We start from the raw sequence: 139,435 nt of genomic DNA, 5'->3' as shown, positions 1-139,435 counted from the left end.
CCACAAATAATCACTCCAATATATTACACCATAAAGAGCATGGTAAGCCTAGGCTATATCTTGTAGGCAAAAATAATAATAAATAGGTTAAATAGAACACTTTTTTTTGTCTTTATACTTTCAGTGAAGAGTTTAAATAAAGTAGGCCTGAGAGCTGAAGGGCTATATTTTTTAATACGGGGCCGCTCCAGGGTTAAGTTAAGTTTTCCGCCTACGTAGGCCTACAGATCTAAGATCAGCTTCTTCTCCTCCAATCCACCTATCATTAGCGGTGCGTGGATAAAATCACTGGGAAGCCAAGCATACGCCCTGCGACCGAGACAACAAGAATACACAGTGGCAACCACAAAGCATATTGCATATACAGTAACAGACAATTACATGACCTACAGCATGGTCAAGCAAGTTTATGTTTCCGATATTTTCAGACCACTTAACAACTATTGATTTAGAGTTACCGCAAGTCGCAAAGAAAACAAGAGCTGCCTCTACTATTCCTGCACCATTTCAACATCAACATTTCAACATTATCCCGAGCTCCAGAGTAGCGCAGTGGTCTAAGGCACAGGCACTGCATCTGGGTGCTTGAGGCATCACTACGGACAGCATGGTTTGAATCCAGGCTGTATCACAACCGGCCGCGATTGGGAGTCCCATAGGGCAGCACACATTTTTCCCAGTTTATCCGGTGAATAAGAATTTATCCATAGCTGACTTGACTAAATAAATAATCAAATCACCTCTGCTTAGTCAAATAGAGTGTTATCTGAAATATGCCAAAAACAATTTAGTGCAACCAGTGGCGTGTATTCATGGATGCTGAGACATTTTATTTTTTAAAACATAAAATAATGTATATTTCGTGTCTCTGTTTCATAACGTTCGTTCAATTCGCAAGAGGCTGAATGTATCTCACAGGAGAAAGCATCTGAGCGAGCGAAACAGCGCCCCTCTGTCTCTCAATGTGTAGGCCATCTATCTGATGCTGTCTGATACCATTGTTGCCGCCAGTAGTATTGAATGCAAGGGAAGTCACCAAGCATCTGGCCTCCCATGGCAAAAAAAAGTATAAAACGTTTGCCAAACAGCGTTGAACTAAACTGAGTGAGTTCAACTGTGAATGGTCCTGGCGTACCAAAAAAAAAGTGTCAAAGCCATCTAGGATTTATCCACTCCTATCAAATCCCATTGAGAGCGTACATCATTGACATAAACATGTGAATTGTTGCATCTCGTCATGTTGTTGTCTTCCATTGGCAATCTCGCAAGCTAACTAAAATTGGCCCTTGCCTAAACTAGCAATGGATGAAGATTGGGATTTGGACTTGTGGTTTTACTTAATTCTCCGTACTGGCCAATGGTTATAATGGCGATTCTGATCCAACCATTAATTCATACATTGCTGTGCCCCCTGGCCTGAGAGGATAGAAGTTCAATATGTTATTCTAATGTTAACTAGCCAACGTTGCCCATTAATGGGAGTTAGGCTAACGTGCAAGCATTTTAGCCAGGTTGCCAAGGACAACAAAAAATAAAAGCATGTACTGTAATGACAAAGAGGAGGATGGAGGAGGTTTCTCTACAAGTAGGTTGAGTCAACATGCTTCTCTTCTTGCACGAACGCACACACACGCACAGAGAAATTAGAACCATGGACAGTCACATCATGTTTAGCTTACATTGATTGGACCAAATAGTTTTTGGTATCTTTTAGTTGTCACTGTATTAGACTAAGCATAGGTGATTTGATTATGTTTAAAAGTTGACGTTGAAATGGTGCTGGAATAGTGGAGGCAGCTCCTGTTTGCTTTGTGACTTGTGGTAACTCTCTGTGGTTCTAAATCAATAGTTGTTTAGTGGTGTGAAAATGTCGGAAACATTAACTTGCTTGACCATGCTGTAGGTCATGTAACGGTTTGTTACATTCAAAATGATTTTTTGACTTCACTGGACAGAGGTTGCTATCAGTTTTGTAATAAAACAAATATGTGGTTGAATTTATTCTGCCACTGTCTTCTTATTGTCTTTAGGCCTATATATCACGGTCGCAAGGCATATGCATTAACAAGTTATAGAGTAAACAATGCAATTATCACAACACATAGGTCGAGGGGTGGCTTGGCTTCCCCAGTGATTTTACCCTATGATGTGGCTGTCCATGGTTCTGATTTGTGTGTGTGTGTGTGTGTGTGTGTGTGTGTGTGTGTGTGTGTGTGTGTGTGTGTGTGTGTGTGTGTGTGTGTGTGTGTGTGTGTGTGTGTGTGTGTGTGTGTGTGTGTGTGTGTGTGTGTGTAATCAAATAATATTTTATTGGTCAGATAAACGTGTTTAGCAGATGTTATTGTGGGTGTAGCGAAATTCTTGTGCTTCTAATACCCAATATACCCAATTCACAGAGACAACCCAAATCTAAGTAAAGGAATAGAATTAAGAATATATAAATATATGGACAAGTAATGTCAGATCGGCAAATAGTAACATACAGTAGAATAGTATAGTATACAGTATATACATATGAGATGAGTAATGCAAGATATGTAAACACTATTGAAGTGACATTATTAAAGTGACTCGTGTTACATTTATTAAAGTGGCCAATGATTTCAAGTCTCTGTATATAGGCAGTCCCAGCTTAGAACTTTTTGGCCTTCCTGTGACATTGGGTGCTGTAGGTGTCCTGGAGGTGTCCTGCGTTGTGCAGACTGTACCACCTTCTGGAGAGCCCTGCGTTTGTGGGCGGTGCGGTTGTCGTACCAGGTAGTGATACAGCCCGACAAGATGCTCTTGATTGTGCATCTGTAAAAGTTTGTGAGGGTTTTTGGTGACAAGCCAAATTTCTTCAGCGTCCTGAAGTTGAAGAGGTGCTGTTGTGCCTTCTTCACCACACTGTCTGTGTGCGTGAACCATTTTAGTTGGTCAGTGATGTGTACGCCGAGGAACTTGAAGCTTTCCACCTTCTCCGCTGCTGTCCCATCGTGGATAGGGGGGTGCTCCCTCTGCTGTTTCCTGAAGTCCATGGTTATCTACTTTGTTATTTTGACGTTGAGTGAGAGGTTATTTTCCTGGTACCACACTCCCAGAGCCCTCACCTCCTCCCTGTAGGCTATCTTGTCGTTGTTGGTAATCAAGTCTACTACTGTTGTGTCATCAGCAGACTTGATGATTGTGTTGGAGGCGTGCTTGGCCACGCAGTCATAGGTGAACAGGGAGTACAGGAGGGGGCTGAGCTTAATGATAAATGTGGAGCTATAGTCAATGAACATCATTCTTAAGTAGGTATTCCTCTTGTCCAGATGGGATAGGGCAGTGAGCAGTGTGATGGCGATTGTATTGTCTGTGGACCTATTGGGGCAGTAATCAAATTGATGTTGGTCTAGGGTGACAGGTAAAGTGGAGGTGATATGATCTTTGACTAGTCTCTCAAAGCACTTCATTATGACAGAATTGAGTGCTACAGGGCGTTAGTCATTTAGTTCAGTTATCTTTGCATTCTTGGGTACAGAAACAATGGTAGCCATCTTGAAGCATGTGGGGCCAGTAGAGAGTAGAGACTGAATATGTCCCGAAACACACCAGCCAGCTGGTCTGCGCATACTCTGAGGACGCGGCTAGGGATGCCATCTTGGCCATTAGCCTTGGTAGGGTTAACATGTTTAAAATGTCTTACTCAAGTCGGCCAAGGAGAAGGAGAGCCCTGTGGCACTGTGTTATCCTCAAAGCCGGCAGAGAACGCATTTAGTTTGTCTGGAAGCAAACGATGGTGTCCGCGACGTGGCTGGTTTTCCTTTTATTGTCCATGATTGTCTGTTGACCCTGCCACATACGTCTCGTGTCTGAGCCGTTGAATTGCGACTCCACTTTGTCTCTACACTGACGTTTTGCCTGTTTGATTGCCTTGCGGGGGGAATTACTACTCTGTTTGTATTCTGCCATATTCCCAGTCACCTTGCCATGGTTAAATGCAGTGGCTCTCGCTTTCAGTTTTGCGTAAATGCTGCCATTTTCTGCGTTAAAATACCAAGCTACAATAAATGCAGCCTCAGGATATATGGTTTACAGTTAGTATAAAGTACGGTGAAATTCCTTGAGGGCCGTCGTGGTATCTGTAAGGGTTGTCGTCGGTGGAAGAAGGATCGGACCAAAGCGCAGCGTGGTAAGTGTTCATGATGTAATATGTAATGAAAGGAACTGAACACTGAAATACAAAACAATAAAGTGAACGAACGAAAACCGAAACAGTACCGTGTGGACCAAACACTCACACAGAAAACAAACACCCACAAACCAAAAGTGAAACCCAGGCTACCTAAGTATGATTCTCAATCAGAGTCAACTAACGACACCTGCCTCTGATTGAGAACCATACTAGGCCGAACACAAAAACCAACATAGAAAAACAAACAGACTGCCCACCCCAACTCACGTCCTGACCATACTAAAACAAAGAATAAAATAACAGAACTATGGTCAGAACGTGATAGTACCCCCCCCCCCCTCCAAAGGTGCGGACTCCGGCAGGAAAATCTGAACCTATAGGGAAGGGTCTGGGTGGGCATCTGTCCACGGTGGCGGCTCTGGCGCGGGACGTGGACCCCACTTCACCACAGTTTTTGTCCGCCTCCTCAACTGCCCCCGTGGCCTCTTACGAGCACCGACCCTCGCGGCCGACCTCCGACTGGGGACCCTAGCCATGGGTCCCAAATGGACGGGAGACTCCGGCGGCTCAGGACAGACGGGAGACTCCGGCGGCTCAGGACAGACGGGAGACTCCGGCGGCTCAGGACAGACGGGAGACTCCGGCGGCTCAGGACAGACGGGAGACTCCGGCGGCTCAGGACAGACGGGAGACTCCGGCGGCTCAGGACAGACGGGAGACTCCGGCGGCTCAGGACAGACGGGAGACTCCGGCGGCTCAGGACAGACGGGAGACTCCGGCGGCTCAGGACAGACGGGAGACTCCGGCGGCTCAGGACAGACGGGAGACTCCGGCGGCTCAGGACAGACGGGAGACTCCGGCGGCTCAGGACAGACGGGAGACTCCGGCGGCTCAGGACAGACGGGAGACTCCGGCGGCTCAGGACAGACGGGAGACTCCGGCGGCTCAGGACAGACGGGAGACTCCGGCGGCTCAGGACAGACGGGAGACTCCGGCGGCTCAGGACAGACGGGAGACTCCGGCGGCTCAGGACAGACGGGAGACTCCGGCGGCTCAGGACAGACGGGAGACTCCGGCGGCTCAGGACAGACGGGAGACTCCGGCGGCTCAGGACAGACGGGAGACTCCGGCGGCTCAGGACAGACGGGAGACTCCGGCGGCTCAGGACAGACGGGAGACTCCGGCGGCTCAGGACAGACGGGAGACTCCGGCGGCTCAGGACAGACGGGAGACTCCGGCGGCTCAGGACAGACGGGAGACTCCGGCGGCTCAGGACAGACGGGAGACTCTGGCGGCTCAGGACAGACGGGAGACTCTGGCGGCTCAGGACAGACGGGAGACTCTGTAGGGAGAAGACGGAGACAGCCTGGTGCGGGGGGCTGCCACCGGAAGGCTGGTGTGTGGAGGTGGCACTGGATAGACCGGACCGTGCAGGCGCACTGGAGCTCTTGAGCACCTAGCCTGCCCAACCTTACCTGGTTGAATGCTCCCCGTAGCCAGGCCAGTGCGGCGAGGTGGAATAGCCCGCACTGGGCTGTGCTGGTGAACCGGGGGCACCATGCGTAAGGTTGGTGCCATGTACGCCGGCCAGAGGAGATGCACTGGAGACCAGATGCGTAGAGCCGGCTTCATGGCACCTGGCTCGATGCCCACTCTAGCCCGGCCGATACGGGGAGCTGGAATGTACCGCACCGGGCTTTGCACATGCACCGGGGACACGTGCGGTCCACCGCATAACACAGTGCCTGCCCGGTCCCTCTCGCTCTCCGGTAAGCACAGGTTACCTGGCTCATTTCTCCTCCCTGACTCCTACCACACTCCCCGTGTGCCTTCCTCCCCAAAATTTTGGGGCTGCCTCTCGGGCTTCCAGCCACGCTGCCGTGCTGCCTCCTCATACCGGCGCCTCTCTGCTTTCGCTGCCTCCAGCTCTGCTTTGAGGCGTCGATATTCTCCTGGCTGTGCCCAGGGTCCTTTGCCGTCCAGAATCTCCTCCCTAGTCCAGTTCTCCAAATATCGCTGCCTCTCCTGCCCGTTACCACACTGCTTGGTCCTCTGGTGGTGGGTGTTTCTGTATATTTCACGCGTATTATTTTGTTCCAGTGTTCAGTTGTGTGTTTGAATAAATCAATATGGACACTTAACACGCTGCGTTTTGGTCCGATCCTTACTCCTCCTCAGACGAAGAGGATGAAATCCGTTACAGTATCGGCTTGAGAAGGGATATACACAACCATGACTATAACCGAAGATAATTATCTTGGGAGATAATACGGTCAGCATTTGATTGTGAGGAATTCCAAGTCAGGTGAACAAAAGGACTTGAGTTCCTGTATGTTATCACAATTACAACATCAAATCAAACTTTGTCACATGCGCCGAATACAACAAGTGTAGACCTTACCGTGAAATGCTTACTTACAAGCCCTTAACCAAAAGAGCAGTTCAAGAAGAGTTAAGAACATTTTTACCAAATAAACTAAAGTAAAAAAAATATTAAAAAATAAAAAGTAACAATAAAATAACGAAGCTATTATATTCATGGGGTACCGGTACAGAGTCAGTGTGCGGCTGGGTACAGGTTATTTGAGGTCATTTGTACAAGTAGGTAGGGCTGAAGTGAATGTGCATAGATAATAAATCAGCGAGTAGCAGCAGTGTACAAAACAAATGGAGGGGGTCAATGTAAATAGTCCGGTGACCATTTGATTAATTGTTTAGCAGTCTTATGGCTTGGGGGTAGAAGCTGTTAAGGAGCCCGTTAATCATGAAACATACACCCCTGCCTTTCTTCTTCCCGGAGAGATGTTTATTCCTGTCAGGATGATGAACTGAGAATCCAGATGGCTGGACCCGAGAGAGCCATGTTTCCGTGAAACAGAGTATGTTACAATCCGTGATGTCTCTCTGGAAAGAAACCCTCGCCCTGAGCTTGTCAACTTTATTATCCAGAGACTGAACATTAGCGAGTAATATACTCGGAAGCGGTGGGTGGTGTGCGCTCCTCCTAAATCAGACTAGAAGACCGTTCCGAGTACCTCTCCTCCGGCGTTGTTTTGGGTGGGCCTGTGGAATCAATTCAATTTCCCTAGGTGGTGCGAACAAAGGATCTGCTTCGGGAAAGTTGTATTCCTGGTCGTAATGCTGGTACTGCTGGTGAGTTACTGCCGCTCTGATATACAAAAGTTCTTCCCAGCTGTATGTAATAACACAAACATTTCTGGGCTAACAATGCTAGAAATAATCCATTAAAAAACAAGATACTGCAAAGTTTCCTCAGAAATAGAAGCGAGGCAGACCTCTCTGTTGGCGCCAACTTCATACTGTGTGTGTGTGTGTGTGTGCATTGGTGCAAGTAAAAAAAAACATGTTGACTAACCCTGCTTGAAAAGAAACGCCAATGCCCTCCTCCTCTCTTTCATGTTGACAAAACGAAATATCACTCTCTTACAGTACACACTTTTATTTGTTTTTGTCCTAGGATACCTGGTTAAAATTCTTGCTTGCCTAACTTCCATTATTTGGCAAAGTTAGCTAGTTAACATTAGCCTTCTACATCTAGCTACATATTGAACTTCTATCCTCTTAGGCCAGGGGCACAACCATGTATGAATTAGAAGTTGGATCAGAATCGCCCTTATAATCATTGGCCAGTACGGAGAATTAAGTTAAACCACAAGTCCAAATCCCTATCCATGTCTAGTTTAGGAACGGGCCAATTTTAGCTAGCTGTCCCGTTAGCCACCGGATGACAACAACACAATGAGATGCAACAATTCAAGTTTTTCTGCCAATGACATATTCTCTAAATGGGATTTGATAGGAGTGATGCCAAATCCAAGCTGGCTTCCCTTGACACTTTTTTTTTTGGTGGGCCAGGACCATTCACAGTTGAGCTCGCTCAGTTTATTCAACACTGATTGGTAAATGTTTTATACTTTTTTTTGTCATGGGAGGCCAGATGCTGGCTGGCTTCCCTTGCATTCAATACTATGGGCGGCAACAATGTCATCCTCGTTTGGACCAGACAGCATCAGATAAGTGCCCTACACGTAGAGAGACAGAGAGGTGCTGTTTCGCTCGTTTGGATGCTATCTTCTGTGAATTGAACATTTATGAAACACAGAGAGACAAAATATCAATTATTTTATGTTTTTTTATTTTAAATATTATTGGTAAAATTTTGGGGGAAGCCTGGGTTCTCTTGCTATGAATACAAGACACTGTGCCAAACAGAGAACGAGTTTACAAAGTCATGTTTGTTTATCATGCTAGCGTTTTCCGACTGCTATACATGTTCTACAGTCCATATACGAAAGGTCATGCGAGACTAGAAATGTTAACCATGTTTATTAGAGTGTAAAGTTACATTGTAGGCCTATTGCTGACCTGTAGTCTCTTGCCCGGTGATAATCAACTAAACTCAGCTGTGGGCCGATTTTTTTCTTGAGATTACGGTCAAGGGTCGGAACATCATTACATATAATTTATAGACTGCAAATTGACTGCAAGAAGCCCAAACACATAATATTTCACTAAGACATAATAATATCAAACCTATTGTGTGGTAATACTCGGGAACAGATTTCCATAATGTAAACAACTTGGAGCTGATTTTCTGGTGTTTTTCTCTGAGAGAGAACGTATAGGCCTAGGCAATGAGGTGGCAGGCAGCCTAGTGGTTAGAGCATTGGGAAAGTAACCCGAAAGGTTGCTGGATTGAATCCCTGAGCTGATAATGTAAAAATCTGTTGTTCTTCCCCAGAGAAAGGCAGTTAACCCACTGTTCCCCAGTAGGTCGTCATTGTAAATAAGAATTTGTTCTTAACTGTTTAGTTAAATAAAGGTTCAATTAAAATAAAATAGAGGCTTACAGGTTAACAATGTATTTAAGCAATAAGGACCAATGGAGTGTAACCGATGTGAAATGGATAGCTAGTTAGCTGTGGTGCGCACCAATAGCGTTTTAAATCGGTTCGAGGGTGGCTGTTGTTGATTTGTGCAGAGGGTCCCTGGTTCGAGCCCAGGTAGGGGCGAGGAGAGGGACGGAAGCAATACTGTTACATACAGCGACACAATGTGGAGTCCCTCGATACAGCGCTTAGCCGTGGTATATTGGCCATATACCACAAACCCTTGAGGTGCCTTATTTCTATTATAAACTGGATACCAACTTAATTAGAGCAGTAAAGATAAATGTTTTCTCATACAAATGATATATATACACGATTCGATAATACACAGCTGTCAGCCAATCAGCATTCAGGGCTCGAACCACCCACTTTATATATACAGTGGGGCAAAAAAAGATTTAGTCAGCCACCAATTGTGCAGGTTCTCCCACTTAAAAAGATGAGAGAGGCCTGTAATTGTCATCATATGTACACTTCAACTATGACAGACAAAATGAGAAAGAAAAATCCAGAAAATCCAATTGTAGGATTTTTTATGAATTTATTTGCAAATTATGGTGGAAAATAAGTATTTGGTCACCCACAAACAAGCAAGATTTCTGGCTCTCACAGACCTGTAACTTCTTCATTAAGAGGCTCCTCTGTCTTCCACTCGTTACCTGTATTAATGGCACCGGTTTGAACTTGTTATCAGTATAAAAGACACCTGTCCACAACCTCAAGCAGTCACACTCCAAACTCCACTATGGCCAAGACCAAAGAGCTGTCAAAGGACACCAGAAACAAAATTGTAGACCTGCACCAGGCTGGGAAGACTGAATCTGCAATAGGTAAACAGCTTGGTTTGAAGAAATCAACTGTGGGAGCAATTATTAGGAAATGTAAGACATACAAGACCACTGATAATCTCCCTCGATCTGGGGCTCCACGCAAGATCTCACCCCGTGGGGTCAAAATGATCACAAGAATGGTGAGCAAAAATCCCAGAACCACACGGGGGGACCTACCTAGTGAATGACCTGCAGAGAGCTGGGACCAAAGTAACAAAGCCTACCATCAGTAACACACTACGCCGCCAGGGACTCAAATCCTGCAGTGCCAGACGTGTCCCCCTGCTTAAGCCAGTACATGTCCAGGCCTGTCTGAAGTTTGCTAGAGAGCATTTGGATGATCCAGAAGAAGTTTGGGAGAATGTCATATGGTCAGATGAAACCAAAATAGAACCTTTTGGTAAAAACTCAACTCGTCGTGTTTGGAGGACAAAGAATTGCATCCAAAGAACACCATACCTACTGTGAAGCATGGGGTGGAAACATCATGCTTTGGGGCTGTTTTTCTGCAAAGGGACCAGGACGACTGATCCGTGTAAAGGAAAGAATGTATCGTGAGATTTTGAGTGAAAACCTCCTTCCATCAGCAAGGGCATTGAAGATGAAACGTGGCTGGGTCTTTCAGCATGACAATGATCCCAAACACACCGCCCGGGCAACGAAGGAGTGTCTTCGTAAGAAGCATTTCAAGGTCCTGGAGTGGCCTAGCCAGTCTCCAGATCTCAACCCCATAGAAAATCTTTGGAGGGAGTTGAAAGTCCATGTTGCCCAGCAATCAGCCCCAAAACATCACTGCTCTAGAGGAGTTCTGCATGGAGGAATGGGCCAAAATACCAGCAACAGTGTGTGAAAACCTTGTGAAGACTTACAGAAAACGTTTGACCTCTGTCATTGCCAACAAAGGGTATATAAGAAAGTATTGAGATAAACTTTTGTTACTGACCAAATACTTATTTTCCACCATAATTTGCAAATAAATTTATTAAAAATCCTACAATGTGATTTTCTGGATTTTTTTCTTCTCATTTGGTCTGTCATAGTTAAAGTGTACTTATGATGAAAATTACAGGCCTCTCTCATCTTTTTAAGTGGGAGAACTTGCACAATTGGTGGCTGACTAAATACTTTTTTGCCGCACTGTATATACAGTGCATTCGTAAAGTATTCAGACCCCTTCCCTTTTTCCACATTTTGTTACATTACAACCTTACTCTAAAATCGATAAAACTAATTATTTTCCTCATAAATCTAGACACCATACCTCATACTGACAAAGGGAAAACAGTTGTTTTTAATTTATTTTAATTTAAGTAAATGTATCAAAAATACAAAACAGAAATACCTTATTTACACAAGTATTCAGTCCCTTTGCTATCAGACACGAAATTGGTCAGGTGCATCCGATTTCCATTGATCATCCTTGAGATGTTTCTACAACATGATTGGAGTCCACCGAAGGCAAAATCAATTGATTGGACATGATTTGAAAAGGAATACGCCGGTCTATATAAGGTCCCACAGTTGACAGTGCATTTCAGAGCCAAAACCAAGCTGTAAGTTTGAATAAATTGTCCGTAGAGCTCCGAGACAGGATTAGGTTGAGGCACAGATCAGGTGGTGAGGGTAGGCAACAACATCTCCACCCCGCTGATCCTCAACACTGGGGCCCCACAAGGGTGCGTTCTGAGCCCTCTCCTGTACTTCCTGTTCACCCACGACTGTTTGGCCACGCACGCCTCCAACTCAATCATCAAGTTTGCGGACGACACAACAGTAGTAGGCTTGATTACCAACAACGACGAGACGGCCTACCGGGAGGAGGGTGAGGGCCCTCGGAGTGTGGTGTCAGGAAAATAACCTCACACTCAACGTCAACAAAACTAAGTAGATGATTGTGGACTTCAGGAAACAGCAGAGGGAACACCCCCCTCTCCACATCGATGGAACAGTAGTGGAGAGGGTAGTAAGTTTTAAGTTCCTCGGCGTACACATCACAGACAAACTGAATTGGTCCACCCACACAGGCAGCATCGTGAAGAAGGCGCAGCAGCGCCTCTTCAACCTCAGGAGGCTGAAGAAATTCGGCTTGTCACCAAAAGCACTCACAAACTTCTACAGATGCACAATCGAGAGCATCCTGTCGGGCTGTATCACCGCCTGGTACGACAACTGCTCCGCCCACAACCGTAAGGCTCTCCAGAGGGTAGTGAGGTGTGCACAACGCATCACCGGGGGCAAACTACCTGCCCTCCAGGACACCTACACCACCCGATGTCACAGGAAGGCCATAAAGATCATCAAGGACAGCAACCACCCGAGCCACTGCCTGTTCACCCCACTATCATCCAGAAGGCGAGGTCAGTACAGGTGCATCAAAGCTGGGACCGAGGGACTGAAAAACAGCTTCTATCTCAAGGCCATCAGACTGTTAAACAGCCACCACTAACATTGAGTGGCTGCTGCCAACACACTCAACTCCAGCCACTTTAATAATGGGAATTGATGGGAAATGATGTAAAATATATCACTAGCCACTTTAAACAATGCTACCTAATATAATGTTTACATACCCTACATTATTCATCTCATATGCATACGTATATACTGTACTCTATATCATCTACTGCAACCTTATGTAATACATGTATCACTAGCCACTTTAGCTATGCCACTTTGTTTACATACTCATCTCATATGTATATACTGCACTCAATACCATCTACTGTATCTTGCCTATGCCGCTCTGTACCATCACTCATTCATATATCTTTATGTACATATTCTTTATCCCCTTACACAAGTGTCTATAAGGTAGTAGTTTTGGAATTGTTAGCTAGATTACTTGTTGGTTATTAAGGCATTGTCGGAACTAGAAGCACAAGCATTTCACTACACTCGCACGAACATCTGCTAACCATGTCTATGTGACAAATAAAATTTGATTGGATTTGATTTGAAGAAGGGTACCAAAAAATGTCTGCAGAATTGAAGGTCCCCAAGAACACAGTGGCCTCCATCATTCTTAAATGGAAGAAGTTTGGAACCACCAAGACTCTTCCTAGAGCTTGCCGCCTGACCATTCTGAGCAATCAGAGGAGAAAGGACCCGATGGTCACTCTAACAGAGCTCCAGAGATCCTCTGTGGAGATGGGAGAACCTTCCAGAAGGTCAACCATCTCTGCAGCACTCTACTAATCAGGCCTTTATGGTAGAGTGGCCAGATGGAAGCCACTCCTCGGTAAAAGGTACATGACATCCCACTTGGAGTTTGCCAAAAGTTACCTAAAGGACTCTCAGACCATAAGAAACAAGATTATCTGGTCTGATGAAACAAAATATTGAACTTTTTGGCCTGAATGCCAAGCGTCACATCTTAAGGAATCATGGCATCATCCCTACGGCAAAGCATGGTGGAAACATCATGCTATTGGGATGTTTTTCAGTGGCAGGGACTGGGAGACTAGTCGGGATCGAATGAAAGTTGAATGATGCAAAGTACAGAGAGATCCTTCATAAAAACCTGCTCCAGAGCACTCAGGACCTCAGATTGTGGCAAAGGTTCACCTTCCAACAGGACAATGGCCCTGATCACACAGCCAAGACAACGCAGGAGTGGCTTCGGGACATGTCTCTGAATGTCCTTGAGTGACCTAGCCAGAGCCCGGACTTGAACCTGATTGAATATCAAATCAAATCTAAATAGATTTGTTACATGCACCGAATATAACAGGTGTAGGTAGATCTTACTGTGAAATGCTTACTGACGAGCCCTGAATCAACAACACAATTCAAGAAATATAGTTAATAAAAAAAATGTAAATTTAAAAAATATATAAAATCAAAAAGTAACACAAAAAATGACATAACAATACAGAGTCAATGTGCAAGGATACAGGTTAGTTGAGGTTAAGTTGAGGTTGAGTTCATTTTAAAAGTGTCAATAAACAGTGAGTAGCTGCAGTGTAAAAACAAAGGGGGGGGGTCAATGTAAATAGTCCTGGTGGCCATTTGATTAATTGTTCCGCAGTCTTATGGCTTGGGGGTCGAAGCTGTTAAGCAGTCTTTTGGTCCTAGACTTGGCGCTCTGGTACCGCTTGCCTTGTGGTATCAGAGAGTATATAGGTCCTGGATGTCTGGAAGCTTGGCCCCAGTGATGTACTGGGCCGTATGCACTACCCTCTGTAGCGCCTTACGGTCAGATGCTGAGCAGTTGCAATACCAGGTGGTGATGCTCTCGATGGTGCAGACTGGAGAGACCTGAAAATAGCTGTGCAGCAACGCTCCCCATCCAACCTGACAGAGCTGGAGAGGATCTGCAGAGAAGAATAGGAGAAAATCCCCAAAGAAAAGCTGTGACAGGCTTGTATCGTCATACCCAAGAAGTTGAGGCTGTAATCGCTGACAAACATGCTTCACCAAAGTACTGAGTAAAGTGTCTGAATACTTGTGTAAATGTGATAATTCAGTTTTTTATATTTAATAAATTAGCAAACATTTCTAAAAACCTGTTTTTAGTATAAGGCTGTAACGTAACAAAATGTGGGAAAAAATCAATGGGTCTGAGTACTTTCCGAATGCACTGTACACACACTGAAACAAAATATGAACACAACATCCAACAATTTCAAAGATTTTACTGAGTTACAGATCATGATTGGGAATACACATATATATGTGAAGTTCACAAATACCTTTTAAAAAAGGTAGGGGAGTGGATCAGAGAACTATAAGTCAGTATTTTGTGTGACCACCATTTGCCTCATGCAGTGCGACACATCTCCTTTGCATAGAGTTGATCAGGCTGTTGATTGTGGCATGTGGAATGTTGTCCCACTCCTCTTCAATGGCCGTGCGAAGCCGCTGGATATTGGCCTGAACTGGAACGCGCTGTCTTACACGTCGATCCAGAGTATAACAAACATGCTCAATGGGTGGTGACATGTTTGGTGTGTATGCAGCCCATGGAAGAACTGGGGCATTTTCAGCTTCCCGGAATTGTGTACAGATCCTTACGACATAGGGCCATGCATTAGCCTTATATGGATGTCCTGGATGTCCTGGGCTGGCGTGGTTACACATGGTCTGCGGTTGTGAGGTTGGTTGGACGTACTGTAAAATTGTCTAAAACGATGTTGGAGGCGACTTATGGTCAAGAAATTGCATGCTCACTCAAAACTTGAGACGTCAGTGGCATTGTGCTGTGTCACAAAACTGCACATTTTTGAGTGGTCGTTTTTTGTCCCCAGCACAAGGTGCACCTGTGTAATGATCATGCTGTTTCATAAGTTTATTGATATGCCACACTTGTCAGGTGGATAGATTATCTTGACAAAGGAGAAGTGGTCACTAACAGGGATGTGAGAGATATATGTTTTTTGTGCGTATGGAACATTTCTAGGATCTTTTAGTACCCGCAAAACACCCATCTCAACGTCAACGGTGAAGAGGCCAATCCAGGATGCTGGCCACCTAGGCAGTTGCAAAGAAAAAGCCATATCTCAGACTGGCCATTAAAAATAAAAGATTAAGATGGGCAAAAGAACATAGACACTGGACAGAGGACCTCTGTTCCCGGGGTCTCCTCTTCACTGTTGACATTGAGACTGGTGTTTTGCGGGAACTATTTAATGAAGCTGCCAATTGAGGACTTGTGAGGGGTCTGTTTCTAAAACTAGACACGAATGTACTTGTCCTCATGCTCAGTTGTGCACCGGGGCTTCCCACCCCTCTTTCAATTCTGGTTAGCGACAGTTTGCCCTGTTCTTTTTACGGGAGTAGTACATAGCGTTGTACGAGATCTTCAGTTTCTTGGCAATTTCTCGCATGGAATGGCCTTCCTTTCTCAGAACAAGAATAGACTGCCGAGTTTCAGAAGAAAGTTATTTGTTTCTGCTATTTTGAGCCTGTACACTATTAATATAGCCTAGGTAGCGTTGTTTCCACCCCCCCCCCCTGGTAGCAAGAACATGGCCTTGCGGAAATACTCTCCCCCCTCTTTTAATTTCCTTAATTTTGTGGATAGAGTGAAATACTTTGTTTTCTATACGAGCTCTTATAGGACCAGGGCACAAACAATAATATACTAATGCTCAATAAATTTAGCTCTTTATTTAACCACCTTACATATAAAACCTTATTTGTTCATCTAAAATTGTGAATAACTCACCACAGGTTAATCAGAAGGTTGTGATTGAAAGGATGCACATAACTCTGCAATGTTGGGTTGTATTGGAGAGTCTCAGTCTTGAATCATTTTCCACACACAGTCTGTGCCTGTATTTAGTTTTCATACTAGTGGGGGACAAGAATCCACTCTCAGATAGGTATGTGGTTGCAAAGGGCATCAGTGTCTTAACATCTCGATTTTCTAAGGATACTCTGAGTGCAGCCCAATCCAGAAATCTGGCAGTGGCTTCTGATTAAATTAAATTTTCACAGAACGGCTTGTTGCAATTTCGATGAGGCTGTCATTCAGATATCGATAAGTGGACTGGAGGCAGGCATGAAAGGGATAAGGAATCCAGCTGTTTGTGTCGTCCGTTTCGGCAAAGTACCTGCGTAATTACGCACCCAACTCACTCAGATGCTTCGCTATATCACATTTGACATTGTCCTTAAGCTTGAGTTCATTTGCACACAAAAAAATCATACAATGGTGGAAAGACCAGTGTGTTGTCCTGCAGACAGAGAAGAGCTCCAATTTCTTAATCATAGCCTCAATTTTGTCTCGCACATTGAATATAGTTGCGGAGAGTCCCTGTAATCCTATATTCAGATCATTCAGGTGAGAAAAACATCACCCAGATAGGCCAGTCATGTGAGAAATTCGTCATCATGTGAGCGGTCAGACATGTGAAAACCATGATCAGTAAAATAAAACTTTATGTTTGTCTCTCAATAAAAAAATCGAGTCAATACTTTGCCCCATGATAACCAGCGCACTTCTTCTGTATGTTGTAAAAGCATTACATGGTCGTTGGCCATATCATTGTGTGACAAAGTGAAAATGTAGAGTTCCCATTAAATAATACCGCAGTTCGTGGGTAGAGTAGTGGGTGAAACCATTCACTCCAGGAAAAGGTGTGATATAAATAAAGTTTCCTTTCATTATGTGTTGTCGAATTCATAAAAATATTTGCTGCCATTGTAGAAAAGTTTGCAATATGACAGGTCTTCTGGACGTTTTTGTATTTTTTGTATTATTATCCTTGAAAGAATAACTAAGTGCTTCTCCCCTATTTGGAAAGTTTGTCTGCCTGCTCTTAAGTCAGAGACATATTCTGAGTGCAGGTTTGTGTCTCCCTCTGTACATAAAAAAAATGTTCAAAACTGTATATATTTATCTTACCGTTGATATATTCAAGGCCTATTTCGGCAAGTTAACCAAGTTTTTGCTGGTTAAGCTAGCCATGTTAATGACGAGCTGACAAGCACCGTCGTCAGTCAGTGCACTGTAATGTCAAGCTCGCTATTTCTACCAGGTGATTTATTGAAATATTAATTGAGTGTTTATTTTTTTACTACCTTAAAAGGTTTATATGAAAAGGGTTGTACTTGTGCTTTGTATTTATGGATTAATATCACTTCACATTGAGGGCATGTATCATTACCGTTGCTCCTATCTAAAAGATATCTTGTGTTCTACCAAACCAGTGAACTTGTGGCTGTGAACATCCTGTCAATGCCTGTCATCACTGTTTGATATCTTTTACTGCAGGTATGCTTTTCTGTATTTTTGTTATTTTCTAAACACAACGCATTTATACTATACAATCACTTTGTGGATTGAGTCAGAGAGATATTCTGAGAGCAGTGAATGTGTGGCTGTGACTGTCCCGTCATCACTCTTAGATATCATTTACTGCAGATAATAACCAAGTCAACCTGAAGTGTCCATGTGCTTTTCCCCTCGGGTTGGGGGGGGGCTGGGCTATGTGAAGTTGGTTACAAAATTGGTGCCGTGACCCGGATCCACAAGATCAGCCATCGCCGATCACCTGGGAATACAGCAGCGCTCCAGAGAAGAGGACTACACCTGCCGTCAACTTCAAGAGACAGTCAATTTGAATGTCCACAGCACAAAATCCAGGTACTCTTGTCCAGTCCAATGGTGATCCACCACTTTTACTGGTCAGTGACAACCTAAGGGAGTTAACTGTGATATTGGAACCCCCAGTATTGGTAGGGGGGCGCACATAGCAGGAATGGTAGAGCATAGCTTTACTGAGCGTGCTGGTGTAACGTCAGTAAATGAACAAGAGGATGTTATTGATTAAACAACAGGTCAGAGTGATGGAGATGATAATCACTCCAATGATGATGAATACCATATGCAGCAGAGTGTTATGCTTGATTTAGTCTAACAGATGGGTCAAGAGATTGGTAGCAGTATTGTTTCAAGTCTGTCAGCAAGTAATATCACTCCATCCAAGGTAGCCACCGACACTGTCCCAGTGTGCATGCCAGACTGGTCCAAGGTAAACTTTGTCATGAAATCTGACATGTGTGATTCACCCACTTTCACAGGTGATGGAACAGATAAATGTACTGTGTACGAGTGGCAGGAAATGATGAAAACTTTATAAATAAAGGTTACAAAATGCCAGAGTAAGGTAATTAAATCATGGAAAGGTTAATGGGGAGGGCCAAGGATTTAATCAAGATAGGAATCCGTAGCAACCCTCTTGTAAACATCAGCAGAGACCCTGAGGTTATTTTCAGTATTTTGATGAGGTCATCTCCTCTACTACACCGCTGCAAGATTTTCATGAAACCAAACCTTATCAGGGGGAGAGTAGCTTAGACTGCTGGGTGCGCCTTTACCGAGTAGCATATCTAGCTAGTGAATGTCTACAAAGACAGGGCAGACAGATGGATGACGTGGGTCATGCGGTCGCCATGATGTTTGGGAAGCACTGCCCCAATCATGAACTTGTACACAGCATTCGGATGCAAGCCTAGGGAGAAATGGACAGTAGGTGAAGTTCAGGAGTTGATGGACAGCCACCAAAATGACAGATGTGATGTAAGGAGGAAACAAATCAGACACTACAGGAAGACGTCCAAAAATCAAATCAAATCCAATTTTATTTGTCACATACACATGGTTAGCAGATGTTAATGCGAGTGTAGCGAAATGCTTGTGCTTCTAGTTCCGACAATGCAGTAATAACCAACAAGTAACAGGAGAACTCAGAGCACCCCGTCCTTACCTCAGTTGTTCAAGGAATTTAGAGTGGCAATTATCAGGTGACAATGACTCAATTTGTAACACAGTTGGAACAGTTAACATTTTTTTTTTTTAAACGCTGCTCGCCCCGCCACAAGAGGGCCCCGCAGAACTGCACAGCTGTCTCCCTCCTTCCCATGTGCAAAATGTAAAGATGTGGCTCACTCCACTCGGCCTCACTGTCTTACTGACGGCCTATTCTTCAAATGTCACAATCCTGGCCATCAAACCATAGACTAACCTCCTGCTTTTGTGGGCAGAAGAGAGGCATCACTCGGGCAGCGGCCACAAAAATCAAGGTCCAGCTTTAAACCAGTACAGTAGGTCTGCACCTCTGTCTTCATACAAAGAGACAAATCAAGGCAACGCAAATGTGATATCAACATACTCAAGAGAATAACCACCAATGAAAGTCTGTTCTATGCACCAGTGACCGTGCAGGGTTCAGTAGAACTAAGAGGACTCATTGATAGTGATTCAATGGGGCGGCAGGGTTGCCTAGTGGTTAGAGCGTTGGACTAATAACTGAAAGGTTGCAAGTACAAATCCCCCAGCTGACAAGGTACAAATCTGTCGTTCTGCCCCTGAACAGGCAGTTAACCCACTGTTCCTAGGCCGTCATTGAAAATAAGAATTTGTTCTTAAAAGACTTGCCTTGTTAAATAAAAGTTTTTAAAAAAAATACATCGGAGAGAGTGTATTTTGTTACAAGACACAGCACTGAAGCAGAGAGCATTAAAATAATCATGAAAAATAATTGGGGAATCATCCAAAGTGATACGCTACTACGCCAAGTCTTTCCTGAGCATTAAGAGATGTCCTACCCTAAATGACAAATTAGTCCACAGTTATCTTACGGGTGACTCTCAAAAAACTTGGCTTGACCACAAACCCATGGGCTCTTTTAAATGTAACCATTGCAACCATTGCAGAAATATTGCTCAGAAGAAGTATTTTGTTGACACAGCTTCCAAAATGGAGTAATGAAGATTACCCCATGGCAAGGCACTACAAGTCCCTACACCATGGCAACTCTGCCTCCCTACAAGCTATGGGTATTGATCATATTCCTGCCTCTATTAGAAAAGAGGACCGTCTTAAACAGTTAAACCAAAGGGAAAGTTTTTGGATTTACAAACTACAGGTCACAGGTCACTAAATACCCTGGTTTAAATGAAGATATGGATTTCTCACCCTTCCTGTAGGGTCGTGATGGGTCCATCTAGTGGACAAACTACAGGTCACTAAATACCCTGGTTTAAATGAAGATATGGATTTCTCACCCTTCCTGTAGGGTCGTGATGGGTCCATCTAGTGGACATTTTGCTCAATTGCCCTCAGCTATGTTTAGACTGTTGTTGTTCATGTTTTGCTGTGTTCTAGTGTACTATGGAATATATAGCTTTCTAATTCTTGACACTTCTCCCAGTCACATTTAAGGTTACTACCTTTTAGTATTCTGATACTTCTAGTTTGGAGTTGTATTTTTATGATAACATAGCTACAGTATTTCACCTTTTAATGTGTGTAGTATTGCTTACTAGGTGTGTCCAATCAATTGTGTAACCACTCCCTCTTCCAATTAGGGCTAATTGAAAAGCTGTTAAAAAGAGGATTGTATTCCTTTTTTTTTGTAATCCCTGACAAAGGCCATGCAGCCGAAACGCATATGTTTAAAAAAAAAATAAAAAAAAAAATAAACACTTTGTTTCTATTGAACATGCCATACTAATAAAGGCATGAAGGGTGCCTTGGTCCTCCTTTCTTTTTGATGACCGATTTACCCCTTTTACCAAAGAGCACCTTCTATCTACCAAAATGTACTATTGTGTACCTTATTAGCGCTTCCCTTCCTCCTCTTTCTACTAGATCTCTTTGTTTCTTGGGACCTAAAACAAGCATCTCTGTTTTCTCCGGCGTTTAAAAATAGAACATTTTCAGCCATCCACTTCCTTGTCTGAAACACCGGCTTCCAGCGAGGTGGAAAGCATGGCCAGCCGTAGAGAAATGCTTGTTGAAATTCTCAATTATAGTGGATTTGTCGGTAGTTACAGTGTTTCCTATCCTCAGAGCAGTGGGTAGCTGGGAGGAGATCGCTCTTATTCTCCATGGACTTTACAGTGTCCCAGAACTTTTTTGAGTTTGTACTGCAGGATGCAAATTTCTGTTTAAAAAAAGCTAGCCTTAGCTTTCCTAACTGCCTGTGTATATTGGTTCCTAACGTCCCTGAAAAGTTGCATATCACTGGGGCTATTCGATGCTAATGCAGAACGCCACAGGATGTTTTTGTGCTGGTCAAGGGCAGACAGGTCTGGAGTGAACCAAGGGCTATATCTATTCCTTGTTCTACATTTTTTGAATGGGACATACCTATTTAAGATGGTGAGCAAGGCACTTTAAAGAATAACTTGGCATCCTCTACTGTCGGGATGAGGTCAATGTCATTCCAGGATACCCCAGCCAGGTCGATTAGAAAGGCCTGCTCGCAGAAGTGTTTTAGGGAGCGTTTGACAGTGATGAGGGGTGGTCGTTTGCTCGCAGACCCATTACGGATGCAGGCAATGAGGCAGTGATCGCTGAGATCTTGGTTGAAAACAGAAGAGGTGTATTTGGAGGGTGAGTTAGTTAGGATGATATCTATGAGGGTGCCCGTGTTTACGGATTTGGGGTTATATCTGGTAGGTTCATCAATAAATTGTGTGAGATTGAGGGCATCAAGCTTAGATTGTAGGATGGCCGGGGTGTTAAGCATGTCCCAGTTTAGGTCACCTAGCAGCACGAGCTCAGAAGATAGATGGGGGGGGGGCAATCAAATCACATATGGTGTCGAGGGCATAGCTGGGGGCAGAGGGTGGTCTATAGCAAGCGGCAACGGTGAGAGACTTGTTTCTGGAAATTTACATTTTTAGAAGTAGAAGCTCAAATTGTTTGGGTACAGACCTGGATAGTAAGACAGAACTCTGCAAGGTTATCTTTGCAGTAAATTGCAACACTGCCCCCCTTGGCAGTTCTATCTTGTCGGAAGATGTTATAGTTAGGAATGGAAATGTCAAGGTTTTTGGTGGTCTTCCTAAGCCAGGATTCAGACACGGCTAGGACATCCGGATTGGTGGAGTGTGCTAGTGCAGTGAATAATAGAGTTGCACCCCTTCTGAAAAAACCTACACTCGATCCCTCCGATGTCAACAACTACAGAGCAGTATCCCTTCTTTCTTTTCTCTCCAAAACTCTTGAGCGTGCCGTCCTTGGCCAGCTCTACCGCTATCTCTCTCAGAATTACCTTCTTGATCCAAATCAGTCAGGTTTCAAGACTAGTCATTCAACCGAGACTGCTCTTCTCTGCATCACGGAGGCGCTCCGCACTGCTAAAGCTAACTCTCTCTCCTCTGCTCTCATCCTTCTAGACCTATCGGCTGCCTTCGATACTGTGAACCATCAGATCCTCCTCTCCACCCTCTCCGAGTTGGGCATCTCCGGCGCGGCCCACGCTTGGATTGCGTCCTACCTGACAGGTCGCTCCTACCAGGTGGCGTGGCGAGAATCTGTCTCCTAACCACGCGCTCTCACCACTGGTGTCCCCCAGGGCTCTGTTCTAGGCCCTCTCCTATTCTCGCTATACACCAAGTCACTTGGCTCTGTCATAACCTCACATGGTCTCTCCTATCATTGCTATGCAGACGACACACAATTAATCTTCTCCTTTCCCCCTTCTGATGACCAGGTGGCGAATCGCATCTCTGCATGTCTGGCAGACATATCAGTGTGGATGACGGATCACCACCTCAAGCTGAACCTCGGCAAGACGGAGCTCCTCTTCCTCCCGGGGAAGGACTGCCCGTTCCATGATCTCGCCATCACGGTTGACAACTCCATTGTGTCCTCCTCCCAGAGCGCTAAGAACCTTGGCGTGATCCTGGACAACACCCTGTCGTTCTCAACTAACATCAAGGCGGTGGCCCGTTCCTGTAGGTTCGTGCTCTACAACATCCACAGAGTACGACCCTGCCTCACACAGGAAGGCGGCGCAGGTCCTAATCCAGGCACTTGTCATCTCCCGTCTGGATTACTGCAACTCGCTGTTGGCTGGGCTCCCTGCCTGTGCCATTAAACCCCTACAACTCATCCAGAACGCCGCAGCCCGTCTGGTGTTCAACCTTCCCAAGTTCTCTCACGTCACCCCGCTCCTCCGCTCTCTCCACTGGCTTCCAGTTGAAGCTCGCATTCGCTACAAGACCATGGTGCTTGCCTACGGAGCTGTGAGGGGAACGGCACCTCAGTACCTCCAGGCTCTGATCAGGCCCTACACCCAAACAAGGGCACTGCGTTCATCCACCTCTGGCCTGCTCGCCTCCCTACCACTGAGGAAGTACAGTTCCCGCTCAGCCCAGTCAAAACTGTTCGCTGCTCTGGCCCCCAATGGTGGAACAAACTCCCTCACGACGCCAGGACAGCGGAGTCAATCACCACCTTCCGGAGACACCTGAAACCCCACCTCTTTAAGGAATACCTAGGATAGGATAAGTAATCCTTCTCACCCCCCCCCCCCCTAAAAGATTTAGATGCACTATTGTAAAGTGGCTGTTCCACTGGATGTCATAAGGTGAATGCACCAATTTGTAAGTCGCTCTGGATAAGAGCGTCTGCTAAATGACTTAAATGTAAATGTAATAAAACAAACTTAGGGAGGAGGCTTCTAATGTTAACATGCATGAAACCCAGGCTTTTACGGTTGCAGAAGTCAACAAATGAGAGAGCCTGGAGGATGAGAGTGGAGGTAGACACTGCAAGGCCTGGATTAATTGAGGAGGAGTAGGATAAGGAACAGAGGAGGAGTAGGATAAGGGTACGGCTAAAGGCTAACAGAACTGGACGCCTAGTACGTTCAGAACAGAGAGTAAAAGGAGCAGATTTCTGGACACGGTAGAATATATTTAAGGCATAATGTACAGACAAATGTATAGTAGGATGTGAATACAGTGGGGGTAAACCTGTGCATATAGTAATAATGAAAGAGTCTCTAGAAATAGCATTTAAACCAGGTGATGTCACTGCGTGTGTGGGAGGTGGAACAAAATTTTTAGCCAAGGCGTGTTGAGCAGTGCTAGAGTCTCTACAGTGAAATAAAACAATAGTTACAAACCAGAACAGCAAATCGACACGGCATGGTGACGTTAGGGAAAGGCATGCGTAGCCGGGTGATCATACAAGTCCAGTGCGTGGCTTCAGGTAGCTAGCGGCACGGGGCTAGCAGGCTAACAGAAAGGCCTTCGAGGGATGATGCGAAGGTGTTGTGGCCCCCTCATGCAGTTACATCAGCGGACGGATCAGCAGGGCTCCGTGTGGTAAACCTGGCCAATTGGCAAAATATGTATAGTGGCCGAAGAAACATGTCCTAAGGGCCTCTTAAGCCAGCAGTCCAATGTGCTTTAGATAGCTAGCAGGCCGCAGATTAGCGGCTGTGCGTTCAGGGGTCAATAGCTGCTATAATTCCAGGTGGAAAATTATTTTTATCATAATAAAAATGTTTAAATTATGTTTTTTTTTTCAACAGGTTCAGAGCTTGCGGTAGGAATCTGGAGATATGGAGAAGAATAAGTTCGACTAGCTCTGATGTGAGTTGTGCTGTACAGACTGGCGAGAGTTGTCCGGGATAAAGGTAGCTGATGACCGCTAGCAGAGGATAGCTGACTGCTAGCAGAGGATAGCTGAGCTGACTGCTAGCAGAGGATAGCTGACTGCTAGCAGAGGATAGCTGACTGCTAGCAGAGGATAGCTGACTGCTAGCTAGTGGCTTCGGAATGTATTCAATGGGCCTCGTAAGCCAACAGTCCATTGTGCTCGAGACAGCTAGCATTCAGGGGACGTTAGCTGCGAAGGTCGGATGGTGAGAAGGTTTAGAGCTTGCGATAGGAATCCGGGGATATGGAGAGAAAAATAGGTCCGGTATGCTCTGGTTGAATCGCGTTGTACAAACTGGCGAGAGCTTTCTGAGCTAGAGGTTAGCTGATGACTGTTAGCTGGCTACTTAGCTGGCTGGTTTATGTTGGAGAGATTCCAGTAATAGAGGCAAAGAAAAATACTTTAGAGAAAAAAGCAGGTCCACACCACATTGGGTGAGGCGGATTGCAGGAGAGTATTTTAAAGTAAGGGTTTAGAAAAATATAAAAAGTTATGCAAAGAAAAATATATATACATGGGACACGACAAGACGAAGGACAAATACGTCTGACTGCTACGCCATCTTGGAAGAGGTATGCAGCTTGAAGGTTCAGAAGCCATGATTATTTTCATCATTGTGTCAAGAGATATAGTACTAAAACACTTGAGTGTCTCCCTTGATCCTAGGCCAACTTTCCAAATAGGGGAAAACCACTCGAAACCCACTAGTTGTTCTTTCAAGGAAAATAATACAAAAATGGTATTAAGTCCGAGACCTCTCGTATTGCCAACCTTCCTCCAATGGCAGCAAATATTTATGAATTTGACAACACATAATGAAAGGAAACTTTTTTTTATATCACACCTTTTCCTGAAGTTAATGGTTTCACCCACTACTCTACCCACGAACTGCGGTGTTCTTTGATATCTACATTGCGCAAGTTTTATGGAAACTCTACATTTTCACTTTGTCACACTCACCCCTGCAGAATTCCATCAACCCATACCGACCTTAAAGATATATTACTAGGGCGGACACTTTAAACCTGTCAAAGAAATACATGAAGGGTAAATTTTAGCAATGGGCTATCCATAGGATTGTACAAAACATTGTACAAAGTAATAACGTGTCTTTTACACACCTTCACCCTTTCTGTCCCGTAACCTAAACTGTCACTTGCACTCAACACTGAATACACATAGCCTACTTAATACTCTGTATCACTGATATCCATGACTTTCAACAGGACATTTAAGTGTTGCTATGGTCTCTGACATGTCAGGCTCTCTGACAAGCAATTTCATGGCTTCAACGAGTCTCTTTACTGGTCTTAACAACCCCTCCGTATCTTGTACCTATCACACTACCCTCCCCTAAAGGATTCTTAGAGCTTTGTGAATTGACTGTATTGTGGGACTTGTCCTTAACACAGTCTTTTAGGGGAGATAGTCTGCTGCTTTGGGCCTGCTCACTTGGGCTAACTTCACTGACCCTGATACTATTCCGGGTGGGCAATTTGCTTGTTTTAATTTGACCACTTGGGGCAAAGTCACTGACCTTTATACTGCTTTTGGAGGACGTTTCTATCTCATCAGCCAAGGGTTGCAAGCTATCATGCTCAAAGTGGGAAGGGTCTCCTTCTGGGTTCTGTCACTATTGCCCGGAAATTCAAAATATTCCATATGACCAGAGTCACTAGTTCTAGATTTCTTTCAGAATCTCCCATTGACTCAGTTTCTCCATTACACTCTTGTCCTATCAACGAGGACCCGGAGGCGTTCATAGCCTCATCGACTACTTTTGGACTTAGACTGCAGAGGATCCAGACTGCTGTTCTCTGATCATTACTGCCCCCATCCACATCCGGTACTGGGTTTGGTTTCATAGTTCTGTCATCTGCAAAACTCTCCTCTGAAAGGATGGAAGGAACCGTTGTATACTCTTCTGCCTCTTAAATCGGAAGAAAGTTCACAGGAAGTAAGAAGTTGCGGTGTACAACCTTGTTCTTGTCTGTGGAAGGGTTGACTACTCTGTAAATGTGCAGATTTGGCTTGCTCCAGCTGATGACATAGACGGTAGATTCCCACACATCTGCCAATTTATGTTTGCCCTGTTCTTTCTTGTTGGCTCAGATAACTTTGTCACCGACCTCCAGGGTGCATCCTCTTACCTTCTTGTCATATTCTCTTGCCTGCTTTTTCTGTGCCTTTCATGTGTTTTTCTGTGTGACACGCACGGCCTCCTGAAGATCTCTTTGAAAGGAGTTTACAAATTTGCTGTAACCCAAAATGGTCTCGTCTCTCAGAACACTTCCAAACATGGCGTCGACCAGTAGCTGTGGGGTCCGCCCAAACATTAAGTAAAAAGGAGCGAACCCCGTCATCTCATGTACGGTACATTTATATGCAAAGGTGAGAGTTTGTATCATCTGAGGCATTTCTCTTTCGTCCGAGGAGGCAAGGCTCGAATCATATCATATTCCCCAAAGTACGATTAAATCTTTCTGTTTGCCCATTGCACATTGGGTGATACGGATTTGTGTGAGATTTTTTCACTTTTGCCAGGTCCATTAGCTCTGATATAAGCTTGCTCTCAAAGTTGGCCCCTTGGCCGCTTAGAAGATGCTGAGGAAAACTGTAAATACAGAAAAAGTTGTTCCACAGTTTCTGGGCAACTTGTTTTGCTGTCTGATTTGTACAAGGGAAGGCGTGACCTACTTTGGTAAAATGGTCTGTTACTACTAGTACGTCAATACTCTCTCCATCCTTTCCTTCAGCTGACCAGAAATCGATACAGACCAACTTTAGTGGCGCACTTGTCTTAATCGATTGAAGAGGGGCTCTTGCCTCAAGTCTTCTTGACTTGCTCACAACACAGCGTCTACATCTCATGACTTAGTTTTTCATATGTTCATCCATACCAACCCAAAATATCCTCTGTCTGGTGCAAGAGTCTTGCTTGACCTTGGTGTGCAGCATCATTATGTGTTCCCTTCAACACATCCGTCTTCAGGGACAAAGGTACAATGAACTGATACCTCAACTTTCCGGTTTTGTCCTTTGATTTCCTGTACAGCATTCCATCCTTGTATTCTACCTTCTCCCAATGTTTCGAAAGTGTCTGCACGTCCACTGTTTCATGTTCTCTTTCACAATGTGATGGTCTCTGTTTCCTCTCCACATAATAGGTAGCACGAGCCAATGTCTCATCTGCTTGCTGCTTCTCTGAGATCTCCTAGTGAAAATGCAGGGAGCGCTGGGTAACCAGCAGATGTTGGGATAGCTGCATCAGAGGGACAGTGTACATGGATATGATCCCCTTTTGGTACAAGCTGTTGTCTTGGAGTGCCTTCACTTCAACACCAGAGACCTCAGCAGACTTTGACCTTGATTGGACCCTGTCAACACACTGTTTAGCAGGGCTTGGCAATTCACAGACAACCGGAGCGTCTCTTGTACATTCTCTGCTGTGACGTGTTGCGTGGTACCATCCCTGACAAACCGTACACGGCTGAGTAAGTCGGCGGGTAAGTTCTGTGGCCCAGGTATGTATTTTAGATCAAAGGCTAGCTTCGCCACCCAGCTCTGCACACAGGTATCAACTTTAGGCTTTGTCAATATGTGAGTGAGTGACTGTCAGGACAGTAAACTGGGCACATTTTAGCCAGTGACAACATTTTTCTCATACGGCCCATTTCAATGCAAGAAACTCTCGATGATAGGCTGGATATCTTGCTTGGGATTTGTTGAGGGATTTACTAGCAAATGCAATGGATCTACTGTTACTCTCGCCCTCTGGGATCTGGCTGAAAACATAGACTAGGTCGTCAATTGAACCATCAGTCGAAAGTATGAAGGGTTTACTAAAGTCTGGGTGTGCTAAAACTACAGCATTTATCACAGCTGCTTTTAACTCATCAAAGTCATGTCGACACTCACTCGTCCAGTCATCAGCCTCCGGGACAGCTTACTCTGAGTCTTGCCATTTTTATATTTTTGTTTGCTTTTCTGTCCCGCTGTTAAACAGTACAGTGGCTGGGCGATCCTTTGATAAAGTGAGAGTAATAGTTCATTATTCCAAGAAATGACTGTACGCTCTTGGACTGAAGTCCAAGGGTTTTCCCATCCATCTCCATGAGATCAGTGGATGCAATCTCACTGATGGCCGTCACTTTTCGCTCGTCAGTCTAGATCCCTTTCCGAGATAATACATGGCCCAAGACTTTCACAGAACGCCTAAGGAAGTGGGACTTCTTTGGGGCAAGCTTCAAGTTGTTGTTTGAGATTCTTCTGAAAACCAACTCCAACCGTTCAAGTGCTTCTTGTTCACTTTTACCAAAGACTAGTAAGTCATCTAGATAGTTCTGATCCCCAAAGACTGATATCATCATCCTGGCAAACATAGCTGGGCCGCTGCAGAGTCCCTGAGCCATTCTGTTATATTGAAAAAGGCCAACTGGTGTGGTAACCGCTGTGTATTTATGATCTTTGTGTATGGGAATATTGTAAAATCCCGATGTCAGATCCATTGTGCTGAAAAGGCAGTTTCCCGCCCAATGACACCAGTGCATCAGCTTGATTTGTTAGGGGATAAGCATCCTTCTCAGTTCGTGTGTTGAGCCATGGGAAATCAGTACAGATTCTGAGTTCACCATTTGGTTTCCAGACAAGAATGAGAGGGGATGCCCACTTACTATTCGATTTCCTGAGGATGTCACGTTCTTCCATTTCCTCCAAATATGCCTTCATATTTCACAAACAGGTCTGCCATCATTTTTTCCCATTAATTTGACACTTCACAGGAGGCAATGTCAACATCAGTCAGACCCATGTCTTTCAACACATCAGCATATGTGCGTTTTTCTGCCAGTTCAGTAGTGGTTCCAATGACATTCTGTGCAACATCTTGTTTGTCATCACATTGACCACAGCAGCTGCTATTTAACTCGAGGTCTTTCAATGCTATACAGGGGTATACATCTGCCAGTTTTGCATTATGTTTCAGTGTAACCGGGCGATATATATATGCCATTTCGCAGACGCTTTTATCCAAAGCGACTTACAGTCATGTGTGCATACATTCTACATATGGGTGGTCCCGGGAATCGAACCCACTACCCTGGCGTTACAAGCGCCATGCTCTACCAACTGAGCTAAGCCAGTTGCGATCTTGGAGATTAACCACCTTCAGGGGATCCATTTGTCACCCCCACAGCGGGCATACAGTACGACCCACTAACACTCCTCTGTGCTGCTCGGGAAGTTGTGGGCTCTACAATAACAGTACTGCCAATGGAAAAGGGCCCCTTTCCTTTCAGCCTATCCCAGACTAAGTGTTCATGTTTTGGGGATAGTGTCACACACTGGCAATTTTTTTCCAGCCATTTTACTTCCTTGCCAACGGTCAACATTTGCCAGTATGCTTAGAAGTGCATCTGATTAATCAGAAAGGCAAGTGGCTGGTTTTGATATTGCTTTCCAATATTCCTCTGTACTTTTTAGTTGGAGGAGGACATGTTTCAGTACATTTGTTCCAATGATCATGTCATCAGTTTGCCCTGGCTCAACTAAGACTGGCACCAGCATCTTGCAGTTCATTAATTCGATATAGAGCTCATATTCACATTTGGGATTGACCTGTTGCCTTCCACATCCATGAGTTCTACAGGAGTGGACATTTTCAAGCTTTCAGTTAAGACATATTTTCGAAACAATGTATGCTAAGGAGATTCACTTAACATACAGGCCATTTAAAAAAAAATGTTTTTAACCTTTATTTAACTAGGCAAGTCAGTTAAGAACAAATTCTTATTTTCAATGATGTCCTAGGAACAGTGGATTGACTGCCTGTTCAGGGGCAGAACAACACATTTGTACCTTTTCAGCTCAGGGGTTTGAACTTGCAACCTTCCAGTTACTAGTCTAACACTCTAACCCTAGGCTACCCTGCCGCCCTGAGGCATGCCCCTTCGCAACAAGTTCTCTCTGTCAAGTAATTCAGCCCTTATACCAGCATCTTTCAGGACCTGAACGCTGTAGCCCTGATTCAAGAAGCGATTCTCCAATTCAGCAGATTTGACACTAGTCTGTTTCCTGATCGCAAATTCTGCAGACTCTTTGGAATTGGCCATATGGAATGTTTTCTTTTAGGCCTTTTGGGGTTAAAGCTGTCTGCCCTCAGAATGGTATTCACATCTGTAGGCATTCCTAAAGATTGATGTGTGCAAACAACCTTAGTAAAAATGACAAATGTCGAGGTCCAAAAAATGAATGTTATCCTTGCTGTACTCCATAGTTAGTTTGATGTTAGGGTTGATGCTGTTAAGATATTGGTGGAAGGAAATAAGTTCATCTTCTGAGCCGGACCAAAACAGGCAAACATCATCAATATATCGTCCCCACCATATAATCCGGTCAAAGAAATGGTTATTAGAAGGATCCAAAATGACTCATTTTCCCATTTACCCAAGTACAAACCAGTGTAGGAAGGCCTGTAAAGCAAGCTCAGTTTCAACTTTTAAGTCTTTATTGAAGACTCATCTCTTCAGTAGGTCCTATGATTGAGTGCAGTCTGGCCCAGTAGTGTGAAGGTGAACGGAAAGGCACTGGAGCAACGAACCACCCTTGCTGTCTCTGTCTGGCCAGTTCTCCTCTCTCCACTGGGATTCTCTGCCTCTAACAGTGTCTGAATCACTGGCTTACTGGTGCTCTTCCATGCCGTCCCTAGGAGGGGTGCGTCACTTGAATGGGTTGAGTCACTGACGTGATCTCCTTGTCTGGGTTGCCCCCCCCCCCTTTTGGGTTGTGCCGTGGCGGAGATCTTTGTGGGCTATACACTGCCTTGTCTCAGGATGTTAAGTTGGTGGTTGAAGATATCCCTCTAGCGGTGTGGGGACTGTGCTTTGGCAAAGTGGTTGGGGTTATATCCTGCCTGTTTGGCCTTGTCCGGGAGTATCGTCGGACAGGGCCACAGTGTCTCCCGACCCCTCCTGTCTCAGCCTCCAGTATTTATGCTGCAGTAGTTTATATCGTGGGGCTAGGGTCAATCTGTTATATCTGGAGTACTTCTCCTGTCCTATCCGGTGTCCTGTGTGAATTTAAGTATGCTCTCTCTAATTCTTTCTTTCTCTCTCTCTCTCTGAGGACCTGAGCCCTAGGACCATGCCTCAGGACTACCTGGCCTGATGACTCCTTGCTGTCCCCAGTCCACCTGGCCGTGCTGCTGCTCCAGTTTCAACTGTTCTGCCTGCGGCTATGGAGCCCTGACCTGTTCACCGGACGTGCTTCCTGTCCCAGACCTGCTGTTTTCAACTCTAGAGACAGCAGGACTGGTAGAGATACTCTGAATGATCGGCTATGAAAAGCCAACTGCCATTTACTCCTGAGGTGCTGACCTGTTGCATCTTTGACAACCACTGTGATTATTATTATTGGACCCTGCTGGTCATATTTGAACATCTTGGCCATGTTCTGTTACAGGTGATTTGCTACCAGGTGATTTATTGAAATATTAATTGAGTGTTTATTTTTTTACTACCTTAAAAGTTTTATATGAAAAGGGTTGTACTTGTGCTTTGTATTTATGGATTAATATCACTTCACATTGAGGGCATGTATCATTGCTGTTGCTCCTATCTAAAAGATATCTTGTGTTCTACCTAACCAGTGAATGTGTGGCTGTGATCGTCCTGTCAATGCCTGTCATCATTGTTTGATATTTTTTATTGCAGAAAAAAACAAGTCAACCTGAAGTGTGGGTGTCCGTGTGCATTTCTTCTGGGGGGGCTATGTGAAGTTGGTTACAATTGCATATTGCAGAAAATACACGAGAGTTCAGGGGCCTTGCTTTAACCAAGTTAACTATTTTCACTTTAGTGTCCAAAACATCTTTCAAGCTGTCAGGTATTCCCTTGGTAGCAAGAGCCTCTCGGTGGATGCTGCAGTGTACCCAAGTGGCGTCGGGAGCAACTGCTTGCGAGCGTGTTCCCACTCCACTATGTCTCCCTGTCTTGGCTTTTGCGTCATCAGTACAGATTCCAACATGAGCAGCAGCTACATATGGACCGTTTGTAGAATTCCCGCGCGAGAGTAACAGTTAATGTGATTGGATGTTAATTATTTGACCAGGCTACATGTATTTGACTTTGTGTTGTTATTTCGCTGAACACCCAGATGGTTTAATTTTATTTGAGATGATTTAATTCAAAGAATAACAACAAAAATATCTAGTTAACAGAAGAAAGGAAGACAAAATAAGGACAAAAGAAGGACAGAAGAAAAAGGAAAAGAAAGAGGACAACAAAGTGAAACAGTCAGCACTTCTATTGCAACTTCGTATTTCGTCGTCCTAACGTAGTCTACACTGCTATCTGCCCAGCAGCTAGCCAGCTAGCAAACGTCCACCGTCTACCGAATAGCAGCACTGTAGAAACTATTACACTCAACTGAACGACTTGATTAGTGTAGTGTTAGCTAGCTACATAGTTGTCTTTGCTGTCTTCGTATCCAAGATAATTGTGTAGTTTAGAGCGTGTAGTCTTAGAGTGATTATCTTAATTTACCGAGGTTAGCTAGCCAGCTATTTGTCGTCCTTAACGTAGGAGACACTGCTAGCTAGCCAACAGCTAGCCAACGTCTACTGAATAGAACTTCCACACTCAACAACCCGGTCGCATTCCGCTTCGCTCCACAGGTAGTATCACATTTTCATTTCATTTCATTACAGCACAACGGTTTGATTTGTTTGATCGTAGCTAGCTACATAGCCGTCTGTGTATCAAAGATAATTGTGTAGTCTAGAGCGATTTTCTAGGTTAGCTAGCCAGCTATTGTCGTTCTTTTAACGCAACGTAACGTAATCAACACTGCTAGCTAGCCAGCTAGCCCCCGAATAGCAGCACTGTAGAAACTATTACACTCAACGGAACGACTTGATTAGTGTAGTGTCAACAACGCAGCCACTGCCAGCTAGCCTACAAAGTCAACAACGCAGCCACTGCCAGCTAGCCTACTTCAGCAGTACTGTATCATTTTAATCATTTTAGTCAATAAGATTCTTGCTACGTAAGCTTAACTTTCTGAACATTCGAGACGTGTAGTCCACTTGTCATTCCAATCTCCTTGCATTAGCGTAGCCTCTTCTGTAGCCTGTCAACTATGTGTCTGTCTATCCCTGTTCTCTCCTCTCTGCACAGACCATAGAAACGCTCCACACCGCGTGGCCGCGGCCACCCTAATCTGGTGGTCCCAGCGCGCACGACCCACGTGGAGTTCCAGGTCTCCGGTAGCCTCTGGAACTGCCGATCTGCGGCCAACAAGGCAGAGTTCATCTCAGCCTATGCCTCCCTCCAGTCCCTCGACCTCTTGGCACTGACGGAAACATGGATCACCACAGATAACACTGCTACTCCTACTGCTCTCTCTTCGTCCGCCCACGTGTTCTCGCACACCCCGAGAGCTTCTGGTCAGCGGGGTGGTGGCACCGGGATCCTCATCTCTCCCAAGTGGTCATTCTCTCTTTCTCCCCTTACCCATCTGTCTATCGCCTCCTTTGAATTTCATGCTGTCACAGTTACCAGCCCTTTCAAGCTTAACATCCTTATCATTTATCGCCCTCCAGGTCCCTCGGAGAGTTCATCAATGAGCTTGATGCCTTGATAAGCTCCTTTCCTGAGGACGGCTCACCTCTCACAGTTCTGGGCGACTTTAACCTCCCCACGTCTACCTTTGACTCATTCCTCTCTGCCTCCTTCTTTCCACTCCTCTCCTCTTTTGACCTCACCCTCTCACCTTCCCCCTACTCACAAGGCAGGCAATACGCTCGACCTCATCTTTACTAGATGCTGTTCTTCCACTAACCTCATTGCAACTCCCCTCCAAGTCTCCGACCACTACCTTGTATCCTTTTCCCTCTCGCTCTCATCCAACACTTCCCACACTGCCCCTACTCGGATGGTATCGCGCCGTCCCAACCTTCGCTCTCTCTCCCCGCTACTCTCTCCTCTTCCATCCTATCATCTCTTCCCTCTGCTCAAACCTTCTCCAACCTATCTCCTGATTCTGCCTCCTCAACCACCTCTCCTCCCTTTCTGCATCCTTTGACTCTCTATGTCCCCTATCCTCCAGGCCGGCTCGGTCCTCCCTCCCGCTCCGTGGCTCGACGACTCATTGCGAGCTCACAGAACAGGGCTCCGGGCAGCCGAGCGGAAATGGAGGAAAACTCGCCTCCCTGCGGACCTGGCATCCTTTCACTCCCTCCTCTCTACATTTTCCTCCTCTGTCTCTGCTGCTAAAGCCACTTTCTACCACTCTAAATTCCAAGCATCTGCCTCTAACCCTAGGAAGCTCTTTGCCACCTTCTCCTCCCTCCTGAATCCTCCTCCCCTCCCCCCTCCTCCCTCTCTGCAGATGACTTTGTCAACCATTTTGAAAAGAAGGTCGACGACATCCGATCCTCGTTTGCTAAGTCAAACGACACCGCTGGTTCTGCTCACACTGCCCTACCCTGTGCTCTGACCTCTTTCCCCCTCTCTCCAGATGAAATCTCGCGTCTTGTGACGGCCGGCCGCCCAACAACCTGCCCGCTTGACCCTATCCCCTCCTCTCTTCTCCAGACCATTTCCGGAGACCTTCTCCCTTACCTCACCTCGCTCATCAACTCATCCCTGACCGCTGGCTACGTCCCTTCCGTCTTCAAGAGAGCGAGAGTTGCACCCCTTCTGAAAAAACCTACACTTGATCCCTCCGATGTCAACAACTACAGACCAGTATCCCTTCTTTCTTTTCTCTCCAAAACTCTTGAACGTGCCGTCCTTGGCCAGCTCTCCCGCTATCTCTCTCAGAATGACCTTCTTGATCCAAATCAGTCAGGTTTCAAGACTAGTCATTCAACTGAGACTGCTCTTCTCTGTATCACGGAGGCGCTCCGCACTGCTAAAGCTAACTCTCTCTCCTCTGCTCTCATCCTTCTAGACCTATCGGCTGCCTTCGATACTGTGAACCATCAGATCCTCCCCTCCACTCTCTCCGAGTTGGGCATCTCCGGCGCGGCCCACGCTTGGATTGCGTCCTACCTGACAGGTCGCTCCTACCAGGTGGCGTGGCGAGAATCTGTCTCCTCACCACGCGCTCTCACCACTGGTGTCCCCAGGGCTCTGTTCTAGGCCCTCTCCTATTCTCGCTATACACCAAGTCACTTGGCTCTGTCATAACCTCACATGGTCTCTCCTATCATTGCTATGCAGACGACACACAATTAATCTTCTCCTTTCCCCCTTCTGATGACCAGGTGGCGAATCGCATCTCTGCATGTCTGGCAGACATATCAGTGTGGATGACGGATCACCACCTCAAGCTGAACCTCGGCAAGACGGAGCTGCTCTTCCTCCCGGGGAAGGACTGCCCGTTCCATGATCTCGCCATCACGGTTGACAACTCCATTGTGTCCTCCTCCCAGAGCGCTAAGAACCTTGGCGTGATCCTGGACAACACCCTGTCGTTCTCAACTAGCATCAAGGCGGTGGCCCGTTCCTGTAGGTTCATGCTCTACAACATCCACAGAGTACGACCCTGCCTCACACAGGAAGCGGCGCAGGTCCTAATCCAGGCACTTGTCATCTCCCGTCTGGATTACTGCAACTCGCTGTTGGCTGGGCTCCCTGCCTGTGCCATTAAACCCCTACAACTCATCCAGAACGCCGCAGCCCGTCTGGTGTTCAACCTTCCCAAGTTCTCTCACGTCACCCCGCTCCTCCGCTCTCTCCACTGGCTTCCAGTTGAAGCTCGCATCCGCTACAAGACCATGGTGCTTGCCTACGGAGCTGTGAGGGGAACGGCACCTCAGTACCTCCAGGCTCTGATCAGGCCCTACACCCAAACAAGGGCACTGCGTTCATCCACCTCTGGCCTGCTCGCCTCCCTACCACTGAGGAAGTACAGTTCCCGCTCAGCCCAGTCAAAACTGTTCGCTGCTCTGGCCCCCAATGGTGGAACAAACTCCCTCACGACGCCAGGACAGCGGAGTCAATCACCACCTTCCGGAGACACCTGAAACCCCACCTCTTTAAGGAATACCTAGGATAGGATAAAGTAATCCTTCTCACCCCCCCCCCTTAAAAGATTTAGATGCACTATTGTAAAGTGGCTGTTCCACTGGATGTCATAAGGTGAATGCACCAATTTGTAAGTCGCTCTGGATAAGAGCGTCTGCTAAATGACTTAAATGTAAATGTAAATGTTAATTGTATTTTTGGCAGTGAAACGAGGCTACTCAGGCGAGAAAAAAACCTCACCCAAATGCATAACCCTGTTGGAATATATATATATATATATATATATATATATATTTAAATGTGAATCACATTTTTATTTGGTGTACCCCTAGGGGGAATACCTGGGCTACATGAGCATGTTCTTGCTATTTTTCCGTCCTAGGCAGACCAAGTAAATTAGTATTTTCCCGATGTTGAAAATATGTATTTTCTGGATGTTGAAATCAGACTCATTTTTGGTTCTGAATGAAAGTTGTGAAGACATTTATAGATGTCTTTGATTGGTTCAAATTTGTTTTGGACTAGATCAAAAATCAATGTCCATGTATGTGGAAATCAACGTTGGTCCAGACTGCACCAAAAAAAGATGGCGTGAGTTGGTCTGTGCTAATTTATTCAATTTTTATTGAACTTTTTACATTTTTTATCTTGGCAAGTCAGTAAAAGAATAAATTATTATTTGCAATGACGGCCTAACCTGCATGACGCTGGGCCAATGATGTGCCACCCTATGGGACTCCAAATCACGGGCGGTTGTGATACAGCCTGGAATCAAACCAGGGTCTGTAGTGACGCCTCCAGCACTGAGATGCACGTCCCTCGGCCGCTGTAGGAGTAGCCTACATTGTTGCCTGAAATTGAATTTTGCCCATCTATGTGGTAAGCTTACCGTTTGCAAAACACCAAAAAAAGATGTCCAAAAGAAGTCAGCTCGGCTTACTGAGGTCTAGTTTTACCAAGTCAGCCCACAATGGAATTTTATGAATCCATGTGGTAGCCCCACCATTTGCTAAACAGGCCGTTGCATTGGCTTTACTAGTCCTGATTCATGTGACTAATCAATTTGGCTATTTAAGCTCTGAAAAGCCGCTACCCAACTTTATCAGGAGTTATCGTGAGGCTATTTGCAATGTGTTTACACAGCCGGAAACGCATAATGATTTTATTTTTCGCCATGATTAGCTTGTCAGAAATGGACAGATACAACTTGAAACCACTGATCATGACAATTGGGTGAAACTCCTGGACATTTTACTGGCCTATCCTGTTTTTAGGTTAGGCGCATTTTGTAGGTTAGGCTATTTGATCGGATAAACCTGCATGATGTAAAAAGTGTACGTATCATTACATTGTCATACCTTTATCTCCAGCCTGCAGGCTACAAAAAAGGCCACATACTCTTTCTACCATATCCTATATCTGCTACATGATTAGTGTTGGATTTTATTTTTTGTGACGGAGCGTTGGTGGAGACCGCAGTGAACAAATTATTATTATTTACAATGCCCGGCCAAAAGCGGACAACGCTGGACCAATGGCGCTTCGCCCTATGGAACTCCCAATTGTGGCCAGTTGTTATGAAGCCTGGATTCGAACCAGGGTGTCGGTAGTGACGCCTCAAGCATTGAGATGCATTGCCTGAGACCGCTGCGCTACTTGGGAGCCTGAAGTACTGGCTGAGTTGGAGTCTGAAAGGCTAGATAAAGCAGGATGTATTTGCCTACTTTTGAATTGGGTTTGGCCGGACCTTCTTATGTGGAATTTACATTGACATGTATATTGTAAAGAGGGGCGTGTTTGAGCTGGGCCCTACAACATGTTGTCATCATCATGATCGTGCGCTCAACAACCCAGCCTGGGTAAACTCCATACCGTCTATGGTGGTAAACTCCTTCAATGAGCCTCCACCGGGGCTCATGCGCAGTACTTGACGTTTCAAAGTTGCTTCTCCGGGTGTTTGAACAGGAAGGCGGACATGTTGGTCAGGCGGTGGGAGAAAATCGGGCATCGTTTAGTTTTTCGAAAAATAACATAGCTAACGTTAGATCAAAACCAGATTTATCTATGTAGAACCATAAAGTTTTCCTTCTGTATCGGTCAATATTGATGGCCGATGACAATGTGAGGCTTACAGCGAACGGACGGCAATGAAATGTTGTAACAAGACGGTGTTTTAAACTGATCGAAATTTGGAAGGATCATTGTTTTTCCGCCACTTCTACTTTGCAGCTGTCAGACTCGTTTATTGTTTTTTTGCCAGGGCCTTACACTGATATATGGACACAAGCCTGGGATTAATGTGGCTACTTTGCAGCCTATCGGATTTTTAAAACTGTATTTAAGTTTTACTCTTTGGATGTATTGATATATTTTTAAATTCTGCACAACTCATCTGCGGCATCCTGTGGACGCCGACTAATCTGTTGATGCATTTAGCCAAGTTAACTTGCTAACGCCAGCTAAATTAACTTTTTTTGAATTGCTGAAGTTGTCTGCAAAACCTGTCTGATCTGGGGAAATATTTATAATGAAAATGTGGCTTTTTAACATCAAACGCCACTTTAAACGTTTCATGGTCAGTGAAAAAGAAAGAAGAGACACGTTTCTTTGATTGAATCTGCGGGTTCTTTCTAAACACTTGAGTTCACGCAAAGGAAATAACATTAGGCTAAATAGCTACGTTAGCACTTGAGCTAGATTGCTAACTCGTTTTATTTAGCTATAGCACCGGCGTGGAACTCTACTTGTCTGCAAAAATGTCGGCTGGAGAAAGTTTGGAAGCTCGTTTTGAGAAAATCGATGCCATGTTGAAGGACCCGAAGTCGGAAATAAACACGGATTGCCTTTTGGTAAGTAAACTAGCCAGCGTTAACCTGACGATAAGCTTGGCTCGCTAAAGTTGGCTAAAGTTAGCTAGATATGTTATTGAATTAGCTAACTATCATTAGCATAATTTAGCTAACTAGGTAATGAATGTGTTAGTAAGCTAGTTACCGTTAGCCAAGCTGAAATTGGTTTGATTAAATTAGCTAGCTGACGTTAGATTAAATAACTGAAGTTAGTTTGCTAACCAACTTTCTAGCTACCTGGTGTAGGCAGCTATATGAATAGCTGCCTGCTATAGGCTATATTTGTTAGCCAGCCGACGTCTTGAAGATTAGCTTGCTACCTTGTAAACGTTAGCTAACTAACGTTTAACTACCTGTTAGCTGATTAGCTAACGTTATTTGGCTAACAAGCTGAACAAGTGGCATCCAAAACAACCATGAGATGTAACGTTAGTAGGGCTGTGAATTGCCAGGGATCCCACGATACGATGTTATCACGATATGTAACTACGTGCCTAAACGACATGTATTGCGATTCTACATTATATGTAACGTTATTGCAATAACACGTTGCGTTTTTTTATTGCGATTTGATGTTCCAAACATATTGCTCACTAAAGTTATGTCTGCTGCCGAGTGACTGTCTTGATCAGCCAGGGAAATAAAAGGTATCTATATCGTCGTCCCAGTACATTTTTTTTTTTACTGTTTCCGGGAACCGTTAGTTAAAATATATATTTTTAAATGTCCATGTTAACTTCTTATCAGGCATCGATGCTAGAATGGCTGAATATTTTAATTAAGTTGAATACCGTTATGTCTGATTATTGATATAATTACAATTGACACATTTCACTACTACTACTAGCTATTTTAAAATCGTCAACGCTGTTGATAGTAAAGGTGCTATGCTATTTGAACCTGAGGGTATTTTGCAGTCGAAATATTAATAAATAACTGTATAGTGTAGTTTTGTGTCCATGAAGATGGACAGACAGTCCAACCTTGACCATGGTGACTTTGCAGCCTGGTCTCATAGACAAGACGTAACACAGTAAAGGTTCACAGAACACTCAAATTACTATGGTATGGTGACATAAGACCGCTACTTCGAATCTCATCATGGGAAAAGTTAGCATTTTAGCTATTAACTATTTTTTCAACTACTTACTACTTTTGAGCTACTTTGCAAATACTTAACATGTTAGCTAACTTGTCCCTTAACCTTAATACTTTTAGCTAACCCTTCCCCTAACCTTAACCCCTAGCATAGCTAACGCTAGCCACCTAGCTAGAGTTAGTAACATAGACATTTTGGACACTTGTAACACATCATACGAAATGAGTGTTGGACATCCACAAATTAATACATACCATAAGAAATGGAACATATGCTAAATGGAGTGTCTCTGATTTATGTACAGAATGATACGAAATGCTCCGAGGCCAGGTTGGGCTTTTGGTTGTCAATCATAGTGCATTGAACCAAAACAGGAAAGGCATGTAAAAAGGCAGAGTGGACCAAATGTGACAGGGGTTGTGGCTGTCTGCCTGAAGGCCTCCTTTGTGATGTACAGGCAATATTAGAACAAACTCTTTGGAGAGTAGGGCTATACATGGACACTTATTTTTTAATATCCTCTGAAGTGGTAGCATCACGCCTGTTCGAACCTGCCAACCCAGCTGCATCAGTTAACTTGCTTGGGTCTGCCTGCCCTGACGTTTTACTGTGTCACTCATTCCCCGCTCATGATGTAACTTGTATCAGACTGCCATGTGCTAAACCTCAGAGGAACACCTCCAGACTCGAGTATCAATCATGCAAACCGAAAACAAAACTGTTGTTGAGGTTTCTCCCCCAGAGAAGACAGTGATGTAGCCTCCTTGAGTGTGTGTCAGTCGGGGACTGTCGTGTGTCTGCCTATGTTCCCATGAATGTCCATACCACTTAGAATAAAACATTGTATTGGGCATGCATTTTTAGTCACAATCACGTGTGGATATTGGAACACAGCCTTTGTCTCTGTTAATATCATTCAGAGCATTCTAGTGAAGGCTGGATGTCTTCGATCCACATGGTAGTCGAAAGCCTCTGCATATTAGCCAGTGTGACATCTAAGTAGTCCATATGTGTGGTTACACTGTAACTATCCTTTTTGGTGAATTGGGCTTTGAGGATATCGCTTACTGTCTGCTTCCCGAGGACTGGGATCATTCAATAATCCCATGTGAAGCAGTATTTAAATGTATCTCAATGGAAAGCACTAGCCTGAATTTCCTGTAGTTGTATTAAGCAACGACAACGTTATGCAGACAGGTGTGAACCTATAAGGGCCTTTCTATAAACTAGGGTACTGTTGAGGTTTTGGTATGCTGGACAACTTGCTACAGCTGTTGATAAGTCATTGATAATAATTGCAGGTTTTTTCTTGTCATTACATTCAACTATAAGGGTTGAACATATCTATATTCAATCAAATTCAGGAGTTGATTTAAAACCTATTTTTAACCCTGTCATGGTAGGTGTCTTGAAGTATTGGTCCAAAGTCGTGTGACATGAAACGCATTACTTTTCTCTCCTTGCATTCATGGCAGTGTAAGTTATATCATATATTAAGCATTAATCAGTTAAATTACCCATTGAACTTGAATCCTGGATCTAGCTGTCGGACAGTTACAGCTGATTTTTTAAAAATGGAATATTTACGTAGGCGTACAGAGGCCCATTATCAGCAACCATCACTCGTGTTCCAATGGCACATTGTGTTAGCTAATCCAAGTTTATCATTTTAAAAAGTTAATTGATCATTAGAAAACCCTTTTGCAATTATTTTAGCACAGCTGAAAACTGTTGTTCTGGTTAAAGAAGCAATAAAACCGTCCGCCTTTAGACTAGTTGAGTATCTGGAGCATCATCATTTGTGGGTTCGATTACAGGCTCAAAAATGGGCAAAAACAAAGACCTTTGTTCTGAAACTCGTCAGTATATTCTTGTTCTGGCAGCGTCATTAAAAAGTACCCGCAAAACACCAGTGAAGAGGCGACTCCGGGATGCTGGTGTTCTAGGCAGAGTTGCAAAGAAAAAGCCATATCTCAGACTGGCCAATAAAAATAAAACATTTAGATGGGCAAAAGAACACAGACACTGGACTGAGGAACTCTGCCTAGAAAGCCAGCATCCCGGAGTCGCCTCTTCACTGTTGACATTGAGACTGGTGTTTTGGGGGTACTATTCAATGATGCTGCCAGCTTTACTGCTTCTTTAATTAGAACAACAGTTTTCAGCTGTGCTAAAATAATTGCAAAAGGGTTTTCTTTTCAAAATTTTTTTTAAAAACAAGGACATTTCTAGGTGACCCCAAGCTTTTGAACGGTAGTGTATATATCTCAGAAATGCAGTGTAACATTTTGTCTCCGTATATTACAGGGTGAAGATATTATTTTTTTTTGATCGACAACTCTCCAAAAATCTGTGATGGAAAAATCGAGAGCTTCTAAAAATATCACCTTAACTTGATAATTAAAATGTCAATTGATACTGTCATTAACGTGGTTCTTCACTGACCATGTTTACATGCACACCCATATCCCCCTATTTTCCAGGGTACTCAAGTATTCTGTTTCTGAGTTGACGAACATAAGCGGCATATCGAGTTTTGCAATAACCCGAAAAAAGATTATAGCGCGGTTATGAGAAACCAGGGTTAAGATGCCTGGGAAATATTTATCTTAGACATGATACTGTGGCATGTAATCATCTTTTCCCGTTTTAATGTTTTTTTGCGGTCTGTGCAGGCTGTTTCTCTTATCATGGGTGTTGTGTGAGGATGCTTTTATCTGATTGTCAAAGAAATTACTTCAAAAAGTGATTGCCAAATTCTCTAAAACAACATTGGAGGTGGCTTATGGTAGAGAAATGAACATTCAATTATCTTGCAACTGCTCTGGTTGACATTCCTGCAGTCAGCATTCCAATTGCACGCTCCCTCAACTTAAGACTGAAGTTGTGTTGCAAATCTCCACATTGTAGTGTCCTTTTCTCCTCAGCACAAGGTGCACCTGTGTAATGATCATGCTGTTTAATCAGCTTCTTGATATGCGACACCTGTCAGGTGGATGGATTATCTTGGCAAAGTAGAAATGCTCACTAACAGGGATGTAAACAAATTTGTTCACTTTTGAGAGAAATAAGCTTTTTGCGCATATGGAACATTTCTGGGATTTGAATTTCAGCTCATGAAACATTTTTGTTGCATTTTTTTAAGTGGGATATGATGTACTAACCGTAATACTGTGTGTGTGTAAACATGGTTAACTATACTATACATAATACTTGTATGATGCGCATTTGGTGTCAAGCTGTTTAATTACACGGATATTTTCAAGCCGCGTCATCTGATCCAGGAAGGAATTTTCTGAATGACAGTCAATAGACGAACAGCTGTTGTGATAGCACATGCGATGCAAAAACAGCCCAAGTGCTTGAAAAAAGGTAATTTGTTTCGCCAGTGAAGACAATTGTGCCTATATGCATGTTGGATCTAATATGTCTAGCGAATTGATGTTTTTCTATGCTTGATAGTGCTCAGTTAACTTGCCTTTTTGTTTTTCCAACATCAGTTCAATTACTTGAATTCTGTTTGCTCCAGATTTTTTGTGACCAATGCGCCATTTCTGTAGAGAAATCAAATAATTCACGAGAGAAATCGAGGAAACTACAATGTGGGATGCTGGGCTGAAGGGAGTTGTAGTTTTGATTAAGCAAATTTTCAACCTAGGTCAGCGTCGAAACGTAATTAACTACAATGACCATATTCAACCTTACTTTAGACTTAAGTTTGTCGCCTGTCTTCCCGCTTTTGGGATGACCCCCCTCCCCATTGTTAGGGTGTGGACATGAGCATCTCGTCAATATATACTGATCTGCGGACGGATACACTTTTACGCCTGATACGTCAGGTACACACACACAAACCGCGTGAAAGAGGAATGTACACCAAGACCGTTTGTTAAAGTATGCCTTACCTACTTTCAGGAACTAGTAAAATGATCTCGTCAGATAGCTCTGCAGCATGATAGGCATGCTAGCCAAATAGGGTGACTAAAGATAGTACTGTATGGGGAGCACAACGTTATATGGCCTGGCTGCTACTGTCTGAGCAGAGATGAGATGATTACTTTAAGCAATGAAAAATAATAGTCATCAAATAACTAAATCATATTTTATTATTTCCTAGTTATCTATTGGGTCGAGATCAATCTGGACCTGACACTGTTTAAAAAAAATAAAAATATGATCAATGTTTTGGCAATTGAATGTTAACTATTTTTAGCTTTGGTTTCTTTTTTAATTTATCCAAACCGGACCGACTGCAAAAAGCACATCGCTCAGCACTACTGCTTGATTTACAGCAGGGTCTTGTTAGATTTAACAGAGGTAGCATCCAGGTGATGAGGTCTTTTTCAGTTTTTTTGTGGCTCGGATTGGACACTGAGTCTACTGTGCGCAATTGTGTAGGATAGACTATTTATTGTGCAACACCCAACGCTATTCTTCTTAATCATTCTGAATAGAATGGCAACAAATTACATAGCCTCGTGTTCGTCTTCACAATATGTTCTGCTGATTTACATGTCATACATTTTGGTTTCCATGTTACACCTTTTTTAGTTTAAACAATACAAGGGGCTTGTATCTACTGTATCTACTCAATCTGTAATTTGGAGCTCAGAAGTTCAAGTACTGGGATAGGCCTACCTTGAAAATCTGACGTTTCCTTACTTTTGTGCTTGTAATTATCGTAGGAAATGTATACGTTTTCATTCTCCCTTATCTGTGATTATATCTGCCACTTTCGTTTGTTTCCTGGCGCTTCAGTTGAAGAGTGTTGCGAAACTCTGTTGCGGTAAAACCACGTGCTGTTATGAGGATGACAACATCTAATGCTGGCTCCAACTTGCCTCATATTTTACAATGTAGTAATTATAATTAGAATATCAATTTGTTGGCAAGGCCTAAACAAACTCTTTGATAATGGCCTATTTAATTTAAACTTTTTTATTTTATTTTTTACACTGCATGCTTTTTGGGGAGGGTTTTAACTGTGCCCTATATGTAGAATTATATAAATGATACAATTGTCTAACATTGAGGTCCTTAAATTACAATTAAGTGCTTGAAAAAGTCCTTGAATTTGACTTGCCAATGTCTGTATGAACCCTGCTTAAATTGTGAATAGGCCTAGATCTATGTTGTGTATAGGTGGAGTTAAAGGAATATATGCAAAATTTCCCATAACTACACACTTATAACTACATCAAAATATATATATTTTTGTTTCCAACCATTTTAAATTTTGATCCTAGTGTGTCAAATTTGCCCAATTATTTATAGAAAGACCCACAAGCAAGTTGCCTAAAATGTGTGATAAGTATGAATAGGACTGGGAACTGCCAGGGGCCTCACGATACATACAATATCATCACCATACTTAGGTGCCGATACGATATGTATTGTGATTCTCACGGTTTTAGATTTGTTGAGATTCGAGGGACGAGAGAGCATGAGTTTTATCTTGATCAGTCATGGAAATTAGTGCTGAAAACAAATTGGCTCACTATTTAAAAAGATGAAGAACAAGCTAGAATGGAAAAAATAACAGTTTTGGCACAGTTACAACCGACTAGCGCAAAAGTATTGCCATATTGTACAAAATGATATTGCCATATGTTGTCCATAATAATATCCTGACCCCCCATAAACAAAACTTATAAACGGGAGGCAAAGAAATGGTGCACATACAACAAATCTACCGCTTCTTAGACTTGCTTTTAATGAGTGACAGAGCTATAACAAACATTTTCTATGTGAATATGACCGGGTCGCCCGAAAAGTTACATATTGCAGCTTTAAATTAAGCTAGCAGGTATTAGGCTAAGCCGAATACAGATGAGGGAAGCATTTCTCTACATGGAGTTCAAATAAATAAAACCGCACACTGTCGAAAGAATAATTGTTTAAAACCGAGGCTTGCTTGAATGCAAAATAAAGATGTTTATTGAAACGTGGCAAAAAAAAGCTCCCTAATAATTGATATTTCTCGCTTTTGTATATTTTGTATATAATCTAGATCATGTATTCTATTGTACTTGATACTGATTCATAGATTTTCCAGTGTTTTTCTTGCTTGATCATGTGACGCATGCAATTAACCTTGAAATACAAGCCAGGTGTGTGCTGACAATTTCCACTGATGACCTGAGGTAAAAAAGTTTGTTTTCACCTATTTTTATTTTTATTTTATGCATTTTCTTGCGCTATGGTTTTTTGGGGCACCGTGATGGTTCAATAAACATCTTTATTTTGCTTTCAAGCCTCGGTTTTGGATTTTCCTTTTTTTCTATGGTTTGTGGTTCTATTTATTTGGCTCCTACACACCTGGAACAGACACTATTCAGTAGGTAGGACCTTTTTTAAAGGGCATCATCTACATGGAGGGTGCCAGGGCTGCTAGCCATATTAAAAACGACTCCCTTTTAAAGAAGAACAGTTGTTTAGTCTCCCTGGCCTGCCTGCCTATCCTAGAGAAAGACACTCACCTAATGCACACACTCCGGCTCTGCTCTGACTTAATGGCAAAAAGCTGTGGCGACTTTTCCGAAGCTCAAGCCCAGGGCAGCCACACACACAAGGGTGTTGTTCCTCTTTTCCCCCTTAGCTGCAATCTCCCTCAATGAATGGAAGCCTTTGCTTCAACCCCCTCTCCACCACCACTTTGCTTCTTCACCCACAGCTTAATAAAATTCCATGCTAATCAAATAACCTCTTGTCTTTGACTGGCCTGGAGTCCCCTGTGTGTCCCAAAGCCATTCTGTACGTGCTGCCTGTGCCTGGAGAGAGTCAGAGCTGCTTGCCCGGCCTCTGCTCTGAGGTAGCTAGCTGGGTGTGTTCTCTCCACCCATAAAACCAAAATTATGTGGGCCGTGGTAGTTTCATGTTTCTGAGAGCTTTGCCTGTAACATTTAACTCGTAAAGCAGTTTCCAACATGTTTGGCTGCTAGGTTATGAGTAGGCTAATCAGTTCTATCAAAAAACACAATGCTAGCTGTTTTCTAAGGATGCTATGGTTATCTGACTCTAACCTGATTTGACTTTTTGTGGTGTTTTTCCGCTAGCTCTGGCGGGGTCTGGGGTTCCAATCTGTTTTTGCTCTCTTGCCAACTCCCTATGGAATTGCCATGCCAAATGTTGTCAAGAGAGCAGGAACAGACTGGCACCCAGCCTAGTTTGACCGCTGACCTTAGCCGAAAGCAGTGATGTTGCTCTTTTGCCCATTTCTTGTTTTGACTGATATTTTGCCCTCGTCCTGCACTCAGGGGTAGCCTACCACTCAGACACTATGTTCCAGCCCTGTCAAGCTTATCTTCTCCCGAAATAATTTCTGTTGGAGAGAGAGATGGAACCTTATCTGTATCACACTGCCCGCCCTCACCACAGCTCCAGGCAGGCTCCTGCTCCTGAGAGCCTCTCCGCACAACCAGAATTCCTGGCATTGTGATGGGAAAGCTCGCTGACATTTTAAGGGTGCTTTTTATCGTCTATATAGTGAGCTATGTGTGTTTTTCCATAGGTCTTTTGATAGTACACAGGCTTAGTTTAAAAAAAGTGTCATGCCCTGGAAATCCTGGAATAGGAGCCTGAAGCTGTCTGAAATAGCATTTTTAACAAAAGCTGCATTCTAGTAACAGAATGTTATATTTAAATCCTAATTGCTAGTTGGTAGTTTCCTTGAGTTTGGTCACATGTTTGGTAGAACTAATTCACCAGCTGGCAGAATGGGATGGCTGGAAGGATCTGTTGGAACTTGCCTGGTATGGGCCTTTGTTCCTGCCATAGCTCAGTCTTTATTTAAGCAGTAAGGCTCGAGGAGGTGTGGTATATTGGCCATATACCACACACCCCCAGGGTGCCTTATTGCTTAAATAAAGACTTTGCTATTATAAACTGGTTACCAATGTAATTAGAGCAGTAAAAATACATGTTTTGTCATACCCGTGGTATAAGGTCTGATGTACCACGGCTGTCAGCCGATTTAGCATTCAGGGCTCAAACCACCCAGTTAATTTTTAATTTTTACACATTTTTTAGACACTTCGCACATTGGGCTCCCTAGCCTAGCACAAGTCTGCTTTGCCTCTTCCTTGAGCTAATGCCTAGCTGATTTTTAATGTGCTCACATTTCTAGATTTTCCTTGTACCAAGTCTTTCATTCCGTCCATCCTCAACTCCAGGACTTGGGTGCTGACATTACACTCTGATTCCCTAGTTCAGAGATCAACTAGATTCAGCTATGGGCTGATTTTTTATTATAATAATTTTCCCTGGAGCGGATGGTCAGCGGGCCGGAACATGCACATTGGCCACAAAAAGCCCAAACGTATATTTGACTAAAACAATCCTTTAAAACTTTGCTTTCATTTGTATACTAGGAACACCTTCCTAATATTGAGTTGCAGCCCCATTTGCCCTCGGAACAGCCTCAATTCATTGTGGCATGGAATCTCCAAGGTGTCAGAAGCGTTCCACAGCGATGCTGGCCCATGTTCTCTCCACCGTTGTCAAGTTGGCTGGATTCCCTTTTGGGTGGTGGACCATTCTTGATACACACAGGAAACTGTTGAAAGTAAAAGCGTTGCAATTATTGACACAAACCGGTGCGCCTGGCACCCACTACCATACCCCTTTTCAAATGCACTTAGAAAAAAGATTTTTGCCCATTCACCCTCAGAATGGCACGCACACAATATTGTATTTATTTAACCTTTTATTTTAATAAAATCAAATTGTATTTGTCACATACACATGGTTAGCAGATGTTAGTGCAAGTGTAGTGAAATGCTTGTGCTTCTAGTTCCGACAATGCAGTAATAACCAACAAGTAATCTAGCTAACAATTCCAAAACTACTACCTTATAGACACAAGTGTAAGGGGATAAAGAATATGTACATAAATATATATGAATGAGTGATGGTACAGAGTGGCATAGGCAAGATACAGTAGATGGTATTGAGTGCAGTATATACATATGAGTATATAAACAAAGTGGCATAGTTAAAGTGGCTAGTTTTACCAGGTAAGTTGAGTGACAACGCGTTCTCTTTTACAGCAACGACCTGTGGAATAGTGATATGGGAGAGGAGGGGGGGATGAATGAGCCAATTGTAATCTGGGGATGATTAGGTGACCATGATGGTATGAGGGCCTGGCCTGATTGAGAATTTAGCCAGGACACCAGGGTTAACACCCCTACTCTTACAATAAGTGCCATGGGATCTTTAGTGAGCAGAGAGTCAGGACACCCGTTTAACATCCCATCTGAAAGACTGCACCTTACACAGGGCAATGTCCCCAATCACTGCTCTGGGGCATTGGGATATATATCTTTAGACCAGTGGAAAGTGTGCCTCCTACTGGCCCTTCAACTCCACTTGTAGCAGCATCTGGTCTTACCATCCATGGACTGACCAGGATCGACCCTGCTTAGCTTCAGAAGCAAGCCAGCGGTGGGATGCAGGGTGGTAATGTTGCACAATCCATGTTTCAAGGCTTAAAAATCTGTCTTTAACTGGTCTCCTCCCCTTCATCTACACTGATTTTGAAGTGGATATAATAAGTGACATCAATAAGGGATCATAGCTTTCACCTGGTCAGTCTGTCATGGAAAGAGCATGTTTTAAGCATGTTTTCAGTGTATGCTGTAGTGTTAAGATTTCCCTTCACTGGAACAAACAGCCCCAGACCATTATTCCTCCTCCACCAAACTTTACAGTTGGCACTATGCATTTGGGCAGGTAGCAATCCCCTGGCATCCGCCAAACTCTGATTTTTCTGTCAGACTGCCACATGGTGAAGCGTGATTCATCACTCCAGAGAACGCGTTTCCACTGCTCGAGAGTCCAATCGCAGCGAGCTTTACTCCACTCCAGCCGATGTTTGGCATTGCGCATGGGGATCTCAGGTATTGTGTGCGGCTGTTCAGCCATGGAAACCCATTTCGTGTAGCTCCCGACGAATTTTGCGCTCCCGTTTTGCGCTCATGTGGCCGACCACTTCATGGCTGAGCCGTCTTTGCTCCAAGACGTTTCCACTTCACAATAACAGTTGGCCTGGGCAGCTCTAGCAGGGCAGGAATTTGACGAACTGACTTGTTGCAAAGGTGGCATCCTATGATGGTGCCACGTTAAGTCACTGAGCTCTTCAGTCAGGCCATTCTACTGCCAATGTTTACCTATGGAGATTGCATGGCTGAGTGCTCGATTGTTATACACCTGTCAGCAATGGGTGTGGCAGAAATCGCCAACTGCACTAATTTGAAAGTGTGTGTATAGTGTGTTTGAGAAGTCCGTACTAGGCCCATGGGTGTTCCAAATAAGCCCACCTCTTAAATTGTAAATTCTAATTAATTTCCAAATGTTCAAAACTTACAAACTTATTTATGTAAAATTGGATCATATTAATATTCCTTAAAGTTATTAAAATAAACTGATTCATTACTATTGTTGATCATGAAGGTAGCACAACAGGGGGGTGTTCAATCGGATCACACAGAGATCAATGTGGATTTAGGCTTTTGTTTTTGCCAACCAGTGTACAAACCGGATTCAACTAATCATAGACTTGATTCAACATGTGATTAGTTGAATCAGGTGTGTTGTTGCTTGGTGAGAACACAAACCTGCACCCACACTGGCTCTCTGAGGATAAGAAGAAAGATAACACACACAATTTTCAATTAATTTTCTGAAAGCTGATTTCACATTTGCTGTACGGCTGTTCTTGTTAATTGTCTTTCTAAAGCATATCTGAAGAATAAGATCTACTCTTATTTTACCAAGGTACAGGTGGTGGTCCAAAAAATGTAATCACCTGGATGAATGAAGGACAACAATATGACTGTGTCACCACCCAATAGTGCATGAGTCGTCACCCAGTAGTCTATATTCTTGTCCCTCATTTGTTTGCATTTTAGTCTACCACTTGTAGGTCTTTTATTCCTTATGTCCCTCAAGCCTGATCTTATTCTCTCTCTGCATCAACCTGTCCTTTCCAAAAAATCTTGGCGAGAGTACAGAGGTTTCTAATCTTGGTAAAGGCACCGTTGCTAGATTAGGGATGTGGTGGTCATGATGTTTTTCCAGACTGTTATTGTCATGCAAAAGACTGCCAGTCTCACGGAAATTGACGGAAAGATGGAAAGGCATGGTGGTGAGATTCTGTAGCTTAAGGTAATGTCAGCTTAATTTTTAAAATATAAAAATGCCCTATTACTAGGCTATTCAAGATCATATAGAAATGCACTATAATTGTAGGCAAACTCTGTTAGCCGCCTTGCACAATCAAGGAACCAATATCATTTTTTTAACTTAAAAAAAAAAAACTATTTAACTAGGCAAGTCATTTAAGAACATTCTTATTTACAATGACGGCCGAGGAACAGTGGGTTAACTGCCCTGTTCAGGGGCACAATGACATATTTTTACCTTGTCAGCTCGGGGATTCAATCTAGCAACCTTTCGTTTACTGGCCCAACGCTCTAACCACTAGGCTACGTACCGCCCCATTGCCTAGGTCTATACATTCTCTCCCAGTCTCACGGATAGAAAGTTTGGAGCGAAGCATAAGTCAACCAGTCCATCCAGTATGCGTAATACTTCAGTACGCACTCAAAAGCCTTTACTAAAATGTTTTATTTTGAGGATAGGCTACATCAAATGTACCAAAGACTAAATATTAAAAAAAAAAAATGTTGTGTGTAATATACGGTAGGCTATGTATTGTATAACGACACAATCATAATTTTAAGTCAGTTTTTTTGGAGGGGGCTTGGTCTCATTATCCCTGTGTAAACACTACTATGCGTATGTTTTTTTTTTCTTATCTTCAGCGTAGAAAGCTTTGTCGATTCAGGCTTTAAAACAACATCCACAACGACCATGTTTTCCTCTCAGTTTCAACCTGTTGAGCTACTTAATTCAAATTGATCAATCAGTGAGGTGAGATTTTTAAAAGAAAAATACTGTTTTCATGAAGTGTGTGTGTGGTTTTAGATTGTATTTGCATTGATGTTAGATGGACAATGGAGCCTTGAGTACCAGGCCATCAGCGACCTGATGGAGGGACAATAGAGCCCCGAGTACCAGGCCATCAGCGACCTGATGATCGTTAGTGAGTTGGGTACCACCAATGCATGTTCATGGTGCATAAATTGAGATTACTGTGACTTTCCTGAGGTCAAGACCAATGAGTGTCGGTAATACGTTCAAAGCAACAGCCCTAGGCTACATGCATAACTGTAGTTTTGTGTGTATTCTAAATGACTTCAATCTGGGAAAAAATGTATGCTCATGTTCAATGTATATTAGGGAGAGCAACAATATCCCCATGTTTCAAGTCAAACCGGGCTTAATAGGAGCGTACTGGGCTTAATGGTGAAAAAGACAGAATAGCAAAGTCTCTACTCATAAAATATGATGCAAAGTTAGCATTGAACAGTTATTTAATTATTGTCATTTTACATTTTGTATAGAGTAATTTTAAGCCCACCGGAGAGATGGCATCTGTGTATAACAATGCCAGGTTAATTTGAACAAAAATGCATTGAAGAAGGAAGGAGCTGTGAAAGATAATTTATAGCAATCTTTCTGTCGTTCAAGTTATGTTGCTACAGTGTGACATGCAGGCACAATTACTAGCATGGAAAACCCCATGTTTCTTAATGGTCAAGAAAGTAATTAATTCTCAAGGAATATGCTATCATGTGCATTCGGCAAGTATTCAGGCCCTTTCCCTTTTTCCACATGTTGTTACATTACAGCCTGATTCTAATATTGATTTAAATATGTTTTTCCTCATCAATCTACACACACTACCCCATAATGGAAAAATGTATATATTTTATTTTTGCGCAACTTGAATTGGCCAAATATAACCTGTGGCCCGCCAGTTGGGGAGCACTGCCCTAGTTGATCCTGCCATGCGTTTCTCGGTGCGAACAAAAAACAATGCATACGTTCAAACTGCGAGCTGCTTTATTAGTGTTCCCATTATTATGTGCAGAAACATGGGGAAGAATACTGCGGTAGGTCTGTTAAGTTGACCATATTACCACCACGCTGGCGCTCACAAGTCATGACCGCAGTTAAATTCCATGTGACCTTTTAGTCACAGTAACTAGGCTTCTCCAAAACTGCTCTGATGCTGCTGATGGTCATTAGAAGCCTACCAAACATGCTAACGGCCAGTCGCTAATAGCCTGGTACTCGGCGCTCTGTTGTCCCTCTAATCACTCTGACATCAATGCAAATGCCTAGGACCCCTGGAACAGCTTTAGAGACCAGATAGCGTACAGAGCCAAGTGACGGGTGTTCTTATCAGCCCAGTCATTGTGCAATCGCACATGGAATGAGTTTTGACTACCCACTATTTAAAAGAGGATCCCAGCTTTCTCCTGCTGCTATATTTATTGCTCAATTCTTAAAATGAAGCACATAAATCCGCTTTACAACCTGGTATACAAGGGCGTGAGTTTCAAGTTTGGGGAAGTACATTTTCACAACAAAAAAACAAAAATGCACATTTTATTATAATAAAAAAAAAACATTCTATGCATCATAAGTCTGCATTTGCCTTGTAGCGTTGTATTCGTAATGTGATGAGTAGATCGGATAGTCATAATTTAGGCTAATAATATAACTCACTGTTCAGTGTGTGTGGTGTAGGCCTAGACTATATCAGATACGTTTCTTCTATCTTTGCATGGGGAAAAAACGGGGCCTTTTTATAAACCCATTTCATGCAATTCTACTCCACTTTATGACTGGAGACATTAGCAGAATATGTTTTTATATGACTAATTACAGGGTTGCCTAATCTGCTGATACTGACAAACAGATCAGTGAAAACGACATTGTCCATATAGGCCTTTTGAAAAGGGGGAGACGGAATATGAAGTCGATCTAAAATTCCTTGAAATTGTTGCATGTTGCGTTTTTTAAATATTTTTGTCCAGTGTAGATGAGTTTGTTGCAGACAGACCGGTAGAGAGATGAATGTGATTTGCAAGAACATTAACAAACTGCCATGCATAGCCGATGTGATTAATAGGATATTTGTTTTTAGCAGGATATTTTCTACCGCTAATATATTTGTTGATTTTATGTAGGATATTCGTACCTAGTTGCATTGGTGTGTGTGTGTGTGTGTGTGTGTATACACAGTGGGGCAAAAAAGTATTTAGTCAGCCACCAATTGTGCAAGTTCTCCCACTTAAAAAGATGAGGCCTGTAATTTTCATCATAGGTACACTTCAACTATGACAGACAAAATGAGAAAAAAAATCCAGAAAATCACATTGTAGGATTTTTAATGAATTTATTTTCAAATTATGGTGGAAAATAAGTATTTGGTCACCCACAAACAAGCAAGATTTCAGGCTCTCACAGACCTGTAACTTCTTCTTTAAGAGGCTCCTCTGTACTCCACTCGCGACCTGTATTAATGGCACCTGTTTGAACTTGATATCAGTATAAAAGACACCTGTCCACAACCTCAAACAGTCACACTCCAAACTCCACTATGGCCAAGACTGAAGAGCTGTCAAAGGACACCAGAAACAAAATTGTAGACCTGCACCAGGCTGGGAAGACTGAATCTGCAATAGGTAAGCGGCTTGGTTTGAAGAAATCAACTGTGGGAGCAATTATTAGGAAATGGAAGACATACAAGACCCTGATAATCTCCCTCAATCTGGGGCTCCACGCAAGATCTCACCCCGTGGGGTCAAAATGATCACATGAACGGTGAGCAAAAATCCCAGAACCACACGGGGGGGACCTAGTGAATGACCTGCAGAGAGCTGGGACCAAAGTAACAAAGCCTACGATCTGTAACACACTACGGCGCCAGGGACTCAAATCCTGCAGTGCCAGACGTGTCGCCCTGCTTAAGCCAGTACATGTCCAGGCCTGTCTGAAGTTTGCTAGAGAGCATTTGGATGATCCAGAAGAAGATTGGGAGAATGTCATATGGTCAGATGAAACCAAAATATAACCTTTTGGTAAAAACGCAAAGAATGCTGAGTTGCATCCAAAGAACACATTACATTTACATTTAAGTCATTTAGCAGACGCTCTTATCCAGAGCGACTTACAAATTGGTGCATTCACCTTATGACATCCAGTGGAACAGCCACTTTACAATAGTGCATCTAAATCTTTTAAGGGGGGTGAGAAGGATTACTTTATCCTATCCTAGGTATTCCTTAAAGAGGTGGGGTTTCAGGTGTCTCCGGAAGGTGGTGATTGACTCCGCTGTCCTGGCGTCGTGAGGGAGTGTGTTCCACCATTGGGGAGCCAGAGCAGCGAACAGTTTTGACTTGGCTGAGCGGGAACTGTACTTCCTCAGTGGTAGGGAGGCGAGCAGGCCAGAGGTGGATGAACGCAGTGCCCTTGTTTGGGTGTAGGGCCTGATCAGAGCCTGGAGGTACTGAGGTGCCGTTCCCCTCACAGCTCCGTAGGCAAGCACCATGGTCTTGTAGCGGATGCGAGCTTCAACTGGAAGCCAGTGGAGAGAGCGGAGGAGCGGGGTGACGTGAGAGAACTTGGGAAGGTTGAACACCAGACGGGCTGCGGCGTTCTGGATGAGTTGTAGGGGTTTAATGGCACAGGCAGGGAGCCCAGCCAACAGCGAGTTGCAGTAATCCAGACGGGAGATGACAAGTGCCTGGATTAGGACCTGCGCCGCTTCCTGTGTGAGGCAGGGTCGTACTCTGCGGATGTTGTAGAGCATGAACCTACAGGAACGGGCCACCGCCTTGATGTTAGTTGAGAACGACAGGGTGTTGTCCAGGATCACGCCAAGGTTCTTAGCGCTCTGGGAGGAGGACACAATGGAGTTGTCAACCGTGATGGCGAGATCATGGAACGGGCAGTCCTTCCCCGGGAGGAAGAGCAGCTCCGTCTTGCCGAGGTTCAGCTTGAGGTGGTGATCCGTCATCCACACTGATATGTCTGCCAGACATGCAGAGATGCGAACACCATACCTACTGTGAAGCATGGGGGTGGAAACACCATGCTTTGGGGCTGTTTTTCTACAAAGGGACCAGGACGACTGATCCGTGTAAAGGAAAGAATGAATGAATGGGGCCATGTATCGTGAGATTTTGAGTGAAAACCTCCTTCCATCAGCAAGGGCATTGAAGATAAAACGTGGCTGGGTCTTTCAGCATGACAATGATCCCAAACACACCACCCGAGCTACGAAGGAGTGGCTTCGTAAGAAGCATTTCAAGGTCCTGGAGTGGCCTAGCCAGTCGCCAGATCTCAACCCCATAAAAAATCTTTGGAGGGAGTTGCAAGTCCGTGTTGCCCAGCATCAGCCCCAAAACATCACTGCTGGGCCAAAATACCAGCAACAGTGGGTGAAAACCTTGAAGACTTACAGAAAACGTTTGAACTCTGTCATTGCCAACAAAGGGTATATAACAAATTATTGAGAAACTTTTGTTATTGACCAAATACTTATTTTACACCATAATTTGCAAATAAACCCATAACCCCCCTCATTTTGTCTGTCATAGTTGAAGTGTACCTATGATGAAAATTACAGGCCTCATCTTTTTAACTGGGAGAACTTGCACAATTGGTGGCTGACTAAATACTTTTTTGCCCCACAGTATGTATATTCTCTGCTTTTAGCGGAGTCCTTTTAGCTGCCAATTTCTCACGGTGTATCTTACAATGTGTATTTTGCAGAGGTAGGCGCTCTTGCATTAAACTAGTTTAAACTTTTACGTTTATCATTTTCATTTGGATTTAAATAAGATTTAGATAGGAAGACATGATTATTTAATTGAAAACTGTTCCAAGAAAAGCTGCGAATGAAAAGCATAACTGACACACAGATCGGTAGAAATGTTAAGGTAAATTGTGAAGTGTCAGTCCACACGGAAAAAGGTTTGCCGACCCTTTACTAATTCTTGTGAAGAAGTGTGTCAGTAAACTGTATTTAATTTAGTTACGAAACAACAGAAATGCAATTGTGTATTGCTGCTGTTTGTCTGATATTCAACAGTCCATGATCAGTTCTGTTGACCATTAGAGCATTTTGTAGAGAGAAGGGAGTGAGGCATATAAGTTAGGCTTGGAATGACATGTGGCTCATTGTTTACCTTGTTACCTGGCAATGACTACAAGGGTGTTTAAAAGAGCTGTTAATCAAGGTGAGCTCATGAATATAAGCTCCCTGCCCACTCAGCCTGTTCTTTAAGACTTCCTGATCTAGATGCGAGAAGTTAAAAATATCTTCAATTTTGAACGTTTTAGTAGTTAAAGAATATTATGGGTGAAAAAAAACAACTTCACAGATCTTCATTGTAAAGGGTTTAAACACGGTTTCCCAAGCTTGTTCAATGAACTATTTAACAATGAACGGACATGCACCTGTGAAACGGTCGTTAAGACACTAACAGCTTACAGACGAGCAAGTAAGGTCACAGTTATGAAAACTTAGGACACAAAAGAGGCATGTGGACTGCAGATGTGCCCAGGGCAATAAAATGTCTACTGTGAGATGTCTAAGACAGCGCTACAGGGAGACGGGATGGACAACTGATCGTCCTCGCAGTGTCAGACCACGTGTAACAACACCTGCACAGGATCGGTACATCCGAACATCACACCTGCGGGACAGGTACAGGATGGCAACAACAACTGCTCGAGTTACACCAGAAATGCACAATCCCTCCATCAGTGCTAAGACTGTCCGCAATAGGCTGAGAGAGGCTGGACTGAGGGCTTGTAGGCCTGTTGTAAGGCAGGTCCACACAAGACCTCACCGGCAACAACGTCACCTATGGGCACAAACCCACCGTCGCTGGACCAGACAGGACTGGCAAAAAGTGCTCTTCACTGACGAGTCGCCGGTTGTGTCTCACCAGGGGTGATGGTCGGATTTGCGTTCATCGTCGAAGGAATGAGCTTTACACCGAGGCCTGTACTCTGGATCGAGGTGGAGGGTCCGTCATGGTCTGGGGTGGTGTATGACAGCGTCATCGGACTAAGCTTGTCATTGCAGGCAATCTCAACGCTGTGCGTTACAGAGAAGACATCCTCCTCCTTCATGTGGTACCCTTCCTGCAGACTCATCCTGACATGACCCTCCAGCATGACAAGCCATACTGCTCGTTCTGTGCAGGATTTCCTGCAATACGGGAATGTCAGTGTTCTGCCATTGCCAGCGAAGAGCCTGGATCTCAATCCCATTGAGCACTTCTGGGACCTGTTGGATTGGAGGGTGAGGGCTAAGGCCATTCCCCGCCCCCAGAAATGCCCAGGAACTTGTAGCTGCCTTGGGGGAAGAGTGGGGTAACATCTCACAGCAAGAACTGGCAAATCTCGTTCAGTCCATGAGGTGGAGATGCACTGCAGTACTTAATGCAGCTGGTGGCCACGTCAGATACTGACTGTTACTTTTGATTTTGACCCCCACGTTTAAAAATTGACATCGATTGGTCGAAAGAACAGGTGCTTCCTGGTCGACCAATATTTTGTTTTGTCAGGGACAGCCCTAGCTAGAATGCAGACTAAAAGGATGCAGATCCAGGCCCTTTACTAGATAGGCAACCCAACCCACAGTCCTCTCCTCCTCCCTTGATTTATTTAATTTAACATAATTTCCTCCTGTTTATTTTTGTTCCTTTTAATTTTTCCTCTTTACTGTTCTTTTTCTTTGTATCCCACAAACCAAGGAATCCCCTCTGCATGCCCTGGCTGTGCTGTCTGTGTGCTTCAGTCGAGTGAGCTGCAGCTCTACCAGCCTCAGGACAATGTTTAATGAATTGTTTAGTTGGGCCAGGTTATCTCTGGGGTGAGGTCAGGATCCTGCCAAGGCAAGGCAGGCAACCATGGTTGAGTTTGCTTTGCTTTGCCTTGAGAATCTTAGAATCTGTACTAAGGAACTTGTGAGCAGTGCTCCTCTCTCTGTTGGAATAACTCAATTATATTTTGATGTGAAAGCCTTTGACAGCCAGTACAACTCACTGGGGCCTCATAAGGAAATGGAATGCCCTGGTTCGCCATGCCTGGGTTCACTGTCATTGCCATTTATACACAATGCTTGTTAGATATGCGGTCTTTCTAGGTAAATGTGATTTCCTGTCAGCACTGTACGTAAAGACTCTTTCTGTTAAGGCATTGAGGACAAACTCGCTTTTAGTATGGCCCTTGTTGGTTGGCAAGCAGTTGCCCAATGTTCTGGCCGACAGTTGAAGTCAGAAGTTTACATACTTAGGTTGGAGTCATTAAAACTCGTTTTTCAACCACTCCACAAATTTCTTGTTAACAAACTATAGTTTTGGCAAGTCAGTTAGAAAACCTACTTTGTAATTTTTTCCAATAATTGTTTACAGACAGATCATTTCACTTATAATTCACTGTATCACAATTCCAGTGGGTCAGAAGTTTACATACACTGTGCCTTTTAAACAGCTTGGAAAATTCCACTAAATGATGTCATGGCTTTAGAAGCTTCTGATAGGCTAATTGACATCATTTGAGTCAATTGGTGTTGTACCTGTGGATGTATTTCAAGGCCTACCTTCAAACTCGGTGCCTCTTTGCTTGACATCATGGGAAAATCAAAAGAAATCAGCCAAGACCTCAGAAAATCTGGTTCACCATTTCCAAACGCCTGAAGGTACCACGTTCATCTGTACAAACTATAGTACGCAAGTATAAACTAGAGGTGGACCGATTAATCGTAATGGCCGATTTTAATTAGGGTCGATTTCAAGTTTTCATAACAATCGGAAATCGTTATTTTTAATATATATATATATATATATATATGTATATATTACACCTTTTATTTCATCTTTATTTCACTAGGCAAGTCAGTTAAGAACACATTCTTATTTTCAATGACGGCCTAGGAATGGTGGGTTAACTGCCTCGTTCAGGGACAGAAAGACAGATTTTCACCTTGTCAGCTCGGGGGATTCAATCTTGCAACCTTACAGTTAACAAATCCAACGCAATAACGACCTGCCTCTCTCTCGTTGCACTCCACAAGGAGACTGCCTGTTACCTTGGCTTACTGCATTTGCGTAAGTTGCTAGCTAGCATTAAACTTATAAAAAAACAATCCATCATAATCACTAGTTAACTACACATGGTCGATGATATTACTAGATATTATCTAGCGTGTCCTGTGTTGCATATAATCTGACTGAGCATACAAGTATCTAAGTATCTGACTGAGCGGTGGTAGGCAGAAGCAGGTGTGTAAACATTCACTCAAACGGCACTTTCGTGCGTTTTGCCAGCAGCTCTTCGTTGTGTGTCAAGCATTGCGCTGTTTATGACTTCAAACCTATCAACTCCCGAGATGAGGCTGGTGTGACCGAAGTGAAATGGCTGGCTAGTTAGCGCGCGCTAATAGCGTTTCAAACTTCACTCGCTCTGAGCCTTTGGGGGTGGTTGTTTCTCTTGCTCTGCATGGGTAACGCTGCTTCGACGTGGTGGCTGTTGTCTTTGTGTTGCTGGTTCGAGCCCAGGGAGGAGCAAGGAGAGGGACGGAGGCTATACTATTACACTGGCAATACTAAAGTGCCTATAAGAACATCCAATAGTCAAACGTTAATTAAATACAAATGGTATAGAGGGAAATAGTCCTATAATTCCTATAATAACTACAACCTAAAACTTTTTACCTGGGAATATTGAAGACTCATGTTTAAAGGAACCACTAGCTTTCATATGTTCTGAGCAAGGAACTGAAACGTTAGCTTTCTTAAGTAGCACATATTGCACTTTTACATTCTTCTCCAACACTTTGTTTTTGCATTATTTAAACCAAATTGAACATGTTTCATTATCTACTTGAGGCTAAATTGAATTTATTGATGTATTATATTAAGTTAAAATAAGTGTTAATTCAGTATTGTTGTAATTGTCATTATTACAAAAACAAACATTTAATCGGCATCAGCTTTTTTGGTCTTCCAATAATCGGCATCGGCGTTGAAAAATCATAATCGGTCGACCTCTAGTATAAACACCATGGGACCACGCAGCTGTCATACCGCTCAGGAAGGAGACTCGTTCTGTCTCCTAGAGATGGACATTCTTTGGTGCGAAAAGTGCAAATCAATCCCAGAACAGCAGCAAAGGTCCTTGTGAAGATGCTGGAGGAATCCAGTACAAAATTATCTATTTCCACAGTAAAACGAGTCCTATATCGACAACCTGAAAGGCCGCTCAGCAAGGAAGAAGCCACTGCACCAAAACTGCCATAAGCCAGACTATGGTTTGCAACTGCACATGGGGACAAATATGGTACTTTTTGGAGAAATGTCCTCTGGTCTGATGAAACAAAAATAAACTTGTTTGGCCATATTGACCATCGTTATGTTTGGAGTAAAAAGGGGGATGCTTGCAAGCCAAAAAACACCATCCCAACTGTGAAACATTGGGATGGGAGCGTCATGTTGTGGAGGTGCTTTGCTGCAGGAGGGACTGGTGCACTTCACAAAACAGATGGCATCATGAGGTCGGAAAATGATGTGGATATATTGAAGCAACATCTCAAGACATCAGTCAGGAAGTTAAAGCTTGGTTGCAAATGGGTCTTCCAAATGGACAAGGACCCCAAGCATACTTCCAAAGTTGTGGCAAAATGTCTTTAGGACAACAATGTCACGGTATTAGAGTGGCAATCACAAAGCCCTGACCTCAGTCCTATGGAAAATTTGTGGGTATAACTGAAAAAGCATGTGCGAGCAAGGAGGCCTACAAACCTGACTCAGTTACACCAGCTCTGTCAGGAGGAATGGGCCAAAATTCACCCAACTTATTGTGGGAAGCTTGTGGAAGGCTACCCAAAACGTTTGACGTAAGGTCAACAATTGAAAGGCAATGCTACCAAATACTAATTGAGTGTATGTAAACTTCTGCCCCACTGGGAATGTGATGAAAGAAACAAAAGCTGAAAAAATATTCTCTCTATTATTCTGACATTTCACAATCTTAAAATAAAGTGGTGATCCTAACTGACCTAAGACGGTTACATTTTACTCTGATTAAATGTCAGGAATAGTTTAAAACTGAGTTTAAATGTATTTGGCTAAGGTGTATGTAAACTTCTACTGTACGTCCCTGCATGCAGGGAATTTTCCTATTCATTCCCATTATTTGGCTTTTCCCCCATTGTCAATGCATTGCAGTAGACGTATGCAAAAAAGGCATTTCATATATTTTTATTCATTCGATCGGCCAAGGCTTTAGCAGACAGAGAGCCCGCCATCGGCACGGTTTGGTTTTAGTTGGCCTTTTTGCGTCTGTATTGCTAATATGTGTGTGTGTGTGTGGGTGACCTCTTTTAGGTGGCAAAGAGAAATGAGAGGTAAGGCTACAGTTAAACTTCTGTGCCTGGCCTGTCCACAGTGCCCAGTGTTGGTATGTAGAGAAGGAAGATGTGGTTGAGTCGCCCATGGAAACTAACTCCAACTGAAATGTCTGCCGAAAAAAAGAGGTGGTCTGACTAAATGTGTAGATTTCAACTCCCTTTCAGCATAATATAAATAATTGCCATGTTATGTCAACCACAGATTTTTATTTGCACTTATGAATGTCCTTTTCATCAATAGTAGTGTGCTTTTTGTGTTATTATTTAGCAATCTTCGGGATGGATGTCACCCTTCCCTGCAGCATCAGCAGAATGCAGGAGAAGTACAGAGTTGGCAGGATGCAATGCAGTGCTCTCCTCGGTCTGCTTTTCTAGCCATTTTCCCCAAACTGCCATATATGATTGGTAGAGGTTTGATTTTCTTCAGTTTGTGGAGTGAAGCAAACTATAACCTATGAACGAGAGCCATATACATGACTCTGGCTATAGACCTAGGCTTACTCTTTTTTTTTTTTTTTTTTTTTTTTTTTTTTGTCTGAAGAGTTAGGCTTCGCCCAGTATACAATTGGTCTGTTTTACCTTGGTCTGAATCTGTCAAGCAACAGTGCCATACGGAGCAGTTATTTGGCCTAGATCCTTCGTATGCTGACAATCTAAAATATTACCAGCTGGCCATATTGCATTAGTCATTACTTCAGTTTGTTATGCATTTATTGATGGTCGCTGCACGAGTCACCTCCTGTGCATGGAAAGCAGATAGACTGCACACCTCTGGTGCTCTGTAATACCTTTCTCGCACGACTGAGATGAGCTGAGCCAAGCTGTACTATGCTGGTCTGGTTACGCATCCATCATAATGGCAGTCGAAAGGACAGTCTGACACACAAACTTTGAAACCGCACCGTATGATTCCGGTCGGCGTAAAGGCATTTAAAAAGTGTAAAGAAAAGCGATCCGTCCGGGTTGGCATGTTGGCGTGAAAGGTGTCAATCAGTGCATTGGTGGCAGAGGCTTTTTTGGCCCTGTGTTCCTGTCTTCTCCATGTAGCCAGATGGAGACAGGAGAGATGGATAAACTCAGGTCAATCCCTGCCCGTGCCCTGCTCAACACTGGTTGCCTGGTGCATTGCTTTCTGCACAGGATTTGAAACCAGAGCCTTCATTATTCGGTAGGTCTAGTAAAGTCACTGTGGTTTACACAGCTACCGGTTTTCTCAGAACAGCGGCTGTGACTTTTGCCCATGAAAAGACGTTTCACGCATCACTGTTTGGTGCATGGATGACCTGGGTTCCATCTCTTTCCTCCACAATGCATACTTGGGCTTATGCCTTGGGTTGGTGTATCTGAAGACAACGTGTGTGTATATACACTTAGACTAATATGTATTTTTGTTTTGAGTTAATGTTATACTGAACAAAAATATAAACGCAACATGTACATTTCAGACATAGCTGGTAAATTCGCTCAGAATATGGCTGGTGTCAGCCGAACCAGCTCTGCTAGGGTGAGTAAAATGGTCAGTGAGCTGTTCCCTCATTTGTGTCTGGAAGTAGCTAGCCAACGTTAGTATGTTAGTATGGGTGCTTGACTGCGTCCAGTGTGCGTCCTGAACACGCAGAGACCGCAACGCTCTGAAGTTAAGAACGGACAATCTGACAACGCTCTGAGTTTACGAACCCAAAGAACATACTGGCACTCCAGACTACGAACACACCCGTAGTATAAACCACCCTTTCAGTCTTGAAATCCTTGGTTATTTTAGTACATAGCCCCACAGTGAATCCTTAAAGAGATGGCTGGGGCTAAAGCTTCAAAGGGTTTGTATGATGCTGAATGGGTGTAGACGAAGCTCTCCAGTAGGTACCAAAACATTTGATTTATTTTCTGAAAAGTGAGTTTACAAGTTTATCAACCTTCAAAGCAGAATTACTTTCCCATTGTTCCTCAACTGTAGTGTATGATATACCATTTTCTAGCTCTGAGTCTCTACTTTTATCCCATATGTCCCAGTTCTTCTATGGCCTGCAGGCTCACCAGACATGTCACCCCTTGAACACGCTGTCGTACACATCGATCCAGATGTGGGTGACATGTCACCTACATCTGGATCGATCTGTACGACAGCATGTTGAAGTTACCCGCCAATATCCAGAAACTTCAAACAGCCGTTAAAGAGAAGTGGGACAACATTTCACAGGGCACAATTAACAGCCTGATCAACTCTATGTGAAGGAGATGTCGCACTGCATGAGGCAAATGGGGGGTTACATCAGATAGTGACTGGTTTTCTGATCCACGCCCCTACTTTTTTTGTGACCAACAGATGCATATCTATTCCCAGTCATGTGAAATCCATAGATTAGGACCTAATGAACTGAAATAGTTACATGTTGCGTTTTTAATATTTTTGTTCAATGTATCATAATTAGGCCTATATTAGACATGTTATGTTTTTTATATTATTATTGTTAGGTTACTATTATAAGCCTATTATTCAGTATATACTCATAGCGAGTTTGACAACAAATCTGTGTTTTTAAATTGAAAGTCAAGGGTGGGGACCTTCAATGCTGCAGACATTTTGTTTGGTACGCTTCCCCAGATCTATGCCTCGACACAATCCTGTCTCGGAGCTCTCCGGGCAATTCCTTTGACCTCATGGCTTGGTTTTTGCTCTGGCATGCACTGTCAACTGTGGAGACCATATATAGATAGACAAGTGTGTGTGTGCGTGCCTTTCCAAATCATGTCCAATCAATTGAATTTACCACAGGTGGACTCCAATCAAGTTGTAGAAACATCTCAAGGATGTTCAATTAAAACAGGATGCACTTGAGCTCAATTTCGAGTCTCATAGCAAAGGGTCGGAATACTTTTATGTAAATAAGTTATTATTTTTTTATTTTTTTAAATCAACCTGTTTTCACTTGGTCTTTTATGGGGTATTGTGTATAGAATGCAGAGTTTAAAACAAACAAAAAAACATTTTAGAATAAGGCTGTAACTTAACGAAATGTGCAGTAAGTCGTCTGGTCTGAATACTTTCTGAAGGCGCTGGCATGGTGACCATATTACCGCCACACCTGCGGTCACAAGTCATGACGGCAGTCAAATTCCACGTGGCTGTTTAGTCATGGTAAATAGGCTTCTCCAAGCCTGGCGCTGCTGATGGTCATTAGTAGCCTACCAAACTTACTAACTGCCTTGTACTCTGCACGCTTATTTTCCCTCTAATCACTCTTATGCAAATGTCATCGCAAATCAAAATCTGGCACTAAATGCGTGCTAGTGAGCTCATGTTGCTCAACATTTCTATAGGCTGTGCAATTGTGTGAGAAAATGTTGAAGTCCTCTAAGCGTTTTCTATAGGCTAGGCCTATATTTTTTCTCAACCTTCCTAATATTTAAGCACATTGCTTCTCTTTAAAACAGAAGTATAGCCTACCTGGCTGGCATGAAAATGAACTGTGGGAAAAGTGTCCTCCATTCGTTAATTAAGTGCATAGATGACATGTTTTTTTCCCCCCCGCTGCCCCTGTTTCGAGACATGCATGATAATGGTGCGTTCTTCTTCTAAAATAATGTCACACATTATTTACTATCTGTAAAGACGAGATTAAATCAAGTATAGTGTGATGAGTGACAATATTAGCCACTCACTTGTGAATTATATATTATAATGTCCTGCCTAAGGCAAACGGCGCATGCTTTGTTTTGGGCAACTTTTCAAGTCATAGTTGCACACTTAATGGAATGAAGCACATTAAGCCACTTTACATACAGTGGGGCAAAAAAGTATTTAGTCAGCCACCAATTGTGCAAGTTCTCCCACTTAAAAGGATGAGAGGCCTGTAATTTTCATCATAGGTACACTTGAACTATGACAGACAAAATGAGAAAAAAAAAATCCAGAAAATCACATTGTAGGATTTTTAATTTATTTATTTGCAAATTATGGTGGAAAATAAGTATTTGGTCAATAACAAAAGTTTATCTCAATACTTTGTTATATACCCTTTGTTGGCAATGACGGAGGTCAAACTTTTTCTGTAAGTCTTCACAAGGTTTTCACACACTGTTGCTGGTATTTTGGCCCATTCCTCCATGCAGATCTCCTCTAGAGTAGTGATGCTTTGGGGCTGTTGCTGGGCATCACGGACTTTCGACTCCCTCCAAAGATTTTCTATGGGGCTGAGATCTGGAGACTGGCTAGGCCACTCCAGGACCTTGAAATGCTTCTTACGAAGCCACTCCTTCGTTGTCCGGGCGGTGTGTTTGGGATCATTGTCATACTGAAAGACCCAGCCACGTTTCATCTTCAATGCCCTTGCTGATGGAAGGAGGTTTTCACTCAATCTCACGATACATGGCTCCATTCATTCTTTCCTTTACACGGATCAGTCGTCCTGGTCCCTTTGTAGAAAAACAGCCCCAAAGAATGATGTTTCCACCCCCATGCTTCACAGTAGGTATGGTGTTCTTTGGATGCAACTCAGCGTTCTTTGTCCTCCAAACACGACGAGTTGAGTTTTTACCAAAAAGTTATATTTTGGTTTCATCTGACCATATGACATTCTCCCAATCTTCTTCTGGATCATCCACATGCTCTCTAGCAAACTTCAGACGGGTCTGGACATGTACTGGCTTAAGCAGGGGGACACGTCTGGCACTGTAGGATTTGAGTCCCTGGCGGCGTAGTGTGTTACTGATGGTAGGCTTTGTTACTTTGGTCCCAGCTCTCTGCAGGTCATTCACTAGGTCCCCCTCGTGTGGTTCTGGGATTTTTGCTCACCGTTCTTTTGATCATTTTGACCCCACGGGGTGAGATCTTGCATGGAGCCCCAGGTTGAGGGAGATTATCAGTGGTTTTGTATGTCTTCCATTTCCTATTAATTGCTCCCACAGTTGATTTCTTCAAACCAAGCTGCTTACCTATTGCAGATTCAGTCTTCCCAGCCTGGTGTAGGTCTACATTTTTGTTTCTGGTGTCCTTTGACAGCTCTTTGGTCTTGGCCATAGTAGAGTGTGACTGTTTGAGGTTGTGGACCGGTGTCTTTTTCTACTGATAACAAGTTCAAACAGGTGCCATTAATACAGGTAACGAGTGGAGGACAGAGGAGCCTGTTAAAGAAGTTACAGGTCTGTGAGAGCCAGAAATCTTGTTTGTAGGTGACCAAATACTTATTTTCCACCATAATTTGGAAATAAATTAATAAAATCCTATAATGTGATTTTCTCATTTCGTCTGTCATAGTTGAAGTGTACCTATGATTGAAATTACAGACCTCTCTCATCATTTTAAGTGGGAGTACTTGCACAATTGGTGGCTGACTAAATACTTTTTTCCCCCACTGTACATGCACAGCACGTGAGTTTATAGTTTGGGGAAGATCATATTCACCATAGAAATGCACCTTTTTATAATATGTATTACATGCATATTCTTAATTGTGGTCACTTTTGACAATGTTGCTTTCATGCTAATGGAAAAATGTTTTGGGCATATTGCCTACTGCCTTATGCGCATTTCTGCGCTCCGTAATGTTTAGAAATAGCCTGATACCTTATCAACATTTTAAGCTAAACTTTCTGATCTGTTGCTTCGCGTTCCTAGGAAACTATGCAGTTTCTTTTTTTTTTTACGTGTTATTTCTTACATTAGTACACCAGGTCATCTTAGGTTTCATTACATACAGTCGAGAAGAACTACTGAATATAAGAGCAGCGTCAACTCACCATCAGTACGACCAAGAATATGACTTTCGCGAAGAGGATCCTGTGTTCTGCCTTTCACCCAGGACAACGGAATGGATCCCAGCCGGCGACCCAAAAAAACGACTTCGTAAAAGAGGGAAACGTAGCGGTCTTCTGGTCAGACTCCGGAGACGGGCACATCTTGCACCACTCCCTAGTATACTTCTCGCCAATGTCCAGTCTCTTGACAACAAGGTTGATGAAATCCGAGCAAGGGTAGCATTCCAAAGAGACATAAGAGACTGTAATGTTCTTTGCTTCACGGAAACATGGCTCACTGGAGAGACTCTATCAGAGTCTGTGCAGCCAGCTGGTTTCTCCACACATCGCGCCGACAGAAACAAACATCTTTCTGGTAAGAAGCGGGGCGGGGGCGTATGCCTTATGGCTAACGAGACGTGGTTTGGTCACAAAAGCATACAGGAACTCAAATCCTTCTGTTCACCTGATTTAGAATTCCTCACAAACAAATGTCGACCGCATTATCTACCAAGGGAATTCTCTTCAATTATAATGACAGCCGTATATATTCCCCCCCAAGCAGACAAATCGGTGGCTCTGAACAAACTTTATTTGACTCTTTGCAAACTGGAATCCATACATCCTGAGGCTGCATTCATTGTAGCTGGGGATTTTAACAAGGCTAATCTGAAAACAAGACTCCCTAAATTTTATCAGCATATCGATTGCGCAACCAGGGCTGGCAAAACCTTGGATCACTGCTATTCTAACTTCTGCGACGCATATAAGGCCCTGCCCCGCCCTCCTTTCGGAAAAGCTGACCACAACTCCATTTTGTTGATCCCTGCCTACAGACAAACTAAAACAAGAAGCTCCCACGCTGAGGTCTGTTCAACGCTGGTCCGACCAATCTGATTCCACACTCCATGACTGCTTCCATCACGTGGACTGGGATATGTTTCGTATTGCGTCAGACAACAACATTGACGAATACGCTGATTCGGTGTGCGAGTTCATTAGAATGTGCGTTGAAGATGTCGTTCCCATAGCAACGATAAAAACATTCCCAAACCAGAAACCGTGGATTGATGGCAGCATTCGCGTGAAACTGAAAGCGCGAACCACTGCTTTTAATCAGGGCAAGGTGACCGGAAACATGACCGAATACAGTGTAGCTATTCCCTCCGCAAGGCAATCAAACAAGCTAAGCGTCAGTATAGAGACAAAGTAGAGTCGCAATTCAACGGCGCAGACACGAGGTATGTGGCAGGGTCTACAGTCAATCACAGATTACAAAAAGAAAACCAGCCCCGTCACGGACCAGGATGTCTTGCTCCCAGGCAGACAAAATAACTTTTTTGCCCGCTTTGAGGGCAATACAGTGCCACTGACACGGCCCGCTACTAAACCTGCACTCTCCTTCACTGCAGCCGAGGTGAGTAAAACATTTAAACGTGTTAACCCTCGCAAGGCTGCAGGCCCAGACGGCATCCCCAGCTGCGCCCTCGGAGCATGCGCAGACCAGCTGGCTGGTGTGTTTACGGACATATTCAATCAATCCCTATCCCAGTCCGCCCCCGTAGCACTCACTTCCGTCATCATGAAGTGCTTTGAGAGACTAGTCAAGGACCATATCACCTCCACCCTACCTGACACCTATGACCCACTCCAATTTGCTTACCGCCCAAATAGGTCCACAGACAATGCAATCTCAACCACACTGCACACTGCCCTAACTCATCTGGACAAGAGGAATACCTATGTGAGAATGCTGTTCATCGTCTACAGCTCGGCATTTAACACCATAGTACCCTCCAAGCTCGTCATCAAGCTCGAGACCCTGGGTTTCGACCCCGCCCTGTGCAACTGGGTACTGGACTTCCTGACGGGCCGCCCCCAGGTGGTGAGGGTAGGCAACAACATCTCCACCCCGCTGATCCTCAACACTGGGGCCCCACAAGGGTGCGTTCTGAGCCCTCTCCTGTACTCCCTGTTCACCCACGACTGCGTGGCCACGCACATCTCCAACTCAATCATCAAGTTTGCATCTCATGTATATACTGTACTCGATACCATCTACTGTATCTTGCCTATGCCGCTCTGTACCATCACTCATTCATATATCTTTATGTACATATTCTTTATCCCCTTACACTTGTGTGTATAAGACAGTAGTTTTGGAATTGTTAGTTAGATTACTTGTTGGTTATTACTGCATTGTCGGAACTAGAAGCACAAGCATTTCGGTACACTCGCATTAACATCTGCTAACCATGTGTATGTGACAAATACATTTGATTTGATTTGATTTTGAGGCTCATTGCTTAAAACAGTAAAAAAAAAAATTAAAAAGCTTTTTGGTTGAATTGATTTGGGATCTATCGCATCCCACAACTGTCCAAGAGTATGTTTTGGAATATTTATTTCTTGCACAGACTAGAATAGGTCAACTTTTGTACTATGGGTATTGTAGATTGACAGGGTAGTGCTCTTGCTGTTCTATAGGCCTACTCATCTTTTTTGTCTGCCGAAAATTAAATGTGGACAGTTCTTCCAATATCTTCAATATGCTCCTCAGAATTTGATAAGGACGCGTGCAGTTGCTTCCCATATGTGTCTGTCTTCACTTGTTGAAGAGAAAAGACCCAATCACGTGACTGAGGGCCATGTGCGTCAGAGGTTCTTCGGCATGCAGTTGGGAGAAGAGAATTCTATTCAGCCACTGGCGGCAAAAGGCATGTTTTTTTTAGGGGGATTATCGCCACACAGGGATGCAGCCGGGAAATTAGAGGCTTGTCAAATGAGACTGAAGTGTGTGCAGCCTGCGCAAAAAACAAAGCAGACCTCGTGCCTTCTCAAATCACCATTAGTCACATCTTGCCGCCTTAATGTTTTAAAATTCAAAACATATATATCCCAACATTTGTATCCAACTAAAGTTACATAATCCTAAATGAAGCATATAGGAGTACCTATTTCTTAACCGCTCAACACAGAATAGCCGCATGTGTGCACTTCCTAAAATCGTTTGGATAAAATATCCTTTGTATTTTATTCAGCTATGTTCAATTGCATTCTTCATACTATTAAAAATAATGCCACGTAATTCTAAGCAAATCTTGTCTGCTAAATGAGCCTAGTGTAGCCCACAGCCATATGGCATAGCCAGATCAGGACAAGGACAAGTCAGAGTATGCTATTCTGTTCTTCTGAAATAGACTACATTTCCTTATGTTTCTTTAGACCTGTCTAAAATAAATAATGGGTTAATTGTGATGGTGTAGGCTATATTACATGGATTTATTAGACTTGTTAAAATGTAGATGTTCCAAAGGTCTGCATCTCAGTGGCTTGTAGGCTGTGTGTGGAAGGCAGCTAAATGTGTATGTTAATTTATGGTCAGTTACTGTGAGTCCGGCAATTATTTGCTTGACATTCACCGGTTGGCGTAATTTCATGACTGCCACAGCCCTAGGTTTGCAAATATAGTTTTTCTAAAATGAAAATACATTAGTGCAACTTATTTGGCCGAAAAAAATAGCTTCATTATCATCAGAAAACAGAAGTGCAAAGTTTTTTGGCGAGCAGCCACACAAGTAAATTAGCTTGCATCGTTTTGCATAAACGATGCATGGCCATCATATTTCTGTTTCATCACAGATGAAAAACACATTTTGTATTGTGACCCCTGCAGTTGTAATGCAGGATATCTTCTTCTCACCCACTCTTCCATGGCCAAGCTTAGCCCCTCTGTTATATTGCCTAAAGTGACGTTTCCAGGCATTTTGACTCCAGCTCCCAGTCCTTGGTGATGGAGTGTGCTGTCGCAGTCATATAGGGCGTCAGGTGCAGCTGGAGAACTTATCCTCTGCAGCAGAGGTAACTCTGGGTCTTCCTTTTCTGTGGCGGTCCTCATGAGAGCCAGTTTCATCATAGCGCTTGATGGTTTTTGAGACTGCACTTGAAGAAACTTTGAAAGTTCTTGACATTTTCCAGATTGACTGACATTCATATCTTAAAGTAATGAGGGACTGTTGTTTCTCTTTGCTTATTTGAGCTGTTATTGCCATAATATGGACTTCATCTTTTTCCAAATAGGGCGATCTTCTGTATACCAAACCTATCTTGTCACAACACAACTGATTGGCTTAAACGCATTAAGAAAGAAAGAAAGAAATTCCATAAATTAACTTTAATCAAGGCACACCATTTGGTGGCCCCCTTTCACCCTGTGTTGGTATCAGAAGTCTGGCACTATGGTGTGATAGAGCATCTGCTAAATTAACTAAATGTATGTATATGTAAAAATTAACAATCACAATGCATGCCGAGTATTATTCTAATGCGCTCTGCCCCAAAACAAACCCAATAATGAATCCCTAGTGTGTGTTGCAGTTCATTTAGCTATGTTCACATGTACATTTACATTTTTGTGATTTAGCAGACACTCTTAAGGCGTCAGCATGCTTCAGTTCGGCTGGCGCCTAGCTGAACTCTTCTAACTGAACAGGTGTGCTCACATATTCCCTTAAGACTGTCACTTGAAAAATTAGGAAAAGCTGCAATAATACTTTGCCCATTTTGAGACGTTGTATCCAGTACTCACTGCCTCAAAATTGTCAGAATGAATCTAAAATAGCTAAAGAAATCTGCCGAGGAGATCTTAGTCGAGCAATTTTACTTCAGATGTTTGGTGCAGTATTTCTCGACGAAAAAATGTGCATTAAAACCAGTCTTCTCACATTGAATGACAAATACTTTATTGAAGATTCCGTACTGTTGACCAATCACCGACGAAGGGGCGTATACTTTGGCTCCGAACTTCGGCTTGCCTTTAGATAGAATCTTGTCTTCCTGAACAGCCGATTAGAAAATAAAATAAAAATCTCACAAGTCCAAAAACAAACGGACCTGTGAGGCTTCTGTTTCTCAAACTAGACACCCTGTGCTTGTCCTCTAGCTCAGTTGTGCACCGGGGCCTCTCACTCCTCTTTCTATTCTGGTTAGAGACAGTTTGCGCTATTCTGTGAAGGGAGTAGTACACAGCGTTGTACGAGATCTTCAGTTTCTTGGCAATTTCTCGCATGGAATAGCCTTCATTTCTCAGAACAAGAATAGACTGACGAGTTTCAGAAGAAAGTTATTTGTTTCTTCACATTTTGAGCCTGTAATCGAACCCACAAATACTGATGCTCCAGATACTCAACTAGTCTAAAGAAGGCCTTTAACCAGAACAACAGTATTCGGCTGTGCTAACACCATTGCAAAAGGGTTTTCTAATGATCAATTAGCCTTTTAAAATGATTTGGATTTTAAACTTGGATTAGCTAACACAATGTGCCATTGGAACATTGGAGTGATGGTTGCTGATAATGGGCCTCTGTGCGCCTTTGTAGATATTCCATAAAAAATCAGCCGTTTCCAGCTACACTAGTCCTTTATAACATAAACAATATCAACACTGTATTTCTGATCAATTTGATATTTTAATTGACAAAAAATGTGCTTTTCTTTCAAAAACAAGGACATTTCTAAGTGACCCCAAACTTTTGAATGGTAGTATATGCATGAACCCTAACTGTTTCGGCTGGGAAGCATGCGGACGCCTTTATCCAAAGTGACTACCTATATTAACAAAATATATATAAACGCAACATGCAGTTGCATTTCATATAAGGAAATCAGTCAATTGATATAAATTCATTAGGCCCTAATCTATGGATTTAACATGACTGGGCATGGGTGCAGCCATGGTTGTACCTGGGAGTTCATGAGCTTTTCCCCACAAAATGGCATTTTTACAGACAAATAGTCTTCAGCATTTGAGAGAAGTTTTTTTGTGTGATTATGGAGCATTTTATTATTATTTTTCAGGTCATGAAACATGGGACCAACACTTTACATTTTGCGTTAATATATAACTACGTGTATTTACCGTCCGTGCATTCAACTGAGGTAGATAAACATCACATTCATAGCAAATAACATGTTCTGTAACTGTTTCTGACAATGTTGTTGCTGTTCGGTACGGCTTCTTGCAAATGCATTTCTTTATTTTAAAAAACAACACGTATTTTTGTTTTAAATGCATTTCAAAATACAAGTGTTATGTAGTTACATGATATTTTTGCCCAATCCTGTCCGCCATCTGGAGCCATCGTCACTTAAGAGCATTCCTCTCTTGTCTGAGCTGCAGCTGATTCACCATGTTTCCCCATATCTGTCAGTAGTGTCATCTATTGTTTTTATTTCACACAGATTGGTTGATCAAGTCATAACTAGGTAGACAAAGGTCAAGGTCCTGTGCTCACGTGACACAGAACAGAATACATGACATCTATGCCTGACTCAATCAGTCCATCACACTTGACTCATGCTTCCTTCTTACTTGTCTGGGAGCCAAGGAAAGAACCATACACGTCATGCTGCTGTTCAATTGCATGCAGCTCGAAAAACGTTTTTTATAGCCCTAGATATCAAGGTGTGAAATAATGTTTTTGCCTTTTATGATTCTCTCCGTGAGGCAGCTGTTCCCCAGTCAATTGAGCACACGAAAGAGTCACAGACAAAGAAGTTCGCTTCTGCTGCAGCCTTCGCTGTAAAATATAACGCTTTGCAGCAGCGATTCGGTCCAGCTACAGGCCTGGCTAAAACATCTCTCTTCGATGTGGCCCTGCCCTCTTGTGTGAGACATCCTGGATTAGGGAAGATTAGGTTAAATCCCGCCAGTTGGCTGGCCGGCGGCACTTCTTTTTCTGCTCCAGTATGGCCCGACCGACCTAGGCTCTGAGGAGGTCCCTTTTGTTCACACCTGGGTGATGACTGGGGATTCATAGGTTTTAGTAATTAATCATCGTGTTGGAATAACATCATATGGATGACCTCATGTCATGAGATGTAGAGAGGACCGTTTCACTGCAGTGTTGACATTGACGTAATCCTTCCCCCATTTATCTACTTCCATTCGAGTCGAGGTGCTAATTGTCTAAGCCTTGCAAAGTTGACTTAAGGTAGATACTCGGTCAACCAGACAGGTTTGCATTGAAGAGAGCTCCCTGACCTGTGAAATTCAGGCAATTATTACAACCCACTGTTTTACGTCATTCGATTTGTAGTGCTTTCTCATTCTTCAGTTTCCTCAGTTACTGTTCTTAAGGAGTGGCTGGTGTTAAATGAAATCTCAATGCTTGTGAGTGTGACGTCCAATGCCTGTGGCTAACCTGTCCATTAATAATTTGTTTCTTATGAACATAGATTTGCGATCTTGCTGTAAGGGGAATGAGCTGTGAAGTCAGACTGAACAGGCTTTGTCCATCTTTTTTTGTACATTTATTTTTTTACAAGGAGGATGTGTGCACTTACATTGGAAAATGTAGGCGCACATAGACATTTTAGAGCTCAATGAAAAATATTTTAGATAATGACTTTTTCTAGGTGCATTGGTGCTCCTAAATGAAAATTCCAAGTCGAACAGCAAAATATTTAGCTGCATTTGCGAGTAAATTGGTCACCACTGTAGAGCCCTGCCTTGATGCTTTTTTCTGTGGTCTGAAACTCCTTAAAGATGAATAAAGTTGTGAAACAAAACCCTTTTCAATCTGTCATTAGATCAGCTATTAATCAGTTAAACTAAATTGCAACCATTTAGGCTACAAGTGGCACAGAAATATGATCTTTTGATTTGCTGAAAACCCTGGCCTCTGTTGCCTAAGCCAGTTTGGGGCTACTGCTCGCAGGGTTGCTTATAGTGAAGGTTTGGGTATATAGCTGGTTTATAGCCTCAAGGTAAGATGCCATAGATTTCTTCTACTGCAGACCAGCTAAGAGTTGGTTACAGTATTGTAGAGTAGTTGCCCCAGTTGTGGCCTTAGGCCTTGAAGACTACCTTTTTATTAATGCTTCTCTTCTCTCTCTAGGATGGCTTGGATGCGTTGGTGTACGACCTTGACTTTCCAGCCTTGAGGAAAAACAAAAGCATCGACAACTTTTTGAATAGATGTAAGTAACTAGCCCATACGAGGCTCTTTTCCCCATTTGTCATCCTTCCTTTGAATCTGTGACTTCCACCATGTAGAACATGCGCACCAGTGTTTCCCCTAGGATTTTTTTCAGCAGTGGCGACAAAGTTGGCATAGGTGGGGGGTGGTGGTGAGCGTGGCCAATGGTGCAATCTCCGATCAACATTTTTAGAGGCTTTCCTCTTGGCTGCAGAGACACAATTTAGCTGTTTCAAAGAAAAGTTCCTGCAAATCTACACATTTTGTCACGGGGTTGAGAAAATTTGCTGTTTTTAAAGCAAATTGTCTGCATTTGTACACAGCATGAGCCATGGCAAAATATCTGAGTGACTAAAACATAACAACAAAATCAATAGGGGCCCCATGACCATTTTAGATTCTCCCCGATTGTTATTTTTTTCACCCCAATTTTGTGATATCCAATTGGTAGTTTGTCTTGTCCCATCGCCACAACTCCCATACGGACCCGGGAGAGGCGAAGGACGAGGGCCGTGCGTCCTCCGAAAACACAACCCCGCCAAGCCGCACTGCTTTTTGACACACTGTTTGCTGAACTCGGAAGCCTACCGAACCAATGTGTTGGAGGAAACACCGTACACCTGGTGACTGTCTCGGTGTGCATGCGCCTGGCCCGGCCCGCCACAGGAATCGCTAGAGCGCGATGTGACAAGGACATCCCGGCCGGCCGAACCCTCCCCTAACCCGGCAGATGTTGGGCAAATTGTGTGCAGCCTCATGGGTCTCCCGGTTGCGACACAGCCCGGTATTGAACCCGGGTCTGTAGTGATGCCTGTCGTTTTTATTTTGGTGATTTTAGTTCTGATGATGTTATAAAATAATATAGCGCTCCATTATCTTTTCTATATGTTTTATCTGGCTTTTGTCGTTTAAGTTCACACTTTTTTATTTTGAGTCACGGCAACGATTTAGCAGTGGCGGCAGGAGAGATTGGAGGCTGTTTTTAGGTCACTGCCTCGCCTCTGTCCAGTCCCGGGTATAATTGTCTGCAGCTTAGCCCACTCAGGGTCCCCAACAAAGGGGCTTTCATGAGTGGCTGGTGACCCACATGGTGTCTATCATGACACGTTCCCTTCACCACTACACCCTCTTTGACTGTAAAACTTATTTTACACATGGACTCTCATCATTTGTGTTAGTGTCTCTATGATGACAATTCTTCACAAACTGTTCATTGTATTAGAAACAAACTATTGTTGAATTAGTCTAGTTGGTACTTTTTTCACGTTCAACTCGGGCTGGGTGATATACCGTATTTGACTATATACCAGTATTCTTGCACAGACCGGTTTGGGTTTTTAATTTACTTTCTATAATGGTATTTTTAATGTTTAAAAAAAATGAAATGTCATACTGAAGTCCAGCGCGTGTAGTGTCTGTTTTTATAGTTTCCTCCATTTGCTATTGGTCATCTTTCTCCCCCTCTTGCTGCATACCACTTCCCACACCACGCCCTACCCCTGTCACTCAAGGAGAGAGTAGTTGCTCAACCAGGGAGTCATGAGCACTTTTTCCCCCTTAAATTTTCACTTCTTCATGGTCAGATAGATTTCGACAAGATGTTGGTGACAACTAGTGATGGGAAATTAGAAATTATTTCAGTATTTGAATAACATAATGATATCCGGATAGTCGAAGTACATGTTTTCAATGATTTTAATTTTTTATTTTACTTCAATGGAGACTCAGGAGGAACCGCCGGTAGTGGTGTGCAGGTCAGCTGTTTGTTCACCTGCTCCTGACTGCAAAGACTAATAACGCATCTGAAAACGCCTGACTATTTGTGATAGTGTAAATCTGAGGCCTGCACCTAACCCTCGTGTATATATATATATATATATATATATATATATATATATGTATATATATATGTATATATATATATGTATATATGTATGTATATATGTATGTATATATATGTATATATGTATGTATGTATATGTATGTATATGTATGTATGTATGTATGTATGTATATGTATGTATGTATGTATGTATGTATGTATGTGTATGTATGTGTATGTATGTGTATATGTATGTATGTGTATATATATATATATATATATATATATAGTTTTGGGACAGGGGTTGCAGGATTTTGTTTTGTCATTTAGATATGTTTCTGCTTATGATTTCAGACATTTTGGTAGGCTATTTGTTATTCAACTTGTCTATAATTAGATACATATAGCTTCTCTTTTGTCATATGTTGCCCTAGAAGACGAAATAAACCATTGCTCAACAGAATGTGGTTGAAATACTATCATATTTTATGATGAAGACCGCACCTCTACAGATCGTATCTAATGGAGCATTGCATTCTCAAGATGCAGAAAGAAATGAATCATTATTCTCCACTCCTGTTCCCAAGTAAAAATGTTCCTCATTTGGTGTATAATTTTACTGCAAGAAATGCTTAATTCAGCAGAGGTTAAGACGATAGCCCTGTTCGCACGGTACGAATATTACCAGAGAACGTTGGTTATGCATTTGTTACCCCAGAATGTCTGTTATTCCAGAGAAGGATTTGACGAGCTAAGTTTTTTTCCCAACCTGCCCCCTGTAATTGGGTATAGTGTCGCTATAATATTTGCATTGAGGAAGTGTGATTCAATATCATTAGGATATTTTAGCTATCCGCAGTAGACATTCTAAATGCCCCCCAGCCTTCAGATGTGAGCTAAACGGCTAACTACAAATCACATTTTATTTACCAAATACACCAGGTTTAGACTTTACAGTGAAATGCTTACTTACAAGCCCTTACTAACCAACAATGCAGTTAAAAAATAAAAATAAAAGATTAACAAGGAATATAATAGAAACAAAATTGAAGAAATTAAAGTTACATAATTAAAGAGCAGCAGTAAAATAACAATATCGAGGCTATATACAAGGGGCACCGGTTAGTCGAGGTAATATGTACATGTAGGTAGAGTTATAAAAGTGACTATGCATAGATAATAACAGAGTAGCAGCAGTGTAGGAGAGGGGGGGGGTCAATACAAATAGTCTGGGTTGTCTTTTGATTAGTTGTTCAGGCGTCTTATGGCTTGGGGGTAGAAGCTGTTATGGAGCCTTTTGGTCCTAGACTTGGCGCTCCAGTACCGCTTGCCATGTGGTAGCTGAGAGAACAGTCTATGACCTGGGTGGCTGGAGTCAATTTTTAGGGCCTTCCTCTGACACTGCTTGGTCTAGAGGTCCTGGATGGCAGGAAGCTTGGCCCCAGTGATGTACTGGCCTGTACGCACTACCCTCTAGTGCCTTGCGTTGGCCGAGCAGTTGCCATACCAGGCAGTGATGCAACCAGTCAGGAAGCTCTAGCTGGTGCAGCTGTATAACCTTTTGAGGATCTGAGGACCCGTGCCAAATCTTTTCAGTCTCCCGAGGGGGAATAGGTTTTGTTGTGCTCTTCACGACTGTCTTGGTGTGCTTGGACCATGTTAGTTTGTTGGTGATGTGGACACCAAGGAACTTGACGCTCTCAACCTGCTCCACCACAGCCGCATCGATGTGAATGGGGGTGTGCTCGGTCCTACTTTGCCTGTAGTCCACAATCATCTCCTTTGTCCTTGGTCACTTTGAGGGAGAGGTTGTTATTCCTGGCACCACACGGCCAGATCTCTGACCTCCCATAGGGATGTCGGTGATCAGGCCTACCACTGTTGTCATCTGCAAACTTAATGATGGTATTTGGAGTCGTGCCTGGCCGTGCAGTCATGAGTGAACAGGGAGTACAGGAGGGGACTGAACACGCACCCCTGAGGGACCCCTGTGTTGAGGAACAGCGTGGCGGATGTGTTGTTACCTACCCTTACCACCTGGGGGTTGCCCGTCAGGAAGTCCAGGATCCAGTTGCAGAGGGAGGTGTTTAGTCCCATGGTCCTTAGCTTAGTGATGAGCTTTGAGGGCACTATGGTGTTGAACGCTGAGCTGTTGTCAATGAATAGCATTCTCACATAGGTGTTCCTTTAGTCCAGATGTTAAAGGGCATTGTGAAGTGCAATAGAGATTGCATCATCTGTGGATCTGTTGATGCTGTATGCAAATTGGAGTGGGTCTAGGGTTTCTGGGATAATGGTGTTGATGTGAGCCATGACCAGCCTGTCAAAGCACTTCATGGCTACAGACGTGAGTGCTACTTGTCTGTAGTAATTTATGCCGGTTACCTTAGTGTTCTTGGGCACAGGGACTATGGTTGTCTGCTTGAAACATGTTGGTATTATAGACTCAGACAGGGAAAGTTTGAAAATGTCAGTGAAGACGCTTTAAAAAAAAATTAGGCTATGGATGAGAAAGTGAATTTGTTCCAAATGTTTAGCTCAGTTGTATGCTGCTTTGCGATCTATTAAAAGCAGGGGTTGCATTAAATATCAAATCAAATGTATTTATATAGCCCTTATTACATCAGCTGATATATCAAAGTGCTGTACAGAAACCCAGCCTAAAACCCCAAGCACGCTATTAATTTATCTGTCTGCTAGTTTATTTTCTTAACAAATGCTGACTGAAGGTAAATAGGGACAACTTTTTTTATGACGCATATGGCGATGTTCAAGTCATTCCCACGAAACGTATAAACAAAAGCATTCATTGTGAAGTTGCAACACGGTCTTGCAACAAATGTTGATACATGTAGGCGCGTCATATATAACCTATGCACAGCATTTCATTCAATTTATCGAATCGTTATTGTTTTCTTGCTCAAATATCGAGAAACACCTGTACAACTTAGACATTTATGTCGATTCGCACGGCACGAGTATTATCAGAGGACTTTGCCAAAAAACAGTAGGTTTTTCAGGTTAGTCAATGCCCATATTTCAATTTCCATTTAACCCATTTTAGCGGTATGCTACGGTTTCCTTGACATGCCATAGACCTATTTGAAGTCCCGTCTTGTGACTCAAATTTTTATAGTGCCTCGCAATCATCCTCTTTTACCACTTCAAATCTTTTCAAAACATTTTCTGGCCCTCCCTTCTCTTTATTTTTGACTCTCCTTTCCCAGCTTTTGTCTTATTGAATTTCGACAAAGTCCTTTTTGCCCCAGTGGATAAATCTGCTAGTTTATTTTCTTAGCAAATGCTGGCTGAAGGTAATTGTGTTAGCCGTGAATGCTAATTGCTAGTTAGCTGGCTAGCTAGTAGGGATCTGAACAATGGAAAATGTTTCTGAATGTTTAAACTGACATTTAAAAAAATGTTTTTTTCCCCTTAAAATTATAAGAGAGGAATATAATTCAATGTGAATTCACACTCCAGTGTCGCTGCTAGAGCAACAGTTTGGTCTTTCGGATGGTTATGCGTTGCAACTGGATTACCATTACTGTACCTCAATTTCAACGGGCAAAGTTAACACTTCTTTCTCGTTTAACTTCTTAAAGTATTGCCATACAGGACTTTGCTGATGTCGCTTGTCTTTCTCTGCCATTGTTCCAACTGTTAACGATGCTACCTAGGGAAGTCCGTTAAGAACAAATTCTTATTTACAATGACGGCCGGCCAAACCGCCCTATGGGACTCCCAATCATGGCCGGTTGTGATACAGCCTGGATGTAGCGGTAATTGATTGCTCAACTCCTTGCACATCGACTCAATAATTATTTTTTTTGCCCATATCATGCAGCTCTGCGTGTGGAAATTAAAACGAAAGTCCAGGAAATGCAGAAATTGGTTAAAATGCTGCAATATTGTTGTTGGATTGATTATTATAAAACTGTGTTGCCACCCTGGTGTCATGAACTACTCATAAAGAATATTTAGAACTTTTATTATTAAAAAACATAAAATAACATGAATTAGAAAAACAAGTTCAACAGCCAAGTGTTGGAGAGGCCTCGATGGACATTAATGGACTAGCTGTGTTATGAGGGGGACTTGTTGCCAATGGGATGCTTCCCCTCTGGGGTTCTGTACTGCTAGTGCTCTCTTTCTTGCAAACTGCTAGCCCATGACATGTAGTCCAATCATATTCTTGATCACACATAGGCCTATACGCATAGACTCAGTCACATTAGCCGACAGCACGACCACGTCATTTAAAGCTGGAATCCGTAGTGGTGAAACTACCACACCCGTTTAGGATATTATATTACTTCAAACCACAGTTTTCTTCCCCTCGGGCATCATCGCACCTCATTGCACGATGGAACAGAAGAGTATTTACTACAAAAATATTTATCACGAATCGCCTCCGCTCTGTTTACAGAAACAAAACAATGACAATGAGCCTGGGGCGACCAGTGGTGTTGGTTCACCTTAAGCGGATCTCGGCTTAAATGCTTCTCAAAATGTATTTTAATCTCGTTTTTTCAATACCATTTCTCAAGTAAGGATCATGTTCTTCTTGAAACTGTAACTGCTGGAAATGACTGCATCAAAATGTTCTGATTTTAATGGTCCATGGCTTTATTTTGTAGATCATTTGTACTGTGATATGGATACGGTGACACTGGACTCTGGCGCAGTGGAAATGTGTTCTCTGGATGAATGAATCACGCTTCACCTTCTGGAAATCAGTCGGAATAATCTAGGTTTGGCGGGTGCTAGGTGAACTCTACCTGCCCCGATGCATAGTGCCAACTGTAAAGTTTGGCGGATGAGGAATAATGTCTGCGGCTGTTTTTCATGGTTCGGGCTAGGCCCATTTGTTCCAGGCAAGGGAAATCTTAATGCTACAGATTACAGTGGCATTCTAGACGATTCTGTGCTTCCGATTTTGTGGCAACAGTTTGGGGAAGGCCCTTTCCTGTTTCAGCATGGCAATGCCCCCGTGCACAAAGCGAGGTCCATACAGGTTTTTCGAGATTGGTGTGGAAGAACTGGACTGGCCTACACATAGCCCTGACCTCAACCCCATCGAACACCTTTGGGATGAGTTGGAACACCGACTACGAGCCAGGCCTAATCGCCCAACATCGTTGCCCGACCTCACTAATGCTCTTGTGGCTGAATGGAAGCAAGTTCCCGCAGCAATGTTCCAACATTTAGTACAAGGCCTTCCCAGAAGAGTGGAGGCTGTTATAGCAACAAAGGGGGAACCAACACCATATGAATGCCCATGATTTTGGAATGAGCTGTTCGACAAGCAGGTGTCCACATACTTTTGGTCATGTTGTGTACTTCAGATATTCAGTGAGGGTACTGACAGGTTTTCATCTGCTGTTGAGCCTTTTTTTTTTTTCCTATTCTGAATTCTGTCAGTGGACAAAAGCCTCCTTTAGTCATACTCACTAATTAACCCAGTTTACTAATGATAAACCCTTGCCCTGCTCGAACTGGTTTCCTCTTAATGTCATCTCTCCTCCTCAGATAAGGACACCATCAGTAAGATCCGGGACCTGCGGATGAAAGCAGAGGACTATGAGGTGGTCAAGGTTATCGGGAGGGGTGCTTTTGGAGAAGTGCAGTTGGTGAGGATAACCATTATGGTTATGCTAATTTGTCCTCCAGTGAATTACATCAACTGTCATTTGTCTGTCTGCTTGCCCATTTTTATAAATCTGGTGCAGACGTATGAAGTAATTATATGGCTTAAGTCTTTGTTTTCATCTGTATGGAAGCCCAGTGCGCATCCTAAGAAGACTGTTCTCCCGTCTCTCCCAGGTAAGACACAAAGCCACCAGGAAGGTGTACGCCATGAAGCTGCTTAGCAAGTTTGAAATGATCAAAAGGTCGGACTCTGCTTTCTTCTGGGAGGAGAGGGACATCATGGCCTTTGCCAACAGCGCCTGGGTTGTGCAGGTATAGATAATTGAATAACAGTTTATTTTTTATAGCAACTCCCTAGTGTCGTCCTCACTTTGCCTACTAGGAACAATCTGCAAGGAAGCCCGGCGATTGAGTTTCATGTAACAGAATATTCATGCAATTTCTAGTTTTGGGTCTTTTAACTGTCCATTCCTCCTACTTATGTTTGGTCACTAACCTTAAGCCCCCCAGCTGTTTTATGCATTCCAGGATGACCGTTACCTCTACATGGTGATGGAGTACATGCCCGGTGGAGACCTGGTCAACTTGATGAGCAACTATGACGTCCCCGAGAAGTGGGCCCGTTTCTACACCGCTGAGGTGGTGCTGGCTCTGGACGGGATCCACGCCATGGGCTTCATACACAGGTATACTTGCAGGGCTTCTCTTTCTCTTCGCCTCCACTGTAAAGGTTGCTCTTGAATGTCTCCACTTCTATGTCAGTTCTGGCGTGGCAGTTCTCGCCACCCTTCCAAAGCCTCCCTGAATTGGAGAAAGCCGCTCTTTCTCTTGACTGGGTCTTGAAAATGGCAGTTTAATGTACCGTTGTTGGTTTGAGAACGCTTTGGTTGTATAAGATCATGTCTTCGGTTCGAGAGGTGCTGGTTTGTTATATTATTGTGTCTGTCTTTTCAGGGACGTGAAGCCTGATAACATGTTGCTAGACAAAGCAGGCCACTTGAAGTTGGCAGACTTTGGGACCTGTATGAAAATGAACAAGGTAGCTATCGCACTAGCCTTCCAATTCACCACGACTGAAAATGAGGAGTTAGTTGACAGTTCGACACCTTGTAGAGTAGACTGTTGGTCTTCTCGGCTCCCGAAATTGAGATCCGTACCGAATTGGATCTGCAAAATTTCCATCCGACATCAACAGGGACCCTTTAAAATATATATATTTTTTAAGATAATATCGGATCCGAGGTAGACCAGCTCCAACCCAAAATATGTCCGAGATGGTGGAGAATTTTATCGGACATGACCCAGTTAATCAATAGCCTAGAGATTTACCATTCAAATATATATATATATTTTTTACCAGTCTAATTGATTGTTTGACCGTATAATTGATTTGTTAATGCATACATAAAATAATCTAATCATTGATATGGAACTCAAAAGATCCGTCTGGATCAAGTGCCATCTGAGACGAGCTAATTCGTCTTCTTTTTTGTGCCGTGGTATTTGTTTTGGTATCGTGATACTAAACCTGGTATCGAAGTCAACATTCTGGAATCGTGACAACACTAGTTGCACGTTTTCTCTAGCGAGCTCAAGCCAGACCGAGTGGCGGAGAGATATTAATGCATTTGACTGAACTGACTGCCATGCGTAGCACGATTTAACCGTGCATCAATCTTTAGAACGGTTTAGCAGTTCAACACATTTACTCATTTTTCCTCATACATATCAGCTACGTAGGCGTACATTTTTTTTGCTTTCTTGTACTGACAGCTTATGCATTTTATGCAGATCGCATTAAGCATTGTACGATGCGAGACACAGCTGTGTTTTATAAATACGGTAGTATAGCAGTATAATATGAGGCTGTGTTTCAGGATGGTATGGTACGATGCGACACAGCAGTGGGAACACCAGACTACATTTCGCCAGAGGTACTAAAATCCCAGGGAGGAGATGGATATTACGGCCGGGAGTGTGACTGGTGGTCCGTGGGAGTCTTCCTGTACGAAATGCTCGTTGGTGAGTCACAATACGTGCCTTTTTCTCACACTGTTACGATGGGAAACAAACTGATCATATGAACTTGTTGTAGTTCTGGAGCAGAGTATTCCCATTATCTCGTAGACAGGACATGACAAAAATTCTCCTGGTTAGTACTTAACATCCTTCCCTTGTTTTGTCATGTTGCGTAACCCTGCACGAAAGGAACCATGAATCCATACTATACAATGATGAAGTTGAAAATAATACTATCATGTGTTTTCACATTGGCCACTGGTTGCATATCACATGCCTGATTTATTTGATTAGGATCCCCATTAGCTGTTGCAAAAGCAGCGCTACTTTTCCTGAGGTCCACACAAAACATGACAATACAGAACATCAATAGACAAGATCAGCTCAAGGACAGAACTACATATATATATTTTTTTTAAAGGCACATGTAGCATAGATATCAATGCATACACACAAACTATCTAGGTCAAGAAAACAACATTTCACACACATTGAACCTGGGTGGATGTGACCTCTGGAATGACCCTGGGCTCCAGTGTTGTTGTTTATTTGTCGCGTGTGCTTTTCCAGTATATTTATTTGTGATGTTTTGTCGGAACTTATTGTAGACATTCCAGTAACCTAAAAGAAGTGGATGTTTAACCGGCAGATCCAAAGATTATGGTTCGGCATATGGATCAAAATTGGTTAAGGTGAAAGGTCGACGTAAAGTTAAGGAGGTAGCAAACCACCTTTGTGAACCATTGACATTTTGGCTGTATATACAGTGCATTCGTGAAGTATTCAGACCTCTTGACATTTTCCACATTTTGTTACGTTAATGTCTTATTCTAAAATGGATTAAATATCCCCTCCCCCTGAATCTACAAACAATACCCAGTAAATACAGGTTTTTAGATTTTTTTTGCAAATGTATTAATAATAAACAACTGAAAATACATTTACCTAAGTATTTAGTTCCTAAAGTCAGTACTTTGTTGATGCACCTATGGCAGCGATTACAGCATTGAGTCTACTTTGGTATGACGCTACAAGCTTGGCACACCTCTATTTGGGAATTTTCCCCCCATTCTTCTCTGCCGTGTTACTGCACAGCTATTTTCAGGTCTCCTTATATGTTCGATCGGGTTCGGGACAAGAGACATGTTCCGAAGCCACTCCTGACCTTGTGCTTAGGGTCGTTGTCCTGTTGGAAGGTGAACTTTGGCTCCAGTCAAAGGTTCTGAGCTCTCTGGAGCAGGTTTTCATCAAGGATCTCTCTCTGTACTTTGCTCCGTTCATCTTTCCCTCGATCCTGGCTAGTCTCCCAGTCCCTGCCGCTGAGAAACATCCCCACAGCATGATGCTGTCACCATAGGGATGGTGCCAGGTCTCCTCCAGATGTGACATCTAGCATCCAGAGAATCTTGTTTCTCATGGTCCGAGACTACTTTAGGTGCCTTTTGGCAAACTCCAAGCGGGCTGTCATGTGCCTTTTTTACTGAGGAGTAGCTTCTGTCTAGCACTCTACCATAAAGCCCTGATTAGTGGAGTCCTGCAGAGATGGTTGTCCTTCTGGAAGGTTCTCCCATCTCCACAGAGGAATTCTGGAGCTCTGTCAGCTTGACCATTGGGTTCTTGGTCACCTCCCTGACTAAGGCCCTTCTCCCATGATTCCTCAGTTTGGCCGAGCGGCCTGCTCTTGGTGGTTACAAACTTCTTCCATTTTAGAATGGAGGCCCCTGTGTTCTTGGGGACCTTTAATACTACAGAATTTTTTTGATACCCTTCCCCAGATCTGTGAATCGACACAATCCTGTCTCTGAGCTCTACGGTCAGTTCCTTCGACCTCATGGCTTGGTTTTTGCTCTGACCTTATATAGACAGGTGTGTGCCTTTGCAAATCATGTCCAATCAATTGAGTTTATCACAGGTGGACAATCAAGTTGTAGAAACATCTCAAGGATGATCAATGGAAACAGGATGCACCTGAGCTTAATTTCGAGTCTCATAGCAAAGGGTTTGAGTACTTATGTAAATAAGGTATTTGTTTTTTATTTGTAATGTGCTTCTCTGCTTTGTCATTATGGGGTATTGTGTTTAGATTGATGAGGAAAAACAATTTGATCAATTTTAGAATAAGTTTATAACAAAATGTGGGAAAGAAAAGGGGTCTGAATACTTTCCGAATGCACTGCACTAGCTAACCCCAATGCCTTTGGTTTTGTGTGCCTATAGGTGACACACCGTTCTATGCTGACTCGTTGGTGGGAACGTACAGTAAGATCATGAACCACAAGAACGCCCTGACCTTCCCTGATGACAGCGACATCTCCAAGGATGCCAAGAACCTTATCTGTGCCTTCCTGACTGACAGGTGAGGATGATGATGATGGTCGTTCAGAGGGGCCTGACTTAGAAAAAGAGTGCAAGATGTATCTACTTGTCCAGTCAGCTTAACTCATTGAAGGAAGTTAACGGTAGTTTTGCACGCAATTGCTAACTAGTTAGCGCAATGACTGGAAGTTTATGGGATCAGTTAGCATTGCGCCGACACATCAAACTGCACACAGACAACACAATTGTATCCAGAAGTTCATCTGTCAATTAAGCCCTTTATCTATTTACCCAATCTCGCACTATCCCTCTCTCTGTTTCACCAATGATTTTCCAGGTGAACACATAGCTAGAAAGGGAATCGTGTTATGAACTCATTGATTGGATTCAGTCTTTGAGAAATGACTTAAACATCGAGCAGTGATCTTTTGAAGAGCTGTCAATCATGTCTAAATGCTTTCACTGGGTTGTGCCCGGAGACTGTTAGAGGCAAAGCCATAGACTTTGATTAATAATGGACGTTATCGGTGGACGGCAGAATCGCTAAACTGTACGTCCTCTGTTCCTATGTTTTAATTTGTCACCAGAGAGGTAAGACTGGGTCGCAACGGGGTGGATGAGATCAAGAGACATCCTTTCTTCAAGAACGACCAGTGGACATGGGAGAACATCCGAGACAGTGAGTTCCGTTCAGGTTTCATGCTTCCTTTGAAGGGGAGGGGCATTACATTCTGTATTGTTCTGTTGACAAATGTTACAGATAGCCAGACATGCTATAATACCATGTTTTCCAATTGACCTACTAAAGACAGTCACAGGAAAATTCAGAATAAGAACTATTCAATTCATTCAGTATCACAACCACTGAATTCCACGATTTCATTGTGTGAACCTAGATGGTTGATTTTGAGGGTGAGAATGGGGAGGAAAGCTTTCCTCGGTCATGTCCAGTAGGTAGAAAAAAAAAAACATTTTGAAACTGGGAGGTACTACCTAAACTTGTCCAATAAGAATGGCTAATTTCTGTTGCAAATAGTTTTTGCTGCGGTGTACCCTACTGAACAGGAGCCTGGCATTAGTATTCATGTGGTCTCCGGCTACAACAGAGAGATTAGAGGCGGGAGGCTAAATGTAAATCGAGTGGCTGTAGCAGCTCTCAGGATCGCTTGAGCTTTCAAAAGTCTGCATTTTCAAAACGCAGACCAACCAAAAAGCTGCGTTTTTTTAATAGATTTCATATACATGGGTCCTCTCAGTGTTCTAGAATGCAGGAAAATGGGCCTCCCGGGTGGCGCAGTAGTCTAAGGCACTGCATCGCAGTGCAAGCTGTGCCACCAGAGACTCTGGGTTCGCGCCCCTCCAAAAGGAAAAATTTGATAAGTGTTGACACACTCACGAAAATTGGCTAATCAAACACTGGTTCGAACCCAAGCAAACAAACTAGTGTGAAAACGGCGACATAGCAAACGTTCTGAATGTGCTCACGCATCCTATCTTACTTCCTCATTTCCACTCCCCCCGTTTTTCTCGATTTTCTCCTTTCGGCAGCCTGGTCAAAAATGGTCTGTGCCTTATCAAAGTAAAAAATCTGGGACTACGGTGCCCCCATTTTAAATTTTAAGTTGTGTCTGTGGGTTCTGGGAGCTGCAACCCCTTTCAGCGGGAACACTGGACTTGAGGAGGACCACAGAAAGCTCCCCGAGCTGAGCGTGTGCTGGGAACACGTTGCAAAGACCATTGACAGAGACACCAGCCGGGCACACCCTCCCTGCAGAGAGAGTGGTTGTCAGCGAGAGGTTGGGGAGGATGGATGAGACTTTTCAGATAATTGCAGCGGGTCTATTTAAATATAAAAAGTTTGAATTCTGCGTGACTGTGACCCCTGGCTCTTTACCGGGTTTATATGAAGTAATCTGAAGCGCTGCGGTCAGCGCTTTGGCTGGGAGCCACTGGCCCTGCTCTGGCCTACTCTGCCATGGCACCAGCTGTCTTAGCTAATACGTCGTACTGTGTCAACTGTCAGACTGAATGCTGGTGTTTTATAGTTTATGCATTTGTTCTCCAAGCCACCTTGCCTGCATCCAAATGTATGCTAGATTGACAAGATACTGTTTTGTATAATATAATGGGGGAGATAGACTGACATTTGACAGTAGAGGTGCTTCTTACCTCAGTTTAGGACGGACATTTCCGCTACAACATGCTCTCAACTCAGTGTGGCTCTGCACCAACTCATAGAAAACTAGTAGAATACCTCTCCATCTGCAGTGAGTCATGTTTCTCTCTTCTCTCCTCCACCTTCTGTCCATCCGTGTTTCCAGCAGCGGCCCCGGTGGTGCCTGAGCTGAGCAGCGACATCGACACCAGTAACTTTGACGACATCGAGGCGGACCGGGGAGACGAGGAGACCTTCCCCATACCGAAGGCCTTCGTGGGCAACCAGCTGCCCTTTGTGGGCTTCACCTACTACAGCAGTCATCAGTAAGTCTTACTCCGCATAGCCAGGCTTCAAACTACTACAGCAATCATCAGTGATGCTCTTAAGGCCCTTTTTTTCCTAGAGAATTTCCATCGATTTTTAGTCCAAAACGGTGTCCAGTGCATGTATTGGCACTGTCTGATTAGCCAGGCTTCATCAACTACTGTCAACACTGTTAGTCTTTTCCTAGGCTTTTCCTGGTCAGCTCAGTTGGTCAGGAAAAACATCAAGGCCCCTAACCACAGTCATCACATTCTAGGCTGCACCTATTAGAACAGGCGTGTTTGTGGGCCGGTTCCGGCCCGTAAACACATTCAATCTGGGCGCGCGGGCAGTTTGAGCAAAACAAGTTTTGGGGATTTATAATGGACCTACTTTTATAGTCTCTTCACTCTGCCCAGCTTGCTAATGTTCATCGTGACGAATGGTAGACTGTCAGGAAGTGTCGGAAATTCTAAAAGCCATGGATATGGGACTATTTATTGCTAATTTAGAGAGGCGAGGAAATATAACCAATTTTAAGTGCGGCAATCCGGACCTCGGTGAACGAATGCCAAATGAGTTTGACACCCCTGTACTAGAGCCATTAGCCATTTATTTTTATACCGCCACAGAAATACACTGCTCAAAAAAATAAAGGGAACACTAAAATAACACATCCTAGATCTGAATGAATTAAATATTCTTATTAAATACTTTTTTCTTTACATAGTTGAATGTGCTGACAACAAAATCACACAAAAATGATCAATGGAAATCAAATTTATCAACCCATGGAGGTCTGGATTTGGAGTCACACTCAAAATTAAAGCTACACTACAGGCTGATCCAACTTTGTAATATCCTTAAAACAAGTCAAAATGAGGCTCAGTAGTGTGTGTGGCCTCCACGTGCCTGTATGACCTCCCTACAACGCCTGGGCATGCTGTGGAGCAACATGGCGTTGGTGGATGGAGCGAGACATGATGTCCCAGATGTGCTCAATTGGATTCAGGATTCAGGTCTGGGGAACGGGCGGGCCAGTCCATAGCATCAATGCCTTCCTCTTGCCTTCCTCTTGCAGGAACACACTGACACTCTGTCACATGTGCTCAGTGTGAACCTGCTTTCATCTGTGAAGAGCACAGGGCGCCAGTGGCGAATTTGCCAATCTTGGTGTTCTCTGGCAAATGCCAAACGTCCTGCACGGTGTTGGGCTGTAAGCACAACCCCCACCTGTGGGTGTCGGGCCCTCATACCACCCTCATGGAGTCTGTTTCTGACCGTTTGAGCAGACACATGCACATTTGTGGCCTGCTGGAGGTCATTTTGCAGGGTCATGGAGGTCATGCTCTGGCAGTGCTCCTCCTGCTCCTCCTAGCACAAAGGCAGAGGTAGCGGTCCTGCTGCTGGGTTGTTGCCCTCCTACGGCCTCCTCCACGTCTCCTTATGTACTGGCCTGTCTCCTGGTAGCACCTCCATACTCTGGATACTACACTGACAGACACAAACCTTCTTGCCACAGCTCGCATTGATGTGCCATCCTGGATGAGCTGCACTACCTGAGCCACTTGTGTGGGTTGTAGACTCCGTCTCATGCTACCACTAGAGTGAAAGCACCGCCAGCATTCAGAAGTGACCAAAACATCAGCCAGGAAGCATAGGAACTGAGAAGTGGTCTGTGGTCACCACCTGCAGAACCACTCCTTTATTGGGGGTGTCTTGCTAATTGCTTATAATTTCCAACTGTTGTCTATTCCATTTGCACAACAGCATGTGAAATGTATTGTCAATCAGTGTTGCTTCCTAAGTGGACAGTTTGATTTCACAGAAGTATGATTGACTTGGAGTTACATTGTGTTGTTTAAGTGTTCCCTTTATTTTTTTGAGCAGTGTATAATGTAACCTGTTTAAATCACCCAGAGCTTGTTAGACCTGCACACGTCTCAAACCGCAGACTAGGTAACCTGACCTAGATAACACCCACAACATGTTTGACCCAAAGGGATGTGTTTTCGCGGTGTGGTCAGGTCATCCTTGGCTCAGGTCAGGGAAGTGTGGTCCTACTGTTGCCTCTGACGAGATCTGATCCTCCTGTTGTGGTCTATTCTCTAGGTTTTCCCGAAGCTCCAGCACCAAGAGTGTTGACAAACGCAGCAGCTCCACGAAGGAAGACAAGAGCCATGTGAGTACTCACTTGGATATTAAAACGAAGACACTGTTATGTCTGCAGTTGCGTTACTACTTTCTGTATAGGCAAAAAAAGACGGCAAGTTTATTGGGATGGGCACGTTTAATCTGTTAATTGAATATCCGAACGGATGTTAGTATTAGATTACTTGAGTGGGTTCAGGAATAAATAAATACAAATAAGTGTAGGCCTATTTTAGCAATGGGAAAAGCTTTGTCTAAGTTATCCTTGAGACATTGTTACCTACAAGGGTACACAATCGCATTGAAAAGTGTTAATTCAATAAAATGTGAATGTTGTAATGGTGCATGGAGCTACTGCTGCTATTTCCGACCTTACAATAGCTATTAAAAGGCGCGCACCTAGCAGTTTCCACAGGACCTGACACAGATCAAGACAAAACACTCACCAGAAAACCTTTTCGGTATCAGAATCAGTTCTATAGATGGCGAAAATAGGACTTCTTTCTCACTGTTGCCATTACTCCAAACCACCGGGTTAAAGCAGTCTACTTCTGCCATGTGCATTTGCATCATGACCCTAGTTTATTGATGTTTTTGTCATTTAGAAGACAAAGAGTATCTGTTTAACGTGTTATACGTTGTTTATCGTTCAGCTGGAGAACCTGCAGAAGAGGATCTACCAGCTAGAAGAACAACTCCACAGTGAGATGCAGCTGAAGGACGAAATAGAGCAGAAGTGCAGGTACACAACCTGCCAATCAGTTCCGATAACTTCCATCTCCAGCTAGACACATACACAATGCTGGTTTAGAGAGAGAAAACAACCCGTCTGTCTTTTTCAAAAAACAATGCGCTTGATCTCAAGTCGTCCCCGTTTTAGAAGACCAAGCAAAGCAATTTTAAAAGTGCAAATCTGTGTCTGTCTTTTTAGGGCCTCGAACACAAAGCTTGACAAGATCATGAAAGAGCTGGACGAGGAGGTGAGTGAATATCTCGGATTCTGCGCCACAAATGTAGGCGAATGGATAACGATCTACGGTAGTCTACAAAATGTGTTTAAAAAAACAACACATAAAATAGGGCCGAAATGCTCTGTACTTTGAGGACTTACTCCTGTTCTCCATTCCCTCCCAGGGCAACGTGAGGAAGGGTGTGGAGGCCAGCATATCCCTGCTGGAGAAAGACAAGATGATGATCCAGCACCGAGCCACCGAGTACCAAAGAAAGGCCGACCAGGAGGCCGAGAAGAGACGCAACTTGGAGAACGAGGGTAAGGATTGTTTTTGTCCTCTCTCATTCACCCGATCATTTAATCTCTTTTCAATCTGCCCCCGTTTAAGTCCAAACCTCTGTTTTATAATCATGTCTATAACATGTGTTTTTAACACTGATTATGGACAAATATGATCATAGGTGTGTATAGAATGTATTACAGAATGTATACAAGTGGGTTGGCCATTATATTGATAGGGTTTGTACAGGGTTAATGCTACAGTATAATCCATGATAAGCTCTCCCCCCCCGGGGCTGTAGTGGTTCAAATACCCGAGCTGGCAAGGTTAAAAATCTGTTAAGGTGCAAGGCACTTAACCCTCATTTTCTCCATGGGCGCCGTACTACTATGGCTGACCCTGTAAAACGACACATTTCACTGCACCTGTCTGGTGTATGTGACAATGCATTTAAACCTTTGTAGCATCCCTCTCCTCCCTGAAGTTAGAGAGCGTCCCAAAATGGCACCCTGTTCCATATAAAGTGGACAACTTTTGACCGGGGCCCGTAGGGAATAGGGCGCCGGTCGTAGCCTTGATCTGGCCCGAACAGATGTTTGTCCCAACTGGATTACTACTCACCCTGGCCGAGCAAGACTAGAGCTGCTTGATCCACTAGTCTGGTTGTCTGCTCGTCTATGTCCCTCTGACGAGCGGTCTTAACCCAGACACACATCATCTGAGACCCTCCCATTGACTGGGACCAGTGGCTCGCTGTGAATTCAAGCACAACCAGATCCGGTACCATAAACGGAGCACTTTAAATGCAACGCGTGAGCAAGTCCCATGCACAAAAAAACAGGTTCTTGATACAGTTAGTTTAGCGTCATGTTTTGAAAGGTGTGTGTGTGTGTGTGTGTGTGTGTGTGTGTGTGTGTGTGTGTGTGTGTGTGTGTGTGTGAAGATTTACTTAATCTTTGATTGACTCCTCTTTTTCTCTCTCGTCTCAGTGTCCACTCTGAAGGAGCAGCTTGAGGACATGAGGAAAATCTGCCAAAACTCTCAGGCCTCGAATGACAAGATCCTACAGTTGCAAAATCAGGTACAGTATCTCTCACACACACACACACTGCTCTCTTTGATTACCATCCACACAGCACAGGGGTCGGGGTTGTTTGAGGTCTGTGTCAATGTAGTAGTCGGCTCATCCAATCAAAGAGTCAGAATGTCTGTCAAAGTTCAGAATCTGGGGTCAACGGTACAGACGGTGAAGGGGATGTGTGAGGGATGTTAGTTTTGAGGGTTGTGTGAGACGGGTCAAGGAGAGGGCAGGCCAGGTTTTAACCACAGATCAAGGATCAGATTACTCCACTCTAAATTGGAACCTTAACCATGACAAGGATGAACAATATCTGACCCGGTGTCATCACCCTTTGTTCCATTACATGACTGGATTTTTATCAGCAAATTGAAGTCACTTTTTATAGAGCAAGGCCTCAGACTATAGAAACAAGGCCTCAGACTGGACTGGTATAGACCTTTCAGAGCGCAGAAGTAGTCTTTGCCTATTAGGTATTATTAGAAGCTTATGATTGGATATCAGTCTGTTCACAACATTAGACGTCCTCCCACATGTCAGTTAAGAAACCCAACTGTCTCAATCAACGTTCTGCAGCAACTGAGCGGATCGTCTGTGTCCAGAAGTAATATTGACTCCGAGCTTTCCCTAATGGCCGTTTCCTTGACTGGCAGCTGGAGGAGGCCAATGACCTGCTGCGGGCAGAGTCGGACACGGCAGCGCGGCTGAGGAAGAGCCACACGGAGATGGCCAAGTCCATGAGCCAGCTGGAGGGGCTGAACCGCGAGCTGCAGGAGAAGTGCCGTTCGTCTGACGGGGGGAGGGCCCAGCTGGAGAAGGAGCTGCTGCAGCTGCAAAGCACGCTGGACTCTGAAAGGAGGTGCTACAGCCAGGGATCAGAGGAGATCCACGAGCTGCAAGGTACCATTTGGCTACATCCTAATTCTCCACACTTCTCCCTAAAGTGTGCACTTTTTCATCTTTATTCTGATCCCCATTAACCGACAGCTACTCTTCCTGCGGTCTATACAAAATCAAATCAAATGTATTTATATAGCCCTTCGTACATCCGCTGATATCTCAAAGTGCTGTACCGAAACCCAGCCTAAAACCCCAAACAGCAAGCAATGCAGGTGTAGAAGCGCGGTTATACATACAACAACAAATACATATCTAAGCACTCAGCTAAGCATGGTCTCTTACACCAATCAAAGGCTCTTAAATCTATGTAGGGGAGTGCACCAGACAAGGAAAAGGGTGGCGATTTTGGACACTCGGGCCCAAAGACTGCACTCATTGTTCTATGAGTAAATGTGACTACGACATGACTCTGTGTTTGAGTAAATACGAGGTGTCTGACTGCATGTGTTAGAACTAGAATGGATTCATGTGGTCGCCTACACCCATTTTAGTTTGCTTTACAGTAATACCTCAGTCACTCTTACTTAGCTGTTCAACTAACTTCAAATGATCTGAAGTGAACTCACTCGCTGTTTAAGAGACAGCTGGGGATTATTAGCTCCAGTTCTAAACATTCTCATTCATCACATTAGACATGCCCAGGCACTGTCCAATGCCTACATAACTCTTTGTACAGTAGGAGAGGCTCGGGGGTGAATATATCTGAGGGATTGTGTTGAAATATTGCTCTTAATTCCGACTGAATTTGAAGTGGTACTGAAGTCCACATTGACTAGAAAAAATACTTTATTGTCCAGTGTCCTTACAGTCCAGACTTTTGTAGATGTACAGATATAGTTTTCCAAGTCTTAAAGCTATGCATTCTGGTGCGTTGAGCACGTTGCACAAACCCCTGTTTTGACTGTGTGTGTGTGTGTGTGTGTGTGTGTGTGTGTGTAGTGCGGACGACTGGTCTTCAGGAGGACAATAAGAACTTGAAACTCTGCCTGTCCAAAGTGGAGGCGGAACGCAAGCAGGCCCAGGAGAGGAGAAACAACCTGGAGAAGGTTTGTGCCCTCCCAAGTCTCTCCACACGTCACATACAAACCCATACTATGCGTTCTCCTGCTAACACGAAACCTGCCGTTGATATCCAGTTACTTGTGAAGTCCACCTACTGTCAGTAGGGGTCAAAATGGAAGTATAAAAATAAATAGCTGTGCTCCTTTATTTGCTTATTTTCTTTTCAATCTTGAAAAATCTAAAAAAAAAATCAAACATTTTAGACGAAAAAAAACATCTTACGGTGGGATGACCAAATGTTCATCTAACTGGTATTTTAGTCCCCTTATTCGCAGTGTCTCTCCCATAAAGATCATAAAGATCAGCAGAATGGCTGTTTTTCCAGATCAAGATGGACACGCTGCTCGTATGCAAATGTCCATTCTTGGGATTCTTTATGCAATTCAGTGTTGTCTCCCAACAGGAGAAGAACAACCTGGAGATTGACCTGAACTACAAGCTGAAGACTCTGCAGCAGCGTTTGGACCAGGAGCACACAGAACACAGAGTGACGCGGGCCCAGCTCACTGACAAATACGAGTCCATTGAAGAGGCCAAGTCAGCTGCCATGCATGGTATTTCTGAGCCTGTGTTGGAGCATACCCTATCTTTCTCCTTTTTCTGTTTGTCGCCCCCCACCTGCACCACTCTTACCCAGGGGGCACTGAATGGAAAGGGGCGGAATTCAGGGAATGTACTCCGCTCCCCTCCATGTGGCATGTCGAGACTTTACCCCACCCCTACGTGTTAAAAAGCTGGACCACATCCCACCTTCCAAAAACCAGAAATGACTGAGACTGTCTAGCACTGAAGCAACATTTACTTGTCTTCTAGCAGTTGTTGTAGTCCTGACCTTTTTCAATTTAGTTTATTTGAAATGACGGAGCACGAATGTCCTATTAAATCTGTTGGTAAGATCCTCCATAGAATGATGGATGGATAGTTGCAACTGAGTGACACGTCTTCCTTTCTTCCCTCCAGCGGTGCAGCAGAAGGTGTCGGAGGAGAGCGGGGCGAGGATGCGAGCGGAGAGCAGGGTGGTGGAGGTGGAGAAGCAGTGCTCCATGCTGGAGTTTGACCTCAAGCAGTCAGTGCAGAAGATGGAGCAGCTGATGAAGCAGAAGGAGAGGCTGGAGGACGAGGTGAGCACCACCGGATGTTAACTCGTACTGGCTGGGGTGGATGCCCACGGTCACGTGCTGATAACCTTCAACTTTGCATCACTCGGTCAACAGTCGGACTTATCAGACGTCAGTCATGAATGGTTACTAATGGCAAATTTCACAGTAGTTAGGATTCAGGCCCAATGTGAACGTTGGCGAATTTGTTAATTTTATTTTTTACCCAAGACAATCTCCTGGTATAACCTGTATAGTTACGACATACTGTTTGTGTCCTAACACATGGGGTTCCCTCCCTCTTTCCTCTCAGGTGAAAGGTCTACGTATGCAGCTGGAGCAGGAGTCCAGTAAGAGGCTGCTGGCCCAGAACGAGCTGAAGAGCCGCTCGCAGGAGGCCGACCGGCTGAAGGGCTCGGAGAAGCAGCTGAAGCAGGAGATCAACGCGGCACTAGAGAGCAAACGGTCGCTCGAGTTCCAGCTCGCACAGCTCACCAAGTGAGAAAACCCTCCAAAACTAGTCGCATGTTGTCAAAGCCCACCACAGTTTGACTTACCCCAATTAATAGAGTATGTCGAGTTTACCACTAGTCACTCGTACAAGGGTCAGAGATCTTTCCATCCCCCTAATGTTTATTATAGTTGGGATGGGGGTTGGGTGATCTGATCCTAGGTCTGTGGGTAACTTCTAGCTTGGATTCTTAACAGGCCCACATTGAGCATCGTCTCAATGCATGTTACCTCCCTTCCAAATGTGTGCAATACCTTTCAGCCACACTTATCCGTCTTCATTAGCTCAACTCTATTCTAAAAGCCTAACATTCTGTAAGAGTCTTTTAGTTTGACGTTTTTCCTTCCTGCAGCTAGCTAATACCGCTTTGGGAGTCAAGACGTTAAATGGCCCTACAATTGGTTGATATTCCAGTAAAAAGGCTCTTATTCCAGTTTAGGGGGTAATTGTGGCAAAGCTGCCCTCTGACAATGTTTACACCACAGGATTAAGGATTAGCCTGCAGTCCAGCTCCTCCCACCACACCAGACTGACTGGACTGTTAATCCGGCTGCAGAGCGTTCTGTAGGTTTCCGCCTACGGAGCTCTGCAAGCAGTGGTGGTGGTGGTATTCCCCAGCTAATTACAGCCCTGGGACATATTGGATAGTACAGTGTAATTAGGTTCATAATATATACACACATTTTGGGGCTGACAAGTTTGATCGCTTCTTGATGATTTTATCTGAATTTCCCTTTCAACACTGATTTGGTTGTTTTGAAACTCCAATATGTTAAATCATGTGGTTTGTGTGTCTGTCTTCCAGGCAGTACAGGGGCAACGAGGGACAGATGAGGGAACTTCAGGACCAGCTTGAGGCCGAACAGTATTTCTCAGTGAGTAGGACCCATCTACCCCACTCTCCGATAACGTGGCTCAGTGGCTAACTTAATTGCCATATCTCCTCTCTCTACCCCTCCCAGACGCTTTATAAAACTCAGGTGAAGGAACTGAAAGAGGATATTGAGGAGAGGAACCGGCAGGTCCAGGAAGTTCAAAAGAAGGTGCAGGAGCTGCACAGCGAAAGGTAACAAATCACAAAATGGAAACCGTTATAAATCAGGCATTTGTCAATGTAGCAAGAATGTGTATTGCAATCACACGTTGTACTTCAAATATGGCGTGCATTTTTTCCCCCACCACTCTCCTTTCAAATCTCCATGCAGAGTGATTTATTATTCCATTTTAAACCGTGTGTGTCCATCCTCCCTCCCACCAGGGACTCCCTGTTGGCCCAGCTGGATCTGACCGTGACCAAGGCGGAGTCGGAGCAGCTGGCCAGGGCGCTCCAGGAGGAGCAATACTTTGAGCTGAGCCAGGAGAACAAGAAGACCACGGCCAGACACAAGCAGGAGGGCACCGAGAAGGATGCCACCATCGCACGGGTCAGTTACAGCGTGCCTCACTTCACACTGCTCTCCTGCATTGTAAATGAATGTCAGAGAAAATGCATACCTACCCAGGAATGGGGGCACAGAGGAAACAACAGCTTGGTATACTTTCAAATATTGGGATATTTAATGATTGTTTTTGTGTGTCTCAGACAGCTGTAGAACACCTACATTTTAAACCTCTGAATGCATCTCTCCCCAGCTTGAGGATTCCAACAAAACCCTGACCAAAGATGTGGAGAACCTCAGCAAGGAGAAGGCCGAGCTGAACAACAAACTTCGCAGTCAGGAGGAAGGTAACGCCAAGACTCAATTGTCATAATTTGGTTTAATTACTATATTCTAGGTCTATGGGTAAGGTCAACATAGGCCATTGTATGTCCGCAATGGGTTAGTTAGATCCCTGTAAGACTGCCTAGTTTCCTCAGGCTGTACCCTTCTTTCCTGCAGATTATGCCTCCCAGAAAGAGGAGATTACAAACGCAATCAAGGCCAACTACGAGAAGGTTCTCAGCACGGAGCGCACGCTCAAGACTCAGGTGAAGACACTTCATCCTTACACCACAATTTACATTACAGAATTCTACATCAATAGTTATCCTTATTTAGATCCAAACACCTCAACCAGTTGCTCCAATTTGTTATACCTTAACCTTACCTCAACTGGTTACCCTATTTGATCCCAACACTCAACTGTGTCTCCAGGCGGTGAACAAGCTGGCAGAGATCATGAACAGGAAGGATATGAAGCTGGACACCAAGAAGAAGGGCAACACGACCGACCTGAGGAAGAAGGAGAAGGAGAACCGCAAGCTGCAGCTTGAGCTCAAACAGGAGAAGGACAAGTTCAACCACATGGCCATTAAGTACCAGAAGGAGCTCAGTGAGATGCAGGCGGTCAGTAATACATTGTCAATTGAACAGTGGGGTCAAATTGGTCTGAGCATCATCTGACATTGATCATGGGAACATTTAACTAGTAGTATGCTTTAAAATAGTACAAAAAGCACCCTTTTAGGTAGAAGAGTGAGGTAATAGGACAGTTAGGAAGATTTAGTCAAATACATTCCTAATTTAGAACAGAGCTGAAAGTCAATGGTGAAAGGCAGTGCTACATTCCTCCTCGACGGTGCTTCTGATCTTCCCTAAAGTGACTGCATATTCACTGTTTGCCTCTCCTCTTCTACAACAGCAACTGTCCGAGGAGTGCACGTACCGCAATGAGCTGCAAATGCAGCTGGACAGCAAGGAGAGTGACATCGAGCAGCTGAGGGAGAGGCTCAACGACCTGCAGCTGCGCATGGACAACTCCAGCGTCACCAGCCTGCAGATGGACGAGACGGACAGCAACATCGCCGGTAAGTTCACGGCGCGGGTCAGCTGACCCGAGGGCAGCTGTGTCAAAGGACGGGCTAGGCCAAACATCCTCAAACCCTGTTCGTGATGAGCCACAGCACACATGATTCAGCGAAGGGGAGATGATGCAAAGCTGGGACAAAAATCTACAGTACTACAGCTCTCAATGAGCAGGATTTTGGATCACTGAACTAGATGTTTGGTCCATCAGGCTAGCTTTAATGATTCAACACGAACCCTGACATTATTTAAATCTTATCAATCCTAGCCATTCCAAGTTATTAAACCATTCCATGACTGGTTGAGCTTTGACTGTATTGTTCTGAAGCAGTGAAGTACCGAGAGTGCATTCGGAAAGTATTCAGACCCCACATTGTATCACATATACAGTTGAAGTCGGAAGTTTACATACACTTAGGTTTGAGTCATTAAAACTAGTTTTTCAACCACTCCACAAATGTCTTGTTAACAAACTATAGTTTTGGCAATTCGGTCAAGACATCTACTTTGTGCATAATTTTTCCAACAATTGTTTACAGACAGATTATTTCCCTTATAATTCACAATTCCAGTGGGTCAGAAGTTTACATACACTAAGTTAACTGTGCCTTTAAACAGCTTGGAAAATCAAGAAAATGATGTCATGGCTTTAGAAGCTTCTGATAGGCGAATTGACATCATTTGAGTCAATTGGAGGTGTACCTGCGGATGTATTTCAAGGCCGACCTTCAAACTCAGCCTCTTTGCTTGACATCATGGGGATTTTTTTTTTTTAATACAGAAAAAAAATGGTAGACCTCTACAAGTCTGGTTCAGGCTTGGGAGCAATTTCCAAACGCCTGAAGGTACCATGTTCATCTGAACAAACAATAGTATGCAAGTATAAACACCAGAGTTGAACGTACTTTGGTGCAAAAGGTGCAAATCAATCCCAGAACAACAGCAAAAGGAACTTGTGAAGATGGTACAAAGGTATCTCTATCCACATAACCAGAAAGGCCGCTCTGCAAGGAAGAAGCCACTGCTCCAAAGCCGCAGTAAAAAAAGCCAGACTACGGTTTCCAACTGCATATGGGGACAAAGATCGTACATTTTGGAGAAATGTCCTCTGGTCTGATGAAACAAAAATAGAACTGTTTGGCCATAATGACCATTATGTTTGGAGGAAAAAGGGGAGGTTTGCAAGCCGAAGAACACCATCCCAACTGTGAAGCACTGCTGTGGCAGCATCATGTTGTGGGCGTGCTTTGCTGCAGGAGGGACTGGTGCACTTCATAAAATAGATGGCATCATGAGCAAGAGAAAAGATGTAGATATATTGAAGCAACATCTCAAGACTTCAGTCAGGAAGTTTAAGCTTGGTCGTAAATGGGTCTTCCAAATGGACAATGACCCCAAGCATACTTCTGAAGTTGTGGCAAAATGGCTTAAGGACAACAAAGTCAAGGTATTAGAGTGGCCATCACAAAGCCCTGACCTCAATCCTATAGAAAATGTGTGGGTAGAACTGAAAAAACGTCTGCGAGCAAGGAGGCCTACAAACCTGACTCAGTTACACCAGCTCTGTCAGGAGGAATGGGACAAAATTCACTCAATTTATTGTGGGAGCTTGTGGAAGGCTACCCAAAATGTTTGACCCAAGTTAAACAATTGAAAGGCAATGCTACCACTGGGAATGTGATGAAGGAAATTAAAGCTGAAATCATTCCCTCTATTTTTCTGACATGTCACATTCTTAAAATGGTGGTGATCCTAACTGACCTAAGACGGGGAATTTTTACTAGGATTAAATGTATTTGGCTAAGGTGTATGTAAACTTCCGACTTCAACTGTACATAAGTATTCAGACCCTCTACTCAGTACTTTGTTGAAGCACCTTTGGCAGTGATTACTACCTCGAGTGTTCTTGGATATGCCACTACAAGCTTGACACACCTGTATTTGGGAAGTTTCTTCCATTCTTCTCTGCAGATGCTCTCAAGCTCTGATATGTTGGATGGGGAGCGTCGCTGCACAGCTATTTTCAGGTCTGTCGTGAGATGTTTGACCGTGGTTTAAGTCCGGGATCTGGTTTGGCCATTCAAGGACATTCAGAGACTTGTCCCGAAGCCACTCCTGCGTTGCCTTGGCTGTGTGCTTAGGGTTGTTGTCCTGTTGGAAAGTGAACCTCCACCCCAGTCTGAGGTCCTGAGCACTCTGGAGCAGGTTTTCATCAAGGATCTATCTGTACTTTGCTCTGTTCATCTTTCCCTCGATCTTGACGAGTCTCCCAGTCCTTGCCCCTCAAAAACATTCCCAAACAGTTCAATCTTGGTTTTATCAGACAAGATAATCTTGTTTCTCATGGTCGGAGAGTCCTTTAGGTCCTTTTGGCAAACTCCCAAGTGGGTTGTCATGTGCCTTTTACTGGTCACTACCATAAAGGCCTAATTGGTGGAGTGCTGCAGAGATGGTTGACCTTCTGCAAGGTTCTCCCATCTCCACAAAGGAACTCTGCAGCTGTGTCAGAGTGACCATTGGGTTCTTGGTCACCTCCCTAACCAAGGACCTTCTCTCTCGATTGCTCGATTTGTTCGAGCGGCCTGCTCTTGGTGGTTACAAACTTCTTCCATTTAAGAATGATGGAGGCCACTTTGTTCTTGGGTACCTTCAGTACTGCAGACATTTTTTGGTACCCTTCCCCAGATCTGTGAATCGACACAATACTGTCTCGGAGCTCTACGGTCAATTCCTTCGACATTATGGCTTGTTTTTTTTCTTCTCTGACATGCACTGTCAACCGTGAGACCTTATATAGACAGCTGTGTGTCTTTCCAATTCATGTCCAATCAATTGAATATTCCACAGGTGGACAATCAAGTTGTGGAAACATCTCAAGGGTGAACGGAAACGGGATGCACCTGACCTTAATTTTGAGTCTCTTAGCAAAGTGTCTGAATAGTTATGTAATTAAGGTATTTCTGTTTTTAATTTTTAAATGTGCAAAAAAAATCTTAACCTATTTTCGCTTTGTCGTTTTGGGGGTATTGTGTGTAGTTTGAGAAAAATATTTATTCCAATTTAGAATAAGGCTGTAATGTAACCAAGTGGTAAAAGTTTAGGGGTCTGAGTACTTTCCGAATGCACTGTATAGGAGATTGCTGATTTTCATATTTCCTAACCCACCTGGTTCAAGTGTCAACTTGAATAGTCCATTTTAAAATGACTGTTTTTCTTTGGAGACGTACCAACAATGTTTGCTGTACATTGAATGCCTGATGTGCCTGTGGTTAAAGTCCTCTCTCATCTCTTATTCCCCCATCTCCAGTTGGTTCTCCTTGCTCTCCCCCCTATCATTGTATCTTCTGTTCTTTTCCTTCTGTGAGTAACTCTGAGTTGTGGACCCCAATTGTGCCTGGCCTAGGCTGTATGTCTTTCGCATCCCTTGTGTTTTTGTTTTTTGGGGCGAGAAAGGTATCCATCCTCCTTGTATGCTCTCGCCAACACTTTTGAAAGGCCATTCCGAGTGACAGCAGTTATAGCCCATTTTTAGGGTATTTTAAGCAAGTTGGCTTTTGTTGAACCAAGTTGTGCCATGCTGGGGGGCATTTTCATGTACTAACCGTGAATCATAATTCACATAAGCCATTTGTAGGGTGCAAATGAACCATTTACAGTATAGAACTTCATTTAACATTTATTTCAGTACAAATTCTAACTGTACCCTATAAATGAGTCTTCTGTAGGTAATCAGTTTCAATGTTGTCAGCTGTACATTTATTTTGCGGCAGGGCAAGCGATCATAAAACCTGAGTGACTCCTAAAGTGACTACATGAGAGGTTAGCTACTGTAACACTAGACTACAACAGCACTGTGTGGTTTAACCCATCACTCTGAGCACCTTTCAAAACGTGTCTGGAAACCACGATCCACACCCTTCCTTTTGAGCCTCTGTCCCTTGTGCTTCAAACAAACACTCCTTTTTTTTTTCTTTTTTAAAGCTTTGTTTTGGCATGTTCACCTCAGAACAGAAGCGTCTCCTTTTCAGAGTCAAGGAACTCCAGTTGAGCTTTTGATCAATTCACTGTTCTTTTGTAGCTTGTTTTGCGTTGCGCCAAAGCATGCTCTTTGTGTCGAGTCGGTAAAACTTTTAACACAATGGAAGGATATTCCCAACCATATACAGTTCCCTGCTATGTGACGGTAGACTGAGGCATCAGAAGCCCCATGTTGGATGGACAGATCCATTGAATTAGAATTTGATAAGTGATTCATAATTCTCTGGCTGGAACGGCCATGCTTGGTCAGCCGTTGACTGAGTAGAAAATAGCTGTACGCCACACATCTATCTAGACCACCATGGAGTTTAAGCTAGTCCATGATATCTAACTGGCTGGGAAAAAATAACGTGGATGTGACTTGCTTTTAGTGAAGACATTTATACTGTCCTATATATCCCTTTGAATTAATGCTCCTTTATGCATGAGATCTAAAACTACTGAGCTTGATGTAACCGTATGGGATATTCTAACTCTGTCGGTCACATGCTATTGTATAACTACAGTTATTTTGAAGTGTAACCCGGGCAGAGAAATTGAACTTGAGTTGAACTTGAAATGATTTATTATGGCCTGGCCTTGTCACATGACTTTTCTTTTTGTTCTTCCCCTCCAGCTGAGTTTGAATTGAATCACTGCATGGTGTTTTGGGAACAGTGTTACCCACAGGCTTGGTTTTCATTTGTGTCTATCTTGTGTCTGTGTAGAATCCAGACTGGAAGGGTGGCTGTCCATTCCTAATAAACCTAATATCAAACGATATGGCTGGAAGAAGCAGGTATGTCACCTGGACGCTTTTGAATCGATTTCCTGACATTACTGATTCAGATTCAATGGCACAGTACGGGTCGTACTGATGGTGCTGCCTAGGTGCCTACTACTTAGGGCCAACATGATTCTTCCTAACATTATTTCTCCTCAGTATGTGGTGGTGAGCAGCAAGAAGATTCTGTTCTACAACGATGAACAGGACAAAGAACAGTCCAACCCCTCCATGGTACTAGATATCGAGTAAGTACCCTTGTTCTGTGGATTTCGTTAAACATTTTTGTAAAAAAAACTTTCTTTACACTCGCCATCTGTTTTAACACTGACAGAATATCCACCATCTTAGATGAGTTTGTTTTATGTGAAGATTATTACTTGGGTTGTAAGAGCTCGTGTAACAGTGTCTGAGGCCGTGTATTCTGATCCCCCAATAATCACACATGGCTTGTTGTTCTGTGCAGCAAACTGTTCCACGTGCGTCCAGTCACCCAGGGTGATGTGTACCGTGCAGAGACCGAGGAGATCCCCAGGATATTCCAGGTAGGAAGGAAACTTCTGACCTAACCAATCGACCTTCTTGACCCATTGTCTTGCGTCAGAAAGCACAGAGGCCGTCTGCACTACTGGACGCGTTCGCGTTAGAATGCCCCCATTAGTCGGAGGACGATGCCTTCTGACCTAAACCAATCAAGTTAACCAGCTCAGTATTTTTTTTTAGGTCTACAATCACCTTACTTGCCCATTCTCAAACAAGTTCTCACAGTCTGTCAGAATTAGACGATCAGCCATGTTTTGAAGTGTTTGGTTACTTCTCTGTATCGTTCCAAGGTTACGTTTAGGCATGAATTCAGAATGGTTAAGGTTTGGGATAGGCTTAAACCACAAATATGAAAAACAACTTCCTATCGCTGGATTCGAACATGCAACCTTTGGAACCATAGGCAGATGCTTACACTGGCCACCATCCCTGTCCACAACATCCGAGCAAAACCAAAACCGATTTAAAGGTATCACTCACCGTTGACCCCTAGTGGGCAGTTTCCACATCTCCTGACGTCCTCAGACATGGACAGACGTTGAATACTGGGTGACCTACCTGCCTGCTCAAACAGATGATTACAATCCCATTGTAGATTTTGACACCTGTCTTGAGTGCACTTCAGTCTACATTCACAATTAGTTAAGCAGACTCCTTTTTTACCCCAGAGAGACTTTCAATTAGATTTTCTGATTCAGTAGTATACAACCCTGAAAGCCCCGCTTCAAACTATCCCTTTTATAAAAACGCAGAAATGTTTTGAAGTGACTCTTACTCTCTCTCGTCTCCCGCCTTTAGATCCTGTATGCCAATGAGGGGGAGTGCAGGAAGGAGGCGGACATGGAGACTGTCTCGCAGGGCGACAAGACCAACTGCCTGCCCCACAAAGGTCATGAGTTCATCCCCACGCTTTACCACTTCCCCACGAACTGCGAGGCCTGCGCCAAGCCCCTGTGGAACGTCTTCAAGCCCCCACCTGCCCTGGAGTGCCGCCGCTGCCACGTCAAGTGCCACCAGGACCACCTCGACAAGAAGGAGGACGTCATTGCCCCCTGCAAAGGTACTGTCGCAGAGTTTAGGTTAGACTGAAGAAACCTAAATCAGTGGGGGAAAATATACCTAAAAAATTACAAGACCAACTGCTTGATCCTGGTTTTCGGCACCAAAATTAAGGCGAGAAAGAAAAACAGGTTAAATTGAATATAATATAACTTGATTTGGCTTTCGTTAAGGGGTAAGTGCTTCCTGAGTTTGTGTTCTCAGTGTTCTGCCTGCTTTTGTCTCCTCTAACAGTGAACTACGACGTGACCTCTGCCCGGGACATGCTCCTGCTAGCTCTGACCCAAGACGAGCAGAAGAAATGGATCGGCCACCTGGGCAAGAAGATCCCCAAAACACCGCCCTCCTCCTTCCTGAGGGCGTCGCCTCGCACCATGTCCACCCGCCCCGCACCCAACCAGTCCTTCCGCAAGAACCCCAAAAGCATCACAGGCAAGCCAAGGTAACCTTACATACACTCTCTGGGCCTGAAATGGCATCTGTTTCCTTCTATAAAGTAGTACACTGCAGTTGTCCAGAGCATCTTATTCTCCATATAGTGCATTACTTTTGGTCAAAAGTAGTGCACTATATAGGTAATGGGGTGTAATTTTGGACACAACCTCTGATGGTCCCACAGGGCAGCCCTTTCCAACCTCCTTGTACTGCCTTAGCAGCCACACTCGTTCTCCATAGCTTGAGGCTTGTTTTGGCCTATACAGAACATTGAGGCTAAGAGACGATAAGGGAGGTTGTGCTCCGGTCCAGAAGTCCTCTGTTCATCCCTGCTGCTGCTGGTGGACTGTCTGTGACTGTTGTCGTCCAGTCAGCCACGTGACTTGCTATTTTGTTTTCTCCTGCCCTGTGTAACAACCAGGTCGCAGTCTCATTCTGCTACCACAGCCTCCAGCCTCCAAGCAGCAGACGCAACATCCAGCACTTGTTGACATTGACAACAACAACTCCTCCTCACCAAATTTGCAGAAGAAGTCTTAACTCTTTACACTATTGTCTCCTTACTGTTTTGGCTTGATTATTTATTATTAACAGACTGTGTTGATGGTGTGTCTAACGGCAGTGGTACTGTCCTTTTGTGGTTCTTTCCCGTTTGACTTGGAACTCTTTCAATCTAATTTGACACTAAAGTGTTGTTTTTTTTTCCATTGACTAATTCATAGGCCTCTATGCAACCTTTCCTGAAGCGTTTCCCTCGACCAAGTATGACGCCAGAGACCATGGAATGCATAATGGAGATGTAGTTGCTATGTCAAACCTGTTTTTCTATGTAATGTATTAACATCTACCGGGGGGTACTAACCAAGTGTCAAATGTCTTACTCTTTCACTGGACACCTGTTTTCTCTTTCTTCCAGCTAACCATCTGAACCATTGGATTCTATTGGGACTTTGTGTTTTTTTTCTTTCCCACCTCACAAAAACAGGAGGGTCCCTATTTGATATCAAAGTCAATTAAAGCAATCTGACCAGCGCTGGAAATTTGGGATAGTTATCTGACATAAGGCATCAGGGACATTGAAAAGGCCTGCTATTCCCCCCTCACCCCCTCTTCTCCTACCCTCACCCTCACCCTGGAACCTCAACTAAGACTCCCTCATCCAGCCACCACATACTTGCAACTCTTTGTTTCTTCCAGAAGATGGCGTGGCTCGTCGTTCCAAAACGGGGGACTTGGGACCTGAATGGGAGATGGAAAGACAGAGCGAGGGGCTCGTGACATGCTGTGGGTAGTACATCTTCCATGTCAGGAATAGGAAGGGTTTATGGTTGAATAAATGACTGAAGGTTTTGCTGGGACTCTTGCATGTAAACATGGTCAACGTTGAGGTACTGTGGTACAGGGATTGGCTTAACTCTGTGGAGAATGGGTACATCTCGGGGGAAAGTAAATGTGTGTGTCCCCCCCGCCCCATCTGAGAAAACAGATACTCTGTTTCCATCTAAATTGACTTCAATGCCTTTGACTGATGGACTCTGGTGGCCTTTGCTTCGATCCCTCATTACTTGGCACTCTGGCTATATCAGGGGTCAGTTGAGACAGAGTATGTATTGGGAACTGAGTATTAGATGTTTTTCAGTATTGAGTGAGGAGCATGCAGGATCATTTAAATCTATGCATTATTTTTTATGAATTATTGTAATTGCTCCAAGCCATAAGCAAATTCCATTGTAATGGCGGATAGGAGACCTAAAAAGTATTTTCTTTTTCTTTGTGTATTCATTGGGTACATTGTTTTCTGTAATATTGTATTTTTTTGTATGTATTGCCTTACATTGACTCATAGATAAATGGCTCAAAAGGAAAACATTAAGTTAACAAATGTAAAACTGCACTGTTTGAATTGTAAATTATTTGTAGAAGACTTAACCAGGTGTAGCATTTGGCCCACCTAGTGCCTTAATGTTTGGATAATGAATTTACTGCCATATCTGTTTTGTGTTTATCTCCAAAAACAAGACAAATCCAAACTCTTCCTTTTTTTTTTCTTTTTTTAAAAATCTACTTCATTGTGGTTTTATCAGAACGTTTCCTGTCTGGTTGGAGTATATTTTGAATGCCTCTTTATAGACTCATTGCAATAGTGTAATGTGTCAACACAAAGTACCCAGTGTCCAGTATCTATTTCACAACAGTTTCTGGATGGTGTACCTTGACGAAGGCTTGTTAAAAATGCAGTTATAATTATATTCATATGGTAATGTCCCATTCACGCAAATCCAGCTGTGTACATCATTTGAAGATACAAAAAAAAAATGATCATGAATAAACCGCTAATTCAAAAAATTTTTTTTTTTTTGTTTAAGTAAAAAGAGTGTGAGGGGGAAGCACTGGAACTATGACCTACTTACTCTATTTTGTCTTGGATGAATCGCATGTTTAATTGCATTGGAGGCCGCACTGATGGATATGTGTCAATAAACATATCTTTATCTATAATCTACAGACTTCTCTTTTGTTATGTATTTAGGCAATGAGAGTGATTTTGATATATAGTGGGGCAAAAAAGTATTTAGTCAGCCACCAATTGTGCAAGTTCTCCCACTTAAAAAGATGAGGCCTGTAATTTTCAACTATGACAGGCAAAATGAGAAGAAAAAAATCTAGTTTTAAGATTGTCTTTGAAGAGGTAGGGTTTTCGGAAGATGGGCAGGAACTCTACTGTCCTAGCATTAGGGCGAAGCTGGTTCCTGGGAGCTGACCTCCTGTAGGGGTGGGATGGCCAAGAGACCAGAGGTGGCAGAATGGAGTTCTCTGGTTGGGATGTAGGGTTTGAGCATAGTTGTCTATAACTTTTTGCCTATGTGCTGTTGTCTGTGCCCAATAATGTTTGTACCATGTTTTGTGCATCTACAGTGTTGTGATGTCCTATATTTTTATTTTTTAAATCCCAGCTCCCTTCCCCGCAGGAGACCTTTTGGTAGGCCGTCATTATAAATAAGAATTTTACTGACTTGCCTAGGAAAATAAATGATACCCTGAAAGTAGGGAGGGGTTGTTCCCCTTGCTGCTCCTTAGGCAAGCACCATGGTATTTTAGTGGATGCATGGTCTTGTCGACTGGATGCCAGTGGAGTGTATGGAGAAGTGGAGTGACATGGAAGAACTTGTGGTGGTTGAACATCAAACTGGCTGTGGCATTCAGGATAAGTTAGGGGTTTGATGGCACAATCGGGGAGCCCAGCCAACAGAGTTGCAGTAGTCCAGATGGGATTTAACATGTGCCTAGATTAGGACATACGCCCTTCCTGTGTGTGGAAAGGGGGTACTCTAACCTGCAGGAGCAAGTGACTGGGGTCATGTCCAGGGTCATGTCAAAGTTCTTTGGGAGGGGAATACCAACTGTGATGGAGAGGCCTTTGAGCGGACAGGCCTTACCCGGAGGAAGAGCAGCTCCATCTTGGTGAGCTTGAGGTGGTGGACCAACATCCAAGCTGAGCTATCTGCCAGGCACGCAGAGATGTGTGTCGTCACCTGTTTGTCAGAAGGTGGGAATGAGAAAAGTAGTTGTCATCCGCATCGCAATGACAGGAGAGACCATGAGAGAATATAATGGAGCTGAGTGACTTGGCATATAGAGAAAAGAGGTGAGGGCCTAGAACTGAGCCCTGGGGGACACCAGTGGTGAGAGCATGTGGTGCAGACACCGATCCCTTCCACACCACCAAGTAGGAGCGACCTGCCAGGTAGGTTGCAATCCAGGAGTGTGCAGCGCCTGAGACGCCCAGCCCCGAGAGGGGGAGAGGAGGATCTGATGGTTCAGTGTCAAAGGCAGTGGATAGATATCTGTGAAAGTGTGGAGAGCAGTCTCAGTTGATTGACCCGTCTTGAAGCTTGACTGGTTAGGGTCAAGAGGTTCGTTCTGAGCGAGATAATGAGAGTATTGATCGGAGAGCATGCTCAAGTGTTTTGAAAAGAAAAAGGGATACCGGTCTGTAGTTTTTGACATTGGATGGGTCAGATGTTTGTTTTTTGAGTGGAGAGGCTGTGGCTTTCTTGAAGTCAGAGGGGATGCAGTCAGGGATGAGGGAATTGAGGAATGGGAGAGTCTCCAGATGGAGAATGTAACGGGATTGGGTCGAGTGGGCAGGTTGTCGTGTGGCTGGACCTCACTTGTAGCTGGATGTTATCTGGAGAAAGAGGTCCAAATTTAGGGTAGTTCTGTGTGTTTGAGACCAGTGTACTCAATGGATGTCCAAAGCGTCCGCGCAGGGGGGGAGGGGTGGAAACGAGTTTCCCAGGCTTGGAATTGAACAAATGGGTAGATTTAGGCTAGGGATTTGGTCAGTTTTCTAGCGATCATGATTCATCAGGAGAGTCAACCATGGAGACGGAAACTGGTTAAATTATTTTGTGCGCGTTTTTAAAAATATATATATTTTTTTACAATTACATCGGCTGTGGCTGATGTGGGTATTTGATGAGATTACAAAAATACTATTTGAACCAGGCTGGATAGCTGCAGGCAGAGCGCATCGATAATGTTTCAGCGTGCACACTGGCATGCAGTTGCAGCGTCATTGTGCGAGCTGCTTAAATGAAGTTCGGTGACGGTGTAGCTAGCTGACTAGCTAGTCCGAAACCCAACGTAGCCACCTGCACCAAACAGCGAATTCGCGTCCCGGCGACTGGAATTGGACATTAACAAACAAAACTGCCTAAAATATGCCCGTTTTTTCAGGTATGTTAACCTTATAACGTGACCACTTCCCTTGATAATACTTTTCCCGGAACTATTTCTACACGTGTTTTAGTGATCATTATTGGAACGCTAGCAATTTAGCATCACAGGCCGACAAAAATAAACGATTCGGGAGTGTTCTCCGATTTTAAGAAAATAATCAATTAAAAACTAACCAACTATTTACAAGCTAACTAGCTAAACCAGATCCGTGTTGGGTTTGTGGACATAACTACCGAACAAAATAACTAATTTACCCTACGGTATCTAGCTATTAGCATACATATGTTATGTTATGCTAAAAAAATCCATCAGCATCACTAACGTCAATATTTAGCTAACTACGTTAGCCTACTAACTGCTAAACCAGCCAGATAGACTCTGTAACAGTTCATTTCTAGCTATGAAAACTCTGCTGCAACGTTTGCACGTTTTTTTGGGGGGGGGGACCAGATGTAGCTAAACGTGTACCTAGTCAAACGTTAGCCAATTGGTTACAGCTAAATGTATGTATTTTTGTGTGATTATTTTGCTAGCCAGGTAACTAATTAGCAAGACAGTTATGGTACTTAGTAAGAGAGTTTAGCTAGCTACAGGTTAGCTAGTATGCTAACGCTTTATCAGCACAGTAACGTTAGCCGCAGTGATTCACTTGCTTATGTTCGACTAACGTTAACATTATGCATGTACTTAATGTTAAAACAGTGTAACTGAAAAAGGTTACATCACATCAAGGAAGCTTGCCAGCCTTCATTATCCCTAAAATATAGATAGCTAACGTTAGCATATAAGGTGAGGGTGGACATGTCTATTTAGCAGGTGATCAAGACTTAACAACCAAAACATTCGACTCCTATTTCAAGCCATTCTCTGCATCACAAAGGTTATCACTATAACATTGTGCTGTATCATTCATGACTTGACAAGACATGATGCATCAGAGATGCCCTCCACTCCCAGATGCCGGCTTGGTTTTCACATATGTGTTTTTGTTTCTCTTTTATTTCCTCAGTGAATGTGAAATGGGGAAAGGAGAAGTTTGATGCAATAGAGCTGAACACAGAAGAACCTCCAATGGTCTTCAAGGCTCAGCTCTTTGCCTTGTCAGGGGTACAACCAGAGAGACAGAAGGTTATGGTCAAGGGAGGCACACTCAAGGTAAAGTTGCTGTCACGTTTTAGTTTACAATCAATGAATTTGGACCACAGGTAATCAATACATTAATTATTTCCAATAATACTTAATCATTTGTGTATCATATATTTTTAGGATGATGACTGGGGAAACATCAAATTGAAGAATGTAAGTATAGTCTGAGTTATGAAATAATAAAAAGATGTCACACACACTGAATAGCTGCAGTAAAATGTGGTGTTTTACAGGGTTAGCCATAATAGTGTAATAATAATGTAATGAAACCGCAGGAAGCAGGTCTCGAACCCTCAACCTTCTAGCCCTAGGTCCGGCGCGCTATCGACTGCCGCAAAAGCATGCTCGTGCGGCAAAAGCATGCTCGTGCGGCAAAAGCATGCTCGTGCGGCAAAAGCATGATCGTGCGGCAGGTTCGATATCCGCGCTCATAAACCCAGGGTCGTTACACTACTCCCTCCTTTCAAAGAGCGCGTCCTCGCGCTAGCTTGTGACTCTACGTCTTACAGGAACGCGCTCTCCGGCCAAGCACACGCACTGTCGTGGATGCAAGCTCTGATCCCACTGACACCAATGTAATGAAACAGCAGGGAGCAGGTCTCGAACCCTCGACCTTCTAGCCCGAGGTCCGGCGCACTATCGACTGTGCCGCAAAAGCATGCTCGTGCGGCATGATTGATTTCTGCGCTTATAAACCCAGGGTCGTTACAGTATGGAGCAAATGAAATGTTATTGGTCGCATACACATTTAGCATGTGTTATTGCAGGTGTAGAGACATGTTTGTGTTCCTAGCTCCAACAGTGCAATTATATCAAACAATACACACATCTACACAGTAATAGACTGGAATGAGGAAATATTAGGGCGAGCCATATCAGATGGGTCAATAACAAATACAGATTTCAAAACCCATCTCAATTGGGTTAAGGTCAGGTGATTGTGGAGGCCAGGTCATCTGATGCAGAATGCTGTGGTAGCCATGCTGGTTAAGTGTGTTTTGAATTCTAAATAAATCAGTCACCAGCAAAGCACTCCATCACACCACCTCCTCCTTGCTTCACGGTGGGAACCACACATGCAGAGATCATCCGTTCACCTACTCTGCGTCTCACGGTTGGAACCAAAAGTCTCAAATTTGGACTCATCAGACCAAAATAAGTTTTCCACCGGTCTCGTGTCCATTACTCGTGTTTCCTGGCCCAAGCAAGTCTCTTCTTCTTATTGGTGTCTTTTAGTGGAGGTTTCTTTGCAGCAATTCAAACATGAAAGTCCTGGTTCATGCAGTGTCCTCTGAACAGTTGATGTTGAGATGTGTCTATTCCTTGAACTATGAAGCATTTATTTGGGCTACATTCTGATGTGCAGTGAACTCCAATGTACGTATCTTCTGCAGCAGAGGTAACTCTGGGTCTTCCTTTCCTGTGGCGGTCCTCATGAGAGCCAGTTTCATCTTGATGGTTTTTGCGACTGCACTTGTTCTTGAAATGTTCCGTATTGACTGACCTTGATGTCTAAAGTAATGGACTGTCGTTTCTCTTTGCTTATTTGAGCTGTCTTTGCCATAATATGGACTTGGTCTTTTACCAAATAGGGTGATCTTCTGTATACCCACCCCTACCTTGTCACAACACAACTGATTGGCTCAAACGCATTATGAAGGAAAGAACTTCCATATATTCACTTTTAACAAGGCACACCTGTTAGTTGAAATGCATTCCAGGTGACTACCCCATGAAGCTGGTTGGGAGTGCCTAGAGTTAGCAAAGCTGTCATCAAGGCAAAGGGTTCTTACTTTGAAAAAATCTCATATTTTTGGATTTAACACTTTTTTGGGTTACTACATCATTCCATATGGGTTATTTCATAGTTTTGTCTTCACTACAGAAAATAGTCAAAATAAAGAAACATTGAATGAGTAGGTGTGTCCAAACTTTTGACTGGTAGTGTACATATACACAAGATTTAGTCACCGAAATTCAAATCCATGCATTTGAATTTTGAATCATATTATTTCTCCATGAATGTCATTCGGTGTAACAATAATGGATTGTCTAATTATTTAGCAGTATTAGCATTCAGCTGTTTATAGATAGTAATTGTATCTCAACAAACATGTACTGCTTTGAAAAATCAAAATTGCATCATAATTAATATCATACATTTTGGCCTTTCTGAACATTTCAGCACCCAAAATGTCATTCTCAAAAGTGAAAAAAGCTGAACAATTTCAAAAAATGATTTTCTGTAATGGGCTAAAGATTGTTATTGTTTCCTCTGCTTGATTAAACAAAATTATGTAAATGACGTAGAGAAACTGCTTTACACTGTCTGACTGTGGCATCGTTATATCGAATGACATACTGAGATTCCACATGGGATGATCCTTAGACTGGCTCAGCAACAAAAATGTACTTCTAAAATGAGAGGCACTGGCAGTCAGTTTTAATCTGGTTTGTAAGGTAATTGAGAAAAGTCATATGAGAACTCCTAATTAATATATGACATGAAGGGAAAGGGGATACCTAAGTCAGTTAGTTGTACAACTGAATGCATTCAACTGAAATGTGTCTTCCGCATTTAACCCAACCTCTGAATCAGAGAGGTGCGGGGGGGCTGCCTTATAGCATTTTGATTGAATAACATTCTCTGCAAAATGTGATGAACTTGGATTGAAAATCGAATGAATAAAATCCTGGTTGACATTTTATCCTACTGACAAGACCGAGGATGATATGAAATGATGACACTCCATATTTATCATTTGGATTGTCGGTTTAGAACTTAAATGCATAACTATTTTAAATAACTTTATATTTTCTCTTCACATTTGACTTTTATATGGCCTTGTAACCATCACTTTAAGTCAAGCTACAAAATACCCAGTCTGGTGAACTCTCCCTGTTTTAGGTGGAGCCTTTGAGTTATCACCTCTTTGAATTGTTTCCAGTCAGGGCTGCGTAGTTTTGAACTTCGATTGGTGGATGGCTCTGGCTCTGAGGTGACTGCTTTCATGTCAGATAACTAGTAAAAGATCATCGCTTCTGGCCACATGTCTGAGTTCTTCCCAATGTTTGTCTCCTGCAGCTCACCTCAATTTCATTCCCCACTGGATCAAGGACTTGTCCAATGAAAGGTTGGTCATCATACATCATGGTGTTCTACGGCTTGCAAGCGCCCCCCTTTTTCCTCCAAACACAACGATGGTCGTTATGGCCAATTGTTTTGTTTCATCAGACCAGAGGACACTTCTCCAAAAAGTATGATCTTTGTCCCCATGTGAAGTTGCAAACCGTAGTATGGCGGTTTTGGAGCAGTGGCTTCTTCCTTGTTGAGCGACCTTTCAGGTTATGTCGATTATAGGACTCGTTTTATTGTGGATATAGATCATGTTGTACCTGTTTCCTCCAGCGTCTTCACAAGGTCCTTTGCTGTTCTAGGATTGATTTGCACTTTTCACACCAAAGTACATTCATCTCTAGGAGACAGAACACAGCTCCTTCCTGGGTGGTATGACAGCTGCGTGGTCCCATGGTGTTTATACTTGTGTACTATTGTTTGTACAGATGAACGTGGTACTTTCAGGCGTTTGGAAATTGTTCACAAGGATGAACCAGACTTGTGGAGGTCTACAATTTCTTTTTCTGAAGTCTTGGCTGATTTATTTGGATTTTCCCATGATGTCAAGCAAAGAGGCACTGAGTTTAAAGGTAGGCCTTGAAATACATCCACCAATACACCTCCAATAGGCTAATTGACATCATTTGAGTCAATCAGAAGCTTCTAAAGCCATGACATCATTTTCTGGAATTTTCCATGCTGTTTTAAAGGCCCAGTCAACTTAGTGAATGTAAAATTCTGACCCACTGTAATTGTGATACAGTGTATTATAAGTGAAATAATCTGTCTGTAAACAATTGTTGGAAAAATGACTTGTGCCATGCACAAAGTAGATGACCTAAACGACTTGCCAAAACTATAGTGTATGTAAACTTCCAACTACAACTGTATGGTGGCCTGCTTTCTGCTCCTACCAAAATGGAAAGCCTGAACCTCTGTTTGCAATTTACATGCATAGTTTTCTGAGAAGTCCACGTGAACAACTACTTCATTGTCACCGATGATTTCCTTAAGATTTGGGCACTCAACTTGATGAAGCCAGATGAAATGGTGCTTGGCGAGCATGGCGAGTTTTTGATTCAGGCTTTTGTTCAGATCCTGCCATGTTCCTGTCTTTTGTTGTTTCCACAAAGGTTGTGAATGTCTTCTTCGTTGCTGGTATTCTCTTTCATATAACTGCCATGTTGTATTTACCTAACTGTAAGGGCTTGTTGCTCAGGGTGCTCCTCAAGATTTTCACCATCCATGGAGTGAGGTTCATCACAGCATGCATCTGCCAAATTTTTTCTCAGTCACTTAACTGCATCGCCACTAATACCTTGCTTTCCTGCTCAGAAGCCACTCTATCCTAACTTGTGGATCTGTGTTCTTCCGGGCCCTGAACTTGCGGTCTTCTCTTTGTTGGATAGAGGCATCTATAAGGACAGATATTTCCTCGACATCATCAAAACTGTAGTGAATGAGCATGAATAAAATATTATGATAATTAAGTGCTTATGACTTGGAATAGGTCACTTCACAAAAAAAAAATACCATGTTGTCATTACTTTTGTCTTTCACAATGTAATACATAGACAATATATATCTTAACACATAAAGATACATGTTACTAATGAAACATACAAATATACACTACATTCCCTAAAAGCTTAAGAATAGAAAAACTATGTCAGGCGGAGTAACGAATGACGTGGTATAACAGTTATACAGAATGACATATTCGTTACTCTGTATGACAAACAGTTAACTTATTCTACAGGAAATTGCGTGGCCACATATGGAAAATATACCATGAAGAAACTGTAGATCAAGGTAATTGTATCTTTCACATCAAATATGCCATTTTAAAATAAAACAACATTCTACATGTTTTTTTTTTTTTTTTTTAGGTATTTTACCGTATGCCACATGATTTTGTATCATAGTGCAACAGTGACCGAAAATGTGAAATTATCATTTTTGGGGAAGACTTACTGACCTTTCTGCGCTGTGTGGGGGCTGTCCTTCTGGCTCTTCTTTCTGATGCAATATACGGTCGTGACCATCGCAAAGCATTATGGTCTGAAATGGTCTGAAATGGCTCATGGATGTCTGTTATATTGAATGAAATCCCAAAGTTGGGACCGAAGTCTTCAAGTATAAAAATGTAATGAAGTTTAGGATCCTCACCATTATTTTTATTTTTCTATACAAGTGTTTCCCAAACTTTTTATAGTCCCGTACCCCTTCAAACATTCAACCTCCAGCTGCATACTCCCTCTAGCACCAGGGTTAGTGCACTTTCAAATGTTGTTTTTTGCCATCATTGTCAGCCTACCACACACACACACTATATTATACATTTTTTAAACATATGAGTGGGTTCTTGTCACAAACCTGCTCGTGGGAAGTGACAAAGAGCTCTTATAGGACCAGGGCACCAATAATAATAATACTTTTGCTCTTTATTTAGCCATCTTACAGGCTACTCAGGCAACAACAAAAAAACTCGCCCAAATGTGTAGCCCCGTTGGAAAATATATGTACTGTTTGAAAATGTGAAGAGTTTAATTTCATTTTTTTTTTTTTATGTGAATAATTTTATTTTGCATTGCATACGAGTACCCCAGTTTGGGAATACCTGATCCATACAGATGCCCATACAGAGGAGGTTATTTGCTCTTTTGCTCCCTAAGTTCCTATTATTCGTAATGAGTACTCTTATAAGCTGATATATAGGGGAAGGTTACATCTTATAGTGCAGTGTTTATAAAAGTATTTTTAGAACACCAAAGTTAGGTTTCGGACACCAAAATGGACACGTCACAACTTTGATGGGATGTATAGACAATATGGATAGAATATGTGGTATAACTGAAAAATATGTAGGATAGAATAGTATATGTACAGCAATAGTTAAATAGGATAGGCCTTGACTAGAATATAGTATATGCATATATGAATTCGGTAAAACGGTATGTAAACATTAAAGTGACAAAAGTGTTCCATGTTTATGTACAGAGGTCAGCAGCCTCTAGGTTGCAGGGTTGACTAAAGGTCAAGGCAGAGTACTGGGCGGAGGCTGGCTAGTGGTGACTATTTAACAGTCTGATGGCCTTGCGGTAGAATCTGTTTTTCACCCTGTCGGTCACAGTTTTGATGCACCTGTACTGACCTCGACTTCTGAATGGTAGCGGGGTGGCGGAAGTCCTTGTTGATCTTCTTGGCCAGTTGTGCAAACTGCACCACCCTCTGGAGAGCCCTGCGGTTGCGGACGGTGATACAGCCTGACAGGATGCTGTCAGGGGCCAAGTCACATTTTTCACCCTGCTGAGGTTGAAAAGGTGCTGTTGCACTGCCTTCACGATACTGTCTGTGTGGACCATTTCAGATTGTCAGGGATGTGTATGCCAAGGAACTTGAAGCTTTTCACCTACTCACTGTGGCCTCGTCGATGTGGTTCGGGGCGTGCTCCTTCCGCTGTCTCCTGAAGTCCACTATCTGCTCCTTCATTTTGTTGGGAACACAGGAGGGGGCTGTGCACCCACCCTTGTGGGACCCCTGTGTTGAGGATCAGTGTAGTGGAGGGGTTATTGCCTATCTTCACCTCCTGGGGGGCGGCCCGTCAAGAAGTCCAGGACCCAGTTGTACAGGGCGAGGTTCAGACGCAGGGCCCTGAGCTTAATGATGAGGTTCGAGGGTACGATGGTGTTTAAGGCTGAGCTGTAGTCAATGAACAGCATTCTTACATAGGTATTCCTCTTGTCCAAATGGGATAGGGCAGTGTGCCTTGCTCAAGGGCACATTGACTGATTCAAGAAAAATTATAATATTTTTTTCAGATTTGTTATCTGTAATTGCTATGACGATACCAATATCACTTTTTTTCAATGGCAATCATGGAAACACGAAGCAGTCATAACTCTTCGGTCATTTAAAAACCTGCTGTATGTAAAATATTGTGTGTTATTGCTTGAAAAAATAAATATGTGACACTGGATGACAGCTGTTTGTTTCCAACATTATGGCTATTGTCCTAAAGAAGTCAAATCCGCTTCGTGTTTTGTTTCCTTGCCACGAGATTAGCGAGTATCGCGGTACAGGTGTCGCCCCGGCCCTACTATCGACATCAGTATTGTGCAAAGTAGGCTATGATATATTGGCTGATTTCATTGTCATTTTAGTGGGATGGATTTATGATGCATGTTATCTAACCTAATGCTGCTGGCGATTACCATCTCCAGTTATCCGATGGAATGCAATGTGACACTTTTTCTCCTCTCCCCTCTCCTCCCCAGGGGATGACTCTGTTGATGATGGGCTCAGCCGAGGCCCTGCCCGAGGAGCCTGCAGTCAGGCCCATGTTTGTTGAGGACATGACTGAAGACCAGCTGGCCTCAGCTGTGAGTTCATGTTCACTAGCTGGCTCTTTAATAGCTATGTCGAGTACTGTTTTCAAGCTGGCTCTCAGGGCCAGTGTCTAGTCCGTCTGGAACTGTATGATATGTTCAGGCTAATGCCTTCCACAGTAGTGCTATGAACGGCCACAGATGTCTGTCATTTCTACTAGCCCTGATGGAAATTGAGACTTTACAATGTATGACTTAGTCGTTGGATGTGTTTGTTTTAATGGAATCGATGCTGCCTGGGTTTGCCAGCGCAGGCAGTCATAGAGAAACTAACCCAATTTTGCTTTTTGTCTGATCCGATGTGTAGATGGAGATGCCTTGTGGACTGACCAACCTGGGCAACACCTGCTATATGAACGCCACAGTGCAGTGTCTTCGCTCCGTGCCAGAGCTCAAAGGAGCCCTCGGAAGGTGGGCCCTTGATATTGCATTAACGCCAATCTGTGAAGATGCAATCAACGTTTGTTGGATCTATAGCGTTGATGATAAAATAGGTTTCTTATTCATTTGATATCTATGCAATGATACAACGGAGAATTAGATCACACAGGCTTCGTTAGAGTTGGGACGATAAACTGAAAATTACAGACAACCACATTGCCTTCTTTCCGATGGTCAGTGATTTTGTTACTCAACGTTCCTGCAGATTTTCGGGTTGTTCTAAAACCATTCATTGGTCAACAGTAATAGCCTATGCATTATGTTGATTCCTGTTATGAAAGTATCTGCCTGTCCCTGTTTGGCTGGCTTTGCTCTTACTTATTATCCCTCTGTCTCCCTCTACAGGTATACAGGTGCTCTGCGGTCCTCTGGGGCCAGTGTACCATCCCAGTACATCACAGCAGGTTTGTCATTTCCCTTTTGTCTCTGTATGTTGTTTTTATATATAATTCATTGTGCCACTGCCTTTTTTGTTATCTGCTAGTGTAGATGGTAATAGTAGGACTCGGTGAGCCAGGGCATGGTGCAGGCTACACCAGCGTTGTGGGCCACATACTATGAACTGCTTTGTATAAGAGAGGCGCCTGTTAAATGGCCATGTTAGATCTGCTAAATTACCATTGTATTCCCCCCAGCCCTCCGTGACCTCTACAAGATCATGGACAAGAACTCCTCCAGCATACACCCCATCATCCTGCTGCAGTTTCTGCACATTGCCTTCCCCCAGTTCGCTGAGAAGGGAGATCAGGGACAGTACCTCCAGCAGGTGAGACCATGGCCTCTGACTGGCACCAGTCACTCACTCACCATCAGAAGATGCCGCTTTGCGATCACTGCTTGGTACTGCACATCCTATACTCCAATGAACCACGTTGATTGCTACGTTTTTTGTTGATACTAGAAGTGGTCTGAAGAGTAGAAATGAGCTTCATTTGTCAATTTCTGCCCCTCTAGGATGCCAACGAGTGCTGGTTGCAGATGATGAGGGTCCTTCAGCAGAAGTTGGAGCCACAAGACACAGATTCTCCCATGGAAGTATGTGTAAATGGAAGTATGTAAGCTATCAAGCTAGTTACAGATGTGAGTGTTGTCCTAACTTTCTCCTCCACCTCCAGACTGAGAGTGGAGCTGCCAAGAAGAACTTCATTGACCAGTATTTTGGAGTGGAGTTCGAAACCACGTATCCTGGCAGTCTGAACATCTGATACATTGAAGTTCAGATGAGTGCATGACCTATTAGGGAATGGAGAATGGCTTCCAAATTGTTATATTATTTCAACAAACCTTTGCTCTCTCCTCCCAAGAATAAGTCTCCTGTCTCTCTCTCAGTTCCTTCCTTAACCCCTCTCCACAGTATGAAATGTACAGAGTCTGAGGACGAGGAGCCAGCCAAAGGTAAAGAGAGCCAGCTCCAACTCAGCTGTTTCATCAACCAGGAGGTCAAGTACCTGGCCACTGGCCTCAGGCTGGTGAGTAGTACCACTGCAACTCACAATCACATGCACAGGAACACAGACACATGCACAGCCCGCACGCACACTGTGAGGTCTCCAATGTGGTGGGTCACCATGGCAACACTGATCTAATCCCCGTCACGTGTCTCTTGTTTCTTTCTCTTCAGAGACTGCAGGAAGAAATCACCAAGCTGTCTCCGTCTTTGCAAAGAAATGCCCTGTACATAAAATCTGTAAGTTTGGCATGGGCCCCTAAGGTTTTTATAAACCACTGAGAGGGTGTGGTATTTGTTTTATTGCTATGTACTTTTTTAGTTGGTTGGTTCACTTGGTCTCCCTTTCTTCGTCTAGTCTAAAGTCAGCCGCCTCCCTGCCTATCTAACCATTCAGATGGTTAGATTTTTCTACAAAGAGAAGGAGTCTGTCAATGCAAAAGTCCTTAAGGTATGTATTCTGATGTTATAGGAATGTCCTCCTAATCGATGGGATTATCATCAGAATACTGTTGCAAGTGGAAGGAAGAATATTGTCTTAATGCTTTTCTTCCCCCCATTGACTTAATGTTCCAGGATGTAAAGTTCCCACTGATGCTGGATGTGTATGAGCTGTGTACCTCGGGGCTGCAGGAGAAGATGGTGGCCGTTAGGTCAAAGTTCAAGGAGATTGAGGACAAGAAGCTGGAGAAACAGTCGCAGAAGGTAGAAATGAATTGAATCGCTTGTCTACTTTGTCCGTCGCGAATCAGCTTTGAACTGCAAATGTATACTCTACGAAGTAGACCTAAACCTCCAAGAAATACATTGCTCAGTGTTGTTCCATGACCAAACAAAGTAATTCAGTGTGAACGAACATTAGTGTAGTCCTATTAGCTTACATTGTTCCCTTTGTGCATCAAACAGGTGGAGAGGAAAGTGGGAGACGAGCCGAAAGAAGTGAAATACGAGCCCTTTTCATTCGCCGACGGTTGGTTACTTTACATCATATGGATTTGTGGCCTGCCCCTACAAACAAGGCATCAGTCAGTCATTCACACACACACACACGTGTAAGGGATAGGTTGTTACACACGGTAACTTAAGGAATATGTTTCTAAGTGTGTGCCTGTCTATTGCCTGCAGACCTGGGCTCTAACAACAGTGGCTACTACGACCTGCAGGGAGTGCTGACACACCAGGGCAGATCGAGCTCCTCCGGACACTACGTCGCCTGGGTCAAGAGGAAAGAAGGTGACCTCGATAGCATTAAGAAAAGAGTCTCTGCACACAAGTCGTTTAATGTGAAACGTTTTCAGTCACAGTAGACCTTCATCAAAGCATACAGCCAGACAATGAGCAGCTGTGTAAGAGGCCAGTCAGTCAGTGCAATCGACATGATTCATAGATGTCAGTCTGTTCCTTAAAGGGATAGTTCATCCAAATTACAAAATGGTATGTTGGTTTCCTTACCCTGTAAGCAGTCTATGGATAAGATGTCACAGGTCTTAAAAAATGTGACGTAGAGGACTACAGTGTTACCGTTATTGTGCCGCTGCTTAATTGTTGCCTCCATGGCAACAAAAAATATTTGAACATGAAATAATACTCTAGGCCACTTTCAAGATCTTAGAGCAATCCATATGCACGTCGTGTGTGTGTGCACGTCGTGTGTGTGTGCGCGTCGTGTGTGTGTGCGCGTCGTGTGTGTGTGCGCGTCGTGTGTGTGTGCGCGTCGTCGTGTGTGTGTGCGCGTCGTGTGTGTGTGTGCGCGTCGTGTGTGTGTGCGCGTCGTGTGTGTGTGCGCGTCGTGTGTGTGTGTGCGCGTCGTGTGTGTGCGCGTCGTGTGTGTGCGCGTCGTGTGTGTGTGCGCGTCGTGTGTGTGTGCGCGTCGTGTGTGCGCGTCGTGTGTGTGCGCGTCGTGTGTGTGCGTGCGCGTCGTGTGTGTGCGTGCGCGTCGTGTGTGTGCGTGCGCGTCGTGTGTGTGCGTGCGCGTCGTGTGTGTGCGTGCGCGTCGCGTGTCGAGTGCTAGACGGGCCGTTGCCAGGGGAGAGAGCAAAGTAACCTATACAATTTGATAGACATCAACACTCTCTGGAGCCCGGACAGTAACTTGAAAATTATCGACACCTGACACTGCCCTCTTAAGCAATTTTGCTTACGTGAGTAATTTCGGTGGTTAGTCTACACAATATTCCTGCAGCTTTTTTGGGTCCTAAAACCATTCTTTTGTCAGGGTAATGTCCATATTTCGCTGATGGCTCTCACCCCCTTTCCCCCCTTTGCACACGGAGTGAAGGGAGAGATGCATTCTGATAAGAGCTAGCATAGCCTACTGACTAGGGATGTGAGAAATGTAAAACATTTCTTAATGTTAAACTGCAATTTTTTTGAAATTGTTAAAACGATCATAGAAATGAAATCATAAAATGACAAACTCACAATTCCGAGATGATCCTGCGTATGACCGATAGGGGACAATGCAGTTCAATCTATCACAGTCCTGGCTACCTACCAGATTGTGCTCGCCTTACTGCTGTCCACCACCGACTCAGCAACAATGGTAGTTAATGCCTTTGCGTTTTGAGTTCCCACTTCCTCAAGTGGTAAATAGTGCTACATAGAGCCATGGCTACATGGAACTCTATTCCACATCAGGTAACTGATGCAGCAGTAGAATCAGATTCGTTTTTAAACCGATACAAATACACCTTACGGAACAGCGGGGACTGTGAAGAGACACACACAGAAGTATAGTCGTGGCCTGAGGGGGCACACTTAATGTTTTGTGAGAAGTGTTATCAAATGTAATGTCATATTTTTATTGTATATAACTGCTTTGTTGCTGGAACCCAGGATCCTTAATAAATACAAAAAGGCCCCTTAGTTCCAGTGAAGGGATATTTTAATCCTACAGCATACAATGACATTCTAGACCATTATGTGCTTCCAACTTTGTGGCAGCAGTTTGGGGAAGGCCCTTTCCTGTTTCAGCATAACAATGCCCCATGCACAAAGTGAGGTCCATACAGAAATGGTTTGTCAAGATTGGTGTGGATGAACTTGACTAGCCTGCACAGAGCCCTGCCCTCAACCCCATCGAACACCTTTGGGATGAATTGGAACACCAACTGAGAGCCAGGCCTAAATTAACCCCACATCAGTGCCCGACTTCACTCATGCTCTTGTGGCTAAATGGAAGCAAGTCCCTGCAGCAGTGTTCCAACATCTTGTGGAAAGCCTTCTCAGAAGAGTGGAGGCTGTTATAGCAGCAAAGGGGGGACCAACTCCATGTTAATGCCCATGATTTTAGAATGAGATGTTCGATGAGCAGGTACCCACATACTTTAGGTCATGTGGTGTATGTGACTTTGTTGAGCTTAATCTATTTGAGATACCTTTGGATGATTTGGGCATGATTCAGTGAAAAATGCTAATATCGGTCCCATGACTTGAATGGGATTCATACCGCAAAGGCTAAAACGTTAGCATCTGGAAAGTGCCAGGGAAACTAAATCAAAGCATGGATTTCTGTGTTATACCTTGTCTATAGACTGCTTACAGGGTAAGTAAACCAACATGTAATTTGGGTGAACTATCCCTATAAAGGAATAGTTCACCTCAGTCAGTTCAACACAACCAGAGGGTGTGGGATATGGACCCAGACACGTGTAGACCACTTGAGGTCTGAACACATTGATTCTGGGGATCTATCCCTTAAACTAAGGCTTGGCGATATGACGTAGCCACATAGCAGCCGGACGAACGGGCGATATTGCAGATGAGCGCAACACAACATGATGCACTCAAGAGTATATGCATATGTACACTTTCTTCTGCAGCGTGGTAGCTGCGGGACCGAAACATCAAGTTTAGCCTCGCGTTTCACGCTCTTATTTGTTGTGGAAGTCAGCCCGATATTGCTGTTTACCTTGTGCATGCAGACTACATGAGTGATACAAACGACTGTATTAATTAACATACATTTTTATTGAGGTTCAGGTGAATAATATAACTCGTGTTTTTCCCATCATAGATGAGTGGGTGAAGTTTGACGACGACAAAGTAAGCGTGGTATCTCCAGAAGATATACTGAGGCTGTCCGGTGGAGGAGACTGGCATATAGCCTACGTTCTACTATACGGACCAAGACGACTGGAAATACTTGAAGAGCAACAGTAACCAACCTTAATTAACACAAATAAAATTTAGCCAACCTACACACACATGCCATTTCCAAGCACTGTCTACTCTGTGTGGATGTGCAATAAATTCTGGGTGTCTACAAAAATGTATTACCTTATTTTTTTAACTTTTTGACATGCTTGTAAACCCATCCAGCATCAACATGAGGTAGTTTATCTATCGAAGCATGGGTTTAAATGGTTTATTAAAAGAGCCAGGCCATCTCTGGACTGTATCCTTGAGAGGTTTTGCTAGATTTAGTTCTGCAGTTTCATTAATTAAATGTTTTATAAACATTGTATATTTTTTTAAAGCCTTGAACAAGGTGCTTATGTCATAACTAATCCGCTTGTACAGAAAAGTCTTTGGCCAAGCAACATTGTTTTAAGGTGTCTTGAGACCCTGAACCTTGCCTTCAAATAAAATGTATTGGAGAAACACCCCCTTGCATCATACGAGCAGTTCAACATCTCTTCTGTGAAACTATGACTATAACGCTTCACTGTACATGCAGTCATTATCCTGCCAACTACGATGTGTAAGAATGACGGTCTCTGTAAGTTATTGACATTGCTTTTCATAAATGGTCAAAGTAAACCGTTATGCCAAACTTTTGATTCATTTAAAGGGGGAAATGTGATTGCTACATCAATTTTTTTTTACTTTTATTGATATGCCATGAGCTCAACTTTAACATCAGAACCCAAATGATAATTTTACTCCATTGTGAACATGCTTAAATGATCATGGTCAGTCCTTGCATCCATAGTTATGGGGGTGTCAAGTGCTAGTTAAAATACATTTGGGGGGGGTTGAGGTGCCCCATTTGTGTTATGAATCTAAATGCCCTTCCTGTATGGCTAGAAGACATTACAATAAAGTATACCGTGTCTTGAGGGGTCGAAGTAGAGCATTTATTTAGAAAAAAGATTTCTTGAAGATTCTAGAGGACAAAATTACAGTTCATGTCCCTTGAGCATAACTACAGACCAACATAAGGAAAGCCTTGACAAGTCAGGGAGGGGTACATTAAAAGAGAAATAGATGGGGGGAATGATCTATGTCTCATTGAGGATGTCTGCGATCTTGGGGAAGCCAGCAGCATTGAGGGCTGTAACCAGGCTCTCAACGGTGGCCTGTGTCCCCTCGCGGTCCTGCCAGGCCACCAGCAGCAGCTTGGCCTGCATGTCCACATCCTCGCTGTCTGTCTCAATCTCCCGGATCTCTGCAGCCTTTATCTCCAGCTGGCCAGCCAGGTTCTTCCACTGGGCACCCAGCTTGGATGCTATCTCATCCATCTGCTGGTTGGACACCAGCTTGTTCTGCATGCTCGGACCTGGGGGCACACAAAATGGAGTTAATCAGGTGATTTTGTAAAATCAAAAAGATAGACAATATTTTACAACTAACTCATAAAATTCTAGATGATTTAGAACGCACTGTCGTTGCTCTCCTTGAGTAGGGTGTCACTGTTGTCTTCATCGTCTTCCTCCCCGGTCTTTATCTCCTCAGACGGAAGGTCCTTCTGTGATGACGGGGCAAAGGGATCAATCAAGAGTGAGGTGGAGACATGGACTCCAAGATGACCACCTAAGTCGTCATGAAATGTTTGAGTAGCCGTGGTTCCAGACAAGACTTCTCACCGGCAGCTCCTTGGCCAGTTTGATGACCATGCTCTCTAGGTAGTCGGCCAGGCTCTTGAACTGCTGGTTGGTAGGCTGGAAGAAGTGAGGACTCCTCCTGGACAGCAGACGCAGGGCTCGCCATCCATAGTTAGAGTTATGAACCACCCTATGTGACATGGAGGGTGGAGGTTAGTTGAATATCGCATCAGAACACTTTTCTCATGGCAGGATCTTTCTTTACACCATTGGTTATGTCTTTGGGCAATCATCAGTTCCAAATCATTTGCATACTTGTATTCATTTTCCACCATGTTGGCTGGGTCTGCCTGTTCAATGGCCTCTTCAAAGAAATCCTCCAGAGAAGGCATAAACTCCCTGTCGTAAAGACATTTACATTATGTAGGGTCAACAAACAGTTGACTGAAAAAAACGTTTTTTGAACCGGGTGAACAACAAGCAAGTTATACACAAAAACCTTCTATGTAGGTATGTGATCTTTGTAAATTTGACCAGCTGCACAGTGGCGCATGATCATTCACCTGCTCTCGGACTGACAAGCCGCCATATTGTCGTGGTTCAGATTCCAAAGTCTCGTGAGTTCATCACTGCAAGAAAAGAAACGTGTGTTTTGGCAAAGCCAAGTGCAAGAGAAGCTGAGTCACTTGTTAAGACTTTTCATTAAGACTCCCAAATGTGAGGGCTGGACATTGTCAATCATCCTACTGGGCATATAAACCGTCCTAAACCAATGATGGTTTTGGAGAACACATGACTAGGCTGTCCCAGTTACCACTGCCATACAGAGGACAGGTTAGAATTGCTACTTACTTCCCCATGAAGACCTTCCTGTCAGGGCCTTTACCCAGGAAATCTTCTGGAGCTTGTCTTTTCCTCGTGGGTCTCTTGGGTTTGTCATCTACTGGTCTGGGGGGGGGGTTAACGCTGTATATATTCCTCATTTGAATGTATGATATGAGTTTTCAATTTGTACTTTGTCTTGACAATTAATATTTTTTATAACATAGGATTCCATACCGGTCCTTCACAAAGCTCGGACATCCCTCATTTTTCCACGAGTTCCAGTTGTCCTCTGTGTTTAAGACATGCTGTCAAAATATAAGAGGACTTATAGACTTATAGAGAGGACTCATCGTCATCAATAACCCTTTACCGGTCTCACCTTGGCTTGTCAAACAGTTGGCCACGTGTTGTGATGTTACTCAGAAAACGTTTGAACGAGCAGGAATTACAAAGATGTCCGGAACACCAGAATATTCAGACTAGGCTTACCTCGACCATGGTGGCAAACTTGTCTCCATCAGGTGGGATCTCTTTGAGAAGCTACATGGAAACAAGTTAGACAGGATAGTACAACATGCCCAACAATGTGCCATCTCCGGACTAGAGTGAAAGAGAAAAAAAACACACAGACCTGGTACACCAGTTTGGTGGTCTCCTCCATCCACAAACACTGGTCATCATTCAGGACACAACTGGAGCTGTGGCAACAGACAAACAGTTAGGCAAACCAGCAGTCAAAGCGTATTATGGATTTTACTATGACGTACGTCTTCTGCCAGACAAACTGCCATAGGGTATGACGGAGTGGCACGGGGGGGGGGTCATCTTTTTGGGCCATCTCACCTTTTGAACTTGACCTGTCCCTTGAGGTACTGGAACAGGACAAGGTACTGCAGGAGGATGTGTCGTCGGAAGTTACTGTCACTGAGCTGCAGGTCCATTAGCTAGATGGTCAAAAAGAGACTCAGCGTATGAGGGGATCCGTTTAAACAAGTCGAGGCACAGAGTTGCACATAATGATGACTTATTTGGGACGCACAGTGATTTTGTGACCAAGTGACTCTGCACCCTCACTGCAATGTAGTCAATGTCAAACACCCATGCATAGATCTATTCTTTTCTGATTAGGAGGGTGAGATATGCAACCTTCTCGCTGGTGAGGAACTTGGCGAAGTAGACGTGGTCTCCTCCCGCTGTCCTCAGCTCCTCCAGCTTCCTCTTTGAAGCCTGCATGTCGTCCAGCTTGAAGCTCTTAAACACCGCCAACGTCTCATCTGAATACTACAGACAACATACAGAACACTTCCATGAACTCAAACATATTTTCATGGTCTTCTCGAAAGGAACAAATATGGTCAGTGTGTGTGATTTGAACAAGAAACATTTTAAAGCAAAGTGTGATACTTTTAGTCAGATAAAAAAAACTTTTTTTTTTTAAATGGCCTACAATTTTTTTAGAAGGAAAGGTTAGATGGCAGAAGAGTCACCTTGAGGAAAGTAATCCAGGAGAACTTTTCGTAACACTGAACAGGGTTTCTAAAGTAGTCCTGCAGGGTCCAGAACTTCCTGTATAGGTTGTAGTCGATGGGGATGGAACTACGAACAAAGGGAGCAATGTCATAGGTGGAAACCTGTTTAAGCAAGCTGCAAAAAAAGATGTTCAACAAAAGTTGCCGGCATAGGGCTCTGTGTAATAGCTATGTTCATGATGATTCCAAGCATTGTGATAGATAGAACAAGGACTCATGTTGCTAACCAAGGTGCAGGTGCACCAGGTTCCTCGTCTCCCATCTCCCCCTCCTCCACCTCCATCCCATCCTCTTTTTCCTCTGTGGGCTGTAGAATACAACACAGAGTTAGTGTTCATCGTTAACACATTCAACAGCACACATACAATATCTATAATATCATTCAACAGCTCACACGCTATACAGTATCTGTAATCCTTTGAACGAGGCCTTACCCTTTGACCGAGAGTGCTTTCCTGCTCGTTTTTGTTGAACACTGTGATGTTGTCGAGATTAAACTGGCTCTGCAAGTTCAGACCTGAAACACACATAGGAACACATAAAAGAACACAAGGGTGTCCACATCCACGATTAAACGCAAATTAGCTTCGTTCCTGTAGTGATTTGAGATCCATGTAATCCTCTCACCTGATTTCTCCGACAGGGGGAAGAGACGAGCCAGGAACAGCTGGATCCGCCCACAGAAGACTGTGTTCTGAGACTTGGACAACCTCCTCAAAAGATCTGCAGGTTCAGAAGGTGTTTCATGATGGAATATCAGCACATATCAAGGGAACAACAACAAACAAACAAACTGTGACTTTATCCTCACCATTACACATCCTTAACAGGTAGTTCTTCCCAGCAGTGTAGAAGGAGTTCTGGAAGTGAGAAGAGAAAGTAATTATTGGCGTTACTTCCTGAATACCCAAAGGAAAGATCTTCTGCAGTTACATTGAAGGTACTTTTAAAAACGGCGCAGAGAAACGCAGACTAAGCTACTCACAGACTTCCAGGTGGAGACATTCTCTTCAACAAAGGAGAAGATCTTATCACACTGGTCAAGAGGTAGACAGTCCAGAATATCTCCCAAAAGTAGGAAAGGAGTAGTGGCGGAGCAGATACCTGCAAGGACAAGGGACTTTACTACACAACTACTACATCATTTGCTGTCCGACATGTATATCAATTAAATACTAAGGAGGTAGAACAGAGGTAGATGTAACTATACTATGAAGTGACGCTCAGCCTCACTGAGCCTGCTGCTTACCTTCAGTGACTCCATCAATGCTGAGATAGATGAGAGACAGGAAGTCATCGACAAGTGCTTTCTTTTCCACCTGTAGAAGAAAAGGAGAGAAAGGGAGAATGTTACTCGACTCCAGCTATAGCTCTCACTAATTATTTGTAAAGCATATTGAGCATAAACATGACCACGTACTAGCAGTATACCTATATTAACTGTAGAAACCAAGCAAGATACAAAATGGATAAGGCCAAATCCCAACATTATATAGGCACCGTTAATGACAACTTACATCAGCCTCAGAAACTTTTTTTAAAAGGACATTGGCTCAAAAACTCCCCATAAAGTAAAATCCTGCAGTATTGGCCTGGATATGTTTTATGTTATGACCAGGCAAAGGTTGCAAATTATTTTACCACATTTGTTTTTCTTTCCCCACCACCATAGTTAAGAAGTCACCCACCTGATCTGGACACTATGGCCAGCCTTTCATTAACAACTTTTACCATAGCAAAGGTATCACAAATGGTTTGTTTGAGCTTTGCATGGTAACAGAGGACAAAGTTTCCAATCGACAATGCTTAATGAGCACAAACAAATCAACTGGGCTGGATCACCTTCCTGCGAGATTCATAAAGGATAGTGCTTGTATCACAGCTAAAATGATAACACATATTGTGAACCTTTCTATTAGTAGTGGTACATTTCCCAAGGATCTCAAAACAGCCCGGGTGGTTCCACTCCACAAGAAGAGCAGTAGAACAAATGTAGGAAACTACAGGCCGGTGTCTATCCTCAGCACCTTATCCAAAGTTGTTGAGAGATTCGTTTTTAATCAACTTGAGGCATACCTTCTTGAGCAAAAACTTCTTTATGAACTACAATCTGGCTTTAGAACAGCTCATTCCACTGATACTTGCATTATCCACCTTTTTGACCACATTAAGCAGGAAAGTGAGAAGGGGAACTATACAGGTAGGGTTATGTTAGACTTGCAGAATGCTTTTGACACTGTGGAATGTGATATTCTCCTGATTCTCCTCCATCAGTGCTCAGACTGTCCGCAATAGGCTGAGAGGTGCTGGACTGAGGGCTTGCAGGCCTGTTGAAAGGCAGGTCCTCAGCAGACATCACCGGCAACAACATCACCAATGGGCACAAACCGACCGTCGCTGGCCCAGACAGTACTGGCAAAAAGTTATCTTCACTGACGAGTCGTGGTTGTGTGTCATCGGGGGTGATGGTCGGATTCACGTTTAACGTTGAACGAATGAGCGTTACACCGAGGCCTGTTCTCTGGAGCGGGATCGATTTGGAGGTGGAGGGTCCGTCATGGTCTGGGGCAGTGTGTCACAGCATCATCGGACTGAGCTTGTCATCGCAGGCAATCTCAACACTGTGCGTTATAGGGAAGACATCCTCCTCCCTCATGTGGTACCCTTCCTGCAGGCTCATCCTGACATGACCCTCCAGCATGACAATGCCACCAGCCATACTGCTCGTTCTGTGCGTGATTTCCTGCAAGACTGAAATGTCAGTGTTCTGCCATGGCCAGCGAAGAGCCCAGATCTCAATCCCACCTGTTGGATTGGAGGGTGAGGGCTAGGGCCATTCCCCCCAAAAATGTCCAGGAACTTGCAGGTGCCTTGTTGGAAGATTGGGGTAACATCTCACAGCAAGAACTGGCAAATCTAGCGCAGTCCATGAGGAGGAGATGCACTGCAGTACTTAATGCAGCTGTTGGCCACACCAGATACTGACTGTTACTTTTTATTTGGACCCCCCTTTGTTAAGGGACATATTATTCCATTTCTGTTAGTCACACGACTGTGGAACTTGTTCAGTTTGTGTCTCAGTTGTTGAATCTTATGTTCATACAAATATTTACACATGTTAAGTTTGCTGAAAATAAACGCAGTTGACAGTGAGAGGACGTATCTTTTTTTGTTGAGTTTAGTTTACATAGAGGAGACCCTGAGTAAGGAATTGCATTTTGTTAGAGATGGTTTGTCTGACAACGAACTGTCACTACATTTGGGATAAACGTAGATTTCCTAGGGCTGACAGGGTAACGGTAAACTGTGCAGGCAAGGAGATTGAATCTAAAACAAGCGCATCTTGGTGTTCCTAGATCAATCCCTTTCTGGAGACCTGATTGCTGCTAAAATTCTTTCTAAAATAGAAAACATTTAAAAAATGTTATATCGTAACACTAGATACTTTAACATTAACGTTAAGAAACTGCTTGTTTATTCCGTGTCATTTTGTTTATGCCTTCTCTGCTTGGTCTAGTGGGCTATGAAAAAAGCTGAAAAAGAGAATGCAGGTCATGCAAAATAATGTTGTCAGGTATATGCTGAATGTCCCCCCTAGGACCCACATGGGGGTACAGGAGTTCTGGAAGATGGGTGTGTTGTCTTTGGAGTCCAGAGTGGACAAACTTAAACTTAAGCATATGTTTGACATCTTAAAATGCCCCAGGTTATATGAAAAACCACATTGATATGGTCTATTTTGACCAAATCATTTTTACTCCCTTTGTCAATTCATTGTTTTATTTTATACAGTTTTGCTGCAGTTACAATACCAGATCTAGTGTTATATCTTGTAAAATCCCAATAGTAAACAGTACCGCGAGGAGCACGTTTTTCCATACAGGCATTTGTCTATGGAATAGCCTTCCCTTGGAAATCAATAGTAAAAAGCAACATTTTTCATTTGAACAAGGTTGTTTAAGTAAGTAAGTACGTAAGTAAATCACTCCACTGCCGGCAGGTGTATTTATTTGAAGGACAGGTATGATGGGCAATTAATAGATTGTTTTAATGTGAAATGAATATGGTTTATTTTCAAGGTTAGGGAGAAGTGCAGTGAATAGTGCCACTTTTTTGGATGTCTATATAAATGTATGTAATTTTGTCTCGTCTTTTAAATAATTATGTGTTATTGATTTCACCATCGAGGACCACTTTGGAAGAAAACATTTTAATTAATACTTTCAAGTGATATCCTCATTGTGCATTTTGCTGTATATGTCCGTTGACCCAAATAAATTCAATACTATAGATAAAATACACTTTCAACTTACAATCTGCTCCTCCAGAACCTGCCTTAGAGCTTGGTCAAGGGTGGTCTTCTTCTCTGTCTCACTGTGGAGAGACAAGTAGGCAGGCACGGTCGTGAGGTGGGCAGAAGAGGCATAGCCTAGAGATCATTTAATTAATATAGTCCGTTAGATAGCTAACGTTTGTATTTACTTAACGTACTTTCCAGTGATCTGGTTGAATGCGTTTATCAAAGGTTTGCTGGTTTTGTTGTCCAACGCACTTCTGGTTGCGGCCTAGGTGAGATATATAACACATCAACAAAGAATACTAGTTTAGTTTTCTTGAGACTACACATACTCTGCCAACGTTATCTAGCTAGCTAGCTAACGCGTGGCTAATGTATGTATATCATGCTCGGCTTGCAAAGTTATTGTAAGCGTTTCTAAAAAAAGATGTGATAAACAACTTCATTTAAGCATAGAAGATATTCTGAAATACACCATATTGAAGACAGGTTCTTACAGTAAATGTATCTTTTGCATCGTTGAAGTTGAATAAGATCGGAGGAGACATAGCTATTTCCTCACAATAAGCGTGACCCCGACGGAAGTTTTAGATCCGGTTCAAATGGGGTGCATTCAGGATGGCAACATTGAAACACATGGTTCAAAAAGTAATGTTACAGTTATGTAACAGAAATACAATTTTCTTCTTGAGTCTTCTGCTCTGCCGGTATTTAGATTTTGTGACATATGCTTGTCAAAGTTTACTAGGAAGATCATCATAAACACAGGTATAAATTGAAAACCATCGTCAACTCACTGTTAAAAACGAGGCATAGGCATGGCAAAATCCAATACATTGCTGGCCTTTAGATATTGTGCAAAAACGTTGTTTTATAACCAGTTCAACATGGATGATTTATCGTGTATTCCCTGGATGTTAATTGTAATTAATAGCCTACTTATTGATGGATGTGTAGTTTTACATGAGGCCAGATGATGGCACTAATACACCTCTAAAATTGAACATCAATTACATGCGCGTGCAGTCTCATTTACATGCGAGTGCAGTCTCATTGTCTGAATGACTGCATGTTCCGCATGTTCTGCCCTCAGTCGGGCTGTAGTCTATGACAGGATGACGTCAAATGATTAAACCCTAGGAACATTGTCCCCATCTCCCAGTTCTCAGACCGCACATTTCCTGACATTTAAAATAATCTCAAGTCTTTTGAAAGCTTTTAGTCCCCTGTATTTCCCCTGCCATTGTGTGAAGAAGAAGATAACCCCATAATAATCTGTCCAATGGTCAAGCCAGGCTGACGTGTGATGTTAGATACTCCGAGGCCTGTTCCCATGCCTCCAAAAGGAGGTGGACAGAAACCAAATAGATAAGGAGAAATTGTACATTGCATTGCCACACTGGACTACTGGTTAGTGTGTAGCTGGTAAAGTGTTTGTTTGAGTGTGTGTGTGCGTGCGTGCTCATGTGTGTCTCTTAGATGAATGATGTGTTCTCTGAAGTAAAGACAACTGCTTCTGTGTGCAACTTTTAGTCGGCTCCGGTATGCAGCTGGCAGGGCCTTCTGAAGAGAATGGGCTAAGTGGACATTAACATTAATCCGCTGTTATAAAAGTAACACTTCAGTGGAATTTCTAGCTTCTTTTTACCACCATCTTCAGTGCTGTGTTTTTGCAAGAAAGGTTTGTGTCGTTTCAAAACGAGCCAGTGCTTTTGTCAGATTGATCATCAGACCAAATCCTTGAATTGCCAAGTCCTGAAGTTTGCAGTTGTGTCTACAAAAGACCCTTAAGAGTGTGAACATTACTGTATAAATACAAAATAGCTGGCGTGCATCTTTAATCATTAACTTCTGATATGATCAATATGAACATTTTGCTGTGTGTGACATTGTGTGGTGTGTGACATTTGACAATTGTTGTTGCATAGCTAATTTGTAGTTGGGTCTGATGCTTTGTATAACCTGACCAATGTTCTATAGTTGGATGTGTTCATATTTTAGCCTCCATATTTGCTCTCAGCACCAGAGGCATGTTTGAAGCAAGAGTCCAGTATGCTGATGTGTTTAACAGACTAGGAACATTTTGTTGGGTTTCTGCAGTGCAGCACATTTCGAAAATGAGAGACACTTATAACTAAACTTTGCAAATGGTGGACCAGGAGGTGTTGATATCTCACCGAGGAGACAAGGCTAAGAAACAAATCACTCTGCTTGTGTGGCTGGAAAATAGGGCACATTTAGGGGTCCTCCAAAGAGGCTGAAAATATGAGTCCCAACTACAAAAGACTATTCCTTTTTTCCCCTCAAAGTAAGAAAAGCCATTCAAGAATTGACTCCATTTTTCTGGATTCAAAAATTCATGATATAGAGATATCGAATCATCCTCCGTTTAATTACACCAATATACTTAGCGACAGTTTTGAGAATGAACAGAGCACATTTTCTGGAACCAAAACGTATTAAATACAGAAACTAAACATTTTAAACCTTTACCATTACACATGTAGACAGTGGACAGAGAAAAGCCAACCCCCGATATAATTTGGGATGCCTTTAATGCGACATATAACTTTTGAAGAGAGCCAACAACTACAGGTTTAACTCAGATAAAGCATATTACTTCATGGAAAATAAACCTGGTAAATATCTCGCAGCTCTCACAAAATGAATACATGCTAAACCAATTATTATCTTTGAAGATACAGGTACAAAAGCAGCAAGGAAAAACAATGCAATTAATGACAACTTTAAAATCTTCTATGAAAATCGATATCAATCCAATTTGAACAGTTGAATGGTTCCTATAGCCTTCTTAGACTCAACAACTCTGAAGCAATTATCAGCAGACAAAAAATCATCACTAAAAAAAGAGAATCACCTAAGAATAAATATTAAATACTGTTAAAAACATTCACACAGAGAATAGCAACAGGAATGGATTGCTTTCCCATAGAATTCTATTCAACATTTTGGGACAAA

General features: G+C 43.4%; 3 protein-coding genes across 9 annotated transcripts; 2 read left to right on the top strand and 1 right to left on the bottom strand.

Moving 5' to 3' along the window:
* Positions 1-38,689: 38,689 nt before the first annotated feature.
* LOC118394827 (rho-associated protein kinase 1-like) lies at positions 38,690-111,256 on the top strand. 7 transcript variants are annotated; one of them, XM_035788405.2, is made up of 33 exons: positions 38,692-39,682; positions 76,755-76,836; positions 84,187-84,287; positions 84,481-84,618; positions 84,817-84,992; positions 85,261-85,345; positions 86,184-86,328; positions 88,543-88,681; positions 89,229-89,320; positions 90,966-91,122; positions 93,215-93,284; positions 93,907-93,995; positions 94,185-94,233; positions 94,388-94,523; positions 95,475-95,566; positions 96,217-96,463; positions 97,403-97,509; positions 97,929-98,079; positions 98,486-98,646; positions 98,936-99,120; positions 99,939-100,008; positions 100,096-100,199; positions 100,392-100,557; positions 100,766-100,859; positions 101,014-101,102; positions 101,269-101,460; positions 101,756-101,921; positions 106,665-106,735; positions 106,880-106,968; positions 107,187-107,265; positions 108,062-108,323; positions 108,557-108,764; positions 109,179-111,256. In XM_035788405.2, exons 1-33 carry the CDS (start codon positions 39,590-39,592, stop codon positions 109,246-109,248), a joined length of 4,155 nt encoding a protein of 1,384 aa, XP_035644298.1. In that variant the 5' UTR covers positions 38,692-39,589; the 3' UTR covers positions 109,249-111,256. The 7 variants fall into 7 exon arrangements, with proteins under 7 accessions (XP_052319879.1, XP_035644298.1, XP_035644300.1 ...); XM_035788407.2 differs by having other exon boundaries at positions 38,693-39,682; positions 90,963-91,122; positions 109,958-111,256; XM_035788406.2 differs by having other exon boundaries at positions 38,693-39,682; positions 90,963-91,122; positions 109,955-111,256.
* Positions 111,257-113,249: 1,993 nt separating this feature from the next.
* LOC118394826 (ubiquitin carboxyl-terminal hydrolase 14-like) lies at positions 113,250-128,659 on the top strand. The gene is made up of 16 exons (XM_035788402.2): positions 113,250-113,497; positions 114,510-114,655; positions 114,767-114,799; positions 122,042-122,146; positions 122,460-122,563; positions 122,939-122,997; positions 123,229-123,359; positions 123,548-123,628; positions 123,709-123,773; positions 123,948-124,062; positions 124,215-124,280; positions 124,399-124,491; positions 124,617-124,745; positions 124,947-125,010; positions 125,166-125,273; positions 128,056-128,659. The coding sequence occupies exons 1-16, from the start codon at positions 113,482-113,484 to the stop codon at positions 128,199-128,201; spliced, it is 1,461 nt and encodes a 486-aa protein (XP_035644295.1). The 5' UTR covers positions 113,250-113,481; the 3' UTR covers positions 128,202-128,659.
* Positions 128,660-129,096: 437 nt separating this feature from the next.
* thoc1 (THO complex 1) lies at positions 129,097-137,105 on the bottom strand. The gene is made up of 21 exons (XM_035788401.1): positions 136,954-137,105; positions 136,651-136,724; positions 136,473-136,533; positions 133,409-133,478; positions 133,145-133,263; positions 132,971-133,019; positions 132,787-132,882; positions 132,594-132,676; positions 132,387-132,466; positions 132,118-132,226; positions 131,777-131,911; positions 131,474-131,574; positions 131,262-131,328; positions 131,120-131,170; positions 130,865-130,935; positions 130,658-130,753; positions 130,369-130,434; positions 130,121-130,204; positions 129,848-129,995; positions 129,645-129,729; positions 129,097-129,540 (listed from the first exon to the last, which is right to left on the bottom strand). The coding sequence occupies exons 1-21, from the start codon at positions 137,002-137,004 to the stop codon at positions 129,263-129,265; spliced, it is 1,974 nt and encodes a 657-aa protein (XP_035644294.1). The 5' UTR covers positions 137,005-137,105; the 3' UTR covers positions 129,097-129,262.
* Positions 137,106-139,435: the final 2,330 nt, after the last annotated feature.

This window comes from Oncorhynchus keta, chromosome 15 (genome assembly GCF_023373465.1).
Source record: "Oncorhynchus keta strain PuntledgeMale-10-30-2019 chromosome 15, Oket_V2, whole genome shotgun sequence".
In the NCBI taxonomy this organism is placed as follows: Eukaryota; Metazoa; Chordata; class Actinopteri; order Salmoniformes; family Salmonidae; genus Oncorhynchus; species Oncorhynchus keta.
This window is presented reverse-complemented; position numbering and strand designations above follow the sequence as displayed.

What these genes read in the sequence shown, in the direction of transcription:
- LOC118394826 (XM_035788402.2), top strand. An exon ending in GAAACATCAAATTGAAGAAT is followed by an intron (nt 114,800 to 122,041) that starts GTAAGTATAGTC and finishes TCTCCTCCCCAG; the next exon opens with GGGATGACTCTGTTGATGAT. An exon ending in AAGACCAGCTGGCCTCAGCT is followed by an intron (nt 122,147 to 122,459) that starts GTGAGTTCATGT and finishes TCCGATGTGTAG; the next exon opens with ATGGAGATGCCTTGTGGACT.
- LOC118394827 (XM_035788404.2), top strand. Translation starts at nt 39,590, where the DNA reads ATGTCGGCTGGAGAAAGTTTGGAAGCTCGTTTTGAGAAAATCGATGCC. An exon ending in GGAGATCCACGAGCTGCAAG is followed by an intron (nt 96,464 to 97,402) that starts GTACCATTTGGC and finishes GTGTGTGTGTAG; the next exon opens with TGCGGACGACTGGTCTTCAG. An exon ending in CGTCATTGCCCCCTGCAAAG is followed by an intron (nt 108,324 to 108,556) that starts GTACTGTCGCAG and finishes CTCCTCTAACAG; the next exon opens with TGAACTACGACGTGACCTCT.
- thoc1 (XM_035788401.1), bottom strand. Translation starts at nt 137,004, where the DNA reads ATGTCTCCTCCGATCTTATTCAACTTCAACGATGCAAAAGATACATTT. An exon ending in ATGGTGGAAAATGAATACAA is followed by an intron (nt 129,996 to 130,120) that starts GTATGCAAATGA and finishes CATGTCACATAG; the next exon opens with GGTGGTTCATAACTCTAACT. An exon ending in AACTGGCCAAGGAGCTGCCG is followed by an intron (nt 129,730 to 129,847) that starts GTGAGAAGTCTT and finishes CCGTCATCACAG; the next exon opens with AAGGACCTTCCGTCTGAGGA.